Source organism: Condylostylus longicornis, unplaced genomic scaffold (assembly GCF_029603195.1).
Source record: "Condylostylus longicornis isolate FDR11 unplaced genomic scaffold, ASM2960319v2 ptg000026l, whole genome shotgun sequence".
Lineage (NCBI taxonomy): Eukaryota > Metazoa > Arthropoda > Insecta > Diptera > Dolichopodidae > Condylostylus > Condylostylus longicornis.
The window spans coordinates 1,853,785-1,997,963 of NW_026577995.1; the positions used below are offsets into that span (position 1 = coordinate 1,853,785).

The window sequence follows — 144,179 nt, forward strand, 5'->3', positions numbered from 1 at the left end:
CGATAACTTAACCAGATTTTCTCTTCAAATTGCTTTTCAAACATAAATTATTTCATGTGGCGCTTCTCTATTATTTACATATAGTTTTAGATTGAACATAAAGTGTATGAAAGAAAGTTAAAAGAAACTTTTGAAATCCAATTGAAGGTATTACCATCATCTCAAACAATCATAATAAAAATTTTCATTGAATAAAAGGATTGAATATCAAGTTTTACTTTGTTTACCTTAACTATTTCACCTAATAACATTCGATTTTAAAATTGTCGTGAATTATAAGACCCCGAGGAATTTTTACTTTTATATTGTCTTTTTAATCTTGTTGTATCTTTCCATTTATTGTTCTAAATTTCATATAGTTACTCTCTATATGGTTTCTATGTCAATTGAATTTTGTGTTTTTTTTTATTGTTAAAGTTTTATTTTCCCTTTTTTTATTGGTTTTTTTTTTTCGTGATGGTTAATTGACTACCTGTTACTGATATTTGTATTACCTGAACCCATAATTGATTTGTTACTTTTGCTCTTTTTTAATGTCATCTATCTATAAAGTTGCTGATTCTGTTGTTTCTCTGTAAAATTGTAAGAGTCAAATAAAATAAAAATTATATAGAATAAAAGTAGTCGCTTAATCACTATTATTAATGATTTTATATGATTTTTATTATTCCGTTATATTTATAAAGGTTTACCGAATGTGGTATATATGTGGTATACTCAATGTGGTATATAATTGGATTGGATTATTGATTTGCACACATAGGTAAATAATTCCTTGGTTTTGAATCTTTGTACATGTTTTGATATTGAATTTTTTTTTTCAACTTCTCAAATAAGAGGCTAATTATAGAAACATGGAAATATTGAAAAAAATTGAAGGTTATAGAATTGATGACCCGTGCAAATTTAAAAAATAAAATTATGCAATTATTTTAATATTCGTATAATAAAGCCTATATGTGTATGTGTTATGTTTAAAAAAATTATGTGATAAATTTTGTGTTCTCATTAATAAAATAACTATTAAAAGAAAATGTTCAATGAACTGAAAGATATTCACGATTTCAAAAAAAAATTCTTTGAATTTCAATGCCGCAGTTAATTTAATTTCAGATCAAATTTCTCATAAGTATGCAGTTTGTGTCGAAGTGTAAAACTAAGGAAAATATTGTAACTATAAATTTTTACAGCATCAATAAAAGTTAAATTTTCCTTTAATGGGAGAATAAGCGAAATCTGTGAAAATAAGGCAAAACAACCTAAGTCGGTTTATCAGAAAATTGAGATAGTACATTACTTAAATTCTCGACACAATCAAAATGTATAACCCAGAAAAATTTGACAAATTGCAGAAAATTATAATGTCAAAAGAAAGCGTAGAAAATGCCTTATATAATTCGAAAAAGTTTGATATAATTCGGAAATTTGATGTGGTCAAATTAATTTTTATCGGTCAGTTTAGTTTCGAAAATATAAAATAAATTCGAAAAATCTACGGCTAAATTTAACAAATTTTTAATAAAAGCTAACAAAATTTCGCATAACAAAGCAAATAAAAAAAAAGTAAAATGAAAATATTGAATTAAATGCGACAAAGCCAATTTTACTTAGAATCCAATCCCTCTCTTTTTCTCTCTTATGAATGGCCGCCCTCTCTACGCACTCACTCTTTTTACCTCCCTTTCTCATTATTATTATAAATTCGAAATCGTGAATTATATGAAAAGCGAACTTAATAATTTGTGTAATTAATTAAAAATTTGATCATTTTTATAAAGTTTGATCAATAGACAGTGCGGCAATGGACTGGTCGGTGCTTCTGCCAGTCATAGGAGGAATTGAAGGACACTATATATGAGGAAACTAGAAGAAGGGCGAATTTGCTTTGGTATGACGGGCGAACTTGTGCAACGGCAAGGGCCCTGCGGCCGAAACGGAACGGTGCAAAAACGAGAGGGCTACTATGGTTTTGAGAAAGGACAATACAAGTATTGCGGTTGGTATTTAGATGGGACATTGTTTGTTGGGAATGATGGCTAAGAGGCTGCTTATTTCCTCATTGGATATTTACCGGGGTTGCTATGACCATGACCTTCGGTGTGGTGGAGGATATGCGTCATGTGCTCTGCGAGCGTCCCGGTCTGTTGTGGAGGAGGAGATGCTTTTTGGAGGGATATCGGTCCGATGGATTAGAAAAACTCTCGGAGGCACCCGTCGATGATCTGCTAATTTTTCAAGATACTTCAATGAATTTAGGGAAGAAAGCCATGATGTAATGGACTGGGTAGTAGTATTTGAGGTGCCACCTCCCCTCTCTAGTTAACTAACAATAGCCATTTTTTAAACAATAACAGTGCTGTAAAGAGTTAAATTAAAATTTTTATGTACTTACTTTAATAAAAACCATAAAAAAACTTGGGTTGTCCTGTACAAATAAAAAAATTAAAGGAAAAACATTTTTTTTTCAATTTTCTCATTTATATTTTTTGCTGTACTTTTATAAAGGACCTCGGACAAAAATAAAAATGTAAAATAAGAGTAAAAAGGACTTTATTTTCTGGTCAATTACGATAGAATAAAAATCAATTTAAATCGTTTTTCCAATAATATTTGAGTTTGTTTTGTTTGTTTGTTACTTTTCGAATTTTGTTTTCCATTTTCAATTTACCTTTTTTCCTTTGACAAGCTGCAGGCATTTTTTGTTTTTAATTTAAATCTAATTTAAAAAAACAAAAAATCTGTTCAATCCTTTTAGAAAAAAAAAATCTTATGAGTTTATTTTACATAAGTTTTTTTTTTCTTTTTCAAATGGATGCCATTTTGTGGTAGACCAAGGTGAAAGATTATTGCATTTGAATTTAGGAAAGGAACGAAAAAATTTTACACGTAATTAATTTCGACGATTAAATTTGTGGTTTTTTCCAATAAAAATTGTACAGTTTAATAATTCTGGTAAAAATATGCAAAAAGAGTAGAACAGCTACACGTTTTTTTTTTGAAAAATTTGCTTTTGTGGCTTCTGTTCTTATTCTCCAAAAAATTTATACTAACTTTCACTTGTATATTACAAAAAGTGTCACTCAATGACGTCATCCAAAAAAAAAGAAATATTCATATTAAACTTACATTGAAAACTTTCCAATATTTACAAGACTTACTTATTCGTTTCTTTATTACGCCTCCTAAAATTCTCGTTGTAGAGTATTGTTCATGCATACGATCGAATACCGAAAATTGGTAAATTTCGCGGGGAATTCATCATAGAAATTCGTAAATAATTTTAGTTAAACCTCTTAATCTTGTCAAATTTTTGTTCTTATCCGTAAAAATATAAAGTACGTTAAAAGTAAAAAAGTCGTTAATCTTCTACAAAAAATATTTTAAAAAATCTGAACATTGACATGTGTTTTACATTAAGTGGTTGTGTAAATCACTCCGGGGTAATTGAAAGCAGTTTGAAAGTAGTATAATTATGAAATTCAAATTTGAAAGTAAAGTTTTATGCAAACTAAAATAATTGAAGAAGTATTTGCGAATGTAAAGCTGAAGAAGTATTTGCGAATGTAAGTCTGATGAAGACGATGACGATCGAGAGATAAACAATACATCAACAAAACAAATCGCTGATAATTCGGTAATCTGGAGTAGCACACTTGGCGGAGTGTGTAAGGTACTGATTTGAGTTCATTTCGCAGAGAAATATTTTGTTCAATTTTCCTGCCCTGATTTGTTCCTTTGATTGCACGTCATGCAGATGCAGTTTTATGAGGTTGTGTAGTTAAATTTATAAAAATTTCAATTAAATCGTAAAACATTTTAAAAAAAGAAACAAAATATTTTCATCCAAAAAGGGTTCAATATCTTATTCACATATAAAAGACTCATGTATACACATAAACAAATTACAATATTCTTAATGTCCTGGAATGTTTCAAAATAATATTCTGAATTTTGCACGTAAATTAAACAAAATATGCATATATGCATTTTAGTATGCAGTTTGTATTTTCGCACAGATTAAATTTTCTTTTTATTCTCAAATTTAGAATAGATGAAATTTTATTTATATGAAAAATATGCTGTGGCATGCATGCAGAATTTCTCTCTTCTCCCCACCTCCTTTTTCCTCTTTGAATGGGAAATTATTATTGAAATATAAAAATTTTATATTGTATGAATAGCAAGTATAGGCAAAGTACGTGTGAATAACACCTTTATTCACCATCTAAAAATTGAAATGTTGGTATAATGCATCACAATGGTGTTTCACAAATAAATTCGATGTTTTTTAAGTGTGTATATAGAATTCTTGCTTTATTGTCAGTCTCGTCAATATTATTGTACTTTTTTTTTGTTTTCTGTAATAAATATGCTTTACGTTTTCAATTTTCATCTTGTGAAATTTTAATTTTTGGAAGAAAACGCACAAATATTGTATATTCACTTTAATAATAATTTCAAATTTCTAATATTAAAAAACGTGAAATTTATTGTTTCGTAGTTGTTCTCAATGCGTGTTTCTCAATAGACGCTTATTATTATTGCAATAATATTGAATTCGCGGTTCTCCTGTTAATCATTTTAAAAATCACCATAGACAAATTGTTAACGTTACGGTTTAATTATTGAGTTCGTGATATTGTTAACAAAATATTATTGAATCATAATTTGATCTATGGTAAATAAAATAATATTTAGATGATGCAAAATGTGATTAATCTAATAAATTCAAAATGATGTTAATTAGGATTGATTTCTATAGCATATTCCCATAATGAAATTATTTTGATGAAAATATGCCGCATTAAAACTAACAAGATATTTTTATTTTTGAATAAAAATAAGGCTAAAATTATGCAATGAATTTAAGGAGTCAAAAGATTAAACATCGTTCAATTTTATTAATTATTATAAATTACATAATTTTATATATTGTTTCGTTCAAATGTGCTGAAGTATCTCAAAGTTTATCTCTATATTGTACTGAAATTTTATAATATAACGTGATTAACATTTGAAATGAGAAAATTAAAATAATTAAGAACTAGAGTGAAATTTAAAATACCCTAGAGGAGCTCTTAAAATCCTAAAAGTATTATTCGCTATTTATTGATTCGAAATACTTTCAAGGTCTTAAATATAGAAACGTAGTCAAAAATAATCATCTTGTCAATCACACAATTTTGGAACCCACCTAACAATCGTCATAAAAAATTGATCATATTTTTTTAAATTTGTAAATCTAACACAATGACAGTTGACCATTATTGATTAAATTCTGAAAATATTGGGATATAAAAAATAAAAGTAGCAAAATAGTAAACAATCATTAGATTGGTAGATTTGTAGATTCCAAGGGAACCGAATGGGGCAAGAGAACATATCCTCCGGGACACCGCAGCCATTCGCAAGTTATAAGTAGTCCCTCTACGCTCTCATCTTGAGTTCACTGGTCTCATAAAATCTGCACAAGAGGAACTCCGATACCTTACCAGTACCTTAAATAATCATTAAGAAGTAGCTCTTTCCACTACAAAATAAAGGAAATCAAGAAATTCTAATTATTCTGAATGGATAATTGAAATTCACCTGTTTACTGCTTTGTCATCAATTTTATTATTACAGTTTAAATGTAAAAGAAGCAAAGAAATATGCAATAAAATAAAATTCAGTAAATTGTCCCCGGTTTTTTTTTTAGTGTTAGTGAAAATCGATTAAAAACTTTTCAAATGCAGATATTTTGCCCCCAGTGATTTCGTTTTTGCATAATTTTTTGTTTTTTTGCAAATATTTTCAAGTTTCTGGTTTTTAACTGTAGATCTTTATTAATTTTTTTTTTGTAAAAAAAAAAACTTTTCTTTTCATGTTGCCTTGACACACCAAATACAAAAAAACAATTACTGCTTTAACATTGTTGTAAGAATAAAACGAAAAATCAGTGAATGAGCTTCATATTAAAAATGCAATCATTATTGTGGTGGTACCCTAGTATGTTATTGTTATTACTGTACCGTTATTAAGAGCATAAAAAATGGATGTATCATTGGGTGTGCTTAAGAGAAAAAACAAGTTTTTCCTTTTTTACTAAAACAAAATTTTCCTCTTCCGCAGAAAACAAAAATCGAAAATTAAAAATAATTTTCATATTATTAATTTTTTAAAAAAAAATCAGAGTCCTGCTTAGTTTTTGTTTTTGTTTTGTGGTTACATTTTAGATCGCCAGGATATAATTTTAATTAATGGTAATTGTATTACTTAATAACCTGATGGTTGCATTTTTTTCTTACGGAAGGATTACACTATTATTAGAATGTAAATTAAAAAATTAAAATATTCATAACACGTACGTGATAATGACCATTTTTATAGTGTGTTTTGAAAAGCGGGACTCTATTTTTTTTTATAGTAATAAAATTTCAAATAAAAATCTGTTTAAAACAAATTCAAAAAAAAAAGAATTAATTTTAATTGGACTCTGCTTTACAGATTATTTTTTCCGCATTCTCTATCTATCATTCCTCTATTTCCACCATAAGATAGGAATGTGCGAATCTTCATTTTACCATTCACAGTGGTTGATATTTATTTCCTTAATTTTTTTTTTGTATTTGAAGTTAATTTAGATGCTCACTCTTTATGACTATTACATTAAATTAATCAGCAGGGTTTTATTAATATTATAATTTGCTTCTATTGAAAATATTGATGTAGAGTCTTGATAATATATTCTACACCTTGATAATATATTCATACGCAACAATTATAACATTAAAATTGTAATTAGGCTTATGGTCTTACAAAGATACAAAGTGCTCTTACAAAGATACTGCTTCCATAAAGAGAGACGATCTTACAGAAAAAAAAAAATTCTAAATCAACACATAATTCGACACTGAACAAAAATAAAATAGAGATAAGAATAAAGTTTTACAATAGTGAAGTATAATAAAGTATAGATTTTTAATTGAGAGCGATCTCTCAGTTGCTATACTATCGGTCTGAACTGATAAATTTGTAAAAATACTAAAGCTATTATCTTAATCTTAAAAAACAATTTGCGTCCAATTTCTGAAATTAATTTGTTTGTGAATTTCAATTGAAATTCTTACCAATAATTAAAATTTATTATGTAAAAGGCACTAAAAACTAAAAATCTGGATTAAAAAAAGTTATTTCAATGGAAGTATTTTGAATCTGGGTTATAGATTGTAGATTGTTGAAGCGAGGTATAGGCAAAGAAATTCTTGCCCTCCGACCACCGCAGCCAACCATAACTTATTGTAGCCCTCCCATATCCCCGTTAAACTATCCCGATGCCAAGTATATACCCAGAGATATCCCCCGGGGAGTTGGACGAGAGCTCCCCAACACTGAGAATGTCCCGCCCAAACGGTCTGCACCTCTTGACAGTCAGAACAGGACAGCAATCATCTACACAAAAGGGAGTCCAATTGGTATAGTTTTGTGCAAGTGATATTTCACCGGACAATGTACAGTGCAAATACTAGTAACAGAACGAATCCGATTCCGGTGCATGTCAAGCAGCTCTGAGGAAAATTTCCTTCAGCAAGATCAAAGGAACAGTTTCGTATGATGACATCTCTCATTTTGATTCTTGAGTCATAAACCTTATTCTGTCTCGTGCCATTGAGTATTTGAGTCATAAACCTTATTCTGGCTCATGCCATTAAAAAAATGATCACCAAAATATTTTTATGCTTCCTTCAAATATTTTTTATTAAAAAGCACAAGAAAATAATTTACTTAACAACGCAGTTGTTATTATGCGCTCATTTATAATAAATTACCCATTATAAGATCATGTAAAAATTTCTTCATATAAATCTTTAAAAAATATTTATTTACATCATGTAATTACAAATTTAACATTAAATTTTAATGTACAAGTGATTTTTCAAAATTGCTTTTAGCATTTGAATAAATAGGTTTGTATCTTTTAAGACACACTTCCTATATTTCATAGTGTGTTATTATTTTTGACGTAAATTAGCATTAACACTTGCATAAATCTTAGCACTATTTTTTTAAGCGCAATAAATTTTGTCATAATTTTGTAACATAAAAAAATTATTTGCACACTTTCTTATTTTCACAATAACAAAAGATTTTTTTTATTTAAATTTATAACCTTGTTTTTCTCTCTGTCATGGTTTTTCTTGATTTTCTTCGTACACACAAATTAATTTTTAACTTAAAACTATAATAAATAAGTCAATGATCTTATTTTTGAGGTCAATCAGATCCATACTTCAGTCGATTGTTTAGAAGATGTTTAGGTGACCGTTGGAAGGCTTTTTAAAGTTTTATTTAATTATTGAACTTTTATTTGAATTTTAAATAAAGTGACAGGGCGTTGGTATGAATTTTCATTAACTCAATCGAGAATGATCTCATATTTCGAATTTTTAATATTTAAAGAAAATTTTACATAACATGAGTGGAAATTTATTAGAATCGTTTCAATGAAGTGGCAAATTTTCACAAAAATAATTTTCAAATTTTATTCTGAACTTATCCAGTACTCGACATACAATGCAAGCTCTTAACGTGGAATCATTACTTTTTTAATGATTCTACCTGCATTTCCTATTTCTTATTTTGCAAACAGATGGAAATCATTAGTATTCTATAGAGTCAATATAGCCTAATTCGATTTTTACTCCTAATATTAAAAAAAAAAAAAATTTTCAAATAATGCAGAGATTACCCCATAAGCCGTAATAACGCAACTCCCTGCAATCAAAATTATTCAACAATTTTTTTTAATAATAGTGTTTAATAAAATGTTTGGCTGCATTAATGCAAATGATGTCAAAATTTTCCTCCTTTCTTGTTTTGAATATATTACAAAATTATTAAAAATCTTGTTGTTCAAGACCATAATCCAATATGACAAATTGTTAACATGTCAAACATGTCATGACTTTAAGTATGATTCGAGTAACAATAAATATAATTTTTTTTATTATTGATCCCGCAATTTTTAACTGACAAGCTTTACAAATAAAATATATATAACAAATACCCGCCTCAGTGTACGTAATTTATGAATATGTAAACAAACCACATATTACTAAGGAAGTATGTACAATGTGCATAATATGTAAAAGTAATTTAAATAATCAATTCATACTCAATTAATGCAAAATAAATGAATGGTTTGTGTATAACAAAAACTCTTTGAATGTGAAATTTATTTGTTTACTAACATTGTCAACGTCTAATAACTATAGGTGGCGCTAATTTGACATTTTCAGGAAAAGTTTTTGTTTTTTTTTTTTGTATGTAGAGAAATTTGCAATATTTTTGATTTTAACGTACAATAAGCAGCGCGCGCATACAATTCGCAAATACGAAATTTCGTTAAATGAATAACAGAAGATGTCATTATGATATTTCAAAACAAACGAAACGAGGCAATGAACTGAAATGAATCCCATTAAATTCACAATATAAACATAATTCAAATCAGTTTTTTCGTTTATGATGTGAAAGCATCAGAGAGGCTGACCACGTCACTTTTGTGTTTGTTGTTTTGTGAAACAATTATCCTGTCATCATCTAAATTATTTTTATTGAAAGCATTTGTTTTTTTTATAATTTCTTTCTTTTCTCACTATATAAAACTATAGTCACATTTTTGATGATTTATTTCCGTAAAGATGAATTTTTGTGATAAAATGTCTCTGATCTTATAAGCATATATGAAATATAACTGGCTTATATGTGATATATGGTTGTTGAATTCTTCCTAGTTTTTTATTGGTTTTTTTATATTATGAATATTATATTTTATATATGGTTGATTAAATCATCTTTCTGATATATTATACTAAATAAATTAAATAATATACTTTCAAATAAAAAATTTATATTGGGAATTAAAAATCTTAATACTGAAAACAACTGTATTTGATTTTTATGTCGTTCATTTGATATTTGGGTGTAAAATACTTGTATCACTAATCTTTACAATTTCACAAGTTGCAATTAAATTTTATTAAGAACATAAAATTTCGAAAAATATCAAATTGTACATTAAGTATAAGATATACAGGAACGCTTTAATTATGTGTGACTTTGACATCACTACACAATGATACATAAATTTATATATTAAAACTAAATTATTTTAATTAAAGTTGATTCACCTTTTGATAACTGTAATTTATACTTATTTTAATTACCCCTAAAAGAACAAAATTTTCTTTGATATAGAGTGGCATTAATAATACATTTACGTTAAACAAAACATGTAAAAAATATTTAAATTAAATTAAAAACGAGGGTATAGGGTTGACCGTGCCAACTTATTAACGTGATATTCGTACGAATGAATAATTTTAAGAATTGTATTGTTATTGGGACGCTGTTTCACACGACACGACGATAAACTTATAAGATTATCAAAGATTTTTACTGAAAATAATGGCCACATTACAATATCGTTTATGCAAAATTTCAGCATTGTGTAATTTCAGTATAGTTTCTATAATATATGAATAAATGGCTTTCAAAATTGTATGGCTACCACTTAGTCAACAAATTTCAATGACAGCAACAAAAATATACTTGTTGGGGCAATATTTGTATATTAAAATTTCAATAAATTCTGAGATGTAGCCAAATAACTTTTGAAATTTTTGGACAGCTATTCAAACCACCGCCTCGATCAAATCCAATTAAAATAGGGTTCCGACCATTACGATTATAAATCATAATTATGTGAAAATTTGGTGAGCTTAGCTCAATTAGTTTTTGAGTTATCATTGGGACGAACGAACAGACGAACATACATATAGAATTCGACTTAAACACATACACTTGTGCCTATATCGCAGACCATTATTTCATTGTCGTTCATTGCGAACGACAAGGCAAATTCATAATACTCTTCAAACATACTCTCGCACGGGTATAATTCTATAAAAGAATATGTTGACACATTTTAATTATGTACAAGGAACATTTTAAAATTTTTTTTGAGACCTTGATGTATTTGATTGATGGTCATGATTTTATCAAATTCTGAAATTTTGAAATTTTTCAAAACTTTTGTTAAATATCTGAGAACATTTATATCTAATATCGTATGTTTGTTATCGTATAATTAGAGATAAATATTTAATTATCGGCTTACACATTTTAGACAAGTTTTAGATTTCTTATTTAGGTTTTACTATTTTAGATCTTTCATTCTAAACTAACAATTTCAAAATTTTATTTTTAATCAGATATTTTAAATTTGAATGTAATTTTAACTTTTACTTCTGATCATGAATGTAATTTAGTTTAAGGCTAAACTTAATAATTAAATGCAGCCAGCTGTAAACTTAGTATAACTTTCAAATCTCTTCAGACATTTTATTTAATATTATTTTATACAATTATTATTTAAATTCTTTTAAGGTAAATTCAATGTTTTCGTTCTTAAAATTATGCCTATTAATTAAAAGTTGTATTCCGTTTCATAGAACGCTAATGGAATAATTTTTGTCTTATCATTGCAGACCGAAAATTAAATTCATTAAAAATTATTAAATTTAAATAAATTGCATATATTTAGGATGACGTTTCAAAATAAATATTTTTTTTTTCAACAACTTTATAATTCTAATTTTGGTTCGTATCCCAGCTAATAAATAGAAATATTGTTGTCATTATCAACCATAGATAATTGAAATTCCGCACCAAATATGCAAAACGATTTATGAAAACTTCCACAAACAAAAGCTTGTGTTACATGGGAAAAATATTTTATTTTCAACTTCTTTTTTAAGTTGCTGATTTCAATTTTTTTGTAAATATGCACTTAAATTGTAAGTAAACTGCTAAAGAAAGCCATCATCAAATTTGATAACAAAACCCTTAGATTTTTTACTTTAAAATGAACAGGTGTTAAATTAATATACAAAGTTGGAATTTTAATTGTAATTTATAGTGTATGCTCATATTACCGTTATTAATCATATTTGGCATTTAGTTTATTCTAACTCTCAACAGCAAAATGAAGATTATTTTAAAATTATTCCTGAATTTGGAATGATGTCAACAAAATTCAATGTAGGTATATTAAGTTACTCTTATCTCCTTGATTTTATAACAAAAATAATTTGTTCCTTTAGATTTTAGAATCTTTTATTTTTGCTCAAATTTATTCAATTTACTGCGAGATAATGGTAACAGTTTTTAAAGTTTTAGTTTTGATTTGGTAAAAGAGAAATGAAATTTAATTTAATTAAAAATTACTCTTTCGTGTTTGTGACAAAGTAAAACTAAAATAGATCTAATTCTAAAATTAATAAAAGATTTTTGGCTAACTCGTTCTAATAAAAGCTGGTTAACTATGGGCATTAGACTGAGAGGCCTTAATTTTCTTTCCTCAAATTTCCAATTTACTTTTTTAGAATAAAGAATTTTGATTTTTGTAAAATATATTTATATTTTTTTTTTAATTTAATTTAAAATATTAAAAATTTCAAATAACATTTTCTGAGTTCTTTTACAACATTATTTTTTAAATACAAAATTAATTTTCACTTTAAATAAAAATTAGAAAAAAAATTATACAGGTAAAAAAAGAAATGAAAATTTCTTACAAATTGAAATTATTTTTTGTTTTGTTTAGTAACTCTTGTATAAAAGTGTCCACCAACAAATATAAAAAATTTCAATTTGTAAGAATATTTTAATAATAAAATTATATTTTGTAAACTAAGGATACTCTAAGTCTAAGTACATATGAAAAATCTTAAAATATTACAAATCTTAAATTCTTAATTTTTTTACTATTAACTGGTAAAGGTTATATAATTTATGGTATAGTACAAAAAGTTTTAATAAATTCTCCATAATATTTTTAAATAATATTTTTTTAATTAAACTAAAATTTTTGCCGAATTATATTGTTATTTATATATATATAGATTAAAGTATTGTAATTATAGTAAGAATGAAGTAAATTACATATTCTTTGTTAAGCGATTTGGACTTGGTCAAATATTGCACTCCTCAGCGCTATAAGAACTTAGAATGCTTATACAAAAACTTGTTACTTGTAAACTTTTAAGCAATTTTACAAAAACATTATTTTCTGAGACAGAAGGATGTGGGTGTAAATGTGAAAATCTTTGTCTAATATATAGGTATTAAAACGCATTAAATTAAAGTACATAAAACTCATAAACTTGATTACACTTATATTGTAAAAAATAATTTCTTTAGAAAAGAGTTAATCTGTTGAACTGTATAACCAACTAGAATAAGGGATGGTTAATTGGTTGGATGGCGTGGTTGGTGTAGCACGTTCACGGCACCCCAATTAACACAAATGTGTCGTTTTGCTACCACTATCCCGTAATCATTAAGCTGTCAATTACAGGTGCCCTATCTAAGCCTGTAAAACTGGTTCTCTGCTAATTTTCGATATTTCATTCATCTCCGCCATAATTGCTATATAACTAATCTGGCCTAGGCCAGAGTTGGACATTCGCAGGCATAATGAAAGAAGATTTGCTTCGGAAGAAGATAAATATATAATAAAATTGTAAAAATATAGAGAAGATTAGAATGGGACAAAGGATGAGGAGAAATAAGTTTACTAATATAGAGGCTTTTGTCTATATATACAAGTTCAACTATACTGTTTCTCAATTGGATTGAAAGTTTTGTGCATTTAGCAATGAAATTTATATTAAAAAGCGGTTCATTATTGTAGCTTTTAGAATGACTCCCGGTATTTTGTAATTAATTGAAATTAGTAATTATGAAGAGTAGAATTATATGAAATTAGTGAAAAAATATGAACACTAAAAGTCTAAAATTAATACTTCTTCTGACAACCTGATACCATGGCAGTTAAAAAATGAGCATTCGTACAGTTCTTATAACAGAGGCTTCGCTCATTGCTCACAACATTAATGTAATTTTTACTTCATTTTATTTAAATTTTAAAAATTATTCTATTTTAATTATTATTAAATTAAATTTTATATAATATTAAAACTAAAATTATAATCTTAATTTTATTTTATAACATAAAGCATATTTACATACATATACATATATAATAATTATTATGTATGCCATATTTTATTTTTATATTAATTTACAGTTTTATTTATTAGGAATGTCATTTTACTACTTAAACGAAAAATGTCATAACAATTAATGATATTTAAATTAATATTTTTTTTATTTTTTCATTTAATTCAATGTGTTAATGATTTTCAGAATCATTAATTGAATAATTATGAATGCATGTATTTATGCAAGTGTTTTATAATATTTAAATAACTTGAATATTTCTTAATTTTTTGTAATACTGTAAAGTACATGCTATGGTATTTATTATAGATTCTAAAAATTATAATGTTGATTAATAATTCTATTGCAAAATTCTATTTTAAATTTGAGAGCCCCTATATCGATATTGTTTATTGTTTAAGGTTCTATATTACTCAATATTATACTCGTATTTATATTTCTGGAGTTTGTTTAATTTGATTATAATCTGCATTAAGTCGACGCTATAATTTTAAATATTTTGTTATATTATCTTAAAAATTATAATTTGCATTAGCATAAAATTAATTTCCAATATTTAATTTTCTAATCATTTAATTTAAAATTATTCCAAATGTCATCCATTTTGAAACTTAATTATTATGTGTGAAATTATGAAAAAAATTTGAAGTATTTGTAATTATTGTCATAATTCTTTATTGAATTGTTTTCGAAATAATTAAAGATTCTATGTTGACAGTATGAAAGTGTCCATCCGAAATCCCTTACAATTTAAAACTGCAGTAATAATGTACTAATACACAATTCAGAGTAATTACAATTTTTTTTTTTTTTCCTTCTTCACTCCTAGAAGGAGCATAGGGCTAGTGCATGATTTCTCATGCACTAGTTTCATAGCGTCATAGAGTTTAACTAGGTAGGTGACTAGCCTGCCGTAGTCTTATTTATATTAATTATTTGAGGTTATTAATATTTACTGTTTATTTTTCTTAGTCTTTAGTATCGAATATTATGAATATTTGAAAATTACTTGTATAATATTTATTAGTATTGCATATTAAGTTATATAATATTGAATATAATTTTTATAGTGACCTGACCGGGGTTTGAACCCGAGACCCTTCGGTTAAAGGGCCGGTGCCATAACCACTGCACCAATGGTCAGAGTAATTACAATAAATACACTCAATTGTGTGTCAGTGTCATGTTACCACTATTTTGAAGTCAGGCTATTTTAAGGACACTATAACAATATTTTGAAAGAATTACAATAAAATGAAATTAAAGAGATAGAAAGAGATTCTATAGAAGGATTGCTTTATAATTTTTGAAAATATTGAATTGTTTTTAAAACAGTGAGTGAATGAACACTACTTTTTGGAAGGAATTTTTTTAATTGTCAAAAATTGTTATTAAATAAGAATTAGAAATTGAATTGATGTGGACAAAATGTATATTGAGAAATTAAATTTTGTGAAATGTGTTTTTCAGAAGTTTTACAAATTATTTGAATATCCAATTTCTATAATTTAAAAATTTTCGGAAAAATACTTTCAGAATCGCATTTACGAACTCTAAAACAACAAAAATGAATTTATTTCTCTTCTATTATCCCTAAATTTTCTTAAAAATTATCAAAACTGTCAAAAATTTTGTTCACCTATCATTTCTTATCTTCTCCAATTAATTTAATTTTTAATATTTTTTTTTTATAATTTTTTTTTAAATAAATTATTTTTATTTCAATTTCGCATTTTTCATATTTTTATCATCAATTTATTTCATTTTTGTTGTTGTTTTTTTCAATTAAAAATATCATCTACTAATTGTTTTGTAATTATTCGATGTGGTCTTGTTGGATTCACTTTAGGTCTCTGATAAAGTCTAGCATTAATTGCATATAAACGTGGTGATAAATCACACCGGACATTAAACCACCAATCACATACAAAAACTGCTTGAGAAAATTGTGTACCATTTGGACATAAAAATGATGCCTGTCTACCATCTATATCACAATAATGCCAACCTAAAAGTAAAAAAAAAGCAAAGAAAAATTTATTACGTTAATAAACAGAGATTTAGAATTAATAAATTAAATTAAGAACTTAGAAATTTCGAAGTTGATAATAACATTTTTAGAATATTGTTATCAATATGATTTAATTCAATACCTTGACATCTTGTTTCCATGTCTGCAAAAAATCCGGGATATAATTGTTCATCGCAATAGAAATTTGTATAAGGAATTGCCGAAAGTATTGGATAATCTGTACCTGGCCGTCCTGAAATTGATACAAATAAAATTTGATATAGTCAACAGTTCACAAGAGTTATGAGTCAAAGAGTGATAAAATTTAGAAAATGACATTTTAAAATGTCAAAACATTAAAACATAAATAGATTAATGCTATAACAGTGTTACCGTTTGTGTATATGTTATGTGTTAAAAACTCATCACAATCAATTTACTCTAACAAATTTTTTACGATATAAGAAATAAATTACCTGGAATTGATTTTCCTAATTCTAAATATTCCCGGACTGAAGGACTCAAAAAATTATGTGGTATATTGGGTATATCTTTTTCTTGACTATTACCATCATTATCTAATTCTTGTCTTGGTTCTGGTTCAAAATTAACTGCTTCTGGTGCACGTATACGTTTTGCACGTTTTGATCTTACTGATTCACGACAGTCTGAAATAAAAATTTTTTTAATAATGCGAAAAATTTAACAAAAATGTAATTTTTCATCTTAATTATAGGAATATAAGACTTTATCGTAACTTAAACCGTAACATTTTGTAATGCACATTGATTATATAGGCTTATATTAATTGTTTACTATAAAAATTCAAGTTATTATATGTGCGTGTTTTATAATTTTTGAACGTTTATAAATACAAAAAAGTTTTTCATATTTTCATTTTTTTTGCTATCGTTGATACCTAATAATTATTGCACGCAACAATTTCTTTCATTTTATAGACAGTTGCCAATTTATGTAACTGATTTTCCTATATATTCCAATAGCTTAATAATAAGAATATAATCGTGCATTTCTTATAAGTATACAATACGTGATTTGAATATTTCACACTTAAGCCATAATTTGAAGAAATATAAAATTTATATGGGAATATGTGATATATGTATGTAGATAGTGTTAAGCTCGATGAAGTTGTTTGATAATTTATTAATTTCACAGTAATTTGGAATATTTCATTATTTTATTTAAAATTGTATTAGAAATTAATTTTTGTTACACAAATAAGAATGTGGATTAATATTTAAATTTAATTAGAAATAAAAATTGTTTAGCTTTATAGAATAAGATGGCCAGAAGGACTTAATAATGGTTTTTATAAACTAAATAACAACATGTTTAACATTCTCATAAAAAAACACAGGTCACCAGTGTCGCCATCGTTGAACTTTTGATGAGTACCACAAATGACAATATTTTCTCTATCGCACACAAAATGTTCGTTACGACGTCTCTTAAATATTTTATTAAGGAAACGTGATTTTCAACACTTTCAATTTCTTAAATAATAAAACAATAAGCATCTTCGCGTAACGCAAAATTAAAAAAAATTACAAATGACTGCAAAGTTGGTTGCTTAAAGTAAATGTTTACCGGCATCTCTAAACAAAATGTCAAACGAAGTGTTAAAGTATATAAAAATATATGCTAGCGCCAAATGTTTAAATTATGCAGTATGATTTGACCAATTATTATTTTACTCTAGTAAAAGGCATCAGATGCATTTTCTTGGCACTAACATGAAGCCACATGAGATATATTTCTGTCAAGAATTTGCACAAATGCGCTCCACAATACTAGAGTAATTTTCACTGGTACGTGAAAACTTTTATAATATACTTTTATAATATTTTCTATTAATAAAAAATTTCTCTTAAAATATTTTATTGTAAATAATTTTTTTGTTATAATATTTTTTTTATTGCATGGCACAATTAATTTTTATGCAAATAACGATTGCCGTGACAATTTATAAATATAGAATAATAATAAAAAGGGTCGTCAAAATTAATTGAAAACATTCAAAAAAGAGAAAAAAAGTAATCAAAAATGATAGCATTCAAATAAATCGAAAACAACTTAAAATTATACAATGCTAAAGCAAAAATATCGATACAACGATGACGATAGTAATCGATAATTTGATTCTATATGCCAGATACATTTAATGCAAACAAAATAATGTTGTGCAACAAAATAAGATTGTTTACAGTTTACATTATTATATACATATTTCTCAAAATTCTTTTATAAAAATATTATTGTTGCACTTTTATTTCGTATATTTTTATTTTATACTTGTATTTAAAATTATTACCGACGGCATTGCATACAATAAGGAAGGTTATGTGATGACACCGAATTTTACATGTCGAATATTCGGCGGAAACGCATTTTTCTATGATAGGGAAGGGTAAATAAAATATTTTTTAACGGATATCTGTCCGTCTGTCTGTCGGTTTGTCTATGAGGCTGTCTGTTAGTCTGTTTGTACGATTCAGTATCTTAACTTCGTCCTGGACTCTCGAATATGAAGTTAAGATACTATCACGAATATTTGTACCTGAGAATGAGACGGTTTGATCAACTTTTGAAATATGTTACATTTCTGGAATGCATTTCCCCATAGTAGGGAAGTGTAAATAAACTATTTTTAGCAACCTCTCGGTCTGTCGGTCTGTGTGTGCACGCGTGTATCTCAAGTTCTGCTGAACCTATTTTGATGAAATTTTATATGTAAGCCCTACCTTTTTGCACGATCCCCTACCTTGTCAAAAACTCGAAAATTTTTTAAAATTTTGCACGACCCCCTACCTTGTCAAAAAATCGAAAATGTTTTAAAATTTTGCACGACCCCCTACCTTGTCAAAAAATCGAAAATTTTTTAAAATTTTGCACGACCCCCTACCTTGTCAAAAAATCGAAAATTTTTTAAAATTTTGCACGACCCCCTACCTTGTCAAAAAATCGAAAATTTTTTAAAATTTTGCACGACCCCCTACCTGTCAAAAAATCGAAAATTTTTTAAAATTTTGCACGATCCCCTACCTTGTCAAAAAATCGAAAATTTTTTAAAATTTTGCACGACCCCAAAATTTGTCCCTTGTCAAAAAATCGAAAATTTTTTAAAATTTTGCACGACCCCCTACCTTGTCAAAAAATTGAAAATTTTTTAAAATTTTACACGACCCCTACCTTGTCAAAAACCATGGCACGGATTGATCAACTTTTGGGATATATCAGACCTCGGGAACTGCACTTTTTAGCGGGCCTGTTTTACATTTTTGAACATTTTAAAGAAAATATTCAACCAATTTACTTAAAATTTCATATATAAGCTTTGCTCGACTGTACGCAAAAGTTCCTAACTTTTGGAAGAAATAAGTCGTCAGCAACTGGACGTTTACTACGGGCCAAATATACGTTTTTGTGTATATAAAGAGAAATAATCAACCGATTTCATTCAAATTAAATATTTGAATTCCTCGTATTAGACAATGAGCATATAAACTTTTTGGAAAGATCAGGGCTCGAAAACTGATTTGTGAGCCGATTTTACTTTTTTCACCATATCTACGGAACGAATTTATGGAATTTCTTGAAATTTGATATTTGAGTTCTGGTTGTTACCGAAAATAACTGGCGGGCATTTCAGGGAATTCGGGTAGCACAAAGCGAAACTCTACTAAAAGCCAAATTTACATTTTTCTAGGTATGTTAACTATAAGCTTACTAATGTCCTAAAAATTGTAAAGAAGTATTTAACAGACATTTTTATAATATTCTGTAACATTTTCACTTAACTGAACAATACACATTGCGGTCGGTTATGTGCTGACCACATCAGATTTTTATTTTTTTTTAAAATTTCATTATTGTCATTTTATTTGTTGTGTTCGCTTTCATATACAGTTAGAATACTAACTAGATTCAATAATGTAAACTTACAAGCTAAAATGGCAAAATACACCATAAATACAAAAAATTTTTTAAGGTAGGTAGGTAATGTTTATATCGCGAAAACATAACAAATTAAATTTTTTACATTTTAAGTAAAACTATTTTAAAAAATTGAAATAATTCGAATTGAACTGAAAATACATAATATTTTTCTCATTTGTTATTGTATATTAAACTAATACAAATAATAAGATCAAATTTACAAAAAAAATTTTTAAAAATTATTTTTCATCGAATAATTTTTGTTTTTTTATATATATTTGTGTACATATGTAGTATTTGTTGTTACTAATGTCTCTTATTACTGTGTACAAAAAACCAAACAGAAAATGTCAAAGATTATTATCAAAAGATTTTTGAATTGACTTTAAATGTTACTGATGGTGTTCTTGTGTTTATTGATTAACATAAATATTATGTGTTGTGTTTATTGTCAATTCATTGAACTAGATAATTACTACAGTAAATGTACGAAGTTTAATATTTATACATATGTCAAATTGTCAAATACAAGTAAAAGTAAAGCGGTGTATTTTGTCAAATTCAGCATATTTCAAAAAATATGGAATCTTATTTATTACACCCGATTACGATATAGAACCAAATCAAATATTTAATTTAGCCAATTCATTCAATCTTCCATATGGAAGACATTGAGTTCAAATTTAAAAACACAAAAAAGGGATAAAATGCAACATTAAAATGTCAACGCACTGAATAAAATTTTGGCGAAAATAAATTTTTTTTTTTTTAAATTTAAATTTTCGCGCAGAATACGAGTAAAACGCATTACACTTTTGAAAATGCAAAACATTCCATTACCTGCCAAAAATATCATTTATCTGTCAAATAATTGTTGACATCTGTCAAATTAATATGAAATTTTTGCTTTAGGTAAAGGTACCGTTTAATTTCATGAGAATCTGCCATATTTTTTTCTAGTCTGTAAAAGCAACTGTAAAATAAAAGAATTTCTCAATTATACAGGCATGATTTTGAACAGAAATTTCGATTATGTATTGTAACGCGCCTCTAAACTTAACAAAACCTGTTCATTAAATGTGTATATTTGAATTTGTTTATGGTTGTTGATTTTGTTTTCGTTTTGTTTTTTTTTTTTTGTTGACATACGGTGTGTGCTGCATTGTTTTACCACTATTATAATGCACTCAGTATAATTTTTGTATCAGGGTAATAATGTATATGCATATGTGTATGTTATGTGTATGTTATACTAATATAATATCATAAAATGATGTCACTAGTCTAATCATACATTCTACCAAATTTTTTATTGTTTTTCTTTTCTTTCGTTGTTGTTCTTTTGATTTGTTACTATGCCTCCATTTTATACATTTATTTTAGTATTTCTATGTGTCCATACAATCTTATTTTATTTGCCTTTTTTTTTTTTAGATAGAATTGCATCCCAACGGAGTATGATTCATACCTTGCAATTCGAGTTGTTGCATATAGTTTTTTTCTTTTCTTGTTTTTCTGATTATTTATTGTGTGTATACCTTTCGGTTTTTTCCTTTTATTTTGTATTGTTGTTATTCGTATTTTATTTGTTGCCTCTCTGCTCTTGTTGTTATCTCTATTGTCGCTGAAAAAATATTGTTAAACAATGTAGTAGTATTTTTTTTTTTCATTTTTCTTATTGTTTTTGTATTAATGTTAAATTTGAGAACCTCATCGGAAAATTCGCACGTTCCAGAGATTTATTAATGCACGGAATTGCATTTGTTGTACTTGTTTTTCTCTTTTCTTCTTTTTGTTGTTGTGTTTGAGCAAACTGTTCTTTGTTATTGTTTTTTTTTTCTTTTTACAGACTATTGAATGATATTTTTCTTTGTATAGTCGTAATTGTATATAGACTTGGTGTTGTTTGTTTATTTTGTGTTGCTGTGACTTAATGAGACTTTTAGTGACTGTTGATGTGATAAAACGTGTTTTTCCTTTGGTTGTTTTTCTCTCTTATTGAATGCAATATTGTGTTGTGAAGCATCGCATCGCGTCACAGTTTCATCAATATTCAAAAAGGCCTACATTTTGTAAAAAGTGAATAATATAATGCAAGAGTTTGTGTGCCTTTCTAAGTCGTGGCATTATTATTATTATGATGATGATGGTTTCCTTCTCATTATTATTATTCTATGTTGCACATTATAGTGGTATACTGATGAGAATTAAATGCAATTTTGATATCGTGCTTTTAAATTTTTTTCTTGTTTGCAATAAAAATTATTTTTTATTATTATGATGCAATGATTCAGTTTGTTTTGTTGTGTTTTTGTTTTTTTTTTTTTTTTTATTTTCATTTTATTCAAAGGTCAGCCAGTTTTTCTTTTCATAATGTTTGATTGTTGTTATTGTTAAGATTATGGCAATTAGAAAATTTTCTTAATTTCATAATTTGATATTAATATTTTTACTAATATATAAGAGAGAAGAGGAGTTTTATATAGCTACTCTATAAATTAGAAATTTTAAATTTTTAGTCATAAGAAATAATTGTGACAAACATTTAGGAGGGAGACTGTATCTTGAGTTAATTTTTAAAAATAAAAAATTTGACACTAATTTTCTAATTGACGTTTTCTAATAGAATTTTAAGTATTATTCTTAGTTTTAAGAAAATATTCTGTAAATTCGCAGTTGATCTTAAGAATATTTTAAATATTTATTTATGATATATTTAATTTATGATATAAATAATTTTTAAGTATAATTTTCATTCGCTTTGAAAACTTGTTTCGTAATTATAGGTTAAGTAAATTTTATACTTTAAAATATATATTGCATATGTATCAGGCGCAAAACAGCTAAATATTCAAAAATCGCAATAAAATTTTCTTTTGCTGAAACTAAAAACAGAAAAGAATTAGATGAAATTACTAATTCTATATGAAAATTTTTAAAAATTCTAAGTATTTTTAACAATACTTTTGGAAAAGTTAAAAATTTTGTTAATAAATTTGTCAAATTTTGATAATAAATTGAAATCAACTTACACTCATTACTATATAAAAGTTACTCGTCATACATATACAATAATATGTAAACATTCCGCATGTATAGTATGCTATACAATTATCTAATAATTAATTACCTTAGTACTTTACATTACATTGCAAATATAAACAACATATTAGCTATGTTATTTAATTAATAACCTAATTTTTTTGGACAAGTGCTTGCAACCTGTCTTAAATATTTTTCTAAACCAATTTTAATATAAGAAACTCACAACTGGGGACAATTTATTAAAAAATTCAAGAAATTACAGTTAAATATTAATTACTGTTAAATATTTTTTATCAGACATAGTGTGACAATATGATAGAAAATAAATTATACTCTAAATGTTATACTAAATTGAATTTTAAAATCACTATACAATATTCCTTCCTGTAAAACGCAACCACTACATTTTTATTCTACATTTTTTCAAATTTTCAACAAAATTGTGTTGAAATTATTAATTTAATTATTATACCTTGTCTTCAACACATCCATATATATCAATTTATCAATATATGCTTACGTAATTATAAAGTATGCACACATTAACAAAATACTTGTATAAATTTATTTTGTCAATTATTAAAAAAAAATTTATTACTCCTACTGTGATCTACCTCACTATAATTACAAATTCACATTTCAAATTCAAATTTTTCTATTTAATTTATAATGTTACACAACTTCTTCTATATTTTAAGTAATTAAAACTAAAGACCACCTGTATATTAAAAAAATATTCTAATTATGTTAAAAGTTCGGTCCATTTACTTAAGTTTGCATAATGTTAAGGTTTATTTTTTTTTAAATAATGCCCACCTATGGCGGCTACACTTTAATGTTAATTTTATTAGTTTTTCGTCTTGTTGTTTTCAATTTAATTTTCAAAAATTTAAAATCAAGTAAATTAAAAAAAAATGTATAACAAAAATTAACTTTATTTTAAAAAAATATATTGTTAATTTTAAATTTTTATAGACCCCTCCTCCTTTACATGAGAAATCTTTCTGAAATCGATTAAGACAAATTTTAATTGTATACAAACACAACAAAAAAAAAAATATATAAAAAAACCTCTTTCATATTTAAAATTTCAAAATTTTTTGACAGAAAATGTCAAAATATAAAATAATAAATTTATGCTCTGATTTTTAAATACACTTTCAATTTTATACAAAAAGAAAAAAAATTAATTGAATTTAACATAAAAGTATGCGCATTTGTTAGCATTAAAAAAATCACAGACCAAAAAAGTTGGTCAATTTTACAATTTCATAAAAATCATATAAATACTCCTCTCTGCTCTTAATACCGATGCTTTTAAGAAAATTTATTTGTGCATTATGCACCAGGTGCAATTTGGAGTCTCTTAGTCTATTATAATTTTCACTATATGTGTATGTGTTTATAACACATTTGGCGGCGCAAAATCGTATATTGCAGTGATTTGATTATTAATGTCTATATATTATATTCTGGTCTATGGGAAAACTTCTTCATTATGACTGCACTTAAGTCACATTATAACATTAGTAATTTGAAAGCAAAAATATAAGAATGAAAAAAAAAATCTTAAGTTTCCTTGTAAATTTTTAAAAATAATAATAAAAAAAAAATTGTGATTAATAGTCGAATTTAAAAATAGAAAGAAAAAAAAAATAAGAATATAACAAAAAAAATTTTTAATTTTTACGAGTATTTTATTTGGTGTTCGTTTAATTCATTATATAATTAAAAGTAGCAGTATAAAAGTTTATTTTTGGAACACAATGCAATTATTTAAGAATTTAAGAATTTTTAATTTGTGAGCATTATAGAGTTGATAATACTCGTATAATGAATAAATTTTATATTTTAATTATATTAAAGAGAATTAAGAGGGAATTTTGTATTTTATTTCTGATTATAAATATGACAAAATTTTATATAAGCAGGCTTGCTAAAATAAAACTATTGTTAATCTAATACTAAATCGCTGATTAACATTATATTATAAAATTATATTATATATTGATTTTCAATTAATTTTATTATAGTTTCTTATTTTTTTACAAAATGGAATACGTTATGGAATTTATACGATATAAGTTTTTATCAAATTATGGATGTATGTAATTTTTTAAACAAGTGATTGTTATGATTTAGTACCATGTTACTTTGTAAATTTTTATATTGTATGAATTTAATTTACTACCAGATTAATTTCTGCTATTTAAAAAAACAAAACAATTTTATTAAATTGACGACCTCTTACAATTCTATTATAGGCAGTAAAATAAAAATTACTATGATAATTATTAAAACGCAAAATAAATTTTTCGAAATTTGAAAACAACAATAACCTAATTTAAAAATTTAAAAAAAATGCAACTCACATTAGCAAATTTTGTTAAATGTCATTTTTCAAAATATATACTGTCAATATGTCAAATTATCATTGTCAAAAAATATTTTATATGTCTACATGTTCAATATGCTTGTTTTCGTAAATTGCCTTTTTTTTGTTGAAATTTTATAAGGTAATTAGACATTTTTTTTTATATTTGAAATTTTGAAAAATATTTTTGAAAATTTTGTCGATTATGCGTGCGTGCAAGTTTGCAAATAATGACGGGGTTGAATTTTTGATCAACTTCCAGCAAAAAATCGTATAGGGAGGCCGGCCTCTGATTCTTCCTTCATGTAAATAAATGTTAATAATTTCGAAGTTATGCTACATAAAGCAAACATTAACCATTTGCTTAATAAATAATTGAAAAATATTTATTTTTATTGTTGCAATCAATTACATCCGACCTTCAGTTTTCAAAAAAAGCTATCCAATATGGGAATTTTTGAAGTTTTTTTTTTGAAAATTCTTTTAAAATTTCTCGAAGCTCTTGTTATTATTATTTTCTGTCTTTTGTGCTATATTTTCGTCAGTTTCTCACAGTCTCCTTCGCTGCTACCCATACGATTTATTACTGGAAATTGACCAACTAAATTTCAGAAATTATTTATTACCTTATGCGAACCACTCTGTATATGCATTTTAATTTATATTGATAAAACGTATGCTTTATAAGTGATATTGCCTGTATATCCTTAATCCATAAAATTATTCAAAAATATTATGTTAAGTGTCAATGTCAATTTGTACGCAATAATGATAATTTTACTATATAATGTATATGTATTCCAATAATGATTTATTGTACTTAACTCTAGTGGTGAATTCTGATATATGTATATTTTTTTAAGGTTATAAAAATTGTAAATTGATATTCTAATTTATATTGCGAATTGAAATATGCGGAAATATTATTACTTTTTAAGAAATTTAGGATAATATTTTGACATCACGTATAATAGATATTTGGCATAAACATTTTTTTGTAAAATTCAATAACTAAATATTGTTATATACAAAAATGTTATATAATTCTACCTACATCGTAATGAAGGAATTTATATGCTGGATTTATTTTGGAATACATGATTCATACAAAGGCGAATCGTGCATTTTCCAGCATTTTCGTATGATAAGCATATCGATACATTTTCGAATATATCCAAATAATCCCCTGAATCCAATGGGCCATTATTGCTTTATTTGTATACACCGATTTTTTATCTTAACTGTTATCATATTTCTCTGCGTAACAATGATCAAAAAACAATTTCTTTAATCAAAATTTAAAATATCCATATGATGTCTGACCAATTTTATTAATAACAGTTAAGAAACCAATTACTCTATTAAAAAATATATTTATATTTAACACATACGCAACTCTGTGTAGTCACAGCAATGATTTTTTTAAGAATATTAAGACGATGAAAACATTTTGTCTTGCATTTTGATTTTCGCTTTTTCTTTTTTGTTGTTTTGATCTCTATAACATACTTATTAAATTATTTTTTAATAATATCAAATTACAAGACAACATTACTATAAGTTTAAAATGTGTATACATAATTTACCGTTTAATAACACCGAAAATGTAAACAGGTGAACAAAATGTCATAAAGTTCTCATACACTTTTAACTTGTTTGCCTTTTGTTTTTGCTAAACTTTTTGATTATTTTTGTTTTAATTGAAAATATAAAAAAAGTAGAGGTGGCAAGTAGACGTAGTAGAGGTAGCAAATACTATAACACAATCCAACCATTTCCTATTCATAAGACTGAAATTAAACATTCTTGTACGAGCTTTATTTTTGTAGTCTAATTCCAATATGCTGTCTGCAAATCCTTTTACGAGACTGTTTCTATACAATATTAATTGAGCGGATTCATAATTTTCCTCCCTGTGGCGTGTTGTGATTTTACATTTTATGTTATATAATGATTTGTATTCATGAATTGTAAATAAACTTGTAATAAAATTGCAACGAAAAAAAAAATAAACAACTTGTATATTTTGCAGTCCAAATATAAGCAAAAACAAAAAAAAAATGCATGAGAAGAACACTGAGAGACAAGATGTTGTACATTAATATTTAAACCAGTTCAAACTTTTAATTTTTTGTGTTTGATAAGCTTGCAATATAATGAGTTGTAAGAAAATTCTCAAGGTAAGCTTGAATCAAAGTAGAGTTAAGAGTAAAGAATGAGTATAAGAGTAATAAAAATGAAAAGAAAAATCTACATGGAAAAATTTACATTATTTTTTTTTTTGGTAGCGATAATATGACTCGTTTTAATAATGTCTACAAAATAAATAAATAGTATTACTATATATTATGTGTATATAGTATTAATGCATGGAAGTCATTACATATAATTGCATATAACTTCCATAAGCAATGTAGAAAATCATTAGAAGTTATGATTTCTCTTAAATTTTTACAAGTATAATGTAATTTGGAGACACCTGGTATTCTTAACTTGTACTTAAATGGATTGATTAAATCACGCATTTACTTACGTTCTAGCGGTCATATTTCGTACCACTGAAATTTTTTTCTGTAACATAAAATACTATGAATTAATAAAACGGAAAAAAGACTGTGATGCGGTAAAATTTTTTAATTATTCCTCTTTGCTAATTGTAATTAAGTCGTTAAAATTAATTCGAAAAGCTATGTTGATATCATGAGCGCTTATATGATTGCTGTCATCCAACTTCAAAAGCTATTTGGTCTTATCTTATAAACTATTGAAATTAGGACAGTATTGAAATTTTTAATAAATTAATGTGGTAATATGGCAATTATTAATTCCGAGAGAACGTTTGTTCGAAGGATTTTATAAATTCATCATAGCAAATTCGTGCGGCTGTCACAAACTTGAGGTGATTAACTCTATTTTTCCTCATTGCAAATAGTTTTAATTTTAATATAAATTATACAAATTAGATGGCATTTGGGCATTTCATTTTGTCATTTTTATTGAAAGAACCATTTTTAAGTTCTATCACAATGCAGTTCTATTAACATAATAACACCTGAGTTGATAGGAACTGCAAACAAGAACAAAACTATATTCTATTGAAATTATGAATGAAAAAATAAATGTGAGTCCTGTTGGTTTAATTTATAACAAATGCAGTAATATTTATCATAAACAGGAACAATTGAAATGTCAAATAGAATAACTTTTGAATGCATTTAAATTAAGTTCGAAAATTTTCTTTTTCACACGCAGGAATCACTTAGCCTTAAAAATTGGTTTTCTCTTAAAAGTTTGAATTTTTACAAAATTTCATTTCATAATATTTTACACTTATAAATTTAATCACAAATTAATATTATTTTTTCTTCTTTTCTTTCTTTAGGTAAGTCCGACATATTAATTAAGAACATGACAAAAATTTTATACGTGAGTACCTTATTTAATTTATATTCAGAATTTTATAATTTAATTTAAATTCGTTATAATTCCACACACATTATCTGCAGTATTTAATTTTGGTTCACAGTTTAACGTTTATTTTCTAGTATTTGACTCAAAGCCGTACGTGCTTTAGTTTGCGAGAGCGCAGTATGGTTGAAATAGGTTAAGTGCAAGCTCAAAATAGATAAAAAAAAGGTAAGCGCTTTCTTAGAATGTTTATACTACAAAAACTGATATAGAGATCAAACATAAACATGCTAAATATTACTATATGAGCCATTTTATGTTAAGTGCCAGACCTTTTGTGAAAAAGCTCAAATTTAATTAAAAAAATTTATTTCTTGCCAAAAACTAATTCATGTAATTTAATTAGAAAAGAAAACATATTTTACCTTATTACAGGTAAACTATGTTTTATTACCTTATTCCAGTCGGCTTCTTTCTGCAAATGTGCAAACTTTCAAAACTCTTCCCTGTAAAATTTTAAATTTGGTACTTAACATAATCTTTGCGCTTAACCACCGAAGGGAAATTTGTTTTTATATAAGAATTATTTTTTAGAAAAATGCAAAATTTCTTAATTTATCTTTATTAAAAAAGAAACCACAAGTGTTCGGAAAATTTCATATGAAATTCATTTTGATGTAAATTGCTTTTATTGCCTCAAGCGTATAACAGTAATGGCAATTGTCTTGAATCATAAAGAATTTGAAATTATTATTCTATATTAATAAATTAAAATTTCCGCGATATTTTATCAGAATATTGATGTCAACTATAATTAAATTGCATTATGATTTATTTTGACACTGTAATACATGTATAAGATGACTAAAACACACAACAAAAAAACTTATCGAAAATAATTATCATAATTATACTTAAGAGATTTTCATATTATTCAAAAGACGGAACTTGATTTACTCTTAAACTCATTAATAACTTATGGCAAATCGCAATCATTCTCTTTATATATTTAAAAAATTTAAAACTAATTGACTTTTATAATTAAATTTTTTTACTCTTAAAAATTATCAAAGTTAAAAAATATTCCGGAATAAATTTCTTAAGTCTTTCTATACATTCACTTTCAATATCCTTTTAAATGACATTAAATAAAATATTGGCTTTTATAACCATAAAGTTCATTCAATTTCAATTAAAAAAGCTTTAATAATCTAATATGCTTGAATGAATACCATCTATACTGCTATTTTAATATTATGAATTAAAATTGCAATATTTAATTTAAGAACCATTTATAATATGTGTATATAAGAGTGTATGTATACGAAATTCGACAGCAGAAGCAATTTATTACATAATATCGTAATTTTATAAACATGCACTGTAATTACTTAAGACATTTTATATTTTTCCGGCCATTTAATCGATTTCCATTTAAAATTTTTAGTATATTTTTGGCAAAATTTGAAAAAAAAAAATTTGTGCATGTTTGCTACAATTTGTTAGGACTGTTTGGCCGTCCGTGAATCTGTTCTAATTTTCGTTAACTAAGTTCTTTGAAATATTAGAGCTTGATCAAGCTCCTATATAATAATAAATGGGTAACAGTAAATTTTAAATATTTTAAATGAGCCTGTTAAACGTATAAATTTATTGAGACTCTTTTCCATTTTATTCTTATCCTAAAAATATGTAATAATTATGTCATATTGTAGGTTTTAGATTTGCACAATACGGACTGTGCACCCCGACCACGTAAAGGAATTTATTTCGTACACTCTATGAGAAAGACCGCAACTCCTTCTCCTACGAACTAGAGCATCACACTCTCTCAGAAGGCGTACTGAGGTATCTTTATTTTCCCTACAGAATCTGAAAGTTTCCCACCTTTTAGGTCGTGCCTACTAAGTTGCCCACCGAAATTCGTTGTACCTTGACAAGACCGACAAGACATTTTTAGGGGTTCTCACCTGATTCTTGCTCAACCCTATAATTTTTTTAAATCGCTGCTGGTCATAATCCCATAGAAACTCTTTGACCTACCAAAACTCTGGAAGACTTCTCCAGTGCTTTGAACGCCTTTTTTCTGGTCATGTTAATAAGATATTTAAGGGAACAACGCAATTGCGAATATTGAGAACGTGATTAAACAAAAAAAATATTTTCTCTTGGAAATGTGCTTCTTTACAAATCCTTGGTTTTATACAGATCCGAATTTATTCTTTATTAAACCAACAATAATATAGTCAAGCTGAAACATAAAAAAAAGCAACAAATCGGTGAAAATTTCTTTAATAAATTTTAACACCTTCAATTAATTGTAAACGGTTTTTTTTTCTTATTTTTTCTTTTTGTTTTAAAATAATTTTATTGAACGGGTGCAATTGCTCATATCGCGGTATCTGAATTGCTTTTTTTCTACTTTAAATGCAATTTTTTTTTTATTTCAAAGCTTTCAAAATAAATTCAAAACAACATACAAAATCAAAACAAAGTATGATTCAGACTTTAAGACGTAAGTAAACGTAAAAATCTTACGTTGAGTCCAGTTTCAGACCGTTTTTAACGAATTTTTATTTTGTTTCATTAATTTTTTTATTATTGTAAATGGTTATTCAAATTTGGTTAGCAATATACATATTTATGTAAGTAAATATATATGTATGTATAGTAGGCGCTTACGAATATACAGAATTAAAGTGAATAGTAGAATGCACCCATTATAAAAATCTAGTCAGTTTTTACAATAAAAGTTGGTGTAGTCTAAATTGTAAATGAAATTATTGTTTTCAATTTCAACTTATATAATTACATACAATATATATATATACGTATATAGAAAAAAAGGGTGAGTTCACAAAATCTAAATTATATGCTATTCAAGCCTAATTGATTAGGCTTGAAAATTATACCACTTAATGTAACAAAAAAAAAAAAAAATTGAATAGCAAAGTAGAACGAAAATTCATGTTACCTTTCTAATTTTAAAAATTAAATTCAGGTTTCCATTCTTATTGCTATTAAGTTTAGAATTAAAAATTGATTCTTAACCTAGATTCGAATTTGATATTTTTGTTCAAGATAATGTTTAAGATTTAGGTAAAATATTTGCCTCAAATTAAGAACTATATTAAAAAAAGTAATTGAAGGTAATTTAGATTGTTAATTCGAAAATTTAAATTAAATTTTAAAAATTTTTAAATCTATTGAAATACAATCAGTTCTTATTTGAATATTACCTACAAAATTAATATTAAATATGAGTGTCTCACGATATATACGTAAAATTTTAAGAGTGTATACATTCTAAACTCATTAAAATTTTTAAAAATTTATTAGGCGAAGGCGCTTGGAAATAATTGGCACTTTCCCAGAACGTTATCAATCCGTGTCAATCACTTCAATTACTGTCATTTGCAAATGACAGTCATAAATGCAATTAAAGCAATTCTTGTCAATTGATTCAAATGTTTCTGACAAATGCAATAACAAAAACTTGAAATTACTTGCGTTAGCAAATTTGAATTGGAATTCATGACTTTAGCGTCAAAAAATATTGAGATTCATGACTTTTGCAAATTGTATAGAAATGATGCTCTGGGAAAATGCCAATTACATGCATTGCCATTTATTTTTTGTTTGAGAATTCAGTACTTTTACAAAACTATTCATAGTTATTTGACACTAAATATCGCATATACTTGCTTGAGGGCTACATTGTCGGGTTATGAGTGCTCGATTTACCTTCACTGTGGATTGCAGTTTTCAATTATCAACATTTCCAGTTTAAGTCATTTTATATGTAACCAATTAAGCATTTCAGACTTTTGTTTAAATTTGAGAATTTCTTGTTGATTTCTTTTAACCGTCTGAAAAATTTTGTTTTCAACATTTGATTACATAAGCCAGAATACGCTTCATTTCAACTGAATTAAGAATTTTATGTTAGAAGAAATTATTAAACCGTTTATTACTTCCGCTACAAATTCCAATCTAGTTTAAATAATTTTTAATTTTAAAATTCCTTAAATTTTTATTGTAGACTTTTTTTAATTTTTTTGACAAGATGCCGATAAATTTATTGAACAGAAATTAATAAATTTAATTAAATTGAACAATAATTATTTTTAATACCCCGCTTCCTATACAAAACATTTCAATCGTTGTACATTATAAAATAAGTAATTACTGTAAATTGAATTTGAGCTTATTTTACACCATTACCTTTACAAATATTTTAATTAAAGGTTTTAATAATTGAAATTTCTTAGAATTCTAATTGAAAACTAAATGGTATTAAGTTGTTCTTTGGTAAACGTTTATTTTGGCTTACAAATCTTAATCTTAAATTTTTACATTTTTATATTTTACATTTGATCGATCAAATCTGTATGTTGATTTATCAATTTTAATTACCAGTTTTGGATATTTTATAGAAATTATATGCAATATTATGGAGCGTATATAGAATTATTTTGAATGAATTTTTATGTGTCCATAAAGTTTTGATAGTTTAAATTTTGTTTTTTTTTTTTTCAATAAAAATTAAAATTTGATATTATTGAATACCTTAATATGTGTGTATTGTATATAATGGTGCTAAATCAAGTAAGTCCGGTACCAATTTGTATTTTAATCTGATATGACATTAAAATTTGTGTTAATACACATTATAGGAGCACTGGAAGTGGGAATGAAATTTAATATTTAAGTTTATGTGGTTTTATAACTGATAGTATAACAGAATTTGAAACTATTTATAAATATAATTTAATTATGTTATTAAAAGATCACAACCTTAAAATGGTTTTCTTAAGTTTTTTTTTTGTTTTAAGACACGTTAAAAAAATTAATTAGGTAGAAATGTCCAAAATTTTATTTTCCTATTATGAGTTTTATCGAAAACGTGATCAAATTGAAAATTTTATAACTCTTATCTATTTGAAAACTAAATAAATTTTTTTTTAAATTAATTGGCAAATAGGGGATGTAAAAGATAAAGTTTTACTCACACGTAACTATTCCCATTTTTGTAAAGCATATTACTCATTCAGCTTTAAGATTTTGTCTGTCACACCCTGTCATGAATAACTCAACAGATATATGCCATTTATGACCTTAAATTGCTCTTTATACGAATGGTATGGGTGTTTTTGATAATGCAATATGATTTCGCATTTCTAATTTAGAACTTAAATAACTTAGGCAACAGAAAGACGCAGCTGCAAAAATTACAACTTTGACATTAGCATAAAAAAAATGTTCTTTTAGTTAATAAAAGTCCTAAGATTGTCGCATGTTTTTTAAAGTTTCAATAATGAAACTCAAAAATTTGATTTTGTGTTTTTTAAGTACAAAATAGTTTCCGCAGCAGTAACATTAAAATTGAGTTGCTTCGTATACGTATATTTTAAAAATCTTAACGTGCAGTTGTAGTTATAATACAAACAGCAAAAATAGCACCACATTATGAAGTACATTTCTGTGACAGCACATGCAATTTTTTATTGTCAAACATAAGACACATTTAGTGCTAAATTCAAAATTTAATTGTCAAATACGCAGTATAACAGATTTTTCATTATTTTAAAAGCAAATATTAGCAAAAACAATTGCAATTATTTTCACTTACAGAAACCTTTATACCATTTAGATGAAATTTTGTCATATTGTTATACCATTTTTTATATTAGAATTTTTATTATCTGGGCTGGAAGTTTTAATGTGTAATCTTAATGAGGATTTTGTAATTCGTTATAATTACGCATGTATTTCTTCTTTCATTTAAAATAAATTTCTCTTTATATGAACAAGAAATTATAGAATAAGCGTCTAACGTGTAATCTTCCTAAAGAAAATTTATTTCAGTATATGTACACTTTTTAATAGTGAACTTATTTATTGAAAATTTGAATCGTAAATGAAAATATTCACTTATAAGGTTCTAAATTAACTTCCGTGATGCCATTAAATAAAAACGGTAAATATTCGTAGCTCATCCAACTAGGCATTCGTAGCTTATACAACTATACACGGTTATACGCAAGTTTATGTTGTAAAAAAATCTTAAAATATAAGCTAATTTTACAGCGTCACATTAAGTACTTATTTGTAGTCAAAATCCATATTTGTGCCCACCTGTATTGTAACATGCAATTCAGTTCATTAAACGTTGGTAAACACAGATGTTGTTTTACTTTGCTAACACAAGAGAAACGTAACATAATAAAATATTCCAACTACAAAATTTCACAAATAAGGTACAAAATTGCGTGAAAAATTACTAAATTCATGGAAATTGTTGGTCATAATAATTTTCCTTTAAGATTTCAATTATTTCAATTTATGTCAACATTTCCTTTTAAGAATTTAAAAAAAAAATTTTTTTATTTTTTTTTTTATTTAAATATACCAATTTATCATATGAAATTCTCGATCTTTCAATTAATTATGCCAATATACATGTGTGTATAATATGTCTGTGTATGTTATGACCTATGCATTTGAATGGTATTACAAACTAGACATTTTGCTTTTGTGAAAATTGTTGGAAGGTAAGCCTGAAAATTGAAGTAAACTTTTTGGTTAAACTGCTCGCTTCAATATTCAGCTACATAATCTTTGTTACTTACGTTTGATATGTAAAAAACAATGATTTACAGTATTGTTTACGTTTTATATAAAAAAGTTAAATTTTTTACATTTTGCGTAAAGAATGCTGGGTTATTTACGTCTTATACGAAAAAAATGAATTTTTTACATTTTACGTAAACAATACTGGATTATTTACGTTTTACATGAAAATACTGAATTTTTTGCATTTTCCGTAAACAATGCTGGGTTGTTTACGTTTTATATAAAAATATTGAGTTTTCTTACACTTTACGTAAACAATATTAAGTTTTTTACGTTTTATATGAAAATGTTGAATTTTTTACATTTTGCATAAAGAATGCTGGGTTATTTACGTTTTATATAAAAAATATTGAATTTTTTTACATTTTATGTAAACAATATTAGGTTATTTACGTCTTATATTGATTTTTTTACATTTTTCGTAAACAATTCTGGGTCATCTACGTTTTATATAAAAATATTGACTTTTTTTTTCATTTTGCGTAAACAATGCCAGGTTGTTTACGTTTTATATGAAAATATTGAATTTTTTACATTTTTCGTAAACAACGTTGGGCTATCTACGTTTTATATAAAAATATTGAATTTTTTTACATTTTACGTAAACAATATTAGGTTATTTACGTTTTATATGGAAATATTAAATTTTTTACATTTTGCGTAAACAATGCTGGGTTGTTTACGTTTTATATAAAAATTTTGAGTTTTCTTACACTTATCGTCTTACATTTACGTCTTATATGAAAAAAATGAATTTTTTTACATTTTGCGTAAACAATTCTGAGTTACTTACGTTTTATATAAAAATATTGAATTTTTTACATTTTACGTAAACAATACTGGATTATTTACGTTTTACATGAAAATACAGAATTTTTTGCATTTTCCGTAAACAATGCTGGGTTATTTAAGTCCTATATGTAAATATTGAATTTTTTATATTTTACGTAAACAATACTGGATTATTTACGTTTTACATGAAAATACTGAAATTTTTACATTTTGCGTAAACAATACTGGGTGTTTTGCGTTTTATATGTAAATATTGATTTTTTTAAAGAAGCTTTTTGTACATATTCAGTTTTTTTAATTTTAAATTAAAATTATCGAATATTTTATGTTCTTAAGGAAAAAATAATATTGAGTTCTTATGAATACCCTAGGATTTGCCTCCACAATTTCATTAATGCTTATTTTCATGTACAATTAATAGCAATTTTCCATTTTCCTAACACTTATTTTAAATATGGTACTAATACTTTAAATTTTTAATTGAACTTAATCGTTTAAATATGTTTACGTACCTTACTTACCCACTACTACTTTGTTTTGAAATTTAATACTTTATAGATGACCTTTTTTTAACTTTAAATACTGGATGAATAGTAACATTTTAGGATAACGCAAAAATGTACAATATGCACTCTATTCTTCTTTGAATGAGAACCCAAAGAAACAATTCTATGAAATTTAAAAAATACTTTAAAAGCAGACCTTTTTGTAGTGAAGATTTCAATACCTTCCGAAAGTAAAAACACAAATCGTAATTGACTTACTTGACATAGAAAATGATGCAGAAAAATTATCAAAAATTGCATACAAATAGGCGTCGATCTGCTAATATTAAGCAGTAAATGGCCAAATGTATCTGTTATACGAAAATAAAAGTTAAATCAAACCAATTATCAATAAAACTGCATTTTGACAAAGTTCAAATATCATGCGCACCCTGTTAAATCACCAAAGCTATGAACAATAAAGGAAATATTAAACTTTTATACAGGAAAACAAAAAGAAAAAAAAACTCAAAACTAAAAATATTAATAAAAAGTATAAAAAAAATGGCCATGTCATTTTCCAACCTAAACAAAATAAATTTTAAAAAATCATTTTAAAGAATTTCTGTATTTATGACAGACAATTTTTATTTAAAAAAATTTTATTTCAAATATTCATCCAACTAAATATAAATCCTACATACATAAGCTGTGCTGCAAGATTAACCAGAAAAAACTCATATGAAGAAATTATGAAAAAAAATTTACAATTATTTTTTCGCGAAAATAAAAATAAAATGTAAACATAGATCGAAACTTGGTTTACTGACGGGCTAACTGTGCACGCACACATACATGAGTATTTAAGTAAGCATTTTGTTTTCATGGGTGTTGTGGCTATATTGACTTATTTGTTATGTGATTAATGTCGATTAAATCATTTATTAATACGTATGTATACGTGTATGTACAAAATTGTATACTTTATATTGAGCAATACATATAGGATTTACGCGAATCTTAAAGTATTTTTACGATAACAAATAAAAAATTTTAAATTTTATTTTACATTTTGTGCGATTTATGGGCATTTCATTTAAACACAATCGGCTTTTACTTGTATTTTCTTTATGTGTACATGTGTGTTAGTTTTTACATTATAAAATTTTTTTTGCATACACTTATATACTTACTAAGTAAAATTATTGGTTTCAGCTAAAATTGAATTTTTGTACCTGTTTTAGCTACGTTCTATTTATTTCGTTTAGTCTAATCGCATATACTGGCATTCGAAATCTATTTAACTTGTCTCCGATCAAATTATTGGAAAGAAAATGTTGCAAAAATCAAAATATAGTACAATTTAATCATATTGCAAAAATACAAGACTCATCATACTATAAAAGGTTTTAATATTTCGATAAAATTTTTCTAAAGAATTGGATAAGCTCCACAAATTACTGACATACAACTTAACTTATATACTAAAACATATTCTAGAATCAACGCACGCTATAACTTTCAAATATTATGCAAAAGAGTTAAATAATTGGCTAATAGTTCCAAAAAAGCCGATTTTAAAACTATAACACTTATTCATCATTTTTTCATTCCGCTTCTTTACTATAATTTTCAAATTAATAACATTTAAGACGAATATTTATTCTCAAAATCTGAGCCCACATTTTCATTCTAAATTCAATGAATGAAATTTTGCAAAAACAGATTCTCCTGCAAATGCATACCAAGAACACAATTATATTAAATGAAATTCGAAATCAAAAATCTTAATTCGAAAATTATTCAGAACTTCGAAACTCAAAGTAATAATCGAATTGAACAATTATTGAAGAAAATTTTATTTTATATTTAAGGCCATAGCAATTTGATTTTTATCCCCCCCGCCTTTGCACTGCTAAGCTTCTCAATAAGATTAAAGCTTTCGTATTAAATAATTTTAATATTAATTTTAATAGTTCAATAGCAATTTGTTAAGCAAGGATTTTTCTGATACTAATTCAATTACATTCATATTTTTCAAAAATTAAAAAATAAATTAAAAGTAATTGTGTTTTTGCAAAAAAAAAACTTAATGCATTTTGCAATTTAAAATTTAATTTCCATTTTAATAAACTAACATTTCAACCAAAAATACACTCATTCAACCATATTTATATCACACACATACAAGTGTCTATCTGTAAATATCTCCTATATAATTGAAATATATTTTAACTAAATATAAATAAAAAATTTTTAATTTATATAAAATTTATACACAATATTTTATTTATTGATCCTTTGGGGATTCTATATATTTCCCCAAAAAATTTTTACCAAAGTTTATTTTTCTAAATTAAATTCTAATTATGTTATTTAAATGTAAATTACTTGGTAAATAAAATATTGTTATTGTTGTTGGTGCAAAAATTTTAATCAATTTATTTTTTTTTTTTTATTTTTTATTATATTTAATTTATAATAAATGATTCATTTACTTAATAAAATCATTGTATGTAAAAAATCTCAAATAAGGTTTAGAATATAAATCAAAATAATTTCTAGAAGATTTCTGTTATACAACTTATTGTTCCATGGCTACGTTTTAAGTCTTTCAATCGGAGAGGGCAATTTCAAAACATTTTTAATAATTTTTCGGCAGGACTGCCCTCAATTAATAAATATTACGTACTCCTATAGGAAGTAATCAAGAGGAAGAGGTTGCCATAATCTCAATACGATAATCCCGCCAATTGATACCTTCAAAACATGAAATATATTACTCACAGAAATTTCATTTACCGACAATAATGTTATGAAGTCATACAACTATCAAAAATTTTGTGCACCTTATAAAAGGATTCTCATATACATTTTTATTTCCTAATAATAATTATTGTCAATATAGAATAAATCAGATTAAAATAAATAAGTATACAATAATTTAGAAAAATAAACAAATGTGGTGGGTTAGGTACTAGCAGCACGAACATTTTTTTTTTCCGAGAATTAAAATCTATATAATTTACAAATAATTTCGGAATGTTTATCAAATACTTATGTTTGCATTATTCTCATTTTTCATACTCATATCCTATTAATTTTAAAAAAAAAATAAACTTATAAAAAAATCTAGCATTTATTAAATAAATTAAAAGCATTTTCATATTACATAATTCCCTTTTTCTACGGCAGGCTAGTCAGTTAAAATTCTATGACGCAATGAAACTGGCGTATGACTATCTATGATGTTATGCACTAGCCTATACTCCTCCTAGGAGTGAAAAAGGAAAAAAAAATCACTTTTTAGTGTAGCAGAATTTCGATTTTGATTTGGGCAACACAAAATTGTTTGGCAAAGTCTCGTTCGCAAGAAATTTTTAATTCATCCCCAGTTCCAATTAATTATGACGGTTTATTAAAAAATCCATAATGGTATACAATATGAAAAATTACAATTTTAAGTAATTTACAAATATTTATTAAATTTTATACTTTAAGAGGAAGAATTCTCAATATGACCCTTAATTTGTACAAATAAGCATTAAGTATGAGCTGATAAGTATGGACGATACCATAAAATATAGGCTGATATAATATTTTTAATACAAAGTCAATTCGCATATTATTACACAGATCATAGTACAGCATGTTTACCCAGGAGCACACGTGCGACATTAATAGTGTTATAATGTTCTAACATATAAAACTGTTATACTTTTGCATAAAACACTAATTCTAAATATGCGCATTTAGTTAAACATTTAATATACATAATTACTTTTAGAAAATTTGCGGATTAATTCCGATAGATGAATTCACGTTTTTGTATGAAAAGTAAGTGTCAAACTTTTGATATTTACAATTAATTTTGCTCCTGTATAACACAGTATCGATATATACATAATAATCCCAATAATACACTTTACTTACGTAAATTGTAGGATATAAATGTAAACGAACCTTAATTATTTAAATTATTTCCATTAAAAACCTCAAACAATATGTTAATTTTATAAAAATTTATTATTTTAATTTTTATATACATATAACACTTGTGTTTTCACTCTCTCTCTCTCTCTCTTTTTCTCCTCCTCTGTTCCTTTCTTTCCCTCTGTGAATTTTAATCCAAAATAAATGTTTATTTTTGTAAATTCTATATATTCAATTATATTAAATAATATAAAAATGTTGAGAAGCCCCTTAATCACATACATAAGTATATTAAATAATTATTTTTGATATTTAATTTCTACTCCTCTTTTTTTTTTTTAATTATATTTGCATATTTTCATTATTATTGTTATAATAATAATGAAAACTTTAACAAAAAATTATTTATATTATGGCATACACCCACATATACTATATGTACGCAAAGAGCCTTTGTACAATATTTTCTAATTTACAATGAAAAATTAGAAAATATTTTTGTTTTTAAATGCATAGTCCGAATTCATTGTTCTAAGTTATTGAAGTTTTAATTGTTTTAGATTTTTAAAGAATCTGTTATATAATTTATACATGATTGAAAATTTAATTTAGTGATACTTATATATATAAAAAAATAGAAAAAATAAAAATTGTGTTAGTTGTGATTTTGAAAATTGTAATTAAAATAAATTTTGAATATACTATATGTATGTATGTGTATGCATGAATGAATGTATAAGTATACGTTTCTGTTCTTCTCACATAAACAAATAAAAAATTCCAATTCAAATTTAACAAATCAAAATTTGTGTGATGTTTAATATCAGCGAACAACTCACATACAAAATTATTAGATTCAAAATATATAGGGTCCAATAAAATTTAAGTAAGTTCCTATATGCAGTAAAATCCTCTGGAATTTGAAAAGGCCATCTTATAGTTTTGTGCTCCTACTATAGTAATTCTTTAATTAAGAACGTTATCGAAATGAAATATTGATCAGTATTCTACTTTTTTTTTTGTGGAAAATTCTACAGAACATCTTAACTGTTAACTGAGTCAATATTCTTCTTCGAAAATTCGGCAGAACAATAAAAAAATATTTTTCGCATTACATATATTTTAGATCTTAAAATCCTAAATAACGCTACATGATGTCGCTTACACCGTTTTTATAATATTTTAATGTCGTAGATCTTTATAATTAATTATAAGGTTACAATTATGCAAGCGCCATCATTCCACTTCAAATGTCAAATATTTTTTTTTTGTCTGAATGAATAACTTTTATTTCTTGAGGTAGCCCAGATTCTGATTTTATACCTGTGATTTAAATTAAATATTTGAAATTTTTATAAATCTTTTGTGAGATTTGGGTAGCAAGACATGATTTTATTATTTAAATTTTATTAATTAAATAAACGTCAACTAAAATCTAAAATAATATCAATCAAATTTTGCTATAAAAATTTAACACTGTGGTTAATATAGAATAAAAATCTGAACATAATAAGTCAGAACGGTGTAAATCAAAGGTAATGGTTTCTAATAAATCAAGTTTAACTTCAGATATTTTAACCTTAAATTTTCAAAAATTTAAATGGGCTGAATTTGGGTATTTAGGTATTTGAGTATTATTAGGAATAAAGGTGTTTTTCTTTAAAAATTTAAAGTCTTGCTTTACTTATTGACTTATTTGTTCACGGGTATAAAGTATATAGTATGCAGAATTGACAAATTTAAATTAAATTATGCTCAATTTAAAAGCCTGGTTTCTAAATTATCTAAATCTGTTAAAATTATTTTTCTTGCTTTAAGTTGCTCACCTTAGAATTAAAGTAATTTTGTCTCAGTAAAATATTTGAATACGGCAAATTCAAATATTCTAAACTTTGCCTTATTTTGAGAAGTGAATCACAATAGCGACAAAGCGATAGCGTTATTTATCGTATCAATTTTAAAAATTTTATAGACACGAACTATTTGTCTAAATCGGTTTGTGATTACAATAATATCGAAATTTTTCCGACAAATATTAGAATCACTTAGTTTTTGTTTCTCAAATTTTTCTAATTTAAGCAAATTCGACCTATTAAGTTCTGCGTTATAACCACAGAAATATCTGTGGAAAATTAAATTCAAATTATAAAATGTATAAGGCAATTATAAACAACCAATCTTGCTTTGTAACATTTACTATATTTCTCATAAAAATGCTATCAGTATATAAGTATGTTTGTATATGTACATAACTATAGATTTGTGGATGTACTCATGTTTATTAATCTTAAAAATTAAATCTTAAACTTGAACTTTTTCTTAAAGTTGTGCTTGTTAACTTCATTGAATTGAATTGAAATAAAGGTTGATTTTACATGCTAAATACAAAATTGTCTCATCAATTAAAAGCATCAATTGAGTTTTTTTTTTTGAAGAGGTTCATGTCTTTTGTCTAAATATTGAAAATATACCATCAACTTAAGATATTTAATTGTGATATAATAAAATCATCTTCAGTTTTTTTTGTAATTTTAAAAAACGCTAAATAAAGTACAATGTTATACATAATTGATAGGAAAAATTAAGAAAATAGTGTTGTCGTTGAATGAATTGCCTATAAAATTATATACATAGTTGCTTTCTTAATTCTCATGTGTAATTATTTTATTAATCTTTATGAATGGTATCTTATGAAATTTTGATTGCAACTCAATTAATTTTAGATTGTACTCGAACCAAGTTTTACTTAATTAGCCTTTTAAACAAGAACAGACAATTCAAATAATGCAAGCAAATACTATAGTTGACCCAAATCATATGTTACTGACGTTCGGTAACGGACAAAAATTTCGATTATACAGAAAACATTGAACAATTCGAATTTCGTATTCTATGATTAGAATTGTATTTAGTTCAGTAAAGCATTTTAGTATTAAATTTAGTAAAAGACTAGCTCCTAAAAAAAAATCAATTACTCTAAAAATAAATTAACTGGAAATTTTAATCGGAAATTGATGCGACTTTGGTTTTATAATATGTTCGAATATTTTAACATAACAGCACTACTACCGATTATATACTTACTGTTATCTCACAAATTATGTCTACATTAATAATTCAAATTTTCAATAGTTTTATAAAACCTTTTGTTTTTTAAATAAATTTATAATAAATTTTGAATATATAGTTGACGACAGTTAATGCTAACACAGTTTTGACCCTAAGTAAATTTCTGAAGCGGTTCTAACAAAATTTATATAGTCTAATTATCTACTAAATATGGTATTATAAGTAATAGTTTAAAATGTTTTGGAAAAGTCTACAACTTTTGCTCTAAAATTCTTCAAAAAAAATCGATTCTTTAGAGTACACACAACAAAATAGATACCGAAAATCGGAAAAGAGGGGGGGGGGGGGGGGGTGGATTTACTGTAACATAGGCGTTTGGCATAGAATTTCTATATGGATGTCTTCTCTAATATGCCAAACCTTCCATTTTGAATATAGAAAATATTGTTACCTTACCAGACAAATTTTTTAATTTGATTCAAAGAATACCAAAAAATTTATACCAGCTAGGCAAGACAATCGAAGAAAAATTGCCTGATTTAATTTTTAATTTCTAAAATTAATTTTATTAATTCTTGTTGAGTCATGGTTTGTTTTATAACAATTTTGAATGGCGTTATTTTTTTTTTTTTTGTATCTTCCAATATTAAGCCCAAGTATCAAAAGAGGATTGCACTAAATAACAGTTAAAATTATAAAGGAATACTTAATTTAGACGTCAAACGATGATGAGCAATTCAAAGTTGATTTCATTTTATTAAAAAAATTATTAAAAAAAAAACAACAACAAAAAATATGAAATAAAAACAAAAAAAACTAAAGAAAAATCGCGAAGTGCACACCTTGACCTAAACTCTGAATTTTTTTTTTTATTTTCATTTTCTTATTGTTTACCAATTAAAATTAACTTACCAAATTTTTTCTCGGTTTTTTTTTTTTTCATATTTTTTTACCTTTATTTTTTACTTATTTATAGAATAGCAGTTAAAAAATAAAAAAAAAATGATTTACTGAACATGCAAACTTCTTTATGGTTTTGTTATTGTTATTAATAAAAAAAACTAAGAAAAATAAGAAAAAGGAAAAAAATTTCAGAGCTTTTGTTATTGTCTCCATTATGTTGGGTTTAATGTAGCACGCTAGATTTTTATTAATAAGACTGTTGTTGTTGTTATTTTCATTGTTAAATTCGCGCCTATTTCAAAGGTTAAATTATTAATCGTGCACAATTTTTATTAAAACATATTGCATAAATAAAAAATTTTAAAATATGAAATAATCAAAATTATTACATCGCGATCGCATATTAATTTTTTTTTCTTCTATGTATATTATTGGATATAGTTTGAATGATGACAACGAAAAACCTTAACTATTTTTATACCCGTACGAACGTATGTTCGAAGGGTATACTAAATTTGTCTTACCGTTTGTAACGCTGAGAAATAATGGTTCGAGATATAGACTCAAGGGTATGTTTTTGATCAACTTTTTTAGCTTTGTCCGTCCGTCCCAACCATATAACTGAAAAACTTATTGAGCTAAGTTCACCAAATTTTCACAAATAATTTATTGTAGTAAGTGCCAGAAGCCTTTTTAAATTGGATATGATCGGGGTACTGATTCGAGTAGCTAGCTGCCATACAATTTCAAAATTTATTTGATTTTATCTTAGAAACTATAAAAGCTGTGGTATTGAAATTTCACACAAGCGAATAAATAAGTAGGGCCAATGTGTATGATAAAATTCGTTGAAATTGCTTGGTTCTTTCTGGTAGCTGCCATACAACTTCATAGCAGTTTGGTCATATCTTAGAAAATGTTGAAAAGTATTAAAATTTTGTGTACAAAAAGTACACAGTACTGAAATTTTGCATAAATTAATATGGTAATAGGATAACAAATTCGTATGGGTATCACAGAGTTGACACGGTCAACTGTATTTTTTTTCGTTTAAAAATAAATTTGATTTGGTAACGCAAATTCTATACACAAATATTGTACAAATACCATTAATGTAATAAGAAACGCTTCTATGCTATTCAATCACTATTAAAATGTAGAAGTTTTTGGGAATGATTCAAAACTGTTGAAGTTTATTACAAAACAATAATTGAATGTTATCGAAATTAATATGAAGAGGTCATCAAATTTGTTAACTTGTAAATGTGACAAAATAATATGTAAAAAGTTGCCGCAAAACAAAAATTATTGAAAAATATGAACAATGGAAAATGTTTATTTCGTAACGAACACAAACAAATTCATAATTATAAGCGCATACTACTATTTCTCAATTGAAATTAACGATTTTGTGCAATTAGGTAATTAATTCAAGCTCTATACGTCACATTAGCTTGACTATCCAAGAAATTTGTTTTAGAAAAACAATCATTTTCACTTGGTTACTTCTGTTAAAAAGAAAGGAATACTTGCCTTACTTAATGCATTTTAAGTTAGGTTTTCATTTCGAACGTTAGCTCATTCTAAAGACAGTTTAGTTATATTAAATTATAGGAGTAGTGCTTAATATTTTGAAATTTTTAAATTTAATTTAAATGTCCATCTAAGTAAGTTACGAAATTTTTGCATTAGCAGTGCTACTGTCAAATATTTTTATGAAATTTCTTAATTTAATTTTATTCTTATCATCTTCATGTCAGAAGTTCGAAAGAAATATAATTTTCAAAATTACCAGACATTTTCTCTATTATATCAAAAATTTTCATTATCAGTATTGCTTTAGCGTAGAATAGAATCAGGTGAAACTAGGTCTATGCTATTGTGAATTTTGGGATTTTTAAAATTATTGTACTAAATTTAATTCAATTATTCTAATTATTTTTTGTAACCTGTTGGAGATCTATACATATTTCTTACCATCAAATTATGAATTAAGTTTACCTGAAATGAAAAAAAAAAAACAATTGTATAAGTAAAAAATTTTAAAATGATATTAAAAATATTTTTAAATTCATAATTTTATGTATAAATTAAGAAAAAAAAAATCACCTCAATTGATGAAAAATAAGGCAATAGGAAAATTGCAATAAATCAGTAGTCTTTTCATTAATTCAACTATATATAGGTTTAGAAAATATTTATAAAGGAGTTGAACTAATGTGGCCTATACTCAACATTTATTGGATTTTTTATGGCCATTATGAAGATAAGAGTAGGAAAAATAGTTAATTCTGAAAGATATAGTTTTTAGAGTTACTAAGTCTCCAGGTTTAAATAGGAGGGAAAATACAATTAATAAATATTTTTCAGGGTTCAGTGAAGAAACATTTACATTTTTCACATTATAAAAAAAATAAGATATCACTATATGGGAATTGTCTAGTTTATAGAGTACAAAATTCTGCTTTATTTCTAAGCCACATATATGAAGCGCTAAGTAGAAAAACATTCTACCTTGGATGCAATTATTCGAATTCTCTGCATCCTGGGCCATTTACCGCCTTTTTGTGAATTCTATCTTCAAAAATTCTTTACCATATTAATATTTAATATGTTTTGTTTAAGTTTAAACACTCTAAACCACTTGTAATACCTCAACATATATAAAAATATTATTCAACATATAATATTAATTTAATTTTTTCTACAAAAGAATTTTTAAAATTTAATATTCATGAATATATTAAAGATAAATCAACAATTTTCTACATTTAATATTAAAAAGAAAAACATTGTTTTTGGCACATACGCGAATTGCAAAAATTTCTCAAATATTTTCTTAAAATAATTTAAAAATTTGTTAACTATTTATGTAAGATGAATGTATGTGTACATAATAGTATACTTATGTGTAAAGCAAAAATTCAACTTACATAAGTTCATTTAGCGATTAACATTATAATGCATTGTTGAAAAAAAATAAAAAATTAAAGATTAAAACAACAAAAATTTTAACAGCAATCTTAGCCAAGAGGGATTTTTTAAGCTTGTTTTTTTATTCAAGCATATTTAAAATATTATCAAGTTCGCGCAATTTAATTTACATTACAATGCTGTGCCACTTTAATGTACTAATTTTTTATTTTCAAATTTTATATGAGTAGTAGAAGGTGTCAGACCGTCAATATGTAATCGAACATCAATTTTAAAGTATTTACAAATTTTGTTATTTGAAGAGATTTTTTGAAAAATTGCTTATCAAATTACAAATCTTAAGAAATATTTATAGAAATTTCAAAAAAATTTTTTTTTTGAATAATTTGTTAAGTTATTTTTAATTGAAAATAGTTGAAGATGGCATTTTACCCGACGCACATGAAATATACCCGACGAAATAACAATATTATTAGTAATAAAATGAAAGTGAACTAATAATAAGCAGCTGGTCACCGCATCCAATAATTGTTGATTTGATGTGGTGTCCAATAATACTGTTATACAATAATAATTTACATAATTAAAATTATAATAATAATTTTTTAATTTGAATTTTTTTCATTTTTCAGAATTTTAATTTCGTTTAATTCAAATAATTGGCAGGAAATGGTAAAAACCTTCAAAAATTTGTAAAAATTAAAATTGTAAAAAAAAAATAACAAAAATATCTATTACTTGAGGTTAAATTGAAACCTACATATAAAATAGATATTTTAAATATTTTTGTTTTTTTTTACAAAAAAATTAAGAAAAATAAAAATTTTAGTTAAGTTTTATAAAAAAAAAGAAAAAAGCAACTCCTTAAAACTAGTTATTTTTTTTTTTTAGTTTTTCATATTGTGCCACACCTCCATTATTGGTTTTATTTTAAATGCAGTTTTGTTATCGTTATTGTACAGTGTTATTGATTATAAAAACCCTGTACTATGTATAAAACGCAAATGCTTTTTAATATCGTAAATTTTTACTGTTCCTATACTTAATTCATTACAAATTCAGTAATATACGAATATATAATATGAAATACATACATACATATATGGTTACATAATTATATATAATATTATTTTAAAATGAGGTCAACTTTTTTAATATTTGAAAATTTTCTTTCGGAAAATTCACTAACAAAAAAAAAATTAATTTGGATTTTCCACACTAAAGATCCAAATATAAAAGTTTTCTCAATTGTTGCACTTACTAATTTCTGAGTTGACACATTTGCTCCTCATTTCTTACAAGAATTTTACACCATTCATAAAATTTTAATAATTATATTCCTTCTGTTGGTTCGTGTATTAGGTTTAAATTAGAAACAGTTTATACATTTTCCAATTAAACTTTTATTAAATTGATATAAATAGGAATAGTTCTTCGCAATTCAATTTACCAAAATTTATATTGCGGAAGTCAATTATGGCTGGGTGTATATGCTTAAATATGTGTGGTACACTTAAAACGCGAGCGTTATAATAAACAAACAAAAAATAATAGTAGAGATTTTCGGGGTTCCTTTTCGAGTTATAAAAGCACAATGTTAACATTCCATTTTTACATTCTCCTTGAGAAAACATTGCAGGTGTGAAACAAGTATGATTCTTCATTTTAAAACATGAATCTCCGTTTCTAGCTCATATCGTTGCCTAACTTTTGAAGTCAAGAATTGTTAACTATAAACGTAAAAGAGCCCAAAATTTACAAACAACATACATAGCTCGAAAAGTTGTCACATCAAAATAAACTTTATAAAAAATTGCATATATTTAGGATCATATTTTACATTGTTTCAAAAAAAACAAATCAATTGGAAAATGAGGGTTGAATTAGAAAAAATCTAAATTCACTTATACAGCTTTATTGTCACGTTAACACATTATTAAAATGAGCACATGTGCTAATCATGAAAGAACTTCACGAATTGCGATCCAAATTTCGATTTTGCACTTTTTTTTCACAAATGAATCAGATTAACAGTAAGAGCATGTAAATACTAGGAAATGTGCTGTACAAATTTGTTAATTTGTCTTAACTTTGAGGTTTAAGGTTTTGATATCAAATTCATTTTTTATGAGCTCATAATTTGAACTTCTGTTAAATGGTTTACATTAACAATTTAATTGGAAGTGGTCCATTGTGTATTGTATTCGAAAATATATTTTAATCGTTTATTGTTAAATGTTTTATTATTTGCGTAATTTTTTTATTTCTACTGATTTTTTAACAGAATTATTGCACGCAATTTAAAAGAAAATTTTACCTAAGAGACCAAAATTTTCATATTGCCATTAAATTTATTTTATAATTCAAACTTTAATATTCATAAAATACGCTTATATATAGAAATAAATCAAGGTGGGGCACACAGTTTTTACTTTTTATTCTAATTATTAAATTCTTTTAAGCAATTCTGTTATAAAATTTGAATTTTAAGCAATGAGATTGTCATTAATCAAAAAAAAAAAATGAATCGAAATCACCCTTGTTGTAAATTTAAAAATTTTTTTAAAAATTTTTTTATTTCTTGTTTTATAAACATTAAATTTAGAATTAATAACAAATAAATCAAGTTGATAAAATCTCGCTCAGAATAAGAACACTTCGTCCTAAAATCGTAGGCAATTTTATTAGCATGCATTCCTGTTTGCACCATTCAAGAAAGTTTAACAAATTCTAAGGCAATATTTAAAGGAATATAAAGCTTTTAAACGTTAATAGAGAATTCACTCACACACCTCAATAGTTAAAACATAAATTTAAGTTCATTTATCATTGATCCACTCCTGACTAAATCACATTTGAATAATAAATGCACAAACTACAAAGCATACAAATAAAAAACATAATTTTTCTTACCAATTCGAACAAGCACATTAAATTTTATTTCCTTAACCTTTTATGTGTATACTAAAAATAAATTGAATTTATGACAATTTTTATAATGTTAGAGGGTAAATTTCAAGATATGTATATAGAGAACAACAAAAACAACACTGAACTTTAACAAGAAGTCAATACTTAATATTTTTGTACAAACACTTGAATTTTTGCTCTCTTATCTTGCAAATATTAAATTATAATTAACCGCAAGTAAAGCTACTAGTTTTGTGTATTTAACTAGGCATGTAATATGGTCAAACAACAAATTTATTCAACAGTTATAGAGATAGAAAATAATTTAAGATTTGGAAACTGTAACATTCCAGTACGGTAAAGTCTTTTTTGTTGTATAATAATATGTAATTTCTATTTAAGATTTATGAAGTCGATAAAATATTTTAATATTTTCAATTCCAACTGGATATATACATATTTGTGTAGGAATACATAATATTAACATACATGTGTAACTTATGCATGTTTGTAGGCATTCATTATGTGTAACGAGTGTGTTGCTGGAGAGCTAAAATTTGTTACTGAATTAGAAATGCACATTGTAAGTACGTATATGCAAATTTAAATTATAGAAACTTGGAAAAATCATAGTACAGAATGAATAACTTATGTACGTTGTGTATTGGTTATGGTTGTTTTTGTTAATAATAAATAGCAAACGGTAAATTTAGTTAATTTTTATTGACAAATGTGATCGATTTAGGTATTAAAAAGTTAAAATCATAACGGATTTAATTTGACAGAAAATTTTTGTGCAGTGCAAGTTGAAAGTAAAAGTGATTTAATTCAATTCAAGTCTATAGCATATTACGTTGTAAAAAAAAACAACAATAAAGAAATTGTGACAATATCTAGACTTGCGTCGCACAAGGGATCTGATATTTCATTAAAGAGGGGATATAGACGCGGTAATAGCTGTTCTAACGAGTCACTCACAATGTTTATGTTCTATTCTGGTAAACTCCAGCCGAATATTTCTTAGGTGTTACTCTTTTCAGCGGACTACGGACTTACCGAATGTAAATTTGCAGACTAGAGTCTTTAGCAGGTTCCTCAGTAATTCCGGCTGGTTCTAATGACATTCCGGCATCTTCATGACATGTTTAAATGTTTAAATGTTTGATAATGTTAGTGATATTTTATAATAACGAAACCAGAATTTGAATTTGAAATTAAATTAGAAAATTAAAATAAATGTTCCTGATATGACTACTTGAAGCTGCTTAAATTGGTTATATGCTTAGCTGCTCAGCTGCTTAAATGATGGTGATACTTGTGATAATTTACCAAAGACATTCGCCAAACTTTCTTTAATACTTCTGTAGTCGTAGTACTTCTACATTATCTGTAATATTTACTCCTTTTTTTTTGTTTGTAAGTGCAAGCAACCCTATATGCCTTCAACTTTATACTTTTTAACTTTGTTTTTAAACAAAAATAATAAAACTAAAAGTAAAATGCCGTATACAAAAAAAAAATTATTTGATTACTTTAGGCCTCGACAATTTTAATGAAATCGCCTTTACATACATACACAAAAAAAGCATTTTCTTCATATTAGTAAAATGACACTAAAAAAAATAGAAAAAAAAAACAGAGAAATAAATGAATTTTTCATTCAAATGCAACATGATTTTCTAAAAAAGGTGTGGCACATTTATTATTTAGCGTGGCGCTCAATGCGGGTTGATATCTTTTTGTAAACAGAATCGTCGTATAATTTTACAAAAGTAAAAACCACATTTGAAATATAAAAGTGATGTTTTACTTAATACTCGTATGTGTCACTGTCGTACTAAATGCAATAAAAGAGTACGGAATTTTTTTTCACTCATTTCGAATTGACATTAGAGTTGCTACTATGGTATAATTTAGAGAAGTAAACAGATAATAGTGGTCTTGTTAAATATTTTCTTCTTATAACTAAATTACGACGACGGTATTTTCATTTTAGTTTCAAAATTAAAAACACACCTTTTAGATAGTGTAGAAGAGGTAAGTTAAAAAAAGACTTAATCAGAGGGAAAAAATTTCAAAATAAATTAATTTTAAAGCTAGATGTTTTACTTTAAGAGGAAGTTTGTCTGAATTTAAAAGGTAACAATTTTTACTTGATTTTGGACGGAGAGTACAGTTTTTATTTTTTTTTTTATAGAAGTTCAATTAAATATCACCATTTAACCACCAACTATTTATCGGTCATTCATTTATAGAAAAAAAAAACAACAAAATCCATGAGAAAAATTTTTTTTTTATGTCAAATAAATAAAAGTAGTTTCTCAACGTACAGACAAATTGGAATTGTTAATATTAGTAATTATGCTATAAAAATTCATAATATTTAATAGTTTAATTTAATTAGTGTGTGAGGTAAAAAACAAAATAATTGTTGTTTTTTCCTATATTATTAAAAATTTATGATGCAAATCCAAATAAATAAACCGGTAATAAAATAAATAGCGGTATTTAGTGTGCCATTTAATGTAGTCCGAATAGTTTAAGCTGTCTGTATTTTATACTTGTGTTTTCATAAAAGTTTTACTCATGACTCAATTAAAACAAGTCTCTTCATTTGCTTTTTATTTATAATAAATGAGTAAATAATTTTTTAAGCGAAACTGAGCGAAATTTCACTCTTTTTGCTTTAACAGTTTGTCAAATATTCAGAAGAGTTATGTATTGTAAGCAGCGCTGCTAAAAGGAAAGTTTGTCTACTGAGTTCAGAAAAAATGTCTTTCGTAACTTGTAAGCAGCTCTGTTAAAAGTGAAATTTATCTACTGAAAAATTTTCACTCTCTTTGCTTACACTTTTAGTAAAATAATCAGAAGAGTTGTCTATTGTATTGTAAGTTAATGTAGATTGGTAGCGTATCATAATTACTGTCGACATTTTTAAAGTCTTTTTTGAAAATGCAAATTTTCTTGGCAGACACTTCGACATTACCAAGAGCTATACAAAAATTGCCTTATCTGTCACTCTTAAAATATATTTTTGTTATTTTGAGAGACTGACAGTCATTAAAGATAAATCTAGAAAAATTTTGACGCTGAAATAGGAAAAACCGTCGCGGTATAACAGTAACAATTTTAATAATTTTCTTTGGCGGTTGTGGACAGCAATGTGTCAGTACTTTTTGACTGACCTGACAGTGAGAGTATTAAACCTGAATGAGATGTGTTTTCATTGATTTTTCATTTCGAAAAAGTAAAAACCTTTTGGCACAACATATAGTTAGTTCTGTTAATATGTAATATACTACATGCAGTTCACAATCAATAATTGATGGAAAATTGGACGTCCAGAAATGTATTTCGACAGGAACAACCGCAATATGTCTATATGCATGAAATTATTTTCAAAAGAATATGCCATTCATATGCGGTAGGATAAATAAGAAAATTTTGAATAAAATTTAATTTTTACAATTTAATATTCTAGACTGTTCGAAAGCTGCACAATTTCTTAACTTATGTAATAATTAAATTATATAATATAAAAGCAAAGTTTAAATTGTTACTGAAAATTACGACAAAAAAATGTTCTAAATCTAAAAAAAAAAACCTGCCGCAATAAAGGTTTCACCACAATCCACTTTAAGAATATGTTTTTGCTTTGAAATTTCTGAATAATTTCAATGGTTTTTTGTAACTGTTTTATTAATGCTATTTAAAGTTATTTTTGTGTCAAATAGTTTTGATATTTAATTCTTTTTTCTTCTTTTTTTTGTTACTAATTGCTTGTCTCATCATTTATTCATTTTGTTTGTCTTATCTATTCATTCATTAAGTCATTCATTCACTTACTGCATTCAACACTACAATTATTTTTTTTTTCAACTATGTTTATATTTTTTCTACAATTAATTGTTATTATGATGCAATATTTCTAACACCTTTACAAGTTAATTGACACTAAAACTGAATGAGAAGTAAAAATTAATAAAAAAAAAACTAACGATTAAATTTTTTATTATGATAAAATGGAGGAATTCTGCTTTGAATGCATTTTGTTTTCTTATTTTTATTATTTATTGTATGAAATCTTAAACGCGATTTTAAATTACTAATTGATTACATTAGAGATTTCATTTACTTTTTTAATTCAATCCGTTTAATATGCTTGGCATTAAAAAATATTTTATTTTTGCTGATAATTTTTGTTTTTTTCTTTAAATTACTCATCGTGTTTCTTTACAGAATTGCTGAAGCAAGACGCTTAAATAATATAATTTGGTCCCATATAAATTAACAAGAAATAAAGTAGTAGCTGCGCGTAACTGACCTGGTGTACACGTTACCTCAATTATTTTTTTGTGCTTGTTTCATCGCTTCTCCATATAATTTATTCAATCAGCTTACTGGGTAAAATATTTAAAACTAATTCAAATAATTGCTTTGTAATAGATTTTTGCTATCGATGCATTTAATTATTAAATGGTTTATTATATACTCGTAAGTTATCAAAAGTTATTCAATAATGAATTTTGTAATATGTGTAACAGAATGGGCAGTCATACATGAATATTAACCCTTTCATTCCCATTGTACTTCTTTGTACAGTAGCTTGGGGGGCTACTCCTGCAACCCTTTGATATTTACCGGAAAAAGCCATAACATATGTAGATATTACTTGGTTAACCCTCCATTACTTACCCTATAATTATTGTTTCACGAATACTTGTTATTTTTAAGAAAGTATAAGTAAGCCTAAAAATTTATTTAAAATCGTAAATTAATTGATTGAGTTTTTCTCATTTTATCATGAGTCGATCATTTAATATAAAATTTTCTTTCTCGTACAGATGGCAAAATTTTTACAAAGAAGCTATATAACTAATAGAGTACAAATCCTGTTGATGGTCAACTTTACCTTAGTCATTTGTATAGTCTTCAAATACAATAAACAACCATCTGCTTTGTGCAGCATTACTTAAGTTCATCATTCAACCAAAATATCTAAATATTATTACGATACCGTCACTTATCTGTGTGTAAACCACCCAGACCCCTTTTGAAACCAGGTTTTCTTATACTCTAAAAGGTCAAACCATCGCCGAATTTAAAATTGTCATAAAATATATTAAAAGTTAAAATACATAAGCATTTTAAGTTGCTTACATTTATTTATCACATCATTTCCATCGAGTTATTTTAAATTCATAAGAGTAATCAAGGGTTAAATAAAATAGTAGTATGTTAGGAAATGCTATTCAGATTTTAACCACAATTTTAAATTAATTAAATATATTAATTTATTATTTAATTATAATCGATTTGTTAAATTTTTTTAAATAGCATTTTAAGATATCACAGATTAAATAACATATTTAAAAAAAAAATTGCCTAATGCAGAAAAATTTGAAATAATTAGCAATTGTTTTAGATATAAAAATAATTTAATGTTACGAAAAATTAAACAGTCATAGACGTGCTTGGGATTTCAATGTTGTACGAAATCGAGATAAAAAGTGTTAAAAGTATGCCGCTTGTTGTGCTTTTCTGTTAAAATTATTGTTCTCGATTCGTTCTAAAATATGTTTGCATTCATAATCAATGCGAAGAACTAGAATTTTTAAGCTATTTTTCATTGTTATTTTTAACTTTTTTATTATTTTAAATAATAGTTTAATAATATACAATTTAGATTTTCGAAACGAAACGAAAACTTTAGTGACAAGATTAATAATTAACTTCAATTTTTCTTTAAAATATTTGTAAAATGCACAATTGTTTTTCAAATCCCTTATAAGCAAATCTTACAGTTGTGTGAATAACACTTTTTACATAATGCTGTAAACATCACAATAAACATGTCACTTGTAATGTGAATCCGTGATTAATGTAAAAATATATTATTGTGTTAAATGCCAATAGGAAGCATTTCAATTTCCAAATGTTATATATTAAAATTTGATTGAACTATTTTTCTGGGGGTTCTCATTTTTTGATTGATTTTTTCTAATTTTTTTTATTTCTCCCATTTCACAGGTCGCCCTTTAATATTGCTTCCCTTTATAATGCCCCTTCCAATATATATATTTGAAGGGAATGTCACTTTCTGAAAAGTGCAGAATTTAGCAGAACGTGATTGTTAGCTTTGATTTTATTGTATCATAATACTTTTCGAAAATTTTTTTGAGTGTATGCTTAATTTTGAATCTTGAAAAATTATAGTTTTTAACCTTTTACGGGACTTCGAAAAATGACCAAAACCTAATGTAGGAAATACAATTTTTCGGTGAATTCAGGAACTTTTTGAAAGAAGATTTCCTACAAGAATATTTCTACTCAACAAATGTATGACTTCACTGTGTCTTTCTCAATAAAACTCTTAAATAAACAAAACTATACATAAGTATTTCCGATCACGCGCAATTTTAATATTATTTAACAGTTAACTTTCTTTAATTCGTCATTTCGATTTTTTTTTTGATCTGAAAATAATTTTCAAAATTAATTATCTTTCTTAAAATATTATTCATTATGCATTTATTCATTAACTTTTCAATAAGCTCAACCAACATTTCTTCTTTTGCATTTTTCTTTATCGTAATTTCAATTAAGAGAAAAATCGGTTAAAAAATGAGAAAAATGTTCATTATTTTATCCTTATTATAAATTAATATGGAAAATATAATGAAAAGGACTGGAAATAATTTTATTTATTAAATATGAAAGGTGATAAATCATAGGCTTCTCAATGGCAAATATTAAAAAGTTATTGAATTTATTGGGCCGATTTTAAGTTTAATTGAATTTAAATTATTCTCTAGAATGGATAAAAGGATATTATAGAAATTATTAATTATATGGCTTTTGTGTAATGTTATCAGTGACCTTTTGTCCTTATGTCCTTTAAATTTTTATAATATCAATTTTTCTCCTCAACCCACCACTGTACATAATTTTAACGTATATATGAAAAATCGTTTTACCCTATATTGTAATTTTATTATTATTACTTGTTTTTTGTCCACTTGGTTTTTTATGGGAAAATTTCTTCTCAACCTCATTCTTTTCACAATATTTTACAGGAAATTTGTTACTATTTTCATTATTTTTATTCATAAATTTCAATTTGAATTCTGCCATTAAATGGCATTCAATGTTTTTATTCATGTTTTACATTATTAATTTTATGTCACATAAACTAAATATAAAATTGGGTATGGAATTCCGGTCTTTACTCAATTTTTTACAGTTTTATATTCACTTTCCTCCATCAATAAAACAAGAGAAAATTTATGTAATAAAGATCCGGCACTGCTGATAAACCTGTATATAGTAAGGGAAAATTGTTGTTGTTTTTTTGCCTGTTTTTGGCTTTTAATTCTTTCACAAATAATTGATATGTCATAAAGCATTCACTGAGGTATGGGTAAATTCGTTTTTATTACTAACTGCGAAAAAAAAGGGGTGGGGGGGCGAAGGGGGAATAATAATAAAACATTTTAATTTCATTAACAATAAGTAATAGAGTTTCGGAATATTGTGCTGTTCAGTAAATTTATTTTTGCATAGGAAAGAGATAAAAATATTATCACTAAATTATTTTTTGTATAAGTTCGTTAAGGTACGTATGCGGTGAAATCCAATTTATTAGAAGAAAAATTCTAAACGAAAAATGTTTTTAAATCGATGGTATTGTTCGATTTGCAACATAAGGAAAAATTGTAGTTGCTCCAAAATTTTTCGGAGAGAAATACTTTCAAAACACACAATCCGTATTGAAACAACTTCGGTTGTTTAATTGATTTATGTCCAGTTATACACTTGTCCACAAACGGTTCGTTGAATAAAAGAAACAGACCAAAACAATAGGAATTTCACACAGCCCATTAATAGTGTTTTATTTGGATCAGAAGAGAATATATATATTGCAAATACGAGAAGGTTCGAGAGATTTATATAAGGTATATTATACTGTAAATACGACATAATTGTGTTCTCCTAATTGAAGCTTTATTATTAATTTCATAGTCTTAGGATTTGATGCATTCATATCGTACTAAGACTTTGTTATAATTTTTGTTTCTTCTTTTTCATGCCTTGATGGGGTTATATAATGACGTCATAGGAAACATGCCTCAGTTTGATAATATCACTGGATTTTAACTAGGCAAATGGCATGTAAATTGTAAAATGCATACTGTGAATTAAATTTAGTTGTTGAGAAAAGTTTAATTTTTATACTACGAAAGTCTATAATTGGCAGACGTTTATTTATTCTTCACTTAGCCCGTTTTTATGATCGAATTTTGATGTATGTATTTCACTCCACAAACTCTTTCAATATTTCCTGATTGCCCGAAAATTAAAAAATAAAATTTATTTATTAAGTATACAATATTATTTCCAAATAAACGAATAAGTATACTTTAATTAACAATTTTCGGAAAGGATATTGTCATATTTTAAAATGCAACAAAGTTTATGTGTATACCTCATATTTTTGATTATAGAAATGATAAAATAATTTCCATATCATGGACTCTTTCATAATATAATCAGATTTTACAAAATCAAAAAAAAAACCATAAGCATTTTACTATTGTGAATGCAAGAGAAACTCATTTCATTTCAACAAAATAAAAGAAGTGTTGTGAGTTTTTACCTCAAAAAAAAAAAAAGAAAAAAAAGGAAATCAAATTTTTAAGCACACGTTTAAAAATATTCGATTGTTTATTGGAAATTTATAAAAGTGTGTGTTGTTGCGAATTAAAAGTAAAAATTAAAGAAGAAAAAAAAATTTGCCAGAAAAATTCCAATAATTTCCTTATATAACATTCTCAATTTTTTGATAAAGCCAAAATCTCATAAATAAAAATCCGACAGGCGGTGGTAATAAGAAAAAAATTGGAATTCATTTTAAGATAAAGATGCGCCTTTTTTCACTTTTGTTTTTTTTTTTTTGCGATATTAACGCTTTTGAATTGACTTAAAATTGAGAATAATAAACACCTTAAGGCTCTAAAGATGCACAATTAAAAATATTTATGTATTATTAAAAATTCATGTGCTTGTATACATATAAATTAAATTTTTTGAAAGCAGAAAACAAAAACTCCGACATATGACATTCAAGACAACAATAGGAAGCTAAAGAAGAAAATTATGATTTCAATGAGATTTTAGTGGAAAAAATCACAACAAACAGAAATGAAAATTAAAAGCGTCGGGTATTGTTATCACATTTGTGAAAGACGATGGCATCCTAGGACGTGCACCGGGTATCATAACACTTTAAAAATAAAAGTGAAATTTCCCTTTTCATATTTTTTAATTTAATTTCATGTTTTCTTTTTTTTTGTTAATAATCTTGAATTTTATGAACAATAAATAATTTCAATAAACAGATAATTATTATTTATACAAGTCATGTCCAAAAATTTATAACGCAAACAGAGGGCTATTAAAATTTTTGTTTCCCCATTTTTTTTTTATATTTATTGTTCATTTTCGTGGACAACAACCCACAACAATATTGCCGCGATAGGAAAAATAAATTTTTTGGTTCTTCTTAAGAATTTAATTTATAAATAATAAATTGTAATTATCCAAAGTGATTACAAAGTTATTTAGGCAATTTTTTTATAAATATTTTCGATTTTAATTGTATTTAAGGCAATAATTATGTAGTGAATGTCGGGAATTCTTGTAAAATATGAAATTTATTATAGAAATTTTACATAACTTTTGAAATAATACTTGAAAGAACTAAATATTACGGTAGTAAATTGAGGCGAAAAATTTGAGTACAGGAAATAATACGAAAATCTTCTGAACTAGGTAAACATTTTAATTACCAAGAGCAATTTATTGTTATCAATAAAAATTTTTTTTTTGCTAAAATAGAAAATGCAATGATCTATCATTCGTTGTACGCAAGTAAGAATTTACAACAGATATTTGTAAAATTAAATGATATAGACAAAAACGTTCTGAAAAATCATCCCCGAAAACATATGGTCTTGCTTTTAAATTAAAAGTTATAAAAGTGGCGTATGGATTTAACTTTGGCGACGATATGTATTAATTGATTTTTTGGTTCATCGGGAACATGTGCTTCCCATATTCATTTCATATTGTTATATTGATTTATTCCTATTACATATTCCAAATCTTCTGCTCCAATTTAACAGTTTTTCGTCAAATACTTTTAAAGTATTCTAATACATCACTATTCTATTGCATTTTGAAGGCCTTTTTAATATTAAATCAATCGAAGTGGTTATTTAGTTAAATCGTTTAAATTTGGCGAAATTTTTGCATTTTTCTGGTCACTTATTGTATAACCAGTGATTTTATAGACAATCCTTACTCGTAAGCTCTAAAATAACATAAAATTGTCACAGTTGAAGACTTTTTTTCAATTTATAATATAAATTCATTTTATTGATTTCTTTCAGTCTAAATTGTATTTAGTTCCGTCTAAATATTCATCCTCCCAAGATTCGAACCTTTTTGAATTTTCTATCAATAATTTAACAATTTTTCTATACATAATATTGAAATTTATATTTAATTTTCAAATTTTAAAAATTTTATCCAAAAATGTTGATGGGCTTAAAAATTGTGATTGATTCATTTTTACCGTATGCGTAAGGTTAAAATCTTTAACTCTAAAACAATATTGTTAATGTGTGAATCATAAAATTTAATAGCAAAAACTATGAAATAAAACTGACAAAAATTTTACAATTCAAAATTAAAGAATAAGGAATTAAAAATTCAAGCGTGTGCTAAATATCACCATTAAAATGAAATCAACGCCTCTTTATCTCCTCCAACAATAGCAGTGGCATCGGATAAAAGCTTACAAGATATAAACTTAATAACTATTTGCATTATTTAATTTAAAATTAATTTTTATTTAAAAAATCATTTATTTTTTTTTTTTCTTGTTAAATTATTATTGCTGTGTTGCAAGTCACGTTCCAAGGATTTTTCGAAAGGATTATGTTCTTTTCATATATTCCGCAATTAAAATGCAATATTTATTAAGTAAAGAATAATAATTTTTTTTTTTTTGTAAAAGATAAAGGTTTTTGTTAATTTTTTGATAAGCAAAAAAAAAAAAAATTAATGGTGGTTTAACAAGTGAAATATAAATTATTGGTTTTTGATCAAAGAAAAATATTTTACTGAATATGATTAAAAATAATTATAGTTTGCTTTTTTTTAAAGATTTAAATGCCATTATACTCTGAAAAAATTTTATAAGCTGTCTAGTTTTTCCTTTTGAATTGTCATTAGCAAATGAGCAAAAATAAATTTTTTGAAGGCTATACTCGTTAGCTGGTTTGAGTACACGCTAAAGTATAAACAAAGTTTGTTCTCATTTTATTAAAGTTCGCTTTCCACTTTTGATTTTTATTTAGAAAAACAGTAATTTTACTCTGTTTCTAGGCTTTTTGAATGGAAATTACTGTAAAAATTAATATTTTTTAAAAAAAATTACTAATTTTGACATTAAATTAAAGAAAAACTCCTGGTCATTGTACATTGCCAATGAATTTAAATTACATTTAAAGCAAAAAATCCTTACCAAACAAAAAATATAGTCAAATCTGAAAAAATTTCAAAGTACACTCAATGAATCCTGAGTTTTTTTATTGAAAATTTTATGAAATGAAGTATTGGCTGAAGAAAAAGGCCGGAGCTGTCCGATTTCATTCGTTATTGATTCGTTAAAATTTTAACTCTACTATTTATTTTAAACACTAAATATGTTAAATGTCTGAGAACAATGTGCAGAGTATTCTGGCCCAGGATAATAACAAATGAAGAACTCTGGGCAATTACAGAACAAAAACCAGTATACATAACAATGAAAGAAAAAAAAATGGAGATGGTTAGGTCACAATCTACACAAGCTAACAGCACAATATCGAAGCAAGCTTCGGGGTGGAATCCGCAAGGCAAAAGAAAAGTGGGTAAACCTCACAATACATGGAGCAGAACAATGTTAAAAGCAGTTGAATCAAGCGAAAAAACATGGTCCGAAATTAAGTTTCTAGCACAAAACATATGTTCCCAGCGGGAATGAATAAACAATAAAAAAAAAATTTAGTGTTTTCTACTGCGTAGACGCAATGCATTGTGAGACAATTTTAAATTATACAGCAGTTTTCCATAATTTAAAATGATCTCACCTGATGTTGAAGACCAACTATTTTGAGCACAAAAGAAAAGAACATTTAATTCTATTAATTTAATAAAGGGTTCTCATCTGTCTACTAAATAATAATTCCAAAATTGCTAATATTATCTAAGAAGTGAGAAGTTTTAATAAAAAATTATTCTATACAATTTATGAATAAAAAGCAAAAAAAAATTTCCTGGTTAACACACAACGCAACCATAATTTTAAAGTTAAAAATTTTTCAATATGATTTTGACAGATTGAAAACTAAACAAGAGAGAACAAAAAGCTCCTGATTAACCATTTCAAATCGTGATTACCATAAATAATTTACCAAAAAAAAAAAAAATTCAAAAAACACCAAAATAATGAGAACATAAACTTGTCACAATCACTTTTATACAATGAAAAAATTAAACTGTTATCGCCTCTATTTTTTTTTAACTTCAAAGGTGTGCGTATAATCACATTTTAAATTCTTTCCTGATTCTTAAAATCTTAAAATATCGTTTATAACTCCATTTAAAACTGGGGTATATTGGCAATTAATCCAAAACAATGAATTCAATTTTTATACAAAAATTTAATAAGAAAACAATGAGAATTTAGGGCCCTCAATTTAGAATAGGCAGACATTCACTCACATTACAAGTAAATTACAAATAAATTTATATACATAATACATCTGTGTATGCATATGTGTATACTTTTGTAGAACAATCAATTTTTCTAATAATAATTTTATAATTTATAACTATAGTTGGCAATATAATTACTGCCAAACTGCTGTGCAATCTAATTTTCATACCCGACATTTGTATATACATAAGATATATGTTTATACGTAAGTACAATTTCTGTAATAATAATATAGACGCAATATGGAAACAAAATTAACTTAAAAAATTATTATTTTCATTATAATGACCATCATACCTACCCATACTTGAGTGTGTCTTGAAGGTATAAAGAATTCAAAAATATTGACCATGAAATTACAAAAAACAAAAAAAACAAAATACGTGAAACACGATTATAATTTTTGGGATTGTTCTAACCATAATTTTTTTGTACATAAATGTATGTAAACATTGTTACATAAAAGTGTGTACATTTTGTATAAACAAAACACCAAAAAATATAACAATAATATTGATGAAATTTGAAAGGTGCTACAATTTATTAAATGTAGGTCAGATCAAAAGTTAAAAGCATAAGTTTTTGGAAAATTGGATTGAAAATTAATTTTGTCTAGATGCCAGACCCCGAAACATGTCTAAGAGGGGTAAAAAGAAAATTGAAATTATATTGTACGGCGTACTGTCGAAAAGCTTTTGAAAGACTTGACAAATTGTTTTCGGGAATAATTTTGACAATTTGTTCTTCAGATTTCGAAAAAGGGTCTGCAGAATATTCCGGAAGAATTATTAAACAAGAACTTCCAGCAAACATTTTACTTCATTCTTACTGTGAGTGTAAGGCCTGTTCAGTGTACTAATCACAATTTATCTCAAGACGTCTGCCCAATAAGTTCTTCAAGTTCTTTAAAAGGTTAACTATACTAATTTGTTTTCTATTAGTCTATTGTTAAAGCAAGTGCACATTATTACAGACTTAGAAGCTCATATTTTGTTAGTTTTCCAATTTTCAAAAATTACAAAATTTTTTTATTTTGACGTTTTTTCTTGCCGTTTAACAACTTTTCGCCATTACTTTGTGCTCTTTAAAAGTACTCTGAAAACCTACATTAATTATTATTATTTGTAGCGAAAGTAAACACAAAAATAAAATAAGAAAAAATAAAATAAAAAAAAAAATTATCTAACAAGTTAATTTTTTCAACTATGCGTTTTTTTCAGTGTTTTTTTTTTCTTCTATTTTAGATTTTGATAAATTACCCTGAAGACAGCCAATTAGACATTTGAGTAAAAAGCAACAGTAACAACAAACATAAGAAAAACGTAATCGTGACGCATGCGATTTTGATTTTTCTTTTTTTTTTGTTTTTTTTAATGTCGATTGAAACGCTCTTTGAATCAATTTTTTCCCCCATTTTAATATGAAAATCTACTTAAAAGCTTGTGGTCATTACAATAAAATTGTAAAAAGATTTGCATTCTGAAGGTTACAAAAAAAAAAGCGCAAACTAGAAGTCTCAATTTCAAATTTTTTGGAATCGGAAGAAAATTATTAAAAAAATATTATTTTTTTTTTCGTGTGTTTTTTGTTTACTTTGATTTTCCGTAAAATTTAACATTCATGCAAAAATCAACATTTGCACAATTAGATCTAATTCAGTAGAAAATTGATCTGTCATTTTGCTTTTACATTTTGTATTTAATTGGGTGGATTTATAACCATAATTGTGGCTATAATATTTTTTACAGTGTAGAGTGCAGTTAAAGTTTGCGTGCTTGAATTTTTGGTAAATGCGATCATATGAGATTTGAGTATCAAAACGATATTGTAGGCAAAGATGGACTCAATTATTTTATTTAATTTTCGGGAGTCATTAGAGGTTTCGTATACTTCCGTGTATTTCTTAATTTAAAATTTTTTCTTATACATAAAAAAAGATTTTGATTGAGAATTAAATGGAAAATAAATCGTAACTCCAATTATGAATTATAACAATTAGCGAGAAAGAGATAGATTTTGTTTAAAAAAATTTTTACAAATTAAAAATTAAAAATAAATTACAACGGTATATAAAATGACTTTATTTACTCGAGGTCTAATCATAATTGGCAATTTTTTTTTTTTTTGTTGAAATTATTTAAGATTAAGTAACAGATTGCGTGCCGCAAATTAAAGAAAATTTATTTTTTAAAAAAAATTTTCATACTTTGTATTAAGAGAGAGCACAAATTAATTTGAGGGATGATAGATTTTACAAAATATTAGAGATATACGTATAAAGGGTCTAACTAAAACCAAAATAAATATAAATTATTGCACATTAATATCGTAAAGATTCAGAATTATTTAAAATTTTTAGAACACAATTACTACTTGTTATTACTTGGGGACACCCAGATCCCTATGAATATCACTATTGCGAGCATACCACGGTGCACCCACAATATTACAAAGAACCTTGTTCTGGAAAGTTTGTATTTGTTTGACGTGTGTTTACTTGACACAACCCCATAGCTGCAAACCATACGTTCATATAGGTTTCATCATTTGCTTATATAACAACACCTTATTGTATGTTGACAAACCAGGACCCACGACCTAGGAGCCAACAGTTTTCTCTATATTTGTTTTCTAATTCTATTCTTTCCTTCTTTACATGTTCTTTCCATCTGAGTTTGACATTCAAAGTCATACCTAAGTATTTCGGTGTATTTTTGATTGATATTTTAGCACCATTCAAACTTAATTGCAGTGGGTTCACTAAATTTTTGTATATTGCTACTTGCTGTGTGTAATTTCTTTGTCGATTTTAAACTTAGGAAATTGATACCTTTGCAATTTAAATTTTCAATTTTAATAAATAAAAAACAAAAACATTTTCTTAAAATCTCCAACTGAGCTTCTAATTACGTTTTATAATATGGTTTGTTTTATTAGTTCAATATAACAATATTATTGTATAGGCAATTAGTTTATATTATTATTAAAATATCTACACACAATTTAAAATTTAAATATGAACTAAAATTTCCAATTAAACCCTCACATAATTTTCATAATCTTTACATAATTTAATTTGAAACAATTACACCATATAGTGTCTATTCGAGTATGTTTCCAGCTAAGTTCACATATAATTTAGTTTGACTATACAATTCAAATTTTATTGCAAATTTATTAAATAAAAAATTTTGAATAAAAATTACTACAAGTTCATTATATAAAATAATGGGTAATAAAATTTAAGGTTATACAAATTAGAAAATAACAATTTTTATTATTTTAATAAATTTTTAAAAAATTTATTTGAGTATTGTTATACCTGATCTTTTAATATTTTAAAATTTAAATTGTAATGGCTTTTTTTTATAAATTATAGCTCTGGCTTACTTTTTTAAACAAGACCGAAATTTTTGACTTTGACTTGACATCATCTCTTATGTCATAATATTTTTGATCATGCACTCACGCATTAAAATTCTGCTCATTTCTAAAGGAATAATTTTGATTTGTGTTGTAAAAAACATGGTCAATACAAAATTTTTCCTCATACTTTTAATATAATTTTTGAATGACATTTGCTATTCATAAATTTAAAATGTTGTTGTGTCAAATATACATACGTTTATAAAGGTCTTATTATTTTCTGATTTTTGTATTAATAATTTATGAGAAACACATTTTTTAAAAAAAATATTTTATTTCAAAGGCCATATATACGCATATTATTTTCATTAAGATTTTGCTTCTCATTTAGATTTAGACTGAGATAAATTTTTTCAGTAAATGTCGTCAACGACATAAAGTTACCAAGATGCCATTTATTCGGAAATTTAGATAACAATTTCGATAACATATCATCGCTATCATCACATTTTATATAATATACGCCATTTAATGAATAAAGATGTAACAAATTTTTAAATTAGTTTCATTTTGCATTTTTGACCTTTGTTAAATCAGTCACTCAAATTTAACATTTAGTACGAGTATTAGAGCAAATAAATATTCAAGCAAATTGTGGTGATGTTAAGTTTCATATCTTAATTTCCCAAATTTTAAATTTTAAAGAAAACTTTAAATAATAAGCTCAAATATAATTTGATCATATGTCTGAATTCTTGCATAAATTTTTTTAGTTATTTCTGAATAATGTCCGGGAATAAAGCTAGAATTCTTAGACAGACTGATTCGAAAACAGTAACTGCAAATTTTAACTTAAAAGTTGAACGAATTTAATTTGACCCTAAACCTTCCGATACCTCATGTATTCGTATTCTTACCGAAGCTGGTCAAATGGCTTGTATTTAAAATGTTATATGCATATTATACTGGATCTATTATAATATATCCATTGGGCCAATTTAGTAGACGAATAAGATGATTTTTTCAAATGACAACTCAAAATAGATTATACGCTAAATTTAAAAAACATATACAAGTTACAAGAAATTCTAACAAAAACTTCAAAATGGGTCATTTGACATGTCGTGGTAGGTCTTAGTGTTAAAAATTCATAAAAATTATAAATTCTTACTAAAATTTCACTATACTTTTGAAAATTCTCATGATAATGGAATTTTAATCTAATTAGTACGTCCGTAATTCCATTCTAAATCTACATAACAAACACAATTAATATTAAATTTCCAAATATACTGAGCTTTATCCAATAAAGGAAAAGGAATTGCAAAATTCAGAAATTGATGAAAATTAAATGCATTTATGCAATTTTCATCTAATAAGGATTCATTGTCCAGCTTATGCCTTATTTGTTCTTTTTATTTTTAAATACCAATAAATTTTATTTCTCTAGTTCTACACTCGCTATAGTTTTACACTCGCTTGATTTATATTCCTATAAAATTCAATTCGTCCATTAACAGAACCCAAAATATAATGGTCATTATTCTTATTATATTGCAAAAAAAAAAAAAGAATAGGAATAATGCATAATAGAATTTCCTTTTTAGATTTTTTTTAATTTAAAAATGCCTACAATATTAGAATTGAAAGATTTTTTTCTTTATTAGTTTTTTTTTTGTAAGCTCAATTAGATTTGCCTTCAATTGGTTTTAAAATATCAAGCGGGCAAGCTTAACTATTAATTTTATTTTAAATTTAAATTAATTCACAATTTAAAATTTCACGTATTACTAGAATTAAAAATAGTATAGTAAAATTGAAAGTGAACGCATAATGTTAAGCAGTAGAAAATTGCAAATACAATTTGGCGTAGGTTGACTGATCTTCTACATAAGAATTACTATTAGATCTTCTACATAGAATTACTATTAAGAATAATGATTAACATAAAGCTTTTAAGGAAGTAAATTTAATGCAAAATATGCTAAAAAATCAGCTGGCTTTTCTTAAAATATCAAATAAATCGGCCCGATTTGCATTTTTCATTTGCCTTATACATACTATTCAAATTGGAACAATACATTTCTATTGAAGACAATAGAAGAAAATTGAATTCGACTACAACACCTCTCTTACTGTTAGTATCAAGAAATAACAAGGGCATACTTTGCCAGAATCTAGATTTTAACGAAGATTTTAATGAACTTCTCAATTATTTTAAGCACTGACTATTCTTTTGACACTTGGAAATTTCTCGAAAAACTTGTGGAATAAAATTTTATTTATTAATCGAATTTTTAGAAAATTAATAACAAAATAGAAAAATTTTATCAAATTTGAAAACTTCCCCCGAAAGACTCGTGATTTATAACTGATTTAGAAAAAAAGTTCTGAACATAATCAAAATTTATATTGTTATAATTCGATAAATAGAAAGCCCCTGTTATTTTTAAATAGTTAGCACTGTTTCCAGAAAAGTCTGTGTGTTCAATTTTAGCCAAATTAAATTCTATTTTTAAATTCATTTCGAACTACTTACAATTTAAGATCCATTTTAATAATTTTTTAAATTAAAACTGTATTACATAAACATTTAAATTATATAAGATTCAATTTTAAGCTTCCTGTTCAGTAACTTCTAATATACTTATAATAAATATGTTAAATTTTTATACAATAAAGCAAATTTATATTTAGCCCAAGGCTTAAATTATACTAAACTATACTAAACTTGTTGAATAAGATACGCTTAACTTGTTATACGTGTATATATGTATGTATATTAACAAAATTTTTAAATATAATAATTGCGTAAACCTTATGATATCATAATAAATCTTAATATTAAAGTCTATTTAATAAGCTTAAAGTATATATAGCACAAAATTTAACTTAATTACAAGTACTTTTCTTAATGAACTTAACCAAAATTTTATATTATTCTTTAAAAACTTGTCTACTTAACCATAAATTTCCCCATATACATATATACTTATAATATAGTTCATAAGGTATTGAAAATATAATTTCGTTATACCGTTATACTTAAAATTTTGATATTATTATACATAGAATAAAAAAATATATTTTGAATGCAAAATTTTTATTATTTCTAGTTTTCTCCTTCTATTCATTGTATATACATACAAATATAAGTACTTAACTGAATTAACCCTCGCTGACCATTCACCGTTTTATAAACTATGAATTCGCTTTTTCCGCTTCAAAAGTACAATATTATCCCCATAAATTTATAAATGTATCGCTGGCTGATTACTCATATGTGCTTAATATCCATAGGTTTGTAATTATGTGTTGAACTATTAAGTATACACCCAACGATATACAAAATTACAAGTATTTGCGATTACATTTAGTTGCAAATGTTAACGAGTAAGTAAAGTTAATTAATTCAAAAGAAAGAAAATTGTTTTCAGTAAAAATTGTATTTAAACTTTTTTTCTTACTCGGATTTTAATTCGTTACAATTTCCATATGAAAATTAAAACGTAAGAGTTTATAGTTTTAGACCGTAAAATCTGTTAAAATTAATGAATATTGATTCTATATTTCACTTCCTTTAGGTAAAAAGTAATAGAGTGGACATTCTTTGATAGTTAGTTCGGAATCTGCGTTAAAGTTTTGTTCAGATTTCAATGAGCCGGGAGTAAATTCTCAATACCATATAGGCGGAAAGGCATATAAATTTAGCTTAAAAAGGCTATAAGACTGGTTAAAATTTTACCCTTTACATACCATTTTGAATACGACTGGTTTAACTCTTTACTCCTGTGGACGGAATCAAGGGTTAGTTATATACACATGCATTCATTAAAAAAATTGAATATACATACACACACTACTGCTAATGCACAATTACACAAATGTTGTTTATGGGAAAATCTTGAAAATTTTTAATAACAACTTTAATGATTAAACTATGAATGCAAAATTTACTTTATTATTAAATTTATATTAATTTTCAAAAAAAAAAAAAATCCATGTTTGTAAAAACTTATGGTCAAAGAGACCTTATTAAATTCAATAAAACTAAACCGAAAAAAAATTATTGTCTGAGATTTTATTCTTCTAATTTAAAAAACTAAACTAATTTACTAACAATGCAAAAAAAAAAAATTTTCCATATAACTTCTAAAATAGAACCAAAAAAAAAAACTAAATGGGTAAAATAAAAAAAAATCACTGACATTATAACAATATTTAATTATACCCGACAGAACAATAAACTATAAAAGGGAAAAAAATTTTGGGTTTTTTTTTTTAAATTTGTAATAAGATTTTGATAGTAAAGGTCATCGAAAACTTAAATTAAATTAAAGGTAAAGTTTATAATATTAAGGTTAGATTTCCTTACCTTAAATAAATCAAATTCAATTAACAGAGAGTGTTGAGATTTTTTTCATTTTGGCTGTGTTCGATATGAAAATTTAAGCAATTATTAGCAAAAATATAAAATCTGTAGGTGGGTATATGGGAAATTAACAAAAAAAAAATTTTTTTTTTTATTATATTCAAAATAAATTTCTGCATTTTCTTCTATTCGTTAAGTTTTTAACCTTCAACTTCTTAAATTACCCTTCAATTTTTGGTACACTTTCAAGTTATCATAAAACACTTTTGGTTTTGTATAACAAATATTTAAATAATTTCCGAAATAATTTTTCAAAACAAACACTTAATGGAAATTCAGAATAAATAATGGAAAAGGGCGAACAGTGCTTCCTTATCAGGGATGGCCCAACAAAAATAAATTTTTTAATTTAGTGAGACCTTCCAATTCACACAGACCATCTCTATAGACGAAGACTGTCTTGTTACAAATAAATGTTTCCAATGTTACGAAATTTTCTAGAGTCGAAGCAGTGAGCTCCCTTGCATTCTAAATGGACGCTCTATCAACTATAAACAACAGAGGAATGAATAAATTATTGAACAAAAAAAATTTCTCTTAAAACTGGATCCGAATCAGTTAACTACCGCTTTCTGGGAGGACACTTTACAAACTAAGCAACAGAAGTTTATGAAGAAATGACATATTGTTCTCCATATTACTTTCTACAGTAATTATATGATGGTTATTTGTATTTGGAAATTAATATTTAATTTGAAAAAAATTATTAAAACTCAAGAGAAAGTATTAATTTGGTAATAACATAATGCATTAAGGGGTTAATTATAAAATTGTGGTTAGTGATACTATTAACACACTATTCCTGATCTCGTTTTTGAAAGAAAAACTTGAAAAAGTGAAATGAATAATGAAGATTTAGAGGAAAAATGTTAATCAATTCATAAACTGTCTCCGCTGCCCCAATTTATACTCGTACTCGTACAATAATTTAGTTCATCTGGAAATTGAAAAATATTTCTGTAGTTTTAAGAATTAATTGAGAAAATTTTGATTTTCTTTGAAAGTCTATGCAGTCAATATTTTGTGTAAAAGTAAATTTTCAATACTGGAATTGAAAATTAATTAAATTATCGTTGACTTCCAAAATGCAGTAATACGATATTAATTCACAATAATTCATTCAACAATTCACATATTTGTAAGCTGAATTGTGTATTGATACTGTATTTTGGAAGTCAAGGTACATATATGAGACTAAAATCTACAATTTAAAGTATAAATGCAGTTCAAAAGCACTAATTGCAGTAATTAATTACTGATATCGGAGAGTCGAACTTGAAAATCTCATAACTTTCAATTGCATTTAAAACAATTAAATAAATAACAAAATAATTATTGAAATAATAAAAACTTTGTTAAAATACTTGAAAAAATTCTTAGCACGCCGGCAAAACTAAAAGCAATTTTATTTTTTTATAAACGTTCACAAGTACATGTGCAATTGTTTACATTAAAAATCAATTTTTATTAAAAAACAAATTAAATTAAAAAATATCGAATTTTTCCTTTTAACCCTATTAAAGTCAAGGTCAAAATGAAATCTTTTCAACATACGAAAAAAAAAAATTGCAAAATCAAAAATTTTTCTCTATTAATTTTATTTTTATCGTAAGAACATTTTTAAGATCAGCAATTCTTAAAAATAAAACGAATGTGTATCAAAATTGACAGCCATGGAAATTGAAATATAAAAAAAAAATTTACTTTTGATTAATAAAGATCCCAAATGAGAGGAAAAATAAATGAGGAAGAGACAAAAAATATCAACGGTATTATGATTTATTTGAAATATAAAAAATACAATAAAGGTGGCAGCAGCTCACACCCATCAAATTTAGATTTTCAAATTATTTTCCTACATTATTTGTGCATATATGTGTGTGTATAGGGATTATAAGTATTTTAAATTACATTAAGTACAAATAATGTGTGTATGAAAACGTTAATTATAAAATTAAGATGTTTTCAATGAAGAATTTAAGTGATATTCGATTAATTTTTGTTAAACTCATATACATGCAATATTCTTTTTCAAAGATATTAAAAATTTGTCATTCCATACTTAATCATATATTGGGGTTCAATAATAAGTTAGGATCCGATTTTCCATGTGTTCATTCATTTACAGTGTTCTCAAACAGTGATTGAGAATTTCTATTTCAAAAGGCAGTAATTAACACTGAGTGCGATTATTCCAAAAATTTTTAAAATAGCACTATGATTTTCACTCGATGCACTAGGAAACTTTCAGTTTGCTCGTTTGAAGACAGAAAGTTTACTCGTTTGAAGTAAAATCAAGCAAAATACCGAGAACTAGAGATTTTATTTAAAACACTAGAAATGAAAGTGAAATTGAATGCTACGGAAGCTGAATTTGTGTAGTCTGTAAATAAGTTACAAACATAATTATTTCAAACTATTACAATAATTTACTCTACATTTTAGAGCACAAAATATATTTTAATTTTTATTTATTGCTCAATGTGCCAACTTTTCCACACCCTTTGTATTTTAATTATACTATTTCCAAGGTATATGTATTTATAGATTTAATTTTTTGTAATAATATTTAATTTTACACGAAGATTTTTTATACAGTCTGCTCGCCTACCTGCGTCTCATTTCATTTTTACATGCAAATATTAATATTGCAAATGCCGTTAAAATCTCAAACTACAACTTATCAACTAACACTTATTCTAAAATTTGTGTAGCAAGCACACAGAACTATGTTTGTATGCTTCCTATCATACAGTTATTAAAATATGCGTTCTAGGTAGTATCCAAATTAAAATTATTAATGTTAATGTGAAACAAATTTAGTTATAATAGCTACTGCTATGCCTCCAATTATTAAAATCTTTTTGTAAATTTGTAAATTCCTGAATTTATCAATTTTGGTATCAATTGAAATTTGAAGCATCGGTCCTCCTATTAAAAGGCAGTTTTTGAGTAAATTTATTTTGTCAGTTGAAGGAGCCAGGGGTGTACTCCAGTGTACGCCTTGTGTCTGTTCACAGTTTTGTGAGAGATGGCACAATATATATAACTAAAATTGTATTGAGGTGCACCGTGTTTTTTTTTAATCTACAATCTTCTCACTAATATCCTAGAGTTTTAAGAATAATTTTATGACCCATCCCCATTTGAATTATTTTTTTCTTTTTGCTCTTTATTATAACAAGTTTATAATATACAAGAAAAATCATAATTTATAATTAATGATCTTATTAAAAATCTATATATTTTTCAACTCAATATAAAATGGTAACGAACAGAATTAAAAAAAAAAAAAAAACGATAACATCCGAAGATCACTGAAACTTGAACTCGATATTTTTTTCAAAACAACAACAAAAACAATTGTATACAACCGTACATAATCAAAATATTTGATGTGTAAAAATGCGATGATACTGATGAGTTTTATCATCTAACACAAATCAAAATCCCAAAACACCAAAATACCAAAAAAAAATCAAATAAACTTTAAAAATTCACAGTGTCAAGGTGAAAATATTTTTTCAAATCGCTTATACTTTTCATGTTTTATTCGTTTTAAATTGAATTTTTTTTTTTTTTTAAATCTGATTGCATTAAATCAAATATAAGATTTTTAGAAATATTAAAAAATTATATTTTTGTAATAATAACATGATATAGACCTGTATACCTAGAAACGCAGAGAGAAAAAAATTGAAAAACAAATACATAAAACCAATAAATCAAGGTAAAGAAAAAAAAACCAAAAGAAGTCGACGGGCGAAATCCATATCGTATTGGATTTAGTGTAGCGAATTTTGAAGTTCTTTGTCTAAATACTCTTTGATTATTTTGCTTTTAACTAACATTAATTTTTTTTTAACATTGTTTCATGTTATTTTTACTATTGTTTACATTTTTTTTTACATATTCCATACATTATATGCTTCCAATATGAATTTGAAAATAATAAGAAACATAACCATTAAAGTTTCAAGGTGATTTGGAATTAACCGTTTAACTATATAACAAGAATAATACGAGTATCATCCATTTTAAATGCCAAAAAAAACTTGCAATTACATGAAGAAGCTGCTGTATAGGTACATATAGGAAAAATTTTCAATTCTATTAACTATATTTAATTTTTGAAGTTGCCTGCTAGTACTTGCCTCCTAGCAACATGTTGATGAACAAACTAAAATTGATGATCACATCACAATAACCACAATAATTCATTTGTAGAACTAAAAAAATTACTAATTTAAATGCTAAACGTTTAAAGCATACCAAAAAAAAACAAAATTATTATCGATCAGAGGAAGAGAAGAAGAAGAAGCACTTGCTCTAACCAACTACTAAAAAAGAAGATGTTAAAAAAGAATTTAAAATAAAGTGTGTTAAAAGTGGTGTACGTAAGATAAAAGCAAATATACGAGAGAAGGTAATGGTTTTTTGAAATCATGCCTTTTTGTCTTAATCCGAAAAAAAAACTGTTTTTTATGCAAACAACAATTATTTTTTAAAGTATTCTCGCTTTTAATTGTTTTGAAAAATGCTTTAAAGTTACCGCCAATTTGTTGAAAAAAAAACAATGCTACCCATTTTTTTTCGTATATAGATTTTATAGAAAAAGTTGCCAATCCGACTCGCATTTAGCTGTAAGTTTATAGTTGTTTTGCTTTTCAAAATGAGAATTAATTTTGATTAGTTTGTTAATTAAGTTTGATTTGACAATACCAACTTTTCGTCAAACAAAATTCACGAACTTTGTTTAAATTCTGCACAGAAATCTATATACATATTTTGATAAACCACGTATATTAGTTAAAGTGTAGAATGTGTAAAGTTGAGTTGTACAATTAGGTTATGTAAAGCACGGATTTTCATGTGATCTAACTACTTTTATATATTAAACAATACAAAATTATTTGTCGAATTTAAAAGAATTGACAATGGCACTTTTCAGGTTGTGAAGTTCGTCAAAAACATTTTTATAAGAGACGAGTAAAAAATTCGTAGGCCTCAAAACGACACAGATTAATAAACACGCTCCATAAAACGCTCTATAAACTTCTATAAAGTTCGAGTTGAAGAGAAAAAAAAGTTATGCCCAATGTTCAAGTTCATTTGGCTTCGAGGTAAGGAAATTTTCGAGTTGTAGAAGTTCGAGTTGTGGAGACTCCAGTGTATATCAAATATAATCCCGTAACATATTGACAGATCTCGAAGAACTGTGCAAGTAATAGCAGAATATTTTTATCTTTTAAGGAATACTAGGAATAGTAGGCAAAATAGACTTTCTATTGATTTCCCACAATTTTATCAATCCATACCAATTTTCCAACAAATTCATGAGTTACAGTTTCCATTAAATTTCATGAAAACTTTTATTGTACAAAATATTTTTTTCTAAAATGAATTTATTTTATAGCTTCTATTCTAGGTAACTGGCAATATGATACAATTTTCATCATTGAGTTTTCCATTTCCAGTTTTTTGTTTTTGTTCGCGAAGGGAAACGGAAGTTGTAAATCGGATGTTATGTTTATTTTATTGTATGTAAAATTGATTTTTATTTTTTTTTTTTTGTATAAATTTTGTACAAGTACCTATGTATAAAATTTGTGATTTATGATCATGTTTCTGTTCGTGGTTATTGTTTTCCTATATGCTTTGTATAGGATTATTTACAATAATTGAATTTTAATATTGAAAATATTGGACATGAGTTTTAGTTATTGTTATTGTAATTCTATTTTGCCTTTGAATTTTGAATAAGATTTCAATACTTGTTGCTATTTCATGTTCCCATTATGCTATAATTGAATGTACATATTGCCAATTGTACATATGTGCATATATTTTTGTTCTCATGGGAACTAAAGATGATTTTATTATACTTAAAGTAGTGATTTTTTAGAGGAAGAAAATTATGATATTTAATAAAGTTATTATTAAGATTAGTTTTGAGTGTATTTTTTTTTTTAATTAAATATGTACGGTTTAATTACTTGTTTTTACGGTATGTTTTTGCGATATTTTAATAATTTGCAAATCGAAGGTCGGGCTAGTATCGTTTTTATTGAAATTTTGTTTATATATGCATGCTTTATTGAATTTGCAAGTACATATTTTTTATTTATTTACATAGTTAATAATTTATGAGAAAATGTTGATTAATTTTTTGTAATTGAAGTTAAACACGAAATTTATTAATAAATAAGACAACCATTTTTACGAAATTTAAAAAAATAAATATGGTGGTAGGTGAGCAAAGGTGTTCAAATAATTAAAAATTAATTTTTGTAATTTTCATTTAAATATTAATCTGCTGACACGCTGTATTAAAAACTACAATAAATTGTAGACAAAAGACAAAAATGAAAGAATATGATGCTAAAATCTTTCTTAATGGGCTAGCATAGCGCAAGAACTTTTAGCGAGAATGTGAACTGGAAAAATAGTGCAGTCCAGAGCTCAATCCTATTCAGAATTCAATTCAATATTATTTGCATTACAATTTTAAAAGTACTTATGATTTTTACGATAATATTATATTAAAGTAGAACAGTTAATGAGGCAATATTACAAAAAAGAGGTTACTATTAAGAGCCAAGTGAAAATTTCTTAGTATTAAGAGAATTTTTCAAATTATTTCACAATATCTTAACAATATTTTATCATTATTAATTAATAACATAATAAGAAACTTTGAATGAGACTGAAAAGATGTCTAAATAATCATAGAGAGTATCTTCAAAATATAAATCAACTGGACGGATGGTTTATCAGAAAATGGCAATATATTGATGTAATAAGATAGTAGCATATTAGTAAGACAGTAATTTAAAATCTCATTCAAAATATTTCGTGAAAGACCCCGGAGCGTTATTAAGCTCAAATGGCTCAATAACGCTCAAATATCCCAATAACGCTCAAAACATTAAAATTGCATTGTTTAATATTAAAAAACTAGTATAGAATTGTTAAAATGAGATTTTTCAGAATTTCTAATTACAATTTTTATATTTTTAAATAAAATAATGTTGAAATCAAATTTTGGTACCAATTTAATGACGACATTATAGAAAATACAATTTCACACCTTCTTCTTTAGCACAATTTTATACTTTTAATCTAAATTTTTCATAGATTTAAAGCTTAGAGAGCCACTTAATTTTTTAAAATGATTAATAGTTTCAATTGTCTTAAACATTCATTTCAAACGATTTAATTCAATTCATTTGAAAATTAAATTTCATTGTTCCATCGTTTTTTTTTAATATTTTACGTGATTTGAAGTCTCAATTAGTGAACAATTTAATTTATTTTATTGTTGAAATGAAAGGTAAAAGTATTGCCTAACCATTAATTTTAATTTTAAATTAAAAAAAAAAAGAAAGGAAATTTGACTTTCTTTTAATTTCAAGTAAGCGTAAAATTTTTGAATAAAATTATTTGAATAGCATAAAGTAGCACTTACTGAGAGGAGTCTCAAATAGAGTAAATAATATGTAGAAATATTTCGTCTTTGTTTTATAGATAGAAACAATATATTGTGCAAATAATGCAATACTATTGTAAAAGTGAATTAATATTTTAAAATTATATTTGAAGTTAAGAGTGTGTTTCCCTTCTGCAGAATTGGACCACACACTATTCGTTGAGAATTAAGGAAGGAATCAGAAAGAAGGTGGTCGGAGCGCTGGAGAAATTTTCCGGGCCTGCGGCAAGCCAAGGTGCGCCTGGGAAATTATGACCAGAAGCGATTTAAGAAAATTACAGTGATGGACAAGAACCAGGTGAGAGTCCTCACCGGCATTTTGACGGGTCACTGCAGGCTTAGGGGACACCTCAGTCGACTGGGCCTGGAAAATGAGGATGGGCAGATTCTGTGGGGAGTATGGAGAGACCTCGGTGAACCTCCTGGGGGTGTGTGATGCTCTTGCTCATAGGAGGGGGGAGTAGCTGGATTGACTTTGCTCTAACGGTGGCGGAGTTACGGTCTTCTGGTCCTCACATGTTGCTTGAGTTCATCAGGAGGGTGGGTCTCGAGCGTGTGTTGTAGGGCATGCCCCGCACTCGGAGATCCTTATACGTGGTCACGGTGTACTGTTGCCCCAGTTGTACAAATCTACAATTTACAAGAGTGTGCTTTCATGTTAACAGTGAAAATTTATACACAAAAATGAAGCACAAAGTAAAATTTTTAAATACAAAATTCAGAACTAAAGAACTAGAGACCAATTGATTTCAGTACTTTCATTAACTTTTTGCACCAGATTAATTAGTGTTCTCAAAAAACCAAATTGACAATAATTTTTAGCTGACAGCGGTGATTTGCGATAAAGAAAAAGCATATTGAATACTGTTACAAGCAATGTGGCTAAATCAAGAATTGAATTTCAAAGACGACAGCAGGAAATTGTATGAGTAATTACGGAACTCAATTTTATAGTTTCAGTAAGATATTTTAATGGAAACTATAATACAAAAAAAGTAGAGGAATTGATATCGTTTAAAAATAATAAAGCTGAGTAGTTTTTATTTTTGGGAAAATGAGCTCAATAAGAAAGTAAAGTTTTCTTTCTTACGAGTATAATTTCAAAATTCAAATAAACAAAGTAAATAAGAAATACATTAAAATTTATTCCTTTTTTCTTATTCACTACAAGATCTTAAAATTTCTACTTATTATGACCTCAACAAGAGCTCCAAACATTATAAGTTTTTACTTTCTTTTAACATACTTATGAATCGCGATTTGCAATTTTAAAAAAATTTTTTTTTGCTTTCGTGCCTATCATAAGAAAATGTGAAAATCGTGCTATTTACTTAACATGGTTAACACGATTATGAAAAAAAGGAAAAATGTTTTAGTGGAACTGCAATTTTAAGGTACATTTTACACCACATTTGCTATATTTGTAAAACCAAATATGAGATAATATTTTTTAGGTATTTTAAATTTAATCCAATTGGTCTGAAAGGAAATTATAACAAATTCGTTGAATCTTGTGATATATTCTCCACTTCTCGTATTACGTAATTGTCAACTGACTGAAGCTTAAAAAGAGAGATAAAATTTATTTTTAAAGGTTGTGTGCCTTCCATGCCTTCACATGTAATGTGGACGTACTTCTAAAGAGAAATAATTCACATTTATTCTGATAGATGGCTTCATATTTTTATATGTGGAATAAATGTTAAAATTCATTGACATGAACAAATGTCAAATAGAATTTCTATTCAAAATGACTCCCTTTTAAAAAAGTTGTTAAGCGCTCAAAAAATATTTTGGAGTTTTGCACACACTTAAATGTCGCATAGACGCAATCAAATACGTACAAGTAAATATGTATGCACATTCAAATCAGAAATTTACGAATTCGCCAATAATTTTGATTTTTGTTTTTCAAAATCTCAACAATTTTTTTGAAATTGTGTAACCACCTGATAAAATATTCTTCTGTCTTTATCCCGTTCCCTTTTATTTTTTTGCTCATATTTTTTTTTTAACTTCAATACTCGTTTTTTAAATAAACTTTTTAAACATTTTCCTAAATATTGTTATAATAAATTACGCAATAATGAAAGTTAAAAAAAATTTCCTGTTTTTCTTTTTCGACAAAAAAAAAATCTCATATTCATTTTTAATGTCTGAATTTTCCGTCGTATAGCGCCATTTGTGTTGTTTATATGTTTGATTGCACATAAAAAACGTAAAATTGACAACGACAACACGTTAAAACTGCAATAAAAAGCATAAAAATGAAGATGTTCGCTTCTAATAATTAGGTAATCCTTGTATGACGAAAATAAGAAAAAGGCAAAAGAGACGAAAAAAGGAAAAGAGGCAAAAATGCAGTTATAACTTTTTTTTTGCATGCGCTTTTTGTGGTTTTTCTTTTTTTTTTTGCATGGGAACACGAGAATAAATTTACTTTCATTTTTTCCCTGCTTGCATAATTTTCTTATTATTTAACTATGTTTTATGGCTATTTTTTATCAATTAAGTTGTGCATACAATATTGCGCAAATTTTATTTTTCAACTCAAATTTTATGTTTCAATAATTGCCTCAAATACATGTTATAACAATCCGTTAGTTGAAAGTTCGGCAGAATCCAATTTCTTCAATTAAAATTTTGTTGGAGTAGAACAAAATGAACAGCAAAATGAACTTGGTGAAATTAAGATTTGTTCTTTACAAACTTTTTGTAATAATTTTCATGGGTTCTTATGTCCTCAATTCAAAGCTATTATTAATTCATTAGAACCAGCCTGGGTACTTAAAAAACCGACCAAGGATCCAAGAAATGTCTACCGGGTTATTACCAAGAATTCGATAGTAATTAGCTTTATTGGAAGATTATAGAAAGATAACGAACACGGAAAATTTACTAATGCTGACTTCTATTGGATTTTACTAAATTTTTTAACTTTTTATACCCTGCACCTTCAAGAAAGGTATATTTACTTTGGAACGGAGTTTGTAATCACTTATACTTTGATTTAGAAATGTCCGTCTGTCCGATCACATCAAAAGACAAAGTAAACAACAACAAAATTTCACAAATTGTTTCTTTCCTGTCAAGGATTTCTGTTGTAATTGAATCAATTCATAGAGCGGGTTTAGGTAGCTGCCATACCGTTCAAAGAGATTATTTTAGAGGAAAAAATATTTCAAAACCTTATTATGAAAATTTGTAATCGTGTGTATGTCTAATTACGTTTTACATAATATGTTCTAAAAGTTTTAATGGAATGTCTGGATCGGTTCAGTTAGCTGCAATCAAATCTTAAAAGGTTAGAAGTTGACATGTGTAATAGTTAAAGAAATATTGTAGTTAGCTATTATAGCCCAGATTTATTCTTGCAGGGTATAATTTAATCGATTCAAACGACTGAAACCAACCAAGAAAAGTGAGCAACAATTAAGCAATCTGCATTAATAAAAATATTTAAATCCTACAATAAAAATGTCAAAATATTTTCTTCTTCATCATTATTGAAGATCTCGCTTGACATTTTATAAAATTAATTTATCACATACTTTAAGTATTGTTGCTAGGGGGTGCGTACTTTTATCTACTTATTGAAAACAATAAATAATTTTTTTATTTGAGTTTACTACCGTAATTTCATTCGTTTTCCATTAATTTTTTTTTGTTAAGTTTTACTTTCATATTGTTTACATGATGTCAGTCGACAGTCAGATGTAGATTTAAGCATCTTAATAAAATTTTATTTCTCATTGAATAAATTAATAATTTTTATTTTGTGGTATTGAAGGTGTCGAACCAAATCAAATTCAAAAGATTAAAAATAATTTATAAGATGAATGTTTTCTATTATAATTTTAAAATATAGAAAGGTGCGGTTATTAAATAAGCATTAAATTCATTATTTAAATGAATGGAATAATACAACGGTAAAATAATGAGATTTTCTTCATAAGAATATGGGAAAAAGTCAATGTTTATTGAAAGCTTAAATTGTTTTTCTACTAAATCGGATCAAAATGGATTTAAATTTGAAAATAATTATGAAAAACTAAAAGCTTAAAGTTGTTAGAAAAAAATACTGTTAAAAAATGTTGAAAAGGGTTTGAACAAAATTTCAGATTTTTTAAAATATTTGCCAAATTCATTTAAAATTCACATTTTACTAGACAACATTTGAAAATCGGGTTGGCTTAGATTTTAAATTATGTAAATTTATTAAAGCTTTTGGTAAAAATATGCAGGAATCATAAATATTTGTTTAATTACATAAAATTTGGAGCAATGTACACATTGAACCAAAATGTTGCAAAGAATATTTCATATTTGAAAAGCCCCTTATAGCAATCGCTAAATTATTACAGATTCAACAACAAAACACACTAATTTTTTAATATTCATTCGAAAAATATTAGATCGAATCATACAAGCTCGAATCAAATACCAATTAATCATACACGCTCGAATCAAACACGAATAAATCATACACGTTATGTTTGATTTATGCTCAATGCAACTCATCTACAACTCAATCATACCAATAATAAATGAGTTTAATATCGCACTTAACTGAGTATCCTTGAATATATAACTTTTCGACCCAGCAATTATTTTATTTACTCTTACCACTGAACTATGTTGGTATTTTGTCCATGTGACCCATTTTTTTCGTAATTAGTTGTATTTGGCTCATTTTATTAATGTTGAATAAAATTTTAATTTTTCTCTTTTAAAAGATTTTTCTATAAATTTTGATTACAAAAATTTAGCAAGACCTAATTAAGTTATAAAATTTTGCCATTTAGACCATTTCCATATTAGATTATGGTTTCACATTTGAAATACCGGAAATGTTGCAGAAGTTTTGATGTCAACATTATGTTGTCATTCCTGCTGTCACTTGTATATCTTATGCTTTGCTAAAGATTCCGTAAAATTCCTATTTGATATCTAATGGGACTACAGCTTCTAATTTCATATTATTATATAATATACACATATTGTGTTTAGACCTCCAGTTTGCTATCATTCGAGATTTTTTTTTATATCTTTAACCGAAATACTTGAATTCAATTATCATTCAATTTTCAGAATATTTTTAAAATCATTCAACAAGAAAACTCAACTATTCATGTTTGATTCAAACGAAACGTATATTTTTTTCACACATATATTCTAAAACATTATTTAAAAATTTTATTAAAAATTTTCGACGCATTTCCCATTCTAAGTTTTACAATTACTCCTAGTAAATTCATTGCACGCGCATAATATGTATTTAAGAATATTTGCGTCAACTGAAAGTCACAAACTGTTTTATTGCTTGTTTAGATGTAATCATACACAATGTAACAAACACAAGCAATCAAACAATTGTAAAACTGTAAATTGAATATTTAAAAATTAACAATGGTGAATGTCAATATTTTATATTTAACGGTTTAACAAATTTTAAATATACTATTTCGTTCAACAAACATATTTAAATTTGATTTATACTATTTTAGGACTTAAGCAAACATGCAATTTTTAATTTTGCAATTATTGTTTAATTGTAAAATCGTTGCGCGCACAACTAAGCAACAAACTTGTTGCATTAATTCAAATCGAATGCGTTAAATAAAAATTGCAATCAGTTTGTAAAAAATTACAAAATGTTTGATTTCTTAACTGCATGCAATCATACAGTTGCATGTGTTCTCGCTTGAATATACAAGCCTATATGGAATACAAATTAAGCAATCAAACAGTTGCAATACTAAATATCGCATGTCTCGCTGAGCCCTTCATCTAAATTTTTAATAATTGAATTTAAAGATTATCCTTGTTAATAAAATCCTTGTAATTTAAGAAAATTACAATTATGTATTTATTGTATAGCCACGTTTTTGTTTCATTTAATCCTACAAAATTACAAGAATATACTCGTTAATTGTAATTAGACCTTAAATTTTACTTTCAATGATGAGAAGACAAAAAATAACAACTAAATTAACTAGATTTTCCCGTAAAAAATTAAAAGGGAAAAACTAATCTTTTTATGTCAAAAGATACAAAATTTTTTTATAATGCTCTAAAAATTCAGAAAAATAAAAATAAAAATTTCCCACCTTGTTAATTAAAACTCACACTGACATTCATTCATTCGCTCATTCATTCACTCACTCACACACTTACCCACTAATTCCCATTCATTTTCAACCAAAACAATTCATGTAAATTTTTTTTAATAGTTTTGTACATGTTCCCAGGTAATTAATTTCACTTTTTTTCAGACTTTAAAGTTGACTTTCAATTTCGTGATTTAATCATTCTTTTGTAAATAATAAAGAGCGAGCATTATTTAACGATTAGCGATCATTAAATTCATATCTTTTTCTTTCCGTTCTATTGTATTGTTGTTAACGAATGTTCGTGTATGTGTAAAATAACATCCAACAAATCTCTACAACATTAAATGCTAAAATATAAATTTGCTGTTCATAATCTCTAAAATTTTCAACACAATTATTTTTTAGATTTTAAAGTAACTTTTTAATAATAACGATTTTATAATCGTGAACCTTATTTCTCTCTCTCTCTCCCTCTCTATCTCTCTCACTCTCTCTCTCTGAAAAAATATGGTTTTTAAAGATTTTCAATTTTCTATTTAGTTTCCCTTTTGGTTGTTACTTAATTTTGGTTTAAGTGAAGCTTTTTTGTTTTGGGACTTTCAATTTTAATCGTATTTAAACTGATAAATAAAAAATTACAATTTAATATTAAAATAAAATTAAACAATTTTTTTTATATATTTTTCAATTATTTTGCATTTCTCTTTTTGCTCTTTTCTGCCAGGGCTTTTTAAAAAACGCTTAAATTTTTCGATTGTCTATTTTTAAATCCACATTTTAATTCCCAATTACATTTAAACTTCATAAGTATACTTAAATATCATTAAAATTAGAGAAAATTTCCTTTTATTATTCAAGTGGGTACAAAATAATTTTAAGAAGAACAATAAAATATGAGGAGAAAGTTCACTCATCCGCAGCTCAGTACTTACGTTATTTCAGTTAAGTGTGCAAAATTATTAATAAAATTATAATAAATTTTTTTTTTTTTATATTTATTTTTTAAAATTTCAAGCATATCAAAAATACCTAAAATTAATACCCATTGTCACAGTTTAATGGTCATTATACGTTTATTGTTGATATTCCATGCTGTGTAGATGTGATTGATATTAATTCAGTAATGATAGTTTTCCGTTGGAGAACTATTGGAGCAACTATGAGATATTTTAAGGTTTGTCTGGTTCAAGTTAATTTGTAAGAATAATAATATTTGAGAGATGATCGTGTAGGAAATAATTATGAGTATAGTAATAGAATAGGTCATTCTTCAAAAAAATTAAAACTTGTTGAGTGTGAACGACTACATTCCAAATTTTACTGTATTTGCAATTATAGCTTTCATATGACATTTCTGATTACGCGCATAATCAGATATGTCATATTATATAAAATATATACATATTTTTCATGACGAATTTGGCTTAGCTAAATGTACAGTAATTTTTGACAATAATTTCAATGATGGTTTTTGTAAGAATAATGAAACTTGTGTTCAATCGACAAATTTGCTTTAAATATGAGTATTGTGCTTGAGATTCTTAAATAACAATTTAAGTTTCTCGCAGTTTTCTAAAAATTTTTAACACCTTTCGTTTAATAATGAAAAATAAATAGAATTTAGGAAATTTTAAGTTCTCAAATTCAGAACCATAAAAATGTAAAACACTCTGTTATATCTAAATTTCCGTAAACAATTCTAGAATCATCTGTAATTTTAATATTTAGGCTTATATCGACATTTTGGCTAAAACTTCGTCATTTACATTGCATTTGCCTAACTCCAGATTTGACATTAACTAGTTTTATTCAACAATAATTCAATTTTAACTGCTGAATTAGTCAAATTCACATTATATTTTTGTGTATCTAGATGTTTTCTTTACGTCTCTGACTTGAATTCAATAGCTGCTCATAATAGTTTTGGGGATATTCAGAAATTACAACAAAGTACACATTATGAACTGAACTTCAAAATCATTATGTACAGTAATTATAAATTTTATAAAAATTTAAAGTACTTGTTACATAGGTTAAAAATGCTTTGATTATTTTTTTCCTCTAAAAAAAGCATTTTACAATTTTGTTATTAAAAGAAGTTTCCTGCTAGTTAATTTTACTTCCTAAATTAACAGTTTCGTAAAAAAAATCTACAAAATGATCTTTAAAACGCTTTAATAAATTAATAATCATAATCTTTTATTTTTATTTCCTTTCGGTTACTTAAAATAAAAATTTTTATCACAGCAGTTTCATAAAATTATTTCAATTTTTTTTTTTTCTCTCTGCTTTGTAAAAGATACTTTACAAGTGCCCTATTATTTATGATAAAGAAAAAAAAATTTTTGTTTTATTTAAAATTTCATGACAATGCCATTATGTGGGCTAATTTAACACGCAAGCGAATGTACAAGTCTAATATAAAAATAATGTACAGAATTAGAGTCACTTATTGTAATATGAGGAAAACTGAAGGTCCGTTTGTGGATTTTGAAAAAAAAGAAAAGAAAAAACAAATTCGCGAAATTCGCAATCATATTTGAATTGAAATTTTTTTTTTAAATAATTTTCTTTGAGGCGATATTTAATATTTTCAGAGCTTTTTAAAAATAAATTAAAGCAATCGTGCATAAGACTGAGAAAATTATTTAAGAAATATTAAGCGATTTAAATCAAGCGTTATGTCATTAAATATTTCATATTCTAATTGAGACTATAAGAGAATTATTAGATTTTAGAAGATAATTAGATATTAACTTGGGGCTACTTATTATTAAATCGTTAAGAACAAATATGAAAACAAATTAAACATTAAATCGAATTAAAAAATAATTCAGGCATGCATCTTAAAACACAAGGTCAACAAATTGGTACAATAACTATATTGTAAATGAAAGAACTTTATTGCCAGAAGTAAATTGTCATTTTAAAGTAAATAATTATTGATATATATGTATGTATACAAACACATTCACAATTAAAAGCCGTGACTATTTGCAGAAGATGTTAAAAGAAATACGAACCTAATCCTACTAATTAACAATTTCTTCGCTTGTAAACAAATGTTCAGACGTCTTATTCATTAGTCCTGTGTTCAATTTCATAATTACTTTAAATTATTTGTCAGTTTAAGTAACAATTGGAAAGTTTTCTATTTTTAAGCGCGGTCCATTTATCTGAGCACTATTTCTAGGCCCCATATTAAATTTCAGAATTACGTCTGCAGATTTACATCTGAGTTGTGACGCCTTCAAGCAATATCCCGACGGAAGCCCCTTTAATTGGGCAACAGCCCAATACACGTGTATTAAATTCTTTCGCGTCTCATTCCTTTCAAGGCAGAGACGATAGGATCAACAGTTGGAGTATTTAATTTATATTGCCCCACAGACGGGCTACTGCTAGTCTCGAGACTTGACAACTCAATGAGATCAGTCTCTTCCTTAAAGGTAATAATATGCAATTCGATTACTTAAGTTTGCACTCAAACTCCATTACTCTTACTTTAACATAATTGAATCGATTATGTTTTACTTATTCACAAATATTTTCTTTTAATGTAACGTCAGATTTTCAATTGAAATGGCAAAAATTAAATGATCAATCTTAATCACGACTCTTATTCTTCTTTCAACCAATATAATTTTGCATATTTCCCATTCCTAAGACTTGTTATTAGGCACCCAAATATTCGCATTCGCATGTATAGACATAAAAATGCTTATGCAAACTTTATAATGCAATCACTTTAATCACATATCCATATAGATTGAAATTTTATAATGTTCATGTCATTTTATAAGCTTCCGGGACTCCTCTTTTAGCTTTTACATGAAATATTCACAAAACAAAAATAAAAAAATAAAGAGAAAAGGGAAAATTTAAAGCACATTTTTAGCACGGTATTATTTGGCACCTAATTAACTGTTATTATAATGGGGCAATAAATTATAGCCAATAATTTTTTTTTACAAATCCGATAGTAAATGCTTTGATTTGAAAGTTATCTATGATCTGCTTTTATGAATATTTTTGTTTCTCTTTATGCTTATTAATTTTTTTTTGAATTTGAGGATTATTTTCGATTATGAAATTTCACATTTAGGTTTTCTATTTTTTCTTTAAATCTTTACGTATCCACTTGCATTTTAAACCACCTTAGTTGAAACGTCTTTTTGCTGCAACAGTGAAAAACTCTTTTTAATTTTTTCCTCTTTTTATTTTGTTTTGGTTATCTTGGCTCTCATAATATCGTAAATGAATGTTGCATTGGCAATTTATTGTACAAGAAGTACATCTTCTTTAACAGCTTCTTCTTATTTTTTAAGTGAATTTACGTAATCTTAAAAAAAAATTCCATTTGCTATTTAGTAATGTGCATCTTCTTTAAATTTTATCAGAAAAAAAAAAGCGAATTCCTTTAAGAGCAATCATGAAAAAGCTTAGCTGCTTTCTGAGAGTTTGGGTTTTAAAACATTTTATAATTAAGGTCACAAGACCTCTAAAAATTAGTTAAGTTGGAAGTTGTCGGAACAAAGCGTCACAAATGTAATAAAAAGCTTTTTATTTCTTTTCAGCCTTTAAAATCTATTTTTATTTGGACCATAAATAATTCGAATTAGCGAATTTTTAATTCATCTGCAAATTTCGTTAGATCTAATATATTTGCTCTTTTGGAATTCAACTGAAAAACTAAGACTGTATAGTACCGTCCATTTAAGCAGATTATTTCGGCGAAACGAAACTAATTTCAATTTAATTTTTTTTTATGTTTAATTGGACAGAATTTGTATCATTCAATTCGATAGTAGTCAACTTAAGATTGAAAAACAACTCTCAAAAATTTTAGCCAAATTATTTTTTGGAAAAACGTCACTTAATTTTGGAAACTTAGTCAAGAATTTTTTACAACTTTTTAATTTCGTTTACGTAAAATTATTTAGATAATTTGTTTAAATCCCCGATATCAATTTTGAATACGTTGCTCAGTCCTATCATGCTTACCCGGCCGCAATTTTCAATCTTTCTTCGCTTAGAGCTAGGGTCACTCGCAGAGATACTGAAAAAGATTCTCCTTTTTCTCCATTTTCCAACAAATGCGACTCATTGAATTTAATATCTCATGCAGGCCGGCTTTGCCCTTCCCAGACTAAGATATTCCCTGAAACACTTTGGTTTTCTAAAATCTTATTAAGGTCAAACCTATCTTCTTGTTCTGTATGTAGACAGGTTTTTCCACAACCGTATCTATGAGAATCTAAATCCGTTCCAACTCAATATTTTTACATGTTCCAAGGTTTTTAAGAAATTGAAATATTTTTAAAATTGACAAATTATGATTTTTCGGATTTTGAAAATGGGATTGCCCCAAATTTTTCAACATTAATTCAAAAATATTTTATTTGGAAATGCAACAAACAAACAAAAAAGTTGCATTGTTAACAATCACTAATTTATTTTCTTTTTGACTCTTCTTCTTTTTCATTTTTCCAGTTCCATTATGCATTCAGTCATGTATGCATTTAAAAGAAAATAAAAATGATGCATATTTTTTCTACTGCAACTATTTTTTGTCCCCAAAACATACCTTATTTGTGATGGAGCTATAAGATGAATGTGGTGGTTAATGGTATTGGTAAAAATAATTATTTGGAAAATGAAAATTCTATAAAACAATTTTCGATTTTTTTTTTAATGTGAATTAAATGAGTTCGAAGAATGTTGTTTTTGCGGAAAAAGAAAATAAAAAATCTTTTAAGTTTTAAGTTTTTGCAAACTCAATTCTTAAAATAAATTTTTTTTTTCTTAAACATTTTAATTTAAAATTAAAACACTTGGCCTAAATTTACAAAGTTTTAAAAAGACGATTTTTGCACACCCATCTTTCATCATGCACATGCACATTCTCGTACGTGTGTTTGTATAAAAAATAAATTGCATTCATACAACAACATGGGAATTTAAAATAAAAAAAAACCTAATTTGTACACATTCACACAAAGCTCGTTATTATGAATGTTTGTTTGTTTTTTTAATTTAATTATACAATTACTTTTGCGTTACACAGCCATAAATAAAATGCAAGTAAAAAAAAAAATAAAACGCGATTTTACACCTTAATTTGCTATGAATTGAATGAATAAATAAAAATATATTCGGTTAGTATGGTAAAGAGCTTATAGCCAGACCTTAAATTGAATGCGTTCTATTACCAAGAGTATAAGATGAGAAGAATGTCGCCTTACTTTACCACCGGAGGGCATTTTTGCAAAATTAAATTCTTTTAATATTTTTTTATTAATTACAAATCACCTGTTTTGATTCAAGAAGCAACAAAGAAAAGGAAAAAATCACTTTGTGGGTTTTGATTTTATTTTAGATAAAGTCAGGGGCCCCGTCATTTTAAAAATTTTCGCTTCTTTAATTAAAGTTTCCTTTTCATCATATTTTTATTTATTTTTTTTACGTTTTTTGCTTTTAATTTTAATTCTTGAATATTAATTGTAGATTAAGGAAAATTTTTTTTTTTTTTATTATCCGATCGTCTAACTTGTCAATTAATTGAAAAACAGTCTGCTATAATGATTTTATCCATCAAAATAATTAATCGATACATTTTTTTTAAGAGAGATAATCTCAAACATCCGTGATGATAAAGATTTGCAGAATAAATAAAAAATTTATTTTATAATTATTTTTATTCATTATAATGTAATATGCAATTAAAATCGATTTATTGTGCTTGGTATTAGTGTTAAAAGATTTAGAAATCGAAACTGTTATTCTGTTATATTCAAGTATTGTTATTCGTTATACAGGGTATTTCATATAAGTAGGCACTGGTATATAGTTTAATTTTGAAAATTTTATTCATGAAATTCACCAATTATTCTTATAATACAGAATAAAACATGTTTGATTATGGATACGAAGTAGTGTTTCCCAATCGACAGATATGAGAACAGATTGGTCCAATTTTTAAAAATGGTTTTGATATTTGGTACACAGATATTCCAAAACGGACTTGGGGGTAGATTCGGGTGTATACGAATTGCGGCCGGGCACATATATAAATACGTCCCTGGATTTGTACTACTCGATATTTCAAAATGAAATAGAGATATGCCTGCGAGTGAACTTAAAAAGGATATATAAAAATCGCACCATCAGTGTCCTCTCAGGCAGCAGAGCAATGCTATTTACACTCCAATCGACTCAAGTCACCTCCAATCTGGTTTAGGGCTCCTACCGCCAAGCTGGTTTGGGTCAGTAGGAGCCCTTAGAATAAGTGTTCCTACTGACGAAGCTGGGCATCAACAAGCAGAATGACGCTCATTTGGGTGCCGAAGCACAGTGGTGACAAATTAGCGCGTAGGGGGTCTGAAGTCACTTTCATTAGGCCGGCCCCTCTCAATGTTTACTTGTCAATGTTATGAATTGTCAATGTTTACCATTAAACGAACCGCACAAATATTACAAATTTTAAATTTTTAATATTTGTGTAGTTCACAAAATACGGTATTCACCCCGTTAATTAAGTTCAACTGTACAGAAAATTTTTATCTTTTATTGTAAAGTATTCAATGAAATCAAAGTTTTAAGTAATAAAAAACAGGATGTGAAAAAAACTGATAAGACAATCACTTTTTATTTCAACTATTTAAAGGATTTGTTCATTGTCGTATATAGATCGTAAAATCTTACGTAATTTAAATAAAAAATTATAAAATTCCTATTAGATATTGTTATTTTTGATTATCATTAAGAGTAAATGCTGTTTTTAGAATCCTCTTAGTAATTTTAACGCATTTAATTAGTTTAAAGTGACCAGTGTGCAATTGTTACAATTCAAACAAAAAGTCTATATTCCAATGTCTTAGGAATAGTTTTATAATTTTATGACGTTTCTTAAACTTCTTTCTAAAATTCATTTTAGATAAATTTTCAATAATCGAATGACTTTAATTTCTATACTAATTTTTGCTTTATGCTTGAAATGAATTACAATAAAATTGGAATGTTAATCAAATAATAAATGATAAACAATTATAATCAAATATTGCTCTATAAAACAAAATTTTAAATACTTTAAAATATTAAAATAAAAATATAAGAAATTTAATTGCAAAATACAAACCTGTTATTAAAAGATATCCAAATGCAATTAAGAAGAATAATTGAAATTTATTCAACATTTTGTTAATCAAATTTAATTAATATTTACAATGAATTTAAAATATTTGTAGTTCTAAAATTATTAAATATCACAATATTAAATTTAAATTTTAATTAAAAAAAAATTAATTTCAAAATTTCACTAAAATTTTCTTGCAAAACTCGAAAATATAAAATTTATTTTGAAGTTTATAAAATTAAATTGTCAATAATTGTTGTCAAAAACTGTTCACTTCACCGAATATAAAGATGTCACTTTAATTATAGTAAACAAATACGCTCGATTAATCGAAAAAATAATTCGATTATATTTTATTAATATTCTTTTTATATTGAAATTTAATTTAATTTTTCTTGATTAACAAATAAATTGTAATTTTTTTGTAATGATTTGAGATCTTGAGTAAGTGACGACTTTTTTATTTTTATATAGTGAAGTAAAAATAAATTTTAATAAATGCAATTCTTATTATTGTAATTAGTAACTTGTATATGGAAACTATTAATAATAATTGATTTTATTAATTCTGTTTTTTATTCTTTTCTACTTATTCAATTGAGCAAATCAAGCATGTACTCCTTATTTGTAAAGTAGACAGACGATTTTTTTTTGATTTTTTTTTATATCGAACTTTTATATCGAATTTTTATTGTTATTATTGCAATTCAATTGTATATTATGTATTCATTTAGGTAATTAATTATTCTTTAATAATTCAGCGAACAATTTTATTATAGTAAATAAAATTTATTTAAATATATAAATATATAGCTGTCAAATTTATATTGTTATAATATATTTTCTAACAGTTTATTGTTGTAATTTTAATATATATATATATATAGCAAATACATGTACATATATATATATTTATATATAAAATATTTCAAGGTCTTATATTTAATTTTTTAATTTTCTTCTTCTATAATTTTTAAATTTTTTTATTATTTTTGATATTTTCATAATATATTTTTAATTTTTGTTTCAAATTTTCAAATAAATTTATTTAAATTTTATTTAATATTATATATTATAACGAAAATATATATTTTATAATAATAACCACCTACAAATTAAAATTATTTTTAATGTTATTTTATTTCTTAATTAATTAAATTATTATTTTTATTAAAGTTCATTAATTTATTTGTTTTATTATCTGAAAAATAATATTATCTGAAATGAAGTAATAATGATGACAACAATTAATTAATTAAAATAATAATAAATAAATTTTTAAATTAATTAATTAATAAGTTATTTGATAATTTAATTAACATAATAATTAATATGCACGAGAATAACGTAGAATTAAATGAAATTTTTTGATATATACAGTGAGAAATATAACAGTTATTTTCTTTGAGAGAACAATGAAGAGAACAAAAAAATTAAATTAAAAATGAAATGTCACAAAAATGTCATAAAAATGTCAAAAAATTTTTTTTTTATTTCGAAAAAATTGTTATATTTTTTTTTTTGTAATTTGATTTCGTTATTTTGACAATAAATAGAGTTGACAATAATCAATTATAAAATTTGAAAAGCTTATTTATTATTGGTCAATATTATTTATATATATATATATAAATTTAATGTCAAAACGGAATGTAAATTTAGAAAAAAAATAAAATAAAATATGTAGAAAAAATATGGAAAAAATTCAAAAATTTTAATTGTAATTTTTATGCTTGCTTATCCAATTAATTTATTATAATATTTTATTATTATTTTGACATTTCATTATAATTTTACTACTTTTTTGTTATATTGTTATACTGTATAACAAATAAGAAAAAATAAAAATTCCAAAAAAAAACGAGTTTTTGTTTTCCTTTTAATTTTGATTTTACTAATGAAAATTTTCAAGTCATACTAACAAATATTTCAACAGATTTCAAATATTTTGATATAAAATTTTAAAAAATCAAGATTTATTTGTCATATTTTTTTTCTCTTTCTTTTATTATTGTTTTTTGTTTTTGTTTATCTTGTGTTATTTTGTAATATTTTTAATAATATTTTTTTATTTATAGTTTAGTTTCCTTTTGTTTATTCATAATTTTGGTTTTTTTTATGAATATAATTTTGTGCTTTTGTTAAAAAAAAAATATTTGTTACAAAATTGCATTATTTTGCACTATATACGTTTGTATATGCACACAAACACACAAAATATGTATGTATTAATTTATAAAATAAAAAAGAAAAAATTATTTTGCTTTTTTTTCTTCTTTTGCTTGAATTTTATTATTCCAATTTTCGATATCTATTTTTCTTTATTTTTATATTTATTTTTAATAAATATAATATATTTAATTACACACCAGACCTAGAGATGATGATTTTTTATATTATTTTTATTTTATTATATTTATTGTTTTATTTTGTATATATTTTTTAGCAAAATCACTCTAAATTGCAGCCCCTAAAATAAAAATAAAATATAAATAAAACCACGAACACACGATCTTGATTTATCTTTGAAATTTTGCGGTTTAATATTATTTCAATATATACATATTTGCGCCTGTGTGTAAATATAAGAGTTATGCTTTTGTTTTTTTGTTTTGTTCATTTTTGTTAATTCATTAAATCTTAAGGCTGTTTTTTTTATGAGTAAAAATAAACTACAATAACAATTAAAATTATAAGTTATTATCAGCATGTATATAGAGAGTATAACAATATATATATAGAGAATAACGATATATATGCATAGTATAACAATATATGTATAGAGTATAACAATATATATGCATAGTATAACAATATATATGTAGAGTATAACAATATATATGCATAGTATAAAGTATAACAATATACATATACATAGAGTATAAGAATAAATATACATATATATATATATATATATATATATACATATGTATATTTAATATATATATATATATGTATAAAGTATAACAATATAAAATTCACGAAATAGAATTGCGATTAAAAATTTTTTTTTTATTATTGTTTTTTATATAAAAATATAAAGAAGATAAAGTATTTTAAAGGTACTCGTAATACTGTAGAACATGAAAACATAAAGGGAGACGATGCTCAATAAAATTTACTGTGTAGGAAAAGCATGAAAAAATAGAAACAAAAAAAAATAACAAAAATAACAAAAATATTGCATAAAAACTCTACCTTTATAGCAGTTTGTGTCATGTAAAATTAAAAGAAAGACGAAGACGGCAGTATACAAACTTTTAAATTTTGTACATGCAAGAAGCGCGATTATAGAAAATTAAAAGAAAAAAAAATTTATCTATACTTTTTTTGTTTTTGTTTTCTAGTTACTTACTATTTTACTAACTAGTTTTTATACTGAAAATAAAAATTTATTTTTATATTATTGTTTTATAAAAAAAAAAACGTGTTACACGTTCATTCAAATTTATTTACAATTTTTGTACAATCTTCTCTGAGCCATAATATAAAATTCATATATTGGATCTCCACAACTAAAGTGAGCTAAGTCAAAAATTTCGATTTTTCGGGTCTTAAAACATTTAAAAAACTGTTCTAAAGTAAATTGAAAAATAGTTCATTTCAGAGGGCATATTATCTTTTATCGTACATCAATACCCTTGATCTTTTGCTGGAAATAATTTTTTAATTTAATTTTTTCAAAATTGATTTGACTTAATACAATATTACAGTAAAGGTTCATTATTGTGATTTTCATCAGATTAAATTTAATTATTCGGAATTTTCTCAAACATGATTTTTTTTGAGTTAACGCACTTTCGTATTCACATAGATATAATATGCACTCCTACTATTTTATTGCAATATTTTCTGTATATATTTTTTTCCTTTCTCCTATTTTCTATTATATTTTTCTATTTTTTTTATTTTAAAAGAAATAAAATAGAAGAAAATGTTAGTTGCTTAATGGCTTATTTTATGTCGGTTCTATATGAAAGCAATAAATTTTGAAAAAAAGAAAAAAATATTTAAATTAACATAAAAAAATATGTTTTTTGTTAGAAACTTATATAAATTGTTTTTGTTTTTTTGTTTTTTTTTTTTGCTAATATAACATTTTTGCTATTGATTTTGAAAACTAAAATAAATTTTTGCGAAAAGAGAGGAAAAGTCGAGAAGAATTTACTCCTACATTGCATATGAGTTCATTAATTTAACTTTAACCTCTAAATTTTATTCACATAGATGTCTGCTTATTAACCCTTTTGGGACAGCCGTGTATTTATTGATGTTGAAAAATATATGTCATCAATTAAATTGTGATGGTGTAACGTGAAACATATTTTTCCAAAATCTTATTTCTGAAGTTGTTATAGATAATTCCATTAGAAGAACATTCTTAGTATATGAACTAAGTACTTTTTCTTAAGCGATTTTGGCATTTATATATATAGTTGGTAATATCCACAAGAACAAGTTCTTATAAAAACTGACTGAGATATATTCTGTTGAAATACCTTTGAGGGTACAAAAAGCACTTAATAGTAATAATAATTAAATTTAGAATTATGCTATATATTATATAGTTTCATTTCGAATCCGAAAGGGTTAAAATATATTGAAGAGTTGAAGTTTTTTCTTTAATTTATTATATTAAATTGTTTCTAGAATTATTCTACAAAAGTAGAATCTTATGAGTATTGAATAATTAAAAAGATAAGCGCGTAAAAATTATTAAATATATTCAAAATTATTTGCTAAATAAGATTTTTGACTAGAAAAAGTTACAAATCAAATTGAAGACATTAATCAAACAAAAGACTTAAGTTAGAAACTTGCATTTTTTTTTTAATTTATTTAAAAAATTATGTCAAGATTTTTTTAAATTTATGATTTATTTTTGTTTATTTATTTTAAAATCTTTTAAATTTTTTAATTACACAGCTACCCCTATAAGAATTATGGTGTCAAGTTATGAATATTCAAGCATTATTATTATTAATTGTAATTTAGTAACTGATTTGATATCTAAATCTCACATGTGTTTTATTATTAAATTAATCCTATTATTTGAGCTAATATTAGGTAATTCTCGTAAGCTATTAAAAAAAGCTCATTAAAATTTTAAAATATAAGCAAAGAATCATTAATCGTAGCCTTATATGGTTAATCGTAGGCAACTTAAAATATTTAAAATTTGTATGGAATTTGAAAATTTTCAAAATTTATTCAAAACTTGTAAGATTTGACGCTTAATAATATTTTTTATAGCATAATTTTTATGGCTGCATACAATTTATTCATTTAATGCGTTTCTAAATTAACAAAAATATTCCAATTTATTGCAATTTTTTTATTAAAATTAAATAATGGCCAAAATTGTTAAGAAAATTAATAACTTCAAAACACAGGGCAGGATTTTGTGTTTTCGTTTGTCTTGCATATAACAAAATTTTAATTAAAATTAAATAGTTGGAATGAAGAATTTATTTAAAAAAATAGAATTTATTACCTAAATTAAATGATCTATGAAAATCGAAAATATTGTAATTTTTTTTTTTAAATTTTAAAATAAATTAAGAATAATAAAATTTAATTTCATTCATTTTTTTTTATTTTTTATTTTTAGGTAAGTCATTAAAACTGTACAAAATTTTATATTAAACTATGGGACTCAAAAAAAAAAGAATGGATGAAAAAAAGTCAAGCTGCATTAAATTTTATAATGGCGCATAACAAAAACAAAAAATTCATTAATTAAGAAATTTTCAATAAAAAATCGAACAGAAAATTTTTTTTTTTGGAGGAGTTATTTTAATCGTATCTTAACTATGAAACATACTTAATTGTGGAATTCAAATAAAATATTTGAATTGTCGAGAAATTGATCAAAATCTATTAATTGTGAGGTCTAATTACAATAGCAGGTAATTGTTTAAATTTCAAATGAAAATAGAAAACTTGAGAAACCATTTTTTTTAATTATTAAAATAAAATTGTTAAAATAAATAAAAATTGCATATTATACTGCTTGCCATTTTAGTTGTTGTAAATTACGTAAATTATTTTATACAATATTGTATATAAAAGAGTGTATAAATCAATAAAAAGAGAAGGTATACGGAGACAGTCACCTAAAAAAAATTTTGAAGTTAAAAGAAGAATTAAATCGATGGTATTTTTAAAATATTTTGGCATTTTCTGGAGCTTCTTAATTTTCTTAAATTGTCTCAAGGTAAACAACAATAAATTAAAGAATATTTAAAATTACTTTTGGAATTTTGTCGATGCTGACTCGAATTCATTTGTGAAATGTATAATTTTCGTGTTGCATAAGTAATTGGCCTTAAAAGAGGCAACTACTATTAGTTATGAACTCCTTCGAATTGGAAATCCGAGAAGAACTAGAATTAGGAGTATATGAAAACAGAGTAAAGAAAAGACGGGTTAATGCGTTCTTTGACCCGCAAAGACCAAAACTGTAGCGGGTCAAGGCGTTTCTGGATATAATTACAGTATATAAGAAAATATAAGGTTTTTTTAAGAAAAAAAATGAAAACGCTTAAAGCTTTCATCAGTAATACATCACACGACTCTGAGTAAGAGCATTCGAAGATCTTGTGTAGGGGATTCGTAAAATTTCTTTGCACCCTCTCGGCAATTGGGTATTACGAAACATTGGAATGCCTCAAACTATGTCCTCCTAGTTCAGTAGCTACAGAGGTGTCGGTGTCCACATAGAATTCAAATTTTATTAAAGAATAGACATTAAGCGGGTGTCACCATGAAAAATTGTTATGGGTGCCTAATTTATTCTCTTTTTTGTGTCATGGTGCAAACTAACAATTTTTACTCTCAATTTAAGACTAAAGCTGATTTTTACTAAAAAATTTCGTTAATTTTGAACGACTCTTACATTTTCATGACACAAAGGAATAAATCGCTCAAAATTTTAACAATATCCTTATATCTTATCTAACGTGATATTTAATTGAAGTTGGAATCAAACCATTTGAAATTTTTCAAAATAAAAACAACAAAGACAAATTAATTTATAAAACTTTTAACCCTTTTTAAATTCATTTTTACCTCCATTTAACCTTAATTTAATGCAAGTTGAGTTTTTTTTTGTTTATGCAATAATCAATTTAAAATAAATTAAACTCAAATATGGTACTGAAATAATTTATAAGAATATTTTGAAATTTAAAACATTTTTGGATTAAAAACGATTAAAAATCATATATGAAATTTAATTAAAATTTAAAATAAAAAATTTTTTTTTGTTAGTATCTTTTGCACTTTGATTCAATATAGTATGAGATCAAATGATTTCTAAGATAAAGTTCACATATTTCTAAATTAAGGCAAAATTCAAGTGTTTTCAAATTAATCAATAAAATTTTAATTACTGCCAAATGATTATTTTTATATTTTATATTTTTTGAAATTAAATTTAGTTTTTCTATTGCAATGATCACACTTATGCTGCTGAAATTCAATTCAATGAAAAGACAATTTTTGTTTAAATTTTTTCTAATTTTTAAAATAATTAATTACGGAAGAACATGCGATTTTATATACACACATAAATAAGAAATATGTGATTAAAAAAGCTCAGTTAAATTTAAAAGACATACACTTAATTTATAATTTGATAGATTAATTTATTTATACAGTATTTTCCCAAAATTTTTATAGGATTACAATTTGGGTAAAGAAATTACGAAATATTCATTGATAAAATAAAAAAATAAATTTGAGTCAAATCAATAGTTTGTAATGTAGCACTTTTTCCTTCAACAAGTAAAAATTCTGCTTTTAAAATTACTATTAATAAAATTACTTTCATTCATATTATACGAATGTATTTCGAGGATTGCATACATTTAGGATGATATAAGATGAATGAAACCAAAAAAAATTCAAAGAGGCGTTAACATAATGCTCCAATTTAAGGATCAATTTCGTGAATTAAGAAAAATAATTATATTTTTTAATGGTATGATATTTACTGTTATCTTTCTACAAATTATGACCAGAAATGTCAAATTTTACAAATTTCAAGAGACGATAACTTGACAGGAGGTGGAAGTGACAAAAAAATTTGGAGAAAACAAAATTAACTATTTATTACCGTCAAAAAGCTTCTTAAATTTCAGACTTCTATAATCTGTGGTCTAGAAGAAAAATTATATCCGAAATTTGGAGAAAGCGAATTTTAGATAACGGTAAATTTTGTTTTTATAATGTTCAAATATGGTATGCCGCTGTAGAAGAAGCAGGCAATTATTTAGCTGCATTTGCAAAATTTGAAAAATTCGTATAGTTCTTATAGTACAACTAGTTGAAAAAATTCATTTCCAGGGTTTTTGGAGGGCTATAATTTTTAGAGTGGCTTTTTTATAAAATTTTCTTCTACGGAAATAAGTTTCTAGTAAAAATTTCAACTTTCTTTCTTCAAGGGAGTATAAATTTTGCAAAAACGTCCACGGACGAGCTGATGGACGGATTCATACGGATTTCATCCGTAGCTGACGGACGGATGGAAATAGTGAAACTAATAAGCACTTTTTTTCAAATTTTTTTCTGGAAAATTACTAAAAATTACAAGGAATTTTTATTATTATTATTCAGAAATTCATAAATTAAGTTTAAATTTTGGAAATCCATGTCTTAAAGCTATTACATTAAAAATTTTGTTAGCTTAATAAACTTTTTACTATTTGTAATTTAATATAGAGTGAGCGTTACAATCAATTTTTATTGCACTCATAATGCATTACGAGAATTGTTTCTTTTTTTTTATAATTTCATATATAACATAAATTACTTATACTTTTATTAATATTTATATACCCTAATAAAGTAAATTAAATTTTTGTAATTTTAGAAATTATAAGAAAATTTGTAAGTGTTATATTTTAGTGAATGCTTTAACCATAAATCCACATTTAGTGTTAAATGTGTTGAGTAATTTTAATAAATTAAGTTTTAATATTAGAATTGCAGTAAATTTAACACAATTTGAAATTTTATACATAAAATTTGGATTATGTATTTACTTAAGCAATAATTTTTTATAACAGTCAACATGGACAACAATATCGTTGAATTATTAAGAAAATTATTAAAAAATTATCAAAATTTCATTGATTTTATTTGAAGTTTTTGTAGGTTTTTAATAATTAAATCCCACAGTTGCTTTTAATTACTTCAATTTTTAAATTATTAGAAAACAATTTGAGCAATTTACAAAAAAAAATGCTCTTGATTAGCAATAACAAGAAAAATTATTTAAAATTTAAATTAAAATTACAAAATCTGATTGATTTTAAATTTTAAATTTATAATTAATTTTATGATGAAAATTATGAAAGCCAATTTTAATTGGAAAATTTCAAAATTTTATAATTTTCATTCTCAAAGTTCTAAATTTTCCCATATAAACTGCATTTGATATAAAATTTGTGTTGAAAAATAAAATTAAATATGAAAATTTTGCTTTATTAAATAAGTTGTAATTAATTAAATTTTGACAAACTTTAAAATTTCAACTACCTACATGAATTAAAATTAAAATTCTGCAAATTCTGTACAATTAAAATGTTCTTAACAAAATTCTAAAATAACGCGCCATCTATAAACAAAATGTCAACAAAGTCAATATACTTTCAAATCAACTCAATAGTTGATCAACCAATAATCAACATGAATCAATAATTTACTGTCAAAAACAAAAAATTTTTCTTGTTATTCTTCTTTTTTATTTTTTTATTTAAGGTGTGCTTGTATTTATTTATATTTAATGGTTCTTATATATTATGTACACAATATGTACTTTCAATTGAAATTTTATACAGTTATTTTAAAAAATATTATTAAAAAATTTTTTGAATAAATCATGTTCGTGTTAAAAATAATATTTTTTTTTTCTCTCTAATTCAATTCCTGATCCAAAAAACCATGATCCCACATTTCAAATTTCTACATACATATATATAAAAATTCTCATTATAAAAAAAATATTAATTTAAAATTTTCATAAATTATAAATTTGTTATACAATGTCATATCATTGATACTATCGTGCTTTTTATTATAACAAAAAAAATTGAGAAATAAAATAGAAAATGCATATTATGAGGGAAAAAAAATAGAAGGAGTGCATTCATTTTGTTTGAAATGCCAAAATATTAATATTTTAATGTCAAATCTCATTATATAAAATGTCAAAAGTCATGTATGTTATTATACTTTTGTTCTATGCAATAGTGAATTTTATGAGACTATAAAACTAGGTAAAACTTTAGTAGATTCTTAATTTCTAACTTTTTCAAGCTATTACAAATTGTTATTACAATTCTTATTTACATACATGCTTATGTATTGTCAAATATGAAATCTTGCATTTTAGTTTTCTTCACTTGCATTTTTGAAACAAAGATGGCAAAATGAGGCACAATCGAAAGAAAATCAAGTCTATTTTTAAAATAATTCAATTTTTTGAAAAATTTATGAAAATATTGTTAGTATCCTGATTATTTGTGAGGTAAACATCTTACAGAAACGAGATTTTGACAGAAAATATGTTTCGTGATTAGCTCTCTAGTGGTTTTTGAGATTTCGCGAATTATAAGTATATTTTGTAATAATTAGGTATGTATTCCTAAGATCTCTGGTTATTTTAAGAATTTCTAATAATCTGGTATTTCATGAAATATTTATTATACAATAAAATGTTATTTTTACATTTTCATATTAATATCTTTCAGTGTTGACAACATATTGTAATTTTACCAAAAAAAATTTTAAATTTTTCCAAATTCTTATTTTCAATATTAACAATAATCAAGGCAATACAATTATGTTACCACTGTATAACAATATAATAATTTTTTTTTTCTAGCATATAATAATTTTCATTTCATTCCAACCTAAATGAAAATTAAAGAGAACTTTATATATTTATAAATAATTAACACACAATCATACAAATATAAACAATTCTAAATTATACCCAAGAAAAAACAAAAATAAAAAATTTTATGCAGTGCAGTGTGTTAAAAAATTTGCAATATAAATCGGAATATACGAGTAAATGAATTAATCAAGCTTTAAATTCGAGGTTATGAACTCGAAAAATATAATTTCTATACTGTATACTTAATATATATTTTTTTTTAACGTTCTATGTTTTCTTCTAACATTTAATTTTAATTGTAAATTATGCAATTTGTAATACACTATTAATATTATTGCATTAAATATATGTATGTATATACAATTATAATATTATTACATAACACCTAAGTATTATATTATATATGTGAATTTTGTAGTTTTATTTAAAAACGCCAAAGTCATGTTAATGAAAAATAATTGAGAATTAAGAATTAAATTTTTAAATGAATAAGTAGATATGTGTTTTCGGGTTTTTTCTTGTATATAACAGTTTTCATAATCAAATTATTAAAGTGCAACAAACTGTTTATATAATATTCCTACACAGTACACTATTATTTATAATTATTTATTAGAAAAATACAAAATAAAATATTTTTATTCGATTATTAAAAAATCTTGTTGTTAAATTTTATTGTAAAAGTTGACTTCTTAACACAAAATAATATTTGACCCAAATGTTTGTATGTTGAAAAAAAAAAGTACAAAAAAAAATTTTTTTAAGTTTTGTTTATCTTTTTTGATCTTTTATTATAAAAGTTTTTAGAGCTGTTAAATAAAAGATTTTATGGTGTAGTTGCTCCGGGTATTTAATAATAAATAAAAAATAATTTTACAATTTCTAATAATGTGCTTCTAAAAATTCATGAAAAAATATTGTATGTTTTTTTCTCTGTGTTTTTATTTTTATTAAAAAAAAAAAATTATTAAATTTCCAAATCCACCGCAAATAAACCACCCATTTATTTAAATATTTGGTAATAAAATACAGGTTTTTATAACCTTTCGGTTTTCATTATTTTTTCTGTTATATTTCTTTCGAATTCGAATTGAATAAATCACACTTGTGTATAGCTTTTTAATTCCTCATTAATTTTAAATTTTTTTATAAATTATAATTATTTTTTTTACTTTTATTTAACAAAATTTGAACTTTAATTATTTTACAATAAGTAAAACCACAATAATATATTCTGTTATACTTCAAATATAATATTTGCATAAATTGCACAAATTTTATCTTCTTTTTCAAAATTTTTTTTTTTATAATTGCTTGAATTCGAATTTATTATGTCTTTATAATAAATTTATTTTTATTTATTAATTTTTATACTTGTAATTTTTATTTTTTTTTTTTACGATATTTTCCATAAAATATAAAATTCGAAAATTATTGTTTTTAGGCGAGTCTAAAAACAAATCCGTATCACATCCAAATGTAAACTAAAAGTTAAAAATTTATTTTACGATCATGTAAAGCGCCCCTCTTGAAGTTTACATTAAACATAAAAGCAAATATAAAGAAAAACAAAAAAAAAAACAAAACAAAAATAGATGCAAGACATACAAAACATAAAAACAAAAAAAAAAACAAAAAAAAAAAGCATAACGACAATTTAATCGCTAAAAAAAGCTTTTGTTTTTGTTTTTCTTTTTTTTCAAAAATAGAAAAATAATGTTGAAAAAAAAAGAAACGATAAGAAAATTGCAGTACCAATGATCCTAAGAAATTTTTTTCTTCTATTTGTTGTTATTGTTTTCGTAACATTAAACACGTAACATAGGAGGAGAATTAAGATCGAATATAGCCTTATTATATATGGTGAATTTGCCAAAAATATACGGCGAATTTAACTGTTTGGTATTATGTATTGTTTGGTATTATTGCGAATTCGCATAAATGACTTTCTGAATACAACAAAAAATCTGTTAAATTAATTATGAAAAGTATCAAGAATTTTATTGAGATAATTAACTTTAAAATACTGTGAATAATGTACAATGCTGCCATTGCGAAAAAAAATTAGCGAATAACTTCTTTCACCATAATACCAAATGCCAGCAAATTCGTTGAGCTCAAGAGAATTCGGTAATTTGGTGAAATTCACGATATATATAATAATAAATCAATTACTGTAAAAAAATTCGAAACTCTGCAGGCACAGATCGCACATCCCTAAAATCTGCAAGGGTATTAAACTAATTTTAAGCGTTTATTATTTTATTTATTGATTTTAAATAATATATTCACAGAAAAGCCAATAATTAGAGGAGGGCACTAAATATATATGGTTCGGGATACTTGACACATTCATTTATAATGTCTATTTGACATGAGGTAAAAGTAAGACAATAAAATGAGGTAGACTTATTCGCCGATTGTCTTGTTAATGGCCCAATGCTTGGCGTTCGTGTATTAGGTCTTTTCTGACAGCCACGGCTATTACTTAATCACTCTCAGATAAAAATTAAATTTAGTCACTTTCCTTCATCTATTGAGCGAAATACGAAAATACGCTCGGTGGATTTCGTAAAGTTATACTGATTTTGTCTCTTCTGTCGCTTACACATTCATAAATTTTATAGAAATTCTTCACGCTGTATATAGCCTCACAATTACAATCGTTAACGTCTAACGTTAAATTTTCTCACATTTATATAAAAAAAAAAATAAATAAATATTATTGTGTGTTTATTTCTTCTACAATCTACACTCTTAAGCTGAGCTTTACTACCTCTTCTTATATTGGAGTTATTTTTAATAATCTTAAACATTGATAGTTAACGTTTTTTGATTTTGTTACTTTGAGTTTTTTTTTTGTATTTCAGTCTCTTATTCAATTATTCTTTCTTTACACAATCAAACAAATACGATTGAAGAGAGGAAAATGAGGATTTGCCATTTTCTTATACTAAGAGTATATTATGTGAACATTTTAATGTACGGTCGACGATATGAGCATGTTAAATAATATACACGTATATACACAAACATATTATGTATACTATAATTATATCATTTAACGAATTAACATTATACAAGTAACATTAACATACATACAAGTCTGTAATGTACGAGTACTTATAAGTATTTTTTTTTTCTTATTCTTATAAGCTGTTTAACAATTTCAATTTGTTTTGGTGTAGAGTTCGCTCGTTAAATTGTTGTTGAAATTTAAACTGCATTTAGTGATAATAATAGAGTATTTTTGTATAGAGTAGATATTTGAGTTTGTACAGACAAAAAGCTTTTCTGAATATGCCATAAGGCCATAATAAACAAATTTTTCCAAGTACTTTTTAATGTTATCGGAGCAAATATATGCAATGCAATTTTTTCACCTAAATAAAAACGTGTGGGTAATTGGTTATTGGCTTTTATGTAAAAAGATGATGATTCTTAAATGTTGAAAAAAAATATGCTATTGTGCTCTTTAAAAAAACACAAGGAAGATTTAAAAATGTGCATGTAACAAAAATATGCAAAATTGGGTAAAAAAAAACAGAATTTTTTTTTGTACATTGAATTTTTAATAGCAACCAAAATATTGTGTAGAAAGTTGTTTTTGTTTTGTCTCCGGTTTTCTCACAAGACACAATTTATGCATTTTGAATCTATTAATTTTATATAAATTGAATTTTTATTAGAAAAAAAAATTAAATTTTTATTCTGTAAATGGTCATCTTTAATTGCTATCTGAATTTAATAAAATATTTGCTTAAATAATCGTTTTTTATTCGTTTTTTATTACAACTGTGTGTTTTTAATTAAATTAAAATATTACAGCGTTATTCAATTATACATTCAACGTGAAAATTTATGTAAAAAATAAAATAAACAAATTTTACGCATTCAGAAAGGATGCAAAAGAAAAAATTAGCGAATTATGCAAGATTTCATAAAATTTATGATAATTGGATTATACCCAAAAAGTTGGCATCTTATTTAAGAAAAAGAAAAAACAAAATTTAATTTAATATTTTTATTTTCTTCAATTTAATTAGCAAATGTTTTGAAATTCTAAGATTGTATTACACTTTTAATTTATTTTTTTGAATAATTATTAAAATTTTCCCATAGTTTCCTACAATAACACTTATACTCGGAAGAATGACGTTTGAAAACCGACAAAGAATGTCATAATCTCTCGCTCATATAAATTTTACTACAAAATACTTAAATTTTTTGTTACAACTACAATAAATTTTAATATTAAAAGTGACAAGGTGGCACAAAGGCAACACTATCAGAAATGAAAATTTATTTTCAAAATGGAGGTTTGTTAATATTTTTCGCTGCAATTAATTTTATATTGAATTATTTATACACTTATTACGAGTTCTTAACTCAAATAAGACTAGATTATAATAAATAAGTTAATAAATAAAAGTATTATTCGGCGACTTTTCGCATTAACTAAATACGCATACGGCTTATGACATCGTACGTCATTCTGCATGTCATTAGTTTTTCCCTTTGATATCTGATTTAATCCGAATTTAAATCATGATATTCTTGCTTCCCGTATTTTTTCATTTCAATTTCAATTGAAGATCTCGAATGTGTGTCTTACCTGACATACGGTACATGTGACATGCAAATTATGTGTGACCAAATTGTAGAAGATGATTTCCCACATCAAAAAAAAAAATTTGCGAAATTTTTTGAAATATAAATAACAACAACTTTTTTTTTTTCATTTTTCAATCTTTTTTCATGTTTAAGTAAATATTGCTCGAAAACGGTAAGTCTGACATCAATCATTGATATTGCCGTTATGTAGGTGTGAATTGAGAAAAAAAATGTGAACAACATATTACTCTACCGTCAAAAACTTACAAGCTTATATTTATTCTCGAACCCTACTGCTCTTAGACGTAAGAAACTCTAAGAAATCCCCAGTACTTTTTAACATTACAAACGGTAAATTTATATACCATTTATGAATGCTTATAACTCTTCGGCTGTAAAAATAATGAGTTTCAACAATTTGATTAAATTTTAGATCTGAAAAATTTTAATTTATTTATGAAATGGTTTATTAATTAAATTTTTAAAATAACAACGTTTTCTTCTAGCAAGCAAAAAAAAAGTTTCCTTCCCATGCAAATGTACTCTAATAATTCAGATTTCTGGGAATTATCATTTCACTTCAAAATACAAACGTCATTTAATATTTTCCACAGAATCTATTTCACTATTTTTCAATGATATTTCACAGTTTTATAATGATGCGATTTACTGTCGTATATTAAAAAATAGTTTAATAATTCCCTGTAGGATAGCGATTAAAATACACAAATATTTAAGCTAAGGATTAATAGAAATTTTTCTTAATATTTTTTATGCTCTTGTTTTCAATTTAATTATTTCATTTTTTTTAACAAATTCATGTTAATTCAATAAATGATAAATTGAAATGTATGAACAGTACATGAAATGTATAAGAATATTCTCAATCAACGGTAATATACCTTATAAGGTGAGAAAAACGTACTGTTTTTATTTCTGTTGTTCTCTGCATGAAATCCTTTAGCTTTTAAAATCGTTCATATTTATAATGAAGTGAGGAAAATGGCGTTGTAATTTCATATAACGTATATGAGAAAATAAAGTAAAAAATTAAATTTACGCTTTTATTAAAACTAAAACAAAAACAAATTTTTTGTGTTTCTTTTAATACTACTAATAATTAAAATTAATCTAGGTAGATACCGACGATTCCTTCAACTAGAATGCCGTCTAGTGTTGGAACTTTTCCTCTGCTCCCTCTCTTTCTATAAACTAAAAATTGCATTTACAAATAAAAAATTTGTTTGTTATACTATTTCTAAAGGTTATGAAATCCAAAGTGCGAACTACAATTGATTAACAGATTTTAATCTTGTGATAGTACTTTTGACCCTATATCGGAACCTAAATATTATTGAAAGCAACAGAGATTGAAAAACTCTAAAACTATCATTTACAAATTGCATAATGTGCATTAAGTTAGTATTCATTAGACCATTCTTTCCTTTTTGCTCCCTTTGATAGTCTCTGCTCGCATTTTGGAATATTAAGTTCCAACACTATCTTCCTGCTTTTATTTATAATCCTCTTATGTTTATGCATATGCGTACATACTATTTGTTATATACACGGACTGAAACATGTGTGAATGACTTTAGAACTAGTTTTATGGTGTTATTCTTAATGTTTTTAATATTCTGATTACTTGTTAAGAAATTTTTAAAAATGCTTTAATTAATAAATATCAAATTGAAATTCGCTGTTCAAAATGTTTATTTTTAAATTATTTTTTATTAATTTCTGCTTAATTTTTCTGTAATTGAGTTAATCGAATATTTTTGTAAAAAAATTTTGTAATTTAAATTTATGCTAATGTAAATTATTGATAACAAATATTTTTTAATTCATATTGCATCACTTAATATTATTTATTAAAATTAAATTTTATTTTAATTTTTTATATTTAATGTTATTACAACCTGTGTCGCGAAATTGTAATTAACTTTATACACACTCTGCAATACTTACCTCAACATTTAGATGTTCCCAAAGTGATACTCACTTTGGTGATTTCCTAAGAGTTGAAATATAAATTGTATTTTTGTGAATTTTTGATCTCATAATCCTATAATGCGATTTTTAACACACATTCCTCTTAATTTTATTTTATGTGTCATCTTTAACTTCTTATATAGTGTAATTGTTCGTCTCATAATTTAAACCTAAAAAAAAAATTAATCCGCATTCATTAAATTTTGCGATTTATGAAATTTGTGAATGTAATGAAGAAACATATTGTGGTATATAGAATTGAAATGGCAACTCTCTGAACGCTCTAAGACTTGCCTATAAAAAACAACGCTCTTACTTGCCGGTACTGCTTGAGTAATGAAAAAGCGTAAAACCTCCTCTAAATTTATAATCTTTTAGAAACCATTATAACACTACTTCTACCATATGCAGTTTTCCGAAAAAAATTGACAGTGCTCCTGAATCTGAATTTACATCGACACCTCTGAAATTATATTTCCAAATTTTAATGGGATCCAAGCAGAAGAAATATGATTCCAGCTGAAGCAAATTTTTTTCCACTGTGTATGTGACCGTGTTGCGTTATACAAAAATTATTTTCAGATTCCGAGCCATTTACCGAAACAGAAACGAACCACGCTAATGAAACGATTTTTTCGTCTCCACTCCAATTACCACCGAGTGTTCCGGGAACCCGATTAAATATTATAAAGCCCTTAGAGATCATAAAATTATCGAAACAATTTTGAAACTTACAAATGCAGAGCTTGACTGCCTCTACAAATACTTGTAGGTTTCGCAGAACATTCATTTAAAAATTTAAATTATTTGTGACAAAGTGATGTCTTATGTGTTAATTTATGAAAATTAAAATCCGGTCATAAAATATGCTTATTAAACAGACTGTCATTACTAAATGTAATAACACTTTTTATCTTCTATAAATTAATATTACAAAAGCTTTCCTCATAAACCCCATAAAAAAAATTATTATTACAAGATTGGTTAAAGAAAAAGTGACGTCTTATATATTTTTCTTTGCAAACTTTATACGCTTAGGAATTGCAACAAAATTTAAAATAATTTTAATTGTTTACTAAAATTTTATACTAAGTTTAATGTCAATTAAAATTAAGAAGAAATATGTGGGCTTTATATTACGAATAGGTGAAGATTTTTAAAAATTTGAAATCTTGTGAGGTCATTTGAAAAAATAAATTTATGTATAAGAATTACATAAGAAATTATATATAATTCCCTTATGTTGCAGGTCAACTTTTGAATAGAAAATTTGAGCAAATAAAATGCCTTATGTTTGCAATGCTCTTTATTATTTTGTCAGTTTATCTCTAAATCTTTAGTTATGATCTTTTGTTGAAATAACTTTGCATGAATCTCTGCGTATGGGTGTTTATTTAAACTTCATTTCAAAAGCATAATCAGATTAGTAAATAAAGTAAGTTAATGGTGTTAATTTCAAAATTTTTATGAATATTTTTATAATTTTAATTTTATGTTAATAATTTTTTATGCTTCTCTTTTTCTTGGGTTAAATTTTTGCATATTAAACTGTATGAATTTTAAGTTCATAAAATAGTTGAGAAATTTCATCTTATGGAATTTTACAGAAATTTCCGGTGTCTTAAAAAATACGGAGTGATTCAGAATAAAATATTATGTATTATCATTTAGGGCATCGGAAATGTGAAAAATTTTCATTTAGAACTAGGTGTCAAAATGTCATCAGTTTGTGAGATACAGGGATTTTAACGAATTCTCATGAGATTTCTAATTGCCCAATTTTTTTTTTTGTTTATAACTTCTTTTCCGACAAAGATAGAGGCTTCAAACAAAAATTTTTTGAAAAAGCTAGTTCAGGGCTGCAAATCGGCATTACATTTGATTTTCTACTTCATCTATACTTTCGGATTTTGGAAAAATTCAAAATTTTCCCTTTTTTTATTTTTCTTTAGTTTTCCCTTATGTGATAGTTTCCCAGCAAATGTTTCAAAACTTCAAAAAAAAATGTTTCCAAAATTTTGGCCATTTTCTCTTTAAGCTTTAATTTAAGTCGCTTAACATTAATAAATCTTTTATACTTCAGAAAATAATAAAAATCAATTTGTTTCAAGATTTTAAGGGTCTTATGTATAAAATACTCAAGAAATAATTTCTTATAATTGGAAAAGTAATAACTATTTTTGATTTTATTCATTTTATGTGTTCTAATTCTCAATTATTATTAATTTTTGATTGAAATGATCATTCTAAAAAGTAGTATGCAGTTCGATTTGTATAAAAGTCATTTTGTAATGTGAATGCCATGTGGTAACGAATACAATTTTAGTAAATCGGACTTAGGTAATTTTTCATTGCATACTGACTCATTTCATAATAAATTTTTATTTACTCTTCGTATATCAATTACTTAATTATCCAACTGATATTGCAATCTTCGAAAACTTCTAATTATTTGAGTCAATTAATATTGCCTTCTAACTTTTACTTTCAAACTTCAATTTTTGTTTTTTTTTTTTTGTGATTTTTAAACTTTTAATGCGTTAAATGCATTTTTTTTTCTTTTTGTGTTAATCAATTAAAAACGAATTGAAACCTTGTTTTTTTTTTGAGTGAGATCTTTAAAAATTAAAAGAAGTATTTATGTCAAATACGTCATTAACCTAAATAGTATTTTACCTAATTTGACAGTTTATAAGTATATACGTTTTCTTCTCTTTTTTTTTCTTGTTCTCTTCACTTGATATCGAATTACTGTCACTTCCCGTGAATTAATTTTCAAAAATTTTCAATTGTTCACTTCAATTTTTTTGTGTTTTTTATATTTTTCCATTACTCTTTTTTTTTACTGATTTTTTTTTTACCACAAACAATAATTACAGCATAGCGGTAATCTGTTCAGCAACACTCAACATTTTATTTACTAATTAAATAAAATCGTTTTATTAATAATTAATGACAGTTGAAGGTGTCGTGTTTATAGACAATGAGAATTACATACGTTCGCAGACTGAATCAAATCGTCTTTTTTCGATTTTTGGTGAAAAAAATATATGTGTCATTAATTTTAAAATGTTTTAACTTAATTTTTTGTAATTTTTAAATATGAGTTCAGTTTTAGTTTTGATATTTTTTATATATTCGGAAAAGAGAACTGATTTAGGAAACAGTTTAATTTTGACAACTTGAAGGTCATTCACTATCCAACTTTAACTCATCTATTGAGATGAAAGTGGATGAGTGAGAAAGTTAATGAGTGAGAATTTTAAATGAGATTGGTGTTTTTCGTTTTTTATATCTTGTTTTTATCAAAAAATAATAACAATTTAGTCAGTTTGTTTTAGAAGGCGTTAGACGATAAATTTCACCAATATTCAAAATGTGTGCATGGCTTAATGAGAAAATATAATTGGAAAAGTCACATATCTGGAAGTTTAAAGTATGAAAATTGTGATTTGGGAGCGACTGACAAGAAAAGAGAAAAAGTTACGTTAATCTTTTGACAGAATTAAAATTATTAAATTCGTTATTTTTATTGTTAATGCAAGGGAGAGCGAAAGTTCTTCATGTCTTTCGTACTGTCTTACGTTGCTGTGGTAATGTGTTTAAATAAAAATTTGACGTATATTTGATTAGTTCATTACATTTTGTTTGTCATATTCATTTTTCAATTAACTATATAAAGAAATAAATTTAAAAAAAATGGAGTTGATTCACATTGTAAGCAAGACGTTCTTATAACAATTATAGGTTTTGTTGTGTCGAAAAACGAAATAAGCTATTTCATTTTATTTTGTTTTTTTACTTAAAAAAAATTTAATTTTTATTACACGCGACGATATGTGCTTTTTGTTTATATTGAAAGTGAAATGATATGTGTAAGTAATAATTGTATCATTATCGTAAATGATTGTCGTATATGTACGTTTGTGTACAGATTCAATAAAAGGTAACATTTTTTGATCACAGTTTACTATAAACACATTAATTATAAGATTAGTGATGATGATTTTTTTTTTCATATAAAAATTGATTTTAAATATAAAAAAATGCGAGAAATAAAATAATAAGTGCAATGATCGCAGCTTCCACTTTGAAGTGTTGAGAAGTAAACAGCAGAATCCTATTTTTGTTTTTTGTTTTTAATAATTTATTTTGAATTTAAATTTTTCACTATGGGATTATTTTAATAATGCAGTCTATTAAATCTTGCTGATAATTCTTTTAACTGCATCACTTAATAATGATAAACAAGTTATCAAAATTTATTGAATTTTTATTTAAATTCTTTATATACGTATATCCTACGTATATCATAAGTTCTATAATATAGAACTTTTAATTTAATTTTTATAACTCATAGATAAGAAGTTAAGGCAAGTATAAAACTGATTTGAATTTATAAAAGGAAATTTTTGTATTTACAGTGTAGAACTGATTACAGATCAATATAGAAATAGAACATTGAGGCCTAAAAAATTGTGTATGGCCCAATGATTTTACTGATATAAAATATAAATTCACCTGAACAAATGCATTTTGAAATTGGTTATCCCACTTTCTCTTGTCAAAAGGCAAATTACCTTCAAATTCAAAACCACTGTAAATTATCCATCAAAAAGATGATATAAACGATTAAAAAGAATAATTCCAAAGGACCTTCTAATGTCAACTCGTAGGTTCTTTTGTGATCCCTACCCCCGCCCTACATTAGCACTATATCCAACAGCTACCTCACGATTTCGATGAAAGCCATGAGATTTTCGTCTGGGTTACAAAGAAATTTCCGAAGCACCTTAGTCATAGACGAGTTACCGCCTTGCATTCACACGTTCAATGCTTTATCATTTCGTCCTCTTCCAGGCAGAGACAGCTGATCTTCTTTTTTACCCTATCCATCGTTTTCAGATGAACCATCGACAGACAATGTCCAGTAAGATAACCCGGTGATTGCCTCAAATTTTGACGACCAAGTGTAACCAATTCTCGCCTCTCCGGTCCTAAAGAAGACAACGAAGAATGAGATAGGTCCAGACAATCGGTCCTAACTCGAATAGAATTATGTATTTTAATTATATACTCAATACCAATTAAGCTTCCAATTTCATTCAACTGTAAATTTGTATACAAAATTTTTAATTTAATTTGTTCAGAAAATTTATTAGTAAAGAGCTATTAAGTCTTACACATATATGTACATCTTTTCGTAATTGAATTCAGTATAGAAAAAAATCATATATGTACTTCTTAAAAAGTGCTACCCTTAAATCAAAACAGTTTTAAAAACAGCCTTGAGCAACTCATATTTTTCTTTAGATTATCAATTTATTTTCAATAACCTGCGATTCTTTTAAATATTTTTTAAATACCACATAATATTTCTACCTTAAAGAAATATATGTAATCTCTTTAGAACAAAATTAAAATTAATATTTTTTAATGGCAGATTTTCTGTACATACATTCTATACATAACCTCCTATAAAGTTTCCAATCAATCAAAAATTTAATTCCTTATTGTACAATATTTCTTATATTCATAATTCTTAAAATAAAATTGATTAATTGAAAATTTTTTTTTTGATTATTTGTTGATATTTTGAAGGTCTATTTAATTATTTAAAACAATAATTGTGTATTGTCCGTGTATTGAATTCGTGAGTTCAAACTAATAACAAAGAAAGTTCACCTAAAAAATTTACAAGTTGGAATAAATTTCAGGAAGCTTTTATTTTTTTTGAAATTTGATAGATTCCCAATTATCGATTTTTTTTTAATTTAAAATATTGGTGATATTATAAGGAAAAGGAGAACCAAAAAAGCCCCAAAATGGTAAAATATCTGTCACTTCTTATGGTTTGTTCTTTTAATTATTAATTAGATTTGGTATTCAAATTTGGTTTGTTAAGTAAGAAGAATTTCACGAATTTTAAACTAAATTTTAATTAAATTTAAATTTTATTAAATACAATTCGGGTTAATTTTTTAGGGAACCCTTTAAAATAAAGTGTTGCCTTATATTGAATTGCGAATCACAAATTTTAATTTTTTCAATATTTTTAATTTTAAAACTCTGCAGCGCATAATTATGTAATGATGACATAATAATTTGACTTTAACAATTAATAAATAAATAAATTGCATTTTATTATTTTATTAATTCCATAATTAGTGAGTAGGTAGGTGGAATTTTTTTTTTATTTGAAAATAATTATTTTATCACCCAATATTGTGGCAATAAACTATATGAAAACAAAATATGACGATTAATAGATGAAAAAAAAATAATAAATTGCTATTTTGAAAAACCATAATTACATTACGAAGGTGTGATTTTTTTTTAACTATTTTTAGTAACTTGGCACAATTAACTTAAAAACACTTCTCTTAAATACACTGTATATACTTTTATTACTTTGTAATTGACTGAAATATTCGCAATAATTTAATTAAAAAGCTTAAATTGCGTTGATTTTAATCGTTATTTTAAGCAATAATATTTGTGAACACTAGAAAAAAAAACATTAAACGAAAGAGTTCGGCTTTAATTCAATTAAATTTAAAAAAAAAATACAATCAATTCACTTTCAAAGCACAAAATGTATCTTCTTACTTAGTTATGACTTTTCCATCTTATTAATTTTAGAACTAAAGTATGGGAAACAGATTTGTTTCGCATACAGACAAATTTAATTTAAAAATTTTTATATACTTACCGTGTCAAGCAGACGCACTTCTCGTTTATTCAAACGTTTTTCATATAACCCGCCTTCCAGACAGACGGAATTACCATCTATTAACAATTTTCATATACATACATATCTAGCGTTTCAAGCCGAAGCGATTTTCGGATTCATTCAGCGTATAGTTGTGTATACAATAGGTAGGTTATGTGATGGCAACAAATTTTGCATATCGAGTTTTCGGTGGGAATGCACTTCTCCATAGTAGGGAAGTGTAAATAAAATATTTTTAGCAAACTGTCGGTCTGTGTGTGCACGCGTGTATCTCAAGTTTGGCTGAACTGATTGTAATGAAATTTTATATGCGAGTTTATTTCGACCATGGCACGGATTGATCAACTTTTGGGATATATCAGGCCTCGGGAACTGCACTTTTTACCGGGCCTGTTTTACATTTTTGACCACTTTGTAGAAAATATTCAACCAATTTACTTAAAATTTCATATATAAGCTTTGCTCGACTGTACGCAAAAATTCCTAACTTTTGGAAATAATAAGTCGTCAGCAACTGGACGTTTACTACGGGCCAAATATACGTTTTTGTGTATATAAAGAGAAATAATCAACCGATTTCATTGAAATTAAATATTTGAATTCCTCGTATTAGACAATGAGCATATAAACTTTTTGGAAAGATCAGGGCTCGAAAACTGATTTGTGAGCCGATTTTACTTTTTTCACCATATCTACGGAACGAATTTATGGAATTTCTTGAAATTTGATATTTGAGTTCTGGTTGTTACCGAAAATAACTGGCGGGCATTTCAGGGAATTCGGGTAGCACAAAGCGAAACTCTACTAAAAGCCAAATTTACATTTTTCTAGGTATGTTAACTATAAGCTTACTAATGTCCTAAAAATTGGAAGAAGTATTTAACAGACATTTTTATAATATTCTGAAACATTTTCACTTAACTGGACAATACACATTGCGGTCGGTTATGTGCTGACCACATCAGATTTTTTTTAATTATTATGGTTTTTGAACAATTTTCATGTTATGCAACGTTGCAGACCTTAACTTTCAAAAGTTTACTTTACAATTCGGATTTTTTCAACACTTTTTTTGAACTCATTTCCACTTATAATTTATAAAATTACAATATACGAGTACTATACAGAAATTAAATATACTTTTTAAATATCATTTTGAAATTTAATGAATTCAATACAATGTAAGAATGAATTTCGTAAGAAGGAAGGTGTGCAAAATTGTAAGCAAACATCTGTTTAAAAAATTCTTTTCAAAAAATAATTTTACAAAAAAAACAAATTTTTTCTTATTAGTATTATGCCCTTCTTAAAATAATCCAATAATTTTTATAGTATCCAATAATATAATTTTCGTGTTCAATATTCATAAAAATTTATTCAAAATTTTAAGATATTATTAAAGTAATTTGTGTACTGTTAAATTTGTCTGCCATATAGAAATTGAAGTAATGAAGCTTTTCCATTTGTTTTGCTTTTTTTGGTTTTTGCAAAAATATTTTGATTTAATCTCATAAAACTGACTAGTAAACATATAACTATGTACATCTATAAACATAGTAACAATATCAATGAATTCCCATTCGAAATAAATGCTAATTCTACAAGCAACACCTTTATCTTAGGTTGTAAAATATGTAAAGCAAAAAAAACCAAACCAAAATTTTCAAATTAATTTTATTTCTAAACCACAATAAAAAAAAAAATTATATTGAAATTAGACCAGAGAATCCCTGTGGTGTTATAGATTCTATGAGGTTTCTATATGGATTGTTAACGAAATATAATTTTATAGGTGCCAGACAAATGTTGCCTTCAAAAGTGATTACATTCACTTGGAAGTTATGATATTTTTGAAGTTTTTATTTGAATTTAAAATATTTTTTTTGTTTCTTTTTTTTATTTCATATTGTTTTGTTCCATCTCTATAGGTTAAAATATTTTTATTTATTTCTTCAATTATATTTGGTAGCTCTCTGTTTAAGTTAAATTTTAATACTGTTAGATAAATAAAAACTTTAATAAACAGTGGCATTCATTAAAAAAAATTAAATAGACTGAAATTAACGCCCTCAATATGAAAGAATTCGAAATTGTAGGTTTTTGACTGAAATATTAATTAAATTTATTATAGACATGAATCAAATTTTTCCATTGGTTTATGTCTATAATTAAAATATGTAATTCTTTACAAATAGAAACTCATATATCAGCCGCGACCACATTTTAAATTTTTTTGAAAATAATTTTACTGACATTTAGACAAATTTTGGTTCTTGCATTTATTAACGGATCGCTATCGACCAATATTTTTGAGTTATAGACTTTGTGACTGCCACTGTATGTACATGCTATATGTATATGACATCTAAAACAAATGAAGAATAAAAGTGAATAATAAATCGCCACAAATTTTTTTTTTTTTCAAAAAAACAATAAAGGAATCAAATATGAACATAAAAATGAAAATATCACGATTTGACGATTAAATTTTCTGTACTATTACTTTTAATATGCTAACAGCTCTTTTAAGTATACACGACAGATGGCGTATTTCCATCAAATTGTAATAAACCATCAATATTATTAGTTCAAAGTTTCTTTCTCAATATCATTGTTACTACTGAAATGTAGTAAAATCCAAATAATATAAAAAAAAATTCAAACCAATTCAATAAAGAGTTGAACTTTTAAGAAAATAATTGCAATTGCAAAGAAAACGGAAATTTTAAATTTGTAATCTTAATATTGAAATTGAACTTTAAAAAAATAATTGTGTTTGATTTTTGAAAATGCTTGCATTGTTATCTATGGTATCTTCGTTGTATATAGCAACCAGTTTTCTGACATGTGGTTCGGTTTGTAAATTAAAGCTTAAAAACCCGAAAATTTAAAACCGTTTTACATTGAATTTTTTTAGTATCCAACTTATATTAGTTATTCAAACGTAATTGTCATGATTACTACCATGTGAAGAACAATTTGCTGTAGCTCAATTGGTACCTCAGTTGTCCGTCACTGGTTCGAATCCAGTTCAAAGAGAAAAAATTTTTTAGTTTTTCTACCTTGATTCGTTGCATTGGTTACGTCATCCATCTGTTCTGCAATTGTAAGAAAGTATATAAAACTAATTGCCTTTATAGATAAGAAAGCGTGTCTTTAACTTTATTATGTTATCCATTGGCTATATACTTTAATTATTTTCTAAAAAGAAATTTGTTAATAAAATAAATATTTATGAAATATTCAAACATTTACCTTGATGTTTATCGCGAACACAATTATTCTCGCGACAGTCCATAAACGTAAATAAAAATCGTTCATAAATACAACGTACTTACAAGTCTACTTGACAGAAAAAAAATTAAGCTTAGAGACTATCGTGGTAGCAAATTTCGATTTTGTTCTACGAGAGAATAAAGTTTTCAGAAAGCACGTTGTGTAGTTGAGAAAATATTATTTATTAACAGCAAATAAGTTTTATTCATTAGGATTTTTGATATTTTTTAAGATTAACAATTGAAATCGGATTACGAGTCGCACATTGCAGCGCACCTAACACTTCCCTCTTTTCATTTATTATTTTCATTTCCCCATATAGTTTTACAATAGTGTTAAGTATATTTACTTTTGATCAAAAGTAAAGTAGTAGTATGGTGTTTGGGGTGCGTCTTTTTGTTCTATTTGCAGATCCCGAACTGCTACAAAAACAACATTCTTCGTAGAAATTTTTCATACAAAATATAAGGTTTTGAAGATGATTTTAATGGCGTCACACTGGTATATGAAAACCTGGGCTATTTAAATTATTTCTTTATGATCTAGTATAAAACAGGTTTTCCTTATTCTGAGGAATTGTGTAATCCAGTGTAATCAAATTATTGAAAGAATATTCACAAATGTATATTAAATTTGTATATTTATTGTCCATTTATTGACCATCATTACTATTTTAGGCCTAAAATTTTACAATTTATGCATAAGATTTAAATTTTTTTTAATTAATAAGATGCTCTGCTTACTATGGAATTGAAAATATTACAAATGTTAACTATAGTTGTTATTTAAAATCTTATTATGCATAAAATCAACAAAATTTATTTCCTATTCAGATCATTTATTTTCTAAGGAATTATTTTTTTTTTTTTTTAAATTAAATATGGAATTGAACTCAATTAATTTAGATTTACGCTTCAAAGTATAACTAAATTATAATTAAAACAGAATATAATTTGAAATTTTAAATTAAATATAAAAATTTTGCAATTAACAGTTAGCATAATAAATACTGTTATTGATTAGCTAGAATGTAAAAAAAAAATATCACTAGCTTCTCCAATTATGTGCAAAAACAAATTTTTTTTTTTATAAATTCTATAATAGCTTTTCAAAATTGATGCTCGCTCCAAATCAACGCAAGTTAAATACAATACTCAAGTGGCAATTCAATAATCTAAATGTGTTAAAACAAATTTGTAGTATAACACTTCTGTTTAAATATAAAAATATTTAACATAATTTAGGTATATCAGAGTATAAATTATATATAAGTAGTTATTTACATGTAATTAACATTACATAATAACGAAAGTATTATAGTATTAGTGTATACTTTGAGTTTTGAACTTTGAAATGTCATTTAAACTCATTAACATTATTTACTGTTTGGAATAGTTAAGAAGCTCAAGTATAGTACAAGCTATTAGTATTATACTTTTAATTATATTTTGTGGTGAAATAATATTTTCATAAATGCAGGGTACGGTTCACTATACATTTTGCTTGCCAATTTCTTCAACTAAACTAGGCATGATTATAGCGTAGTTCAATTGATTTTAAAAATTTTTATCAGTTAATGAAGGCCCGATATTTGTTCGATAAATTCGATCAAATTCTGCCGAAAGTTTTGCTATACTGCAATTTGTGAATTTGTCAAATAAATAGTACTAATTTAGGTGAGGATGGGAATCACAAGAGATCCTATGAGCCGACCTGAGAAGAGTCCAAGGTCCTCAGCCCCGTTAAAAATTTAGATTTGTTAAAATTTTATGATTCAAGAAAATGTTGCAAATAAAGAATATTCTGTAATTGAACCGTGTTGTCAAAATTAGTTTAAAGGCTAGGTTAAACAAATTAGCTTAAATATAAAGTTCTCTTTCAACATACTGACCCATACCTAGAAAAAACATTTGTTGAACCACGAATCGACTACTACATAAATTAAAATAATTTAATAATATATTTTGAGATGAAAAGAAAACCCTAATGAGAACTGGTTTTCCCTTTTTCTTTTTCGCGCTTTTAAATTTCCACTTGGATTGAAAAGCAAACAAATATATATATAAGGCTATACTATAAAGAAGAAGAATTCATTTCTAACTAATTACAGTTGACTAAATATGTTTACAAGTAGTTTTCAATATTTTTCTCAATTCTTTAACAAACAACTTATGTATAATGGTTATATATTTGGACATTAAATATTCATTTGAACATTTATACCATAATATGGTACATATACTTATACGTACAAGTAATAACTACATAAAGTTTTATAATATTGGTCACATCAGAAAGATATTAAAGAAAAGATAATCTAAACGTGTTGTCAACACAATATACGTGCGAGATATTGTAAAAGATTATTTTGTGAACTTATTAATACTAATAAAAATTTTTAATAATGAATTTATAACATTAACCCTGTCAGATTTTTAGCAAAATTTCAAATTTGATTTTTCTATATTTTAAATGATTAATTGACTTAACTAAACTAGTAACTAAATTTTCAAGGTCTCATCACCTCATACTTGACTTAGTCATTTACCCAAGTCCGAATTAACTATCTCAGAAGCAGATAACAGGGCCAAAATCAAATTTTCGAGCCCCTTGCAAAAAGAGGATCTTTCGACTGCTTAGCTTGAAGATCTGCTTAAGTGTTTGAAGTGGTCTGAGCTACAGGAGTATGAAAAAATTACGAAAACTTTCAACATTTGCTCATTCATACCTTTTTTGGTAGTGTTCGGCTAGAAATGTTTATAGTTTTCTATCAGAAAAAGTCATAGTTTTTCTGTTTTTAAAATGAAAACCTATTCCTGAACCTATTTCTGAAATTTATCACAACAGGTTATAAAATTTTTATGAATTGCTGTTAATATTGTTCAACTCTATTATACAGTAGGAACTATATTAAACACTTACTGAATTGTATAAACCCGACTTAGTTAATGCTAATTTTTCCCATAGTTGCAACAATTTTAATGAAACTTCACAAATCAATAACAAAATATTTATACATACATATATACATAAATACAAAATGTGTGTGTGGCAATTATATGAATTAAGAAGTTATCACAAAATTGGAAAAAAAAATTTTAAACATTTTAAACGATTCTGTCAAAATTTATTTATAAACGGTTATTATGACCTCACAAAATATAATATGCTCTGTCATCATAGAATATGTAATTTGAGTTAAAAAGTATTATAGAAATAAAATAAGCACAGCTACTAAGTGTAATTACATGAACTTTACGAGTATATAAATGTACATATATAAAGCCACCAAAAGCTATTAACAATTCAGAGGAAAAAATTCAAAATCAAAAGAAAAAAAAAATCTGATGTGGTCAGCATATAATCGACCACGATTGTCTAGTTCAGTGAAAGTGTTACAGAAGATTATAATGAAAGAAGAATAAAATGCATTTTAAATACTTGTTCACAAAGGTCTAGTTGTCTAGGCCTGATATAACCCAAAAATTGATCAATCCGTAATATAGGCAAAATAATCTGCAACCGAATCGGATCAGCCAAATTTGAGATAGAGACATACAGGCCGAAACCTTTCTGAAAATAGTTAATTTTGGCTTCCCCGCCATGGGGAAGTTCGTTCCCATCGAAAACTCGGCGTTCGAAATTTGGTGCCATCACATAACCTCCGCTATTGTATGCAATGCGCCGTCGGTAAAAAAGAGAAGCAAAATTATGATGACCAATTTTATGTTGATGAATTTTTATTACAATTTCAAATATTTGCAATGTTTTAAAATTTTATAAACTTTAGTACATATGTGCTAGTATTATCGAACCATAAAATTTTTTAAATTTTCTAAAAAAAAATGCTACATAATTATGGATTGCAATTACAAATATAAATTTAATTTAACCTATTTTTGTAAGCACGAATTATAAAAACAAAAAAAAATTTCATTTAATATAATTTGCAAGCGAAGAATACAAATTGATTTTCATAAAGCAATTTGTCTGTCAAAATGGTATACATATACCTAATTTAGAATATAAGTAGATTATATTACTTATACACCATATAACATCAACATATTATGAAGAATCGTGTTGAGTTCCATATTGTATACATATGTATGTATAAGCAAGTACATGTATGTATGAGAATTTTAGAGCAGCATATCATCATCAACATCAAATTGGATTCAAATGAAAAATATTGTCATATTAAATTGGATTCAATTTATATGTTATGGCTGGCTGGGCTTTTACCATTGTCGTCTCCTTTTCCAAATCAAAATAGTAACAAAATATGGAAATATTTATTTTACATTATAGCTAAGTTGGTATTTTCTATGTGCAACGATTTTTAACAAATTTAATTTTAAAATGCATTTAATGAATTTTTTGTTTTTGTATCTTTTACAACATGAAATCCATTTAGTCTTATAACTTTGACATCATGTTGAAATAATAACTTCTGTTCTATATTTTTCCTATATTTTGTTTTCTTCTTTTTTATATACAGTTCGTAAACAAATTATCCCTTTTACACATAGTGTGCATGCAATTTGATAGATGTCAAATTAAAAATGTTTTAAAGAAACTCCCAGTAGAGGGTATTATAATTGAATTCGTGTTATAATGTGATACGAATTAATTTCAAATATTATTTTCAATTCATGACATGTCGATAGTGTGCATTTTATTATGTTTAATGATTGATTTTTTGAGTTAATGTGCCATTTTTTATTTAAGTAAAAACAATGTTGAAAACATACCTGGATAGTCAAACTCTTCTGGCAACTCTCTAAAACTTAGTCAAACTGCATAACTATTAGTTTTATTCTGTCTGCATTATATGTCTGCATTCCGTGGAAGGAGGCAATGAAATGCTGTCTCAGTATGTCGACTTAATAAGAAAGCCATTTTTTCCCACGGGGACCGAAGCGCTTAGGCCCCTCTCACGTCAACCCATAGGATCTTTTGTGATTCCCAGCCCCGTTACATTAGCTCTACGCCTAGGCGTCTGACAAACCGCAGTATTGCCACGCAAGACCGTTGTCTCGGGCACTCTAAAGCATGGCTCCGGCCCAATGAAGGGTGCCACCGTTCCCTCCCTGGCAAGACCATCAGCTCTCTCATTCCCGTCCACTCCGTAGTGTACTGGTTCCCACATCAAGGTTAAGTTGTAGTGCCTAACCAGGACACCAAGGGTGTCAATGCATTTAAGTTTAATCTTTAATACGGTCATTTTAATTTTTCTGTCTTAACTGTGTTTTCTATAAGCCGGAAGGCATTAATAAATGCATACTGTTGAAAACTAATTTTACCATTTGCTCTAACACTATTTCACCACTATTAAGATTTTGTTATATGTTGTCAATTTAAACCCATAACTTAGAAGCTAACAGTCTTGCTTTATATTCATTTTTCAACTCTATTTTTCTTCTTCTTATCTGAGCTTGGCATCCAGAGTCATTCCTTTTTATTTTAAACGTAGAATACTCCGTAAAATGTTCAGAAATATTGTCAAACATTTTTATTCTTTTTCTTCTAGCACCATCTCAACAGTATTTGTTATTCAGTGCACTTGGTCAATTGTTTCATGCTGCGTTCTAAAACTAAGCTAATGGTTTGGAATTAATTTCTTGTTATCTGTTATCGATGTCAGGTCAACAATAGTTTTTCATATAATTTTGGCATATTAATCGACAACAGGTCGTTACTTCAGGAACGTATCTGAAATTTGAGCTAAAATTCTTTCATTATCTAAGCAGTAAATCGATTAAAAAAATCTATTTAAAATATTCGTTCAAAATTTTTATTTAATTTCGAAAAAAAAAAAAATTAACTATTTTTATACATACTGTAAGTACATTGAAAATGTATGAATTTGTGACCGCTTTTTTAAGGAATAAATCAAAATATTAATAAAAATGAGATAGATATAAATCAAATAGTTTACATAAATAGCATACCTACATAATATATAAATTGTTTTTCTATCTTACAAGGTTATCTTCTCATCTCAAAATAAAACCAAATCAACATCATCATCAAGTATTGTCATAAAATCACGACATAAGTTAAAAATTAACAAGTCTTTCAAAATCTCATAAATGACATAAAGATGACGATGATGATGAAAAGTTTGTTTTTAACATATCAAAAAACAAAACAAAGCAAAAGAAGAAAAAACGAGGCTAAAATGCATCGAAAAATATTTTTATTAAATGCATTAACAGTGCACGTATATAGTGGTTACTAAAAAAATAAAATCGAATTTATCAACAAATTTATAACAGGGTTAATGTGTTAGTGGAAACATACCATAAATAATTCTGTATTGAATTGAACATATTGAAAGAGTGGTTAGAAGAAATACAAAAATAAATTTAGTTAAGTTTTAAAATATGATGAATAATTTCTATATTGACAAACGCATACTAAAAATCTAATTTTGACAATACATTCTACATTTTATTAATCCGAGTTTTACCTCTGGATCTGCTTTTGATTTGCTTTCGTACGATTTATTCTGTTTAGCCTGTTTTATTAAAATATTCACGCGAGTGAATTTAAGAGTGAATTTAATTCACTCTTTTTCCCGTATAAACCTTTTTTCTCTCTTTGATTTAATAAGTGAGAGAGTGTTAAATAACAGTGTTCTCACTATGACAAAATACAAGATTTAATTTGATAATTGCTAATTTATTTAATGCCGTCGTTTGTTAAATCTCTTTCTTAAATAAATAATTAAATCGGTTGCAACTGAATGGTGTTTGTCGTAATCCACACTATAACACGAGATTGTATCATTTGGTTGCAGTACCATAACAGTTATCTTTAATTTAAATGCCTAATTATATATCTCGACATTTTAAAATTTCATATAATTTTCAAGTGAGAACATTTTTTTATGTACGCCCGTTTTTTTTCAAGATCTATACCAAATTTTGTAACCAATCTTTTGCTTTGCTAAATTTTCACATTTTGAGAAAAAATGAGAGATTTAGGCAGCATTAATAGAAAGATGACATTTCCATAATTAATAGAACAATAATTAGTATTTGAAAGTGAATGAAAGGGAGAGGAAAAGGCGGGGCACATAATCAAACTGTAAGTTTTAATGCTATTTACATCATTTAATTAAAAATTTACTGAAAATAAAATTTATCCTATTAATTTTGAAAGTTTTTGAAATGTCAAATGTTTACGTTATCACAAATATACCAAAAATTTTTAACAAAAATATTAAATTACATAAACAGCAGGTTGTGTACCATTTATTTCTTACATTGTCACTGACTGCAGTTCTCAGATATCAAAATTTAAAAAAAACAACAAGCTAACTAAAATCCAATTTGTACTTATGTCAAATAAAAAAAACTCTACCCACTCATTTAATTTCAATTAAATTATAAGCCTACAATTAAGTTCTTTACTTTAGAGTGCATTTCTGATTTATAATTTTATAATTTAATTGAATTGATTGTGTTTTTTTTTCTTATAAATTCTTAAAATGTTGTTTATTTTCCCTAGTACACTGAAATTTTATACGCATAAAATTTTTCTACACCTACTCGAGTAAACCAATTTTCATTTTCTTGGAAGTTTATTAAATTATTTATTATATGCGTGAAACATGCAAGTGTGTACTTTATCTTTAACTTTTCATCATTTTCATTCATAAAAAATTAAAAAGAAAAATTTAATTTATCGTGTACACATTCGTTCTTTAAAATTATTCTGATATGATAAATAGTAAAGCAAAATATTTAAATACAGTTATGGCAGCCTTATTTTGGTTAATTTGTGTAATCTTGTTGAAAAGCTAGACAATTTCGATTAATAAATGATTTGGAATATAAAACTGCGTAAATTCAGGGTTTTTCAAGACTTCAATTCCGTAATTTCGAGTTATAAAAACTTTCAAAGCTTCATTTGCAATTACTTAAACAAAACAGTTCCAAAATTTCGCAAAACCAAGCTTAAAAAGTGAATTTTCGAAAAAAGCCTCATCTACTTTCAATAACTCTTTTGCTATTCGAAAATATGTACTTGATTGAAACTAAAATTGGCCTTCAATTCATTTACAATTTTATTATAACTGGTAACAAGCGTCTTGTGTAAAATTTAGTTTTGAAAACTCTGCCATAAGTAGTTTGTAATCTCAAAAATTATAATAGAAATCGCTCATCTCAAATTCTCGATTTTTCAATATTAAATTACAATTCATAAATTTATTTATTTATTTGTTTAACAAGACTATATGCGTATAACAGATTTTTACATAAAGTTTCTTTCTACATTTTTATCCTTTTCACTCAAAAAAATTAAGAAAAATTTCTTCATACAATTTCAGAACAGATGGATAACGTAGTCAAAGGAACGAATCAAAGCAGAAAAATTAAAAGTTCCTGCTCGAACTGGACTCAAACCAGTGACCTACCGCTTTCTTGACATTCTATGGTAATGGAATACTTTTCTTGAATGATCGTCTGCATTTTGCTCTCCATTTTTTAAATTTTTAAAGCCTGTGTAACTCTATAACTTTACAATAATTAAATTTAGTCTATTCAAACTTAAGTGTTATATTAAACTGTATTCAATAATTTTTATTAACTTCAATTTCCAACATTTAAGATGAAAATATGATAATTTTTTTTTCTTAAATTTATCATTTAAGTTAAAATTGTAATAAGCAATAGCCCGAGCAAGGAAATAATAACAGAAATCAAAAGTGAAATATTTGTATAAGATTGTAATCTAGACAGACAGACAAAAACAATAACCATAAAAAAAGCAACAAATATAAGATTAAAATTACCTGAGAGAATTTTAAACATTAATTTTACTACTGTTACCTACTAAAAATGATAGCTGCTAACCTAAATATACAAAAGGAACATAATAAACTTTTAGTAATAATTGAAAAAATAGAATTAAATTAACAGAAAACACACCAAAAAAAAAAAATGGGCAAAAAAGTTATTAAAATCATGTTGGAATCCGACATGAAATGACAGGCCTGAATCATTTTTTCTCCTTCAGCTTTTCTCTCCCTCTCTCTCTCTTTTCCTGTCATTTTGATTCGGAATTTTTATTTTAAAATTGTAAACATGAAGTCAGAATCTACCTTTATTACAAAAACTAAAATTATCTACAAGTATAAAAGTTAAAGTCTATAAAAAAAACGAAAATCAATTTAAAAAATACAAAAATTAATTTTTATTTTCTCTGAAAGGTACTATTTTAGGCTATAAAAATAATCTTATTACATTATATCCATATAAATATAGTCCGAATGAAAGAATAAATTATACCATAAGGACTTGAAACAAATTTAAACTTAAGGGAATTAAAATGGGGGGTTTGGTTAACAACATTAATTTAAATGGGTCGGAAAGAAAATTAATAAATTCTTAAAATTTATTAACCAGATGTGAAAAATTGAAAATACTAAATTAAATATCGTTAAAAAAGTTTTAAATTTAATTTGGAAAAAAGAAAAAATAAATTCAAGAAATTCCATAGTTTATAATTAATTTTTTATTTAATTGCTAAAGAAAATTGAAAAATTTTATTTATATTATTTTAAACTAGTGATTTTATTGCCTCTTTTTGGAGTTAATTAGAGGGAATTGTAAAAATAATTTAAAATACATAGAATTTTAAAATATTTTCAGAAAAAAAATATGAAATTCTAGTTCTAGAATGGTAATAACAACTTTATTGAGAATCGAATTTTTCGATAACATAATCAAAAATTTCAATAAAATTATATTTAAATTCTAATTTCAACTTTATTAGAACTTAAGTCATAAATGTTATTTAAGCAGTAATAAATTGAATTTTTCACAATTTTGTTATGAGAAACTTGGGCTAATACCACGTTATATGGCCTTTTTCGATAATTCAGTTTAAAATTAGTTCTAATTGTAAATAGCGTTCAATAAATCGAAACTGCAACATCTGTAAAATAAATCCCGTTCAATAATATTTTTGTATAAAGAAAGCTCATTCGAAAATACAATTAGGCTTTTACTGCAATAAAAATTTTAGACATTTAAGGCATGTAAAAATATGTCATAGAGATTAAAGAAGTTTTTAAGTATGCGTAAAAAGCTTTTAAAAATCTAAGTAAGATCTTTCAGTGCAAATCTACTTTATCGAAAAAGCTCTTTAATATCAATTATTAAGTAGAGTAATGTTAATTTCAGTAAGTTCAGTATTCGATATCTATACAAAAATTGCATGTTACCAAATTTTTCTTCCAAATTAATTCGAATCCGAGCATATAGCTCATTATATGATAAATCATCTTTTTACATACACACTTCATAAAATAATGTTATTCAGCAGCTGTCTAAGTGGAGCGATATTCCGGTACTCCTCTCTAATACATATGACCCGATACGATACATTGACATCTAATCGTAATTATAACACTATCACATATCTGAAATTTACGCAATGAGATTTTTAAATATAAAAATTTACTAATTCATTACTAAAAATTATAAAATATATGCATACAAAATTAGAAAACTTTCATATTTTGATTTCGGAATTATTAACAGTAACTTGTACTGCATACTCTATTCGAAATTTCTATAATATATACTGTATTGCTTCAAAAATTCAAATTAGATAAAACTAATCGATTGTACAAAATAATCGATTCATACCTCATTATGTTACTCAAATACTGACGTCAAAAATAATAGAAAAGTCAAATTCAACGGAGTATTTCGCTTCTATACAGTTGTGTATCTAATTTTTGACATACGTTAATATTTTATAACATATGTTAGAGTAATTTTGTCGAATGGATTCGATATTATGTAGTATCTATTTTTAATGCAAATAAATTATAAATTACGCAATTTATAACAAAAATTTTGCAATTATTTTTATGATTTTTTACATACTATAGAATTAACATATTTTCCAACATACATTAAGTATACAATTTAAATATTTCCTGATAATTTTGATATTTTTCACAATTAATGTTGATCTAGCTCACATTTTATTTATTTTTCATTAAAATATTTAAAAAAAAATTAATTTTTCTATAAAATACAATATGATAAATTGTTCTTTATTATAATACACAAATATAATTGTGATTTTCTGAAAATTTAAAATTTATTCTCAAATCAAATCAAAATTTTTTGTACCTAAATATTTCACAGAATAATTATTTATTATACAAATTTTTGCACGCATTCATAATCAACGATTTTTTGGTCTTTTCTCCAATATTTATTTTTTTAATAAAAAAATTTGTACCTTTATTATTTTAAAATTAAATTTAATATCACCAAATCTGAATAAAATAAAGTTAAGAGATCATTTAACAGGATTTAAACAGCATGATAATATAGAATTATAATACCAAAATGGAAAACAAAAAATTAATCTTAATATTTTTATATCTGATTGCATTAATCAAAGTAGTACACCTATTATAATCATTAAAATTTTTGAAATTTTTCAATTATCCCAAATCAATTTTTTATTAAAATATTATTGTAACTTTAATATAGTGAATAATTGTGAATTAAATTTTAGATTTTTTCTTAAAATTATAGTGAATAACATACATACACAATGTGTACATACATTCATAGTTTATTTGTTTAAGTGAAAACATTAAGTAAATTCAATTCTAATATAATAGTCCGATTTCAATAATGAAGCAGATTATGTTTGAAAAACGATATTTATTCCCTAATCTCTAATAGAAAAATTCACAAATTCAAATACAGTAGACTCTAAGTTATAAAAATAAAAAGCCTGCTGAAATGGTTGATTTACTACAACTGACTCGGTTTCGTATGCACTACTCGCACCTTTAATTTTCATGCTTTTCTAATTTTATACCTGAATTCAGATTTATCTAATTAATGTAGCCTAAGTTACCTTTGACAGAATTCTCCAGTCACGTTTGGTCCTTATATTTGCTTAAAAAGACACCACTTTTAATTTTTCCTTGATAAGGCACACAAATTCAGGTTCAGAAGGTAATTTTCCCCAATAAATTTTCATTATTTCTGACAAAACTAATAAACAGTTTAAAAAATCTAAAAAATCCCATCACAAATCTGGTATTTAATCTGTTATAAAAAGCCCATCACTTGCCGATGAAATATAATACTTTTTTTAAGAAAAGAAAAATTATGTTCACCCCATTTTAAATACCATACTAATTTTTAATTAAATTGCAATACCTTTACCGATTCGCCCCCTCTATTTCACTAAATGCAGAGAACGTTCAGCAAGTTCTCTTGAGTGTGTGATAATATAGTTAATATTACACTGCATTCTAATAACTTCTTTTGTTTTTATAACATGTGTCAACTTTTAGTGCGTCTACTATATCAGGGAATTGAAAACATCGAATATAAAAACTGCAAATTGATCGGTATGACGTCATACGCATATATTTCTAATATTTCAAATTTATTAATTATTAGATTTAATTATTATAGTTAAATGACAAGGCTATATTTAATTTGGTGTCTCAGAAAGAACTTGTGAAAAATAAAATTTTGCTCTAAATAAAAAATAAAAAACTTTCAATGCAATTAATTCACTTGGGAAATTTTTAATGTTAAATAAAAAAAAAAAATATTTTGTTATTAATCTAATTTACAAGATTAATAAGATTTAGAAATCTCCGAGGATATGACATTTTAGTAATTCTTCCAAATTTAATCGTATTTCATTATACTTTTCGTGTTATTAACAAAAATTAATTCCTTTCTTGTTCTAAATTAAGCATAAATTACACGGTTGATAGCCAAAATAAAAAAAAAAAAAAACAAATAAAAAAATAAAATTTTATTTATCAAGAATTTGTAAAGGAACTTGGAATGAAAAATTTTCTCACGCAATTTATTTACGTTCTATTAACAAAAAACGTTCTATTGACAAAAAATTTTCATTCTAATTTTTAATATTTTTCCAGTAATTGTAAAAAAAACTTAAAAGTGCATATCTTTAGAACTTTAAACACAGCTGTACTTTTCGAACATACGAGTACTATTTATGCAGATTTTGCAGTTTCAAGTTACCGATAATTGCTTTATATTAAGATCTGAGTTAGAATCATTATTCTTATTTCCCCTTATGCAGTTTTTGTGGGGGCTGTGACGAAACCACCGTGTACATTCCTTGCTACAGACAAACAGCCCGGTACTGATTGTCTAGGGCTATATCTAAAATACTTTCTCTTGGCAAATACGGTCGTCAAAAAATAGACTATGTAATCAGTTAAACGAAATCATTATAGACTAATATTATTGTATACTTAAAAGTTCAAATTAATCAAGACACTGTCACAGTTACAGCTATACGAAGTGACGAAACGCAAAAATTATGAATGCTTGCCACTGCAACGTGCGATTACACGTACAAATTATTAAAAAAATGTCATTTTTATAATATTAAAATAAAAAATTATAGAAAAAATAAAAATGCAAAAATTAAGTAAAATCAATATAGAAAAGATGAGAAAAAATAGAGTTGACCTTGTCAGCTCTGTGATACCCGTACAAATTTGTTATCCTATGTGCGAATAAATAAGCCATAACTGACTATGACTTTAAGTTGCCATATTACCATATTAATTTATGCAAAATTTCAGTACTGTGTTTTTCAAAATACTGTGTGTACCAAACTACTATTGAAGTTGTACGGCAGTTACCAAAAAAAGCCAAGCAATTTTAACGAATTTTATCAAACACATCGATTCTACAAATATATTCGTTTGTTTGAAATTTTAATACCGCAACAATTATAGTTTCGAAGATATACTCAAATAAATTTTGAAGTTGTATGGCAGCTACCCGAACCTGTACCCCGATCATGTCTAATTTATATAGGGTTCTGTCACTTACTACAATAAATCATTTGTTGAAAATTTAATGAACTTAGCTCAATTAGTTTTTGAGTTATCACTGGGACAAAGCTAAATCAACTCAGAATTCGTCGCTGATCAAAAATATACACTTGAATCTATATCTCAGAACATTATTTCTTAGCGTTACAAATGGTAAGGTAAATTTAGTATACCTTTCGAAGATACGTTCGTACGGGTATAATAATAGGAGTTGCAAATATTAAATCAAAGTTGAATGACAAGTCAAATTATTGATATTAAATTTACTGTTGCTAATATACTAATGCTAATTGAATTTCGATAGCAATTCTTACTGTTACGTAGGGTCACGGAGATGTTACCAGTACATTTATTTCACTAAATGTAAAATAAATGAAAAATTTTATTTTTAAGTCAATCTCTTTTATGCTACTTATGACTCTGAACTTCAATTTATTAAGTTCAAACGCTATTATAAACATTAACTATTATTTAAATTACCACAAGTCTTAATTATATTTTAAATTTTTTTTTCTCACATTTTCTTAATATTAATATTATGAAATCAATTTTATATTCGTAGCATTCAAAAAAAAAAAAAAATTTTCAATAAAAAATTTCAAATTTTCCCCAACAAAATTTTAATCCTTTTAAATTATACTCGTATATATGCAAATATATTAATATTATGTAATTATTGTTTTAGAAACAGAAAACTCATATTACAACACAATGCTTGACTTCTCGAAATTTTAATTTGTACCGAAAAACAATGTTATGCAATTAATTTTCTTTTTTTTTTTTGTGATTTTAATCTTGAAATGTAAATAGATTTTTTTTTCTATTTTTTACTTTCATAACAGTAATATTAATTTTTATAACAATTAATATTTGTTTTATAACGGTATCCTCCCACATTCAACCTCTTTATTAAAAAATAATTTTTTTTTTTTGTAAATTAACAATAAAAATTTCTATTGTCTAACCATGAAAATTATAAACAACGGAAGCAATTATTAAAAAATAAACCTGTATCCAAAAAAAAAAAAAATTACTGTTATCATTTCCCGTGGGAGCCTCACAACTCTCGTAAACTGTATTATTAATATTAAAAAAAAATTATACTCAACCTTAATAATCCAAAAATTTATTACCATATAGCTCGGTAGCATAGTTGCAATTCATAAAGGTTATTACAAAATCACACATAAGTATTTAGTTCAAAAAAAAAAATTTCATTTCAAAACCAATGAAATGAAAAGTTGTTAATTACTACAATAAAGGTACTTAATAATTTATTTGAATTACTTAATTTACATATTAAACTAATTAAATTTATTTGAAATTTATTTACATTGTTATATGGACTCTATTTCAATAAAATCAAAAATTTTAATGCCATGCATTTATAATTGTGGATGCTCATATTATGTATTTGGATTAACAGTCTACGCTTGTATATTGTGTAATTTACTTTGAGGACGGTAATTATCATTTAAATGAGATGTAGATATCAATATATCTACATCTCACAAAAATATAAATTTGACTTCCTGAATTTAAAATATTTATAACCTAGTGTAAATTACTGTCGAAGGCTAAAAAAGTTGTTATAGAAGTATTCGACAAGTATATGAACAAATTTTCTGTATTATTTTGTTACAGAAAATCTTTATATATTAAAGTATAATAATAATGAATGGAAATTTGCAACTCTGCATTTTGACTTATATCATTGTATGTTTATTATAGTCAATTTATTGTAAATTTTATCAAAAATACATTTTTGATTTTAATATAAAAATTCGAAATTCTTATTAAAACTATTTGGTAGAGTACAAAAAATTTTGGGCGGCGAAACTCACGCTTTCTATATTGTGGCTGTATTGTAGTTCTAGAATAAATGATTGCTATAATTACTATTATTTTACGTATATTATAGGGGGTTTTCGTTTATTCAGTTCAAAATAGTTCTATCTTTTAGTACGTTCGAAAATTAACGCTACTTACACAGAAAATATAGATCATTCGGAAATTATTGACCGTAATAAAGAAATGCTAGAAATGTAGCGCAGACCTCTAGTTTAAATTTTGTCGCTGCCTCATAAAAAATTTTTTTTTTTTTGTAAATTTAAATTTAAAAATGGCAGATTCAGAAATTGAAGAGTAAGTTTTCTTTAAGTCTTTAAATATTGTTAAAAATTCTTTGTTTTGCAGCGAATTGGAAGGCGAAAAGTATTGGGATACAATTTCATTAAGAACGTCATTTCCGTTATTTTCGAACAACTGATTATTTAGAATTTTCAGAATTTGTAGACTGCGTAAACAAAAAAAACTTAGTTAAAGTTTTTGCATACTATTTAAGGCTTTGACTTAGAAATTTTAGTTCTAATGGTAGAATTTTCAGCGCAGCTTACATAAACGAAAACCCCTATATTATACGTATAATTCGACAAACAAAATTTTACCTTCATACTCAGTTAATAAGTATAGGTTTCAGTTATTTAATAATGCTGCAAGCTGCAAAAATAATTGATTTTATTTCTAGTACATGACCATAAAATTTAATGATATACGTAATATAACAGATTTACTTGTCTCTGAAATGACTTAATTACAATATCACTTTTCCTTCATTGGGAATCCATTTTAATCATATATCTATCATTAATAAAAAATATCATATTTTAATTTTATTACAATGTTCGATGAACGTAAATGAAACGCTAAGAAGCTTAAAGAGGAAGAAGAACAAAAATTGTTCTAATTTTTATCTAAGTATTCATTAAATTTTATTCCCTCTGGCTACAAAATTAATCAAATATTTTATGGTTTTATTAATAATATTTCTTAGAAATTTCAACAAGTCCATTTAATATCAAGAGTCCATTTTTTATTCAAATGGTCTTCAATATGACTCCATTTCATTAAAACTTTGAGAAATGCACCAAAGAATTTCTGATATTAATTTTAATTTGAATTTTTTTGAATAATTGCATAATAATATTCACACCAGCATTTATTTTAAACTCAAAACTTTCAGATGCAAAAATTAATTGGAATTTACTGGATTCCAATACAACGTAAGCAGATTACCTTGTCGTCTGACTTGAACTAGAATCATCTTCTTTTAATGACAATATTAAATATCTCTTTAGTATAAGGAGTTACCTACCCTAAAGGCTAACCTACTCCTTATTATTGAATTCTTGTCATAATTTATAAATTAAAATTTATTAAGGTGCAAACTATAAATTAATTGAAATGAAAAGATGCTTTACATATTTTTTGTTTTTTCGAATTTATTACGCAGTCAAATAAATCTAGTTAAGGAGTGTTAAACAAGAGTGTTAAACATTTTTTTTTTATAAATTATTAAATTAATTTTTTTACAATGCACACAAAACACAATTTTTTAAAGGTGAACGAATAAATAAGAATTTTTTATTTTTTTTTTTTTTGTGTAGAATCAACTATAAACAAGATTGATGGAATATCCCTTGGGGGTAAAAACAATGAAATCAATCTAGTCTGAGTATTTTTTTTTTAGGCTTCCGGATAAATAAACCATGTTTTTTTTATGCTTGTGATATTTTTATTCCATTTAAAGCTAAAGTCGTTGTTTTTTTCTAAATTAATAAAGAACACAATATTAAATTTTGTAGACTCGTAACTTTTTTTTTTTAATAGACGAACTATGAACTTGACTGAGATATTTATTTTCTTTTATAATGAAAGATTGAGATCGTTAATTGGTAAATTTACGATCTATTATTCTTAAAGATCTTAAGCTTATCTATAGATGGTATGATTGATATTTGAATTATTGAAGAATAAAAATAATTTTAATGTTTTTTTTTTCTTGTAAAATGTCGAAGAAGTTTTAGAATTTTCAATTTAATTTGAAAATTTTGTTTTGGTTCTTCCGCAATATAATTTAAATTTGCTTTTTCAACAATTAGTATTGAAAGATTCTATATTTGGATGAAAATACTTGAAGTTTTAATATAGAATCCATTGAGTATAGCCAAAAATAGCAAAATAGTTAAATTAATAGTCAATTTTTGTAATGAAGTTGATTTAAGCATTGTAATGTAATTAAGATTCACCAAGATGGTAATTTTGCAAAAAAAAATTGTCATAAATATTTCACAATGTTCCATTGGAATTGATGATAATAAAGCAAATTCAACAATGTCCTTGATAGAAACAAACTTGTGTTAAGCTGTATTATTCTCTGATTCACTGAATTATTAAAATTTCACTACGTCAACTATTTTAATCAGGTCTTTAAGACTTAACAATACATGGTTGCCTTTTTGTACATTACCGCAGAATATAAAACAAAGAGGAAGCGTGCAATAAAACTCTATATACTTACGTTATTAGAATCTTCAACATTCGGTCTCACATTGTTTGGCAGTCAAGGTGTACTTATTGAATTTTTATTTATACGAGGTGGTTTCTTTGTGAAATGTTCTCTTTCTCAGATGTAACTATTTTAGGATATTATTTCCAGGCGGCACGATAATTGTTAATCAATTTCAGCTCATTTTTTCTTTCTCAAATTTTATCTGTTTTTTAAATACCCTTATAATAACTTCACTTGACCCTTGTTCATGTTGTTTTTTTTTATCGCCAAGATTTTTAAACTCTATAATAACTCAGATTTCAAACAACCTAGTGAGTTGGGAGACGGCTCGGTTCGTTGGAAAGGTGTCTTCATCTACGTTTTGCATGATACGTTTTGCATGACCACTCCTACCTATCTAGAAACCTGATGATTTGTTGCTAAATTCTTGTTAACAGCTTCAATCCTATTAGGTACGGTTGGATATTGGATTTTCTTTTATTTTACGTCTTTAACAAAATGCGGAATAGTTAGTTGGAGCCATTTAAAAGCAAAAGTACTAGTTTTCAACCGTAATTTACCGTAATATTGCTGCATATACCCTATTTCTACAAACAATGGTTTTGACTATAAAAACGTAATTTTCACGTGCTTACTTAATTTCTAAAATAAATAAAGGGAGCAATTTAACAAAACATACAAAATAAATAATTTTAAAGAATTTTTTAAAACAAGCATCTTACCTTGTTCCGGCGACTCACACATAGACGTTGCTCTAATCAATCAATCAATTTGGTCCCATTTTACCAAATTAAATGCATAATAGAGGAAACAAAATACCAACACCTTCAAGTTTTTATCAAGTTTTAGTCCAAGTCTTATAGATTTCTTGATAGAGCCACTGTTTTCATTAAAATTAAATTTTTCAATAAGAAATGCTCAAAATCCAAATGAGTTCACTAATTTCAATTAATTAATAAATTTCTTTCTCTTTCAACAATATTTGAAATATTTTCGATATTTCTCGAATTCAATAAAATTTAAAAACGAAAAATATAATTTGTCAATTTATTAAGCACATTTGAAAAAAAACACAATTTATAAAAGAATTTCAATATTTTTTTTTCAAAAAACAAATTTATAATCTATAAAATTATTTTCTTGCAGCTGCTAAAATTTTTATTAGAAAATTCTTTTAATTATTAATTTTGTTGTATGACTGACTCCATCTTAATTTATTTAAATATTTTATTTAAAAAATGAAAGAAAAATATGGCAACAAACCTTGTTACGATTGTTATTTATTGCATCCGAACGAAAATCTATAATATGTAAATTTATTTGAACATTTATGCTACTGTTTTAAAACTATATATAATATAAACTTACACAAAGACCAATGCAGTCCTAGTGTTTTTTAAATTAATTGATTGATACGAGTATACAAGTTTTCCATGTATACACTCACATACGTAATAAATGTCTGCCGGTCTGCGTATAAAAATTTTCGGAATTCTCCTTTCAAATTTTAGTTATTGAATATTATACTATTATGATAGTAATAATGAAAAATTACAATAATCAATTTGCATTTGAAAACACTGACCACATTTTAACGTAATTGTACCAATAAACTTTTGTAACAGTAACGTGGGAAGATCATTTTAATTTTAAATTTTTTTACAATTTTTTTTTTCGAATTGTTTGTTCTGAAAAGAAAACAAATATTTAAATGTTACAATAATATTGTAAACTGTTATACAATAATGTATAACAATTATTTTAATTATTAATTTTAAACAAAAAAAAATTGTATACAATTTTTAATCACTTTCCTATGAACTTTTTTAATTGAAAAACACAATTTTATTTTGCAAATAATTAAAACTCAAAATTTAAAACCTTAATTAAAACATAAATTCTTTTATTAGAAACAAATAAAAAACTTTTTTTTTTAAATTTGAAAAACAATCTTATAAAAATTTTCTAGTAAAATTCCGAAACAGTGATGGACGATTCTTATTAGATTTTTAAAGAAAAAAGTTAAAATTTTATTTCTGTATTTTTTGAATTTTAACCAAAAACGGGAATAAATATAGCACGAGACCGTGTCAACTCTGTGAAATTCGTACGAATAAATAATTTTAAATATCGGAGCTAATTGACATACAGTTTTTTACAACTTCTTGCTCTTAATATGTACGAAATTTCAGTGCCGTAGCTTTTATAATTTTTCTCAGATGTAGCCAAGTAAATTTTGAAGTTGGCATCTATTTGAACCAATACTCCGAACATATCCAATTGAAATAGGGTTCTGACGGCACACTTCATTAAAATTTACCGAAAACCCGATACTCTTAAAAATAATGCTGATTTTTCATCGCGGCGATTTAGAAATAAAAAAAAAACAAAACTCTTGAAATGTTAATTTTGTTTTACTGTTTGTGTGTACGATAAATTTTGCATGCAATATTTTTTAAAATTTAACAAAAACAGGATCAGAAAAATCAAATCCCGCTTTTAACGGAAGCACTACAAAATAGCATCTGTTCTCATATTTTTATACTTCAGCCTGGAAATGTACTTACATCATCATCATAAATTAAATTCATTAAAAACTTTATATTAATCTTAAATGTAACAAATAATTTAGTTTGTCGTACGTTTTTTACTTTTTGTTTTTGTTGTTAGATTGTGTTTTATATACATAAAACATAAATCTGTTTATGTCTAAACATAATAAAAAATTAAACAAAAATTGACAGGAAAAAAATCTTACTTGTCAAATTTTTCCTATGTATATCTGTCAAGTCAGGTGCCATAGAATCTGTTAGATTTGAAATTCGAAAAAATCTATTTGTAATTACCAATAATGTAAAATTTAGAGAGGGAATACCACTATTATCTTGTATCTCCGCCTCGTTCGTTATATCTAAAAAGCTAAGCGAACACAAGTGACGCTTCGCTACTGTTAAAAAGGATATAATTTGACCTCTTTCTCACACATTTTTTCTTATATTTTATCATGTTGTTTGTATACTGTGAACTGAAAAAAATCAAACATTTTTATTACAGTAAATTTTTCTTATATTTTCAGTTTTTTCTATTTTTTCTATGTTATGATTTTTCTGCGTATATAAAAACGATTTTTAATATCAAATTTAAAACAAAAAAATTTATAAAATTGCACACATGCATTATTTTTTGTTTACAGTATCTAATATCAACCGTATATTATTTATTCTATGTAGTTTCGAATTGATTCACTTGATTTTTCACAAAAATTTAAATGTGCACAAAAAATAAAAAAAATAAAAAAATCAATTTTAACATAATTTATATGCGTGTATCAAATCAAATGAAAATTAATCAATTCTAAAAAAAAAAAAACAAAAAAAAAAAAATTATAGCCCCAAGCAATAATTGAACTGCCGTATCTTAAATACACACTTAAGTATTATGTACAATTTCCAGCCTGTACTTAGTATAATTTTATAATATGTAAGAGAGTTATTTAACTAATGTTGGAAATTTAAAATCAAAATAAATAGAAAATGTGTGTACATAGGTAATAAAAGTGGAGGAACAAAGTTTTTATGCATATCGATTTTTTTTTGTTGGGGCAATTTTGTTTTTGAAAAATTTTTACGTCAATCATGTATGAAAGAGTTTGCGCAAATCACGGTCGAAAAATTATAGCACCTTGCACTTATACAAAAATAAAACACCACATTACTCATGTATCCAAAATTTTATGTTCTTCTACCATTACATGGTATTAACAACATCATTAGGCATCTAAAACTGTAACAAACATTTAAGTTATTCAATTTAAAAAACAAATATGCTGCATACTAAAACGTTATTACGAACCTTCGAGTGGGAGTCCGAAACCTGCTGAAACTGGACGAAGAAATATCATTGCGGCTTGTACTTTAATGTTGGGCAATTCGTTGAACGAGATTCGTTAAAGAGAACATGTGATACGTGCTCTGCAAGCATTTGAAAGTGATAAAAGAAAAGTGAAAATTTTTTAAAGGAATTTAATTTTGGTAATTTAGGGAATTTCTCGCAGGGGTGCGCGATGAATATCTTGAATTGAAATTTTAGTGGTTTCTTTGTTATCGTTGTTTGTGATTTAGAGTAACAAATCATAATTTTATGTTTCTGATTGAGCTTTCGGGCCTCTTTTTAACCTCCACTACCAATTAACCACGAAATTTGTTTGATTTTTTCGAAAAGGCTTTAAGTGGGAATCAGCTGATTTATAGTTGATCCGAAGATCTGCAATATGGAAAATGTCAATTATACGATATGCGGTCCGGAACAAATTTAAAAACTTGTTGTATAAATTAAAGAAGAAATTCTCATTATCTTTCCTTCTCAATTGAATTCTCACAAAATCAATATTTTCCATTATGTTGTACTGAATTCATGACTTGGCTCCTGTAAATCAATTTCAATTAATATAATTATAGACCTATTTTTCCTATATTTTCATTAAGTAACTTCATTTCATGAATTAATTAAATATTTTCAAACATTTTTTTCCAAAACATTCATTACACACCTTATAAGTTATAATTAATCTTGTATATTATTTGAATTACCCCCCTATTAATGAAAATCGTTTAAAATCAAATAGATCGATTCAGTTACAATAACAACAAATACTTATGGCTTTCAGCAAAGAAAATTACGTGAAAACTGTTATAAAATCAAATTTAAAGATTTCATTTTCATTTAAGACGCATTTTTCTTCAAAATAACAAACACCAATTAGCTTAGAAAAAAAAAAATTTTAACATCTTAAAAATCTGATAATCTGTGATACAAAACGCTTGCAGTAGTTATAATTGCAATTTTAACAACATTTCCAAATAAATTTGCCAACTTGTTATGTTTAACATGTCAGTTTTTTTTTTCTATTTTTCTTTCTGTTTCTTTTCATATAAAAATTAAGCCCTTAAGGTGCAATCTTTCAATAGAAGTAAAACTTAAAGAAAATATTATTTTTGTTTTTAAACCTGAATAATGATGTTAAAATAATTTGTTGCGCGTAAAAGAAGACAACCGTAATATACGATACAACATACGATACAACATAATTGAGGAAAAACGTTTGTTAAATTAAGAAAACGGGAAAAATTAAATCGAATCGAAAAAAAAAATGTATTTTTTGGCACATTTTCGACAAAAATTTTAAAGATATTGGAATAATTTTTTAATTTCATACAGTCTGTCCATTCGCACATGCGTCTGTTTACGCATAACTACTATACTCTTTAAATAGAAAGCTGAAATTTTATTTATATACAAATGGATTTCTGCGAGAAACCTATTTCAAGAAAGGTGTCCGCCTTACGAAGCACTAATTTATTTTATGGAAAACATGAAAAATTTTTAAATTCCCTACACGCAAACAACGTCTTCTACTGCAGAATAGAATATCCAAAACGACCAATAAATTAACCGCTGCCTCGTGTAAGCCATGGGCCGTACTATGTAATTAGATTTTCGTGTTCGGAAAAATGGTAAGGTAGTACCAATCTC

The 144,179-nt window shown here is 25.3% G+C and overlaps 1 protein-coding gene across 1 annotated transcript; it reads right to left on the minus strand.

Annotated features, from left to right (window-relative positions):
- Positions 1–14,371: 14,371 nt before the first annotated feature.
- LOC129607127 (uncharacterized) lies at positions 14,372–93,152 on the minus strand. The gene is made up of 4 exons (XM_055517870.1): positions 92,891–93,152; positions 16,555–16,746; positions 16,221–16,331; positions 14,372–16,075 (listed from the first exon to the last, which is right to left on the minus strand). The coding sequence occupies exons 1-4, from the start codon at positions 92,946–92,948 to the stop codon at positions 15,849–15,851; spliced, it is 588 nt and encodes a 195-aa protein (XP_055373845.1). The 5' UTR covers positions 92,949–93,152; the 3' UTR covers positions 14,372–15,848.
- Between the last annotated feature and the right edge of the window lie 51,027 nt (positions 93,153–144,179).

Excerpts from the sequence above, each read along its gene's own strand:
- LOC129607127 (XM_055517870.1), bottom strand. The coding sequence starts at position 92,948 with ATGTTGAATAAATTTCAATTATTCTTCTTAATTGCATTTGGATATCTT. Across the intron at positions 16,747-92,890 it reads TGGATATCTTTTAATAACAG|ACTGTCGTGAATCAGTAAGA; the intron begins GTTTGTATTTTG and ends TTTTTATTTCAG. Across the intron at positions 16,076-16,220 it reads CATGGAAACAAGATGTCAAG|GTTGGCATTATTGTGATATA; the intron begins GTATTGAATTAA and ends TTTTACTTTTAG.